The 144,179-nt window shown below is 41.1% G+C and overlaps 3 protein-coding genes across 4 annotated transcripts; all 3 read left to right on the top strand.

Annotated features, from left to right (window-relative positions):
- Positions 1 to 13,198: 13,198 nt before the first annotated feature.
- vax1 (ventral anterior homeobox 1) lies at positions 13,199 to 23,184 on the top strand. The gene is made up of 3 exons (XM_014154474.3): positions 13,199 to 14,686; positions 16,904 to 17,091; positions 21,043 to 23,184. Exons 1-3 carry the CDS (start codon positions 14,470 to 14,472, stop codon positions 21,580 to 21,582), a joined length of 945 nt encoding a protein of 314 aa, XP_014009949.2. The 5' UTR covers positions 13,199 to 14,469; the 3' UTR covers positions 21,583 to 23,184.
- Positions 23,185 to 52,471: 29,287 nt separating this feature from the next.
- Positions 52,472 to 97,851, top strand: atp6v1ba (ATPase, H+ transporting, lysosomal, V1 subunit B, member a). Its single transcript, NM_001141746.1, has 14 exons — positions 52,472 to 52,632; positions 74,429 to 74,484; positions 74,994 to 75,092; positions 75,175 to 75,268; positions 75,853 to 75,930; positions 77,191 to 77,330; positions 80,014 to 80,115; positions 87,261 to 87,358; positions 87,581 to 87,704; positions 93,704 to 93,854; positions 94,359 to 94,441; positions 94,619 to 94,723; positions 94,890 to 95,019; positions 96,862 to 97,851. The coding sequence occupies exons 1-14, from the start codon at positions 52,527 to 52,529 to the stop codon at positions 97,002 to 97,004; spliced, it is 1,509 nt and encodes a 502-aa protein (NP_001135218.1). The 5' UTR covers positions 52,472 to 52,526; the 3' UTR covers positions 97,005 to 97,851.
- Positions 97,852 to 99,388: 1,537 nt separating this feature from the next.
- shtn1 (shootin 1) lies at positions 99,389 to 143,512 on the top strand. 2 transcript variants are annotated; one of them, XM_014154473.3, is made up of 17 exons: positions 99,389 to 99,615; positions 103,897 to 103,949; positions 104,788 to 104,848; positions 109,219 to 109,313; positions 126,096 to 126,264; positions 126,977 to 127,074; positions 127,484 to 127,565; positions 128,421 to 128,515; positions 131,398 to 131,544; positions 132,332 to 132,485; positions 133,010 to 133,127; positions 133,308 to 133,390; positions 136,613 to 136,719; positions 137,573 to 137,623; positions 137,846 to 137,966; positions 138,694 to 138,852; positions 142,493 to 143,512. In XM_014154473.3, exons 1-16 carry the CDS (start codon positions 99,543 to 99,545, stop codon positions 138,801 to 138,803), a joined length of 1,617 nt encoding a protein of 538 aa, XP_014009948.1. In that variant the 5' UTR covers positions 99,389 to 99,542; the 3' UTR covers positions 138,804 to 138,852; positions 142,493 to 143,512. The 2 variants fall into 2 exon arrangements, with proteins under 2 accessions (XP_014009948.1, XP_045556729.1); XM_045700773.2 differs by lacking the exon at positions 99,389 to 99,615 and adding an exon at positions 123,733 to 123,807.
- The last annotated feature ends 667 nt before the right edge of the window (positions 143,513 to 144,179 follow it).

Raw genomic sequence — 144,179 nt, 5'->3', positions numbered from 1 at the left:
CAAAAAGCACACGCATACCCCTTGTTAGCTTAAGATTTTGAAGAAAATAAAACGGATCCGATTATATAAAGTGATCCATAACAGCGCTTTGGTCCGCGATGCTTTATGCTGGAAACAAGCTGTAAAATACCTGGGAAAGGCATAACTCCATTGCATATGAGGATATCATTGTTTCATTTGTTTTTCATTCAGAGGCTGAGCTACAACCTACAGCTGAGGAGAGAAAAAATGTACTTTGCTTGGGAAGTAATCTAATTCTGTCACTATCAATTGATTAAGCTATTCACTCTGTACAATAGAACAGGGGTTCCCAAACCTTTCACTCAGGCCCTTTCACTCAGGCCCCCCTTCCTGCATTGGGGAATATCCTGTGCCCCCCCCCCTGTGCCCCCCCCCCCCCCCCCCACACACACACACAGCTCATTTTCTTGCAATTCTATACATTTTGCCATGTCTAATGTGTATTCATGTGATATTTGAGTGACTCAAACATTAGTACAAAATAGCAAAAAAACATTAGCTGACATGGGCTAGTTGAACTGGACATTTCTGACAAGGTCTAAAGTGCTCTCTAAGGTATGGAATGACTGACATGACAAGAGGAAAACAGATGATGCACTACCCAATTTCAAAATTACACCTTATGCATTCTACTATTACAATTTTGAAGAGTAAGTTGAAAGACGGACTGAGTTCCTTTTTTTGGGAGGGGGACCCCCGCGCGCCCCCGCCCCACACTTGTGTCCTTCTCTCATTGACTTAAGCCACGGAAGAAGAGTAGCCAGCAGTTAAAGCTTACATTTTTCTGTTTCGGTAGGCCTACTCTGACTGGGGTGGAAAGGTACCATGCTCAGATTTCTAATGACGTCTCAGATTGAATTATTTTCAAACAGGACACACTGATTTGGCATTGGAGAAATATGATAGGCATGTGTTTATCTTATCATTCTTATCATTCTTAGCCTGTAAATTTCTGTAATTTGAGTGGTATTAAAAAAAATGGTGCTAATATGTAAAACTACGTAGAATTGCATGAAACGTTTGGAAAAGCCACATTTTTTTTAATCAGACCTGCAAAAACGATGATAGATTCATGCAATGCTTTTATAAAAAGGAGATCTATCCACATCTACTCTTGTCCACGGTGATCTGCGAAACCACAACCTTCTGGCCCGCAGCCGTGTGCGATGCCATGTAGTGCTTACAGGACGACGAACAGTTCCTAAAACTGAATATCTAAGGCTTCGGTCTGTCCAAGAAGTGAGGGTAAACAGCAGACATGTTCTCTGCTATCCATTTTGTTGTAATTATTATTTTGGGTATAGGGGAGGGTCACTTTTTTTTTTAAATGTCAAGCTTTTAGGGACGGTTTAGGTAACCCTAATCCTATTTTGCAAGAAGGAGCGGCATCCATTTTCATTTCAGAGAGGTCAAAAAAATTATACTGAACAAAAATATAAACGCAACATGCAACAATTTCAAAGATTTTACTAAGTTATAGTTCAGATAAGGAAATCAGTCAATTTAAATTATTCACATCGATCCAGAGCATCCCAAACATGCTCAATGGGTGACATGTCTGGTGAGTATGCAGGTAATGGAAGAACTGGGAATTGTGTACAAATCCTTGCGACATGGGGCCATGCATTATCATGCTGAAACATGAGGTCATGGCGATGGAAGAATGGCACGACAATGGGCCTCAGGATCTCGTCACGGTATCTCTGTGCATTCAAATTGTTCCGTAGCTTATGCCTGCCCATACCTTAACCCCATCGCCACCATGGGACACTCTGTTAACAACGTTGACATCAGCAAACCGCTCACCCACGCGCTGTCTGCCATCTGCCCGGTACAGTTGAAACCGGGATTCATCTGTGAAGAGCACACTTCTCCGCGTGCCAGTGGCCATCGAAGGTGAGCATTTGCCCACTGAAGTAGGTTACGACGCCAAACTGCAGTCAGGTCAAGACCCTGGTGAGGACGGCGAGAACGTAGATGAGTTTCCCTGAGGTTTGTGCAGAAATTCTTCGATTGTGCAAACCCACAGTTTCATCAGCTATCCGGGTGGCTCATCTCAGAACATCCCGCAGGTGAAGAAGCCGGATGTAAAGGCCCTGGGCTGGCGTAGCATTTTTTTGGGGGCCTTTTGTACTTATGGATAATTTTTTATTTCAGCTCATGAAACATGGGGACCAACACTTTACATGTTGCGTTTATATTTTTGTTCAGTATAAATAACATTTACTCCCTTGCTACTTTCCAACTACTTCCCCAAACCCTTCCCCTAACCCTAACATAACCTTAATCCTTTAACCTAACTCCTAACCTTAACCCCTATTCCTTAACTCCTAACCCTAACCCCTAGCCTAGCTAACGTTAGCCACCTAGCTAAAGTTAGCATTAGTCACCTAGCCAACACTAGCCACAACAAATTGGAATTTGTAACATATACGTATTGCAAATTTGTAACATACCGGTATCATATGAATTGCAATTCCTAACATATCATACGAAATGGATAATGAACATCCACAAATTAATACCTACCATACCAAACATAACATATCATACTAAATTGAGTGTCCCGGATTTTCATTTACTATGAGTCCAAGTTGATTAAACACATGAAAATCCTATGTTTGGTGTCTGTTTGGTGGAAACACCACTGGCAGGAAAATGCACATAAAAACAATGCTGGGTCCCTCTACAGATGGCTATATAGGACCGCTAATACAGGAATAGTAAAGGCCCAGTGCACTACTTTCATGTATATAAAAGAACAAATCAATAGAAATAAATACATTTGTTTTTTAATTATGATTTTTCAGGGGGTGCTGCAGCACCCTAAGCCCCCCTACTTCCTGCGGCAATAGGCTTCACATGCTCGTGGGAAATGGGAAAGTGGGAAGTGATAAATCCGACATGATTGTGTTCAAGTGCTTTTGAAGTCGGGAAAAATTCTTCAACCATTAAGATTTTATTTAGCTTGATAAGCTAGCATTGCTAATAATAAAGTAAGCTCGCTTGGTTAGCATTGGCAATATGGTCAAACTAGCTACATTATACATAGTGATAAGGTTGTAATGGGAAAAAAAATATTTGTTTTGGTCAGTGGTGAGACATCACAACTCTGCAACTTGGGTAACAACATTTTGTCTGAGTTTCCCACTTGTAAATTCCGACTTGGAGGGTCATTCAAGTGAAACTTCCCACTGGGAACTAGGAGCTTGCAATAACTCCGATAGCGCATGAACGCCGCATAATTACCAAACTTGTGACTTCCAATGTTCCTGATAGGTCCAAACGGCGGGACTCAGGAGTGTTTTAGTTTAATTGTAGTCTCATTATGACATGAAATCGACTGATCTGCTGAGGGTTAGTCCCGTGTAGCTCAGTTGGAAGAGCCAGGGTTGTAGGTTCGATTCCCACGGGGGACCAGTACGGAAAAAGTATTAAAATGCATGCACTCCCGAGTGGCGCAGCGGTCCAAGGCACAGCATCTTAGTGCTAGGGGTCGTCAGTACAGACCCTGGTTCAATTCCAGATTGGGAGTCTCATAGGGTGGCGCGCAATTGGCCCAGCGTCGTCCGGATAAGGGTTTGTCCGGGGTAGGCCGTCATTGTAAATAAGAATTTGTTCTTAACTGGCTTGCCAAGTTAAATAAAGGTTCAATTAAAATAAAAAATACTGTTAGTTGCTCTGGATACGATTGTGTGCTAAAATAAAACAAATAGGTGTACTACAAAGCACAATCAATGATTGTGTTACAATATTCCAAAATAGTAACATTCTAACGCACATCTGAGTGCAGTTCTGTCCTGTGGTTGCGATTGGCTAAAAAGGTTTTAGTACTCCATTGTTTACAAACAACAAGAATGTAAACAAACATTGTATACCTTCAATATATGGTTAAACTGTCTCTTGGATGTCATGGACTGCCAGTCCTTGCATCTAGAACACTGTTTTTGATATTTTAAGAGGGGTTACATATTCCTAGCTCCGCCCCTTAGTTGTATACCAAAACAAGTGGCTTTCATGTTTTTCGAGTCACAGACGGAGGAATTGACAACTCTGTTTTTACTACTAATCTGTAAACACGAAATAATCTGTAAATAATTGGTATTACACTTATCTTTGTTCACAATCTGTTTCTGATACCCCCACCCCCACCTATACTCATAATTATCACTACAGGGCATGGGGATGGCCACATGAGGGCGGTAGAGCCTCAATAGTTAGAGACCTCCAGTCTCAGTAATCAACTGAGGAGGCTGCAGCTTATTGAAACCCATGGCCATATTTTATCGTCTGTCCTTGATCACCTCTCTGTTTGGTCTTTGTCATGGTTTGTTTACGGCTCACCTTACTTCTTAAAAAAAGAAGAAAAAAAAAACATTCAATTTGAGCTGTTTTGTATACCCAGGCAGTAAAAATACCATAATCAACATGTAAAATAGTCTGATTGACCATTAGTCGCCTAAACATGCTCCATCAGTTGGCATGTTAGTAACTGTTATATACGTCAACTCTTTGGGGATACGGGGCAGTGGAGAGCATTTTGGGTATTCTACCCTAAAAGAAGTCCAGTTTGGATGTCATTTTCTCACTTTCACAGTGGTCTACCATTCACAGTGGTCTATGTCAGAGCATTTTAATGGCGTTACAGTTATCATCAATTTATCTTTCGCATTTGTTGTTCTAAATTAGACATGCCAGTTAAAACTCTAATCTCAAAATAGCCCACAACCAGACCTCTTTAATTCCCAAATCAGAGTCTGATTAAATATAATTAGTTCTTCCCCCTAATTTACCCGTTGAACTCATTTTAGGAACAGGGGACAGCTCTAATGTGTAAGAGGCTGCCAGACGAGTTTAAATACCTTGCAAACAGATTGGAGTCTTTAGGATATTCCTATAAGCAGAGCTTTGAGGACGAAATGCTGATACCAAGCTAAAGTGGGACACTCTCAGGGGCGGGGGGCTGGAGGGCAGTTGGGGGAGGGGGTAGTCATCAATAGACTTAAATGTGGCTGGCTGCACCATACAACTCAATCTATGTGCACAGGAAATATTCAAATCTACATTTTTTAAATGTTGAATTATTCAGGCTAGTAGTCACAAACATGAGATGCTTATAGTTTTCATATTGATGTTATTGTGGCTGTATAAGATACTGTAATGAGGCCCAACACCCAAAATCTCATAGCTAAGCTAATAAGCCTCTGCACACCTTTGTCCAAATGCCGGCTACGTTGAAGTTGAATGAAGTTGACAATGTCAAGATTATCACATTTCATAGTTGCAGCTGTTGAATACTGTATGCAAGCATACATAATTAATCGTTCTTCAAATGCTGAATGTTTTCTCCTGTAAAAAAAAATGTATGCACAAAATGTTACAATTACAGTAAGATAATAGTTATATGAATTGTTTTATGCTATTTGAACATGATATGAATGAATTTAACTAAACATGAACATAAATATATTTAGTCATCTCGGACATATATAGATGCTACTTTTCTTATTCCTTTCATGAAAGCAATCTGGACTCAGTGCATGAAATGTGTTTTTATATGCTTTATTTGAAGTGCTTGCTCTTAAATGATTCACAGGTCCAAATTTTACTGTATGCATAACCACTATGCATAACTTTTTATTGATGCCATGTGGAGCAAATGTACACACGAAATTGAATGTACTGTATTTATTTCTTTAAAGTATATGGTACTTCACATCTATAATGCTTATCAAGTTATTGATCACTCTCAGCACAATAATCCCTTTCCCTCTTCCAATGATTGCCAATGTTGGTAAGATTCTGTTTTTCCTGACTGTATCAAAATAGATGTCCCCCCCCCCCCCCCCCCCCCCCCCCGATCTGGGCCTCAGGAGCCTACAATAAAAAGAGCACATATCCTTTCTGATGAGGAAGATCAGGCCATGCACTTGACAAGAATATCACCCCCATACAGAAAGACTAAACACAGGGTAATGGGGACATATTTGAAAAGAGCTGTATTCATCCAGGTAGTCATTGTTGTGCAGACTTCATTGTTGTGCAGGTTCACTGCATTGGTTTGTTTATTGAAGAAGTAGGCTACTTATGAAGGTATTGATTTTCCTTGCAGACTGAATGATCGCATATGGCTACAGATCCAGATAGAATGCTGTTTGATTATTGAGGATATGTTTCATTATAAACTGTGTGTTTCGAGCACTGAATTCTGATTGGCTGACAGCCGTGGTATATCAGACCGTATACTACGGGTATGACAAAACATGCATTTTTACTCCTCTAATTACGTTGATAATAGCAATAAGGCACCTCGGGTTTGTGATATATGGCCAATATACCACGGCTAAGGGCTGTGACCATTCACTCGGCATTCCGTTGTGCGCAAGAACAGCCCTTAGCCGTGGTACAATGGCCATATAACCCACCTCCTCAGGCCTTATTGCTTAATTAGACCACCATTGCACTTCTAACTCCACATTACAAGACTACAGTGTGCCCTTTAAGTCTGAATTCATTCAGATTTCATATTCATTGTGTGTTATTAATCACATACAGTACAGTTCTCATGTTCTGTCTGGATGAAGGCATCTCAGGCCACCATGTGAACACTCATGCCGTTGGTCACAAGATGGTGAGGGAAATACAAAATGACACCTTGTTTTCACCCTGAGGGTATTGTCTGCCTACCTTCCTATGATATCTTTGTGTTGAACCAATTGTGCTGTGGTCTTTAAAACCGTTGTGTTACATCACTCCACATCAGGATGATTAGGCCCACAGTTTAATTGATCGTATTGTACAATGAAGTGTAGCCAGGAGAATAACAAAAAAATGATACCATTTATCTCTAATTGATTTGAAAATATAAATATTTTACATTGACAGGGGTATCTTTCAATATTCTGGATATTCTGAATAGTCAGGAGGCTGGTATATATATAAAGAAAGAAGACATTAAAGTGTGCATGCACTAATCTACTATTTAAAATACAATACATTTTTTACATTACCAGACTGCTTAAAAGCTATGATGAAGCAAGTATGGGCCTTAGATTTTTCGACAGTATTCCCGAGGAGTTCTAGATAGCACTCTTTGTCCTGTATAATTTATCGGTGTAGTAATTGCTACAGGTGTAATTTGAGCTGTTCCTTTGTATCTCTGGAACACTTATGTGCCATTGTCAGTCACTGTATAGCTTTAGACTAAGGATGACAGTCTTGATGAAAAGCGCCATAAAGGCTTTTAAAATAGATACATTTTCCCACCCAACAATAGATGTCATTTCAGGCGCACAGATGGATTTTTGGGGTAAATCTTTGTGAGTGTTTGGAAACATGGGAGGCCGAGTGGGGGAGGCTGTGGTGCTCTCCGTTTAACCTCATCTTAACTGTATTACGTGATAGAGAATTACAGAGGATTACTCCTGCTGTGAGTTGTACCTATTACGCAATGTACAGTTGTGGAACAGTCACTACATAGGGACAGGCCTGGTGTGTGATGAGCGCCTACACTCTTAGAAAAAAAGGGTACGAAAAGGGTTCTTCGACTGTCCCAATAGGAGAATCCTTTTCGGTTCCAGGTAGAACCCTTTTGGGCTCCATGTAGAACCCTCTGTAAAAAGGGTTCTACATGCAAACCAAAAAGGTTCTACCAGCAACCAAAAATGGTTCTTTAAGAGGTTTCTCCTATGGGGACAGCCGAAGAACCCTTTAAGGTACTAGATAGAAGAAAAAAAGGTGCTAAGACTGAACCTATTAAAATATTCCCCTCACTCTCCCTCTTGCTGGCTTTTGTTCCTCGTCCTCTCCCTCCCCCTCACTGAGCTCATAGAGGGGAGAACAGGTCTCATGGTAAAGCTTTGGTGGAATATGAATTGGTTATGATTATGTTGCCTCATTTCTGTTTCTTGATATGAAGGCATCATTTATTTAGGCCTTGTTAAATGAAACAGCAGTACAACAAGACGTTAAAAATCAAGTTCTTTCTTTCTCTCATTTCATTTACAGGCAACATTTCAGTGTTCAGTGTAGTATACGTTAGGATTCGGTAAGTCTACAGTACTTCGTCTTTATAACCTGTTGATTGAGAAAGGGCATAAGATTAGCTCCCACCCCACTCTTTGAAAACAACAGAGTTTCTTTTGGTGCAGCTAGGACCTTTAAGAACATATGGCACTTCCACCTGAACCCAATACAAACTCATTCATCCCAATTATTAGCTCACTTGTCACAATTGGTCATTGTTAAACCTCAGTACAAGTGCAAACCCATGTCTCAAAATGTTGAGTATAATTGGGAGGCAAGTTTATTTTCAAAATATCACTTGTAACCAAAAGCACTCCAATGTAAAGCCTCAAGGGTTTTGACAAGAAAAAATAAATGTCAAAGCAGGATAAAAATGAGAGCTTGTGCTATGCTGTAAACCCCCACACAAGACTCTCCATCTCAGCTCCCTGTGCAGTCCCCTAGGTACCTATGTAGAATAAGCTCCTTACTACAGAGTTCAGTTTGGAAAACAGTTGGCTTCACTACTGTGCAGGACATAATCATGCTAATTGCAAACGTAAAACTCTTTAAATACGTGCATTTACCTTGAATGTAACATTTTGAAAAAAAATTTAAGACTTGCCAAGGTCTATCCCCTGGTAGCAAGTTATCTACTATTAGAAGCTTTGTTAGTGAGTGCCAAGTAACATTACCCACAGAAAACACTGGGAAGCTTGGTAATTAGGCATGAATGACCTACAACAAGAGAGTTCTCAGGTTCTCCCTGTTGACTGAGCAGGTTCTTCACTAATGCCAGCAGTACCTTTGCTTAGGCAGCATAAAGGAATTACAATAGATAGCTACAAATGATAGCTACAAATGTCAAGCCACACCATTGAACCAATTTATATTTTACCTGAAGGCCTATTTGATTTCTGGGCGTCTGTTTGTAAAACACATTTCTATCCAGGCATTAAATGTGTTTAGAGCAAACCTCTGGTTTCCTGCCTTGATTGTTGGAAGGATATTGAAATGTCCTCTCTCTGTTTCCCAATCCATTACACTATACACACACAATCACACTGAAGGAGCGAGGCTCTGATACTGAACCTTCCCACCAATCATGCTGGCTGTGATCATGATGAATGTTTTATGGCATTACTAGAACTGGTAGTGGTAGTGGCCCTGCTTGCACTTGGCCGTTTCTGTAAACAGTCGCTAGCCCACCCATGATGACCAATATGTCATTGGGGGCTGCTGCTGTTAGGTGTTCTGAAAGAGGTTTTGAATGAACTACAGATGCATATTATATGATAGGATAGTGGTAAGTGGGATACTGGTGAAGAAAGTTAAGGGAAAGATTAGGGGTAGTTTCCCTATCATCTGCCATAGAGCTATACATACAGTTGAAGTCGAAAGTTTACATACACCTTAGCCAAATACATTTAAACTCAGTTTTTCACAATTCCTGACATTTAATCCTAGTAAAAATTCCCTGTTTTAGGACAGTTAGGATCACAACTTCATTTTAAGAATGTGAAATGTCAGAATAATAGTAGAGAGAATTATTTATTTCAGCTTTTATTTCTTTCATCACATTCCCAGTGGGCCAGAAGTTTACATACGCTCAATTAGTATTTGGTAGCATTGCCTTTAAATTGTTTAACTTGGGTCAAACGTTTCAGGGAGCCTTCCACAAGCTTCCCACATAAAGTTGGGTGAATTTTGGCCCATTCCTCTTGACAGAGCTAGTGTAACTGTGTCAGGATTGTAGGCCTCCTTGCTCGCACACACTTTTTCAGTTCTCCCCACAAATTTTCTATAGGATTGAGGTCAGGGCTTTGTGATGGCCACTCCAATACCTTGACTTTGTTGTCCTTAAGCCATCAACTTTGCGAGTGTGCTTGGGGTCATTGCCCATTTGGAAGACCCATTTGCGACCAAACTTTAACTTACTGACTGATGTCTTGAGATGTTGCTTCAATATATCCACATAATTTTCCTACCTCATGATGCCATCTATTTTGTGAAGTGCACCAGTCCCTCCTGCAGCAAAGCACCACCATAAGATGATGCTGCCACCCCCGTGCTTCACAGTTGGGATGGTGGTCTTCGGGCTTGCAAGCCTCACCCTTTTTCCGCCAAACATAACAATGGTCATTATGGCCAAACAGTTCTATTGTTGTTTCATCAGACAAGAGCACATTTCTCCAAAAAGTACAATCTTTGTCCCCATGTGCAGTTGCAAACCGTAGTCTGGCTTTTTTATGGCAGTTTTGAAGCTGTGGCTTCTTCCTTGCTGAGCAGCCTTTCAGGTTATGTCGAAATATAGGACTCGTTTTACTGTGGATATAGATACTTTTGTACCGGTTTCCTCCAGCATCTTCACAAGGTCCTTTGCTGTTGTTCTGGGATTGATTTGCACGTTTCACACAAAAGTACGTTCATCTCTAGGAGACAGAACGCATCTCCTTCCTGAGGGGTATGACGGCTACGTGGTCCCATGGTGTTTATACTTGCGTACTATTGTTTGTACAGATGAACGTGGTACCTTCAGGCGTTTGGAAATTGCTCCCAAGGATGAACCAGACTTGTGGAGGTCTACAATTTTCTTGGCTGAGTTCTTTTGATTTTCCCATGATGTCAAGCAAAGAGGCACTGAGTTTGAAGGTAGGCCTTGAAATACATCCACAGGTACACCTCCAATTGACTCAAATGATGTCAATTAGCCTATCAGAAGCTTCTAAAGTCATGACATCATTTTCTGGAATTTTCCAAGCTGTTTAAAGGCACAGTCACCTTAGTGTATGTAAACTTCTGACCCACTGGAATTGTGATACAGTGAATTATAAGTGAAATAATCTGTCTGTAAACAATTGTTGGAAAAATTACTTGTGTCATGCACAAAGTAATGTCCTAACCAAATTGCCAAAACTATAGTTTGTTAACAAGAAATGTGTGGAGTGGTTGAAAAACGAGTTTTAATGACTCCAACCTAAGTGTATGTAAACTTCTGACTTCAACTGTACATACGTGAATAATGTGTACCACAATGTACTTCTCTTAAGATAAACAAATTCAACCCACAGAACTTTGACAATCTTATAACCAATTGCTTCTTACAAGCAGAGTAAGTAATTGTAAGTCTACAAACGTTTCTCTCCCTTAGTTTTTTTTCCCACCATAAATTATTTTATCTATGATTCTTACGGACACCACTGTATTTGTAGGAGGATAATGCTAAAGGAGAGTGCTATTTCTGTTGCAAAATGTTACTGTTACTCAGACTGTTATGTCTCATGCCCATTATTGGGAGTGATGTAACCTTCTTTTTTGGATAGAGTGGAAAGTCTGACTAAAGCTGCAGCACCATGGGGTGCAGCCTCTAAGTGTATTCGTTTTGCTTTTGCCATCTGATCCAAGGGCACACTGCTCTGCCAGGACTGATACTGGGCAAGGCTATGCCCATTTAGTACCCGCAGCTCAACCAGTCGCACTTTGACCAGTATTAGCGTACTTGCTCTTTCTGGTAACAATTTACATAAACTTGCTATTATACTTGTGTAATAACCATGTTAGTACCAGCAATTTAGTTATTGAAATCTGATTGAGTCTTTGACAATTCTTTGGGACTTCCTCTGACACGGCCTGATATAGAGGTCCTGGATGGCAGGGAGCTAGGCCCCTGGCCGTCGCACCACCCTCTTTAGCGCTTTGCTACCTCTGAGGGAGAGGTTGTTGTCATGGCACCACACTGCCAAGTCTCTGACCTCCTCCCTGTAGGCTGTCTCATCACCGTCGGTGATCTACCAGTCTATCTATCTACTGTCAGCTAACTTTATGATGTGGTTGGAGTCGTGCGTGGCCATGTAGTCGCGGGTGAACAGGGAGTACAGGAGGAGACTAAGCACACACCCTTGAGAGGCTTCGTGTTGAGGGTCAGCATGGCGGAGGCGTTGTTGCCTACACTCACCACTTTGGGCCATCCCGTGAGGAAGTCCAGGATCCAGTTACAGAGGGAGGTGTTCAGTCCCAGGGTCCCCAGTGTTGAACGCTGAGCTGTAGTCTATGAACAGCATTCTCACATAGTTATTTCCCCTCTTGTCCAGGTGGGAGAGGGCAGTGTGAAGTGCAATTGAGATTGCGTCATCTGTGGATCTGTTGGGGCGGTATGTCAATTGGAGGAGTGGGTCCAGGGTTTCTGTATCTTGACTGTTCCTTATTTCACTAACAAAGAACGCTCAACCCCATAACCATTACAAAGTGATTAACCGCATGTTAATACAATGTTGTTACTATAGTAATTACAACATTACTACACAGGTACAGAGCTACTGTTACTGCTGTGCTCTTTTACTACCTTGTTTGATGTATGCAAAGCTTTCAAGTGAGCTCATAATTAAAAATGAGAAACACAACAAACACATTGTGATGAAAACATTGGAATTAATTGGGAAACTAGCTGTGAAGCCTGTGAAAAGACATGCAAGATGCTAAGGCAAAAAATAGAGCATTTAATTTCCCAACAAGCCCACCCATTGATTTTCGAATACTCACAAGGTTTAAGGTGCATACTATTTTCCGGTCTTTAACATGGATTTTGCATTTTAACATTATATTCATACTGTTCTGCGGTACTGTCTTTGCAATATTGATGTAGAACTGGCCATTGAGGACCGGATTTTACAAGATGAGCCATTGTTGGAACCTGAGAGGCCACAGTGCTGCGTGTACAAGCTGTTTCTCAGGCTGAAGCTCAGCAACACAGCTTGAGAAGCAGAAGTCCCCTTCAGTCGCTTTCTTTTTAGCCCCCTTTTACCTTTATTTAACAATCGCTCCTTCTCCACTCCAACCAGCCGCCCCCAAACACTCAGTGAATAAAGTTAGTCCAACATGCGGCCCTTAAACCCACCCCAAGTTTGCTGCCTGGCAGCCACACTCACAGAATTGTTTGTTAATAGTCCAATTAGATAATTGCCATCTTTCACTCCTTTTCCTCTCTGTTTCCCATAAAGGAATGAATGGTGTTCAGGGAGGGGGGCAGCTTGAAGAGGGCTTCTGGCCCCACAAGGTGACGAGAAGGGCCGGAGAATGTTCCTTGCACAAGGCCATTGGTTTGAATTGAATCATTGTAGCCTAATCAATGGTCTTATTGGATTACTGGCAACTGCTGTTCCCTGAGATATTGTTGCTCTGACAATGAAAATATCTAAAAGTTGGTGGGTGGGTAGCGGGGTGGAAGGAGAGTGCTGGAGAGGAGGGCCGTTCCAGGGGTGTTAGTGTAGGCACTAATGACAAGTTTTGTCCCATTTTTGTGTTTTTCAGATCGTGCAGGTTAAGATTGTATTAGTGCAACAGACTGCTTCTGTGGTGCATATATATGAATGGTGGCGACGCAGCGTTAATGACAAGGACCTGTGGGCTACTCTTCGTGCTGTTGTTTGTCGTGCTGAGTGACGTGAGTCAACACAGGAAACTTTAACACGGTTCCTGTGAAGCAGAGCCGTGTGATTTTTGTGAATCAGCTGTCGTGGCCAGTACAAATTTAAATTGGGGTGGATTCACTTTTTTCTGTATTCTCTGTCTCTCCGCCTCGCCTTTATTCTCTCTATCTCAGTCTCTCTCGTTCTCATCGTTCTCTCTTGTTCTCTATCTCTCATCTCGCTCTCACTTTCTCTCTCTCTCTCTCTCTCTCTATATCTCTCTCTCTCTCTCTCTCTATCCCTCTCTCCCTCCCACTCGCCTGGGATAGCACTATAGCGGTGAGAGCTGTATGTTGCAGAGGGACGATCATTGGCGAAAGACACAGTAAATGCGATTAAAGTTAGCCATCGTGGCCAGACAACCCACAACGGAGAAATGTTGAAAATGGCTGGCCATGTTTTGGGGATCGAAGAATGAAGTGCCTGGGAACTTTTCTGGAAGTGTCGTACCCCTGTGATTGTGTCTGTGTGCTCTGGAAGGCTTTTTTGCAAAGTGAGACCAATCATTTCTCTTGATTCCCTGGCTGAGAGCTGGCTGACAGAGAGGGACGGAGCGAGCAAACCCCTCCATTAGGACCTGATATATTTCCCAAACAATTTAGTGTATTCATGAGGCTACGCAAATGTGGAGGCAGCAAAATTACCGTAATCAATTGAAACAGTGAGCGTGCGTCGGTCCATGGCTCTGATTATTTGGAGATCATCTATCAGCCTGATGTGTATGTAACAAAGCTGTTGAGTTTCAGTGATAAGTCCATGATCATTGGGCAAGTGAGTTGGACAACGATAATAGGGCACCTTGGCAGGTGAGGCAAGCGTTCCCCGAACATTAGGTAGGTGACTCTCTGGTCTAAAAGGTGCTGTTTTAAAACAAAGCCACTCTGTTGAGACAACACAACGTGCAATACTCTCTGTAATCACAGTTTTTTTCACCTGACAAAGGAAAAAAAGAAAGAAACATTGAAGAGGATAAGTTAGTATGGAGGTCAGATACAACCAAGAGCCTGAACCAGGGATGGGGCTGAAGAACGGCATAAAGGATGGGAAAGACGGCAAGGATTCCCAGGGAAACCTTTCCAAAACCTTCCTAAAGGATCAGCAGGAGTCCTTCTCGCCATCTGGGACGGTGGAAAGCTGTGAGAAAAACCGGGGGAGCACGGGGGACCCGGACTACTGCCGGAGAATACTTGTCCGAGGTGAGAGGATTTCCACTCATATTTACTCCTGTTGCAGTGTATGGACTCTGTTTGCTCATTGCTTTACTTTATATGTATCCACAGGATGAAATAAGATCATTTGCTATGTGAGATATGCTGAATTGCCAGACGGGTGTTTTGGATATGGGATTCTGGTATTGGCTTTGTGTAGACTCAAGAAGCATAGAAATAGCTTTTGGTTTCACAGACATACTGCTACATTGTCCCCAACCAAATGCTCTGTTTGTATACTGTATGTACAATATATTTGAGCTATTGGATCGCAAACATTTTTCAACCATTAGAATCGTTAAACTTATTCATTCGACTTTATATATTTGACACAAAGCAGCAAATTTCTCCCGAGTGCTATTTGGTTTATTTTGTTGTTTTTATCACTCGTTCATTTTCAGAAAAAGCACAGGATATTAGGCACTATCAGTTAACAATGCGCTATAGTCCCTTTTGCAGCTTCCGGGGCATTCTCGGGTGAGAGTGCAACATTATGCAAAAGAAGAAAAAAATAAAAAACACACACCCCCACTCTTATCTGTCTCATGGTAGTTTTAGTCATTGTAAAAGTATTTTTGGCTTTTTTCTTAAACCATTTTGAATTTAAAGTAAATACAAACATACATTTTTTTTGCACTTTTGTAAAAATGTACTATCTGCACATTTTTATGAATTTTGAATGTTACGAATTTTACCCCTGTGATATACTCCTATCAAAATGGTTTGCATTCACAACAATTTTGTTTCTTCTGAAATTGAATTATACAGCACACTTCTAGAATCACATCTATTTAAGATATTAAGTACTGTACATTTGGTTTTAAAATTAAGAATGAATTTCATGCTACTTTATATAATCTCTCTCCATGAAAATACTATTTCATTTGAAAGCAATATTCACAGAAGTTTCAAATCATAAGATAAACAGGTTTTCACTATCTTATCTTATTCTGAAACAGATGATGAATAAGTAATAATAATGGACGTAAAATGCATTTGCTTACATCATCTTGTTCTAAATAATATAAGGTATTTCATATGCAGTTAATACAAAGAAATTAGTTAATTGTTATGTTGTTTAAGTACTCTTACTGAGTGTCATCTGACCTCAGGGCTAAATTGTAGCAGAATAAGCACACATCATTTATTTAATCTGTTTAACACAGTTGGTCAAACATGGAGACTGTTTGTTTGAAAACATGAATATATCCTTGCTAATTGTTATGGAAATAATTTAGCAACGAAATGACAACTAAATTCAAACATAAATGTTTATGCTTTCAGGTTATCTTTTGCTGCTTTTAGATGATGGGAGAAATAATCACAATTTAAAAAGTAATAATTCCTTTTAGTTCATTGAGTAAATTGTTAAGAAAAAACCTTTTCCTTATTATCTTTCCTCATTTCTCTCTTTTTATTAAGTCATTAAAAGCTCGTACAGTTATACAATTAATATCACATTATCTAAAGGTATATCCTTTAATTATTTTCCGTTTACATGAAAAATGTACAACTTTTTAATTACACATTACATTTTGATTGTAGAAAACTATAGGGAAAACAACTATTTTGAGGTTAGTTTACTATTTAGGAGAGAGTACTGATTGAGATGCTAAAATATGATAATCTAGACTGGAGTATTGATGCAATTAAATGGGTTGACCAAAGGAAATGATCACAATGAAAAAAAAAATGTATCATTGTATTTTGTATTTGTTTTGTATTTTTGATCAACTTTCTTCTGTAAACGGTACTTTTTCAAATACATTAATTGTTATTTTTGACTGCTTTTAATGTGGTTGAGGTTATTCCCTAGTATGTTTGGAAAGTACACTAGTTGGCTGGGAAAATGTCAGTGGATTCATTTAAGTTATGCATATTACTGTGGTTGATGTTGTGCAGGTGATGCATTCATATAAATAACGCACCATATTCATGTGCTTACCTGGATGGTTAATTTTTCAATTTTGCAAACATGAAATCATCCTCGATATCTTCATATAGCTTTATGCCGTGCACTGCAACAAGACCTAAGTCTTTCATTGACGGTAATCGGTCATTTCATGGACAACAGAAGGCCTACACACATTACTAAAAATGAAGAATGGTCATTCTGATGTTGTGATAATGATGAGCCAAAAGTGTTTCTACATTTTGAATATAGTTATCATTGACAAAACTTCAATGGTCACTTCTTTTTTGTAGATGCGAAAGGGTCTATCCGAGAGATCATTCTGCCAAAGGGACTGGATTTGGACCGTCCCAAACGAACCCGGACCTCTTTCACTGCAGAGCAACTCTATCGTCTGGAGATGGAGTTCCAGAGGTGCCAGTATGTGGTTGGGAGGGAACGGACAGAACTGGCCCGCCAGCTAAATCTATCTGAAACGCAGGTAAATTCAAGCAACACAATACATGTACCTATTTCACTCTGGCCATCAGTAAATAAATACCAAATCCACATTCTGTGTTATCATAGATATGTTATGGGTCATTCCACGAATAGAGTGCATTTTGGGTAGTGTAAATTTGTAAAAAATAACTGTTATTTTCACCCCATTTTAACATTCTTTCATAAAGAGCACTTGTTCAACTTAATAAAAAATGTTTTCCCATGTCAAGAGGTTAAGTAAAATAAAAAAAGACTATAAAAGTGGCAATTAAAGTAATAGGACTGACCGTAACAGGGTTGACCGTAACAAAGTTGACGATTTCATCTTAAGTCAGCCATAACTCCCCTTGAGACAGGGGAAATGGAAGCTTGTTGTGTACAACAGGGAGGGGCAATTGAATGCAAGCTTTCCAAAAAATTGAGCTAGCCTATCGATCTAGTCTAACAGGCATGACATGTTATGCTCGTTGCACTCATTTTCTACCACAAAACCCCAGAAAATGGCCAAAAGGAGTAGAACCAGCTCACCTGCTTTTACAATATTATTTGACTATTAGATGTTCAATGTTAGATGTTTAATATTAATCACTAAATCACAATAAATAAATAATAATCTTCAGAAGTTACTTTTTCAAAGCAACAAAAGAACTAGGGCTTTACAATGATGGTGAAAACTTGGCGAAATCTTGGGGTTAAGGGGTGGCAGGAGGCCTAGTGGTTAGAGCATTGGGCCAGTAACCGAAAGGTTGCCAAATCAAATCCCCGAGCTGATAAGGTAAAAATCTGTCGTTCTGCTCCTGAACAAGGCAGTTAACCCATTGTTCCTAGGCCGTCATTGAAAATAAGAATTTGTTCTTAACTGACTTGCCTAGCTAAATAAAATAAAAATAAATTAAGTGGGTTACAATCTTCCTAGAAGTCGGACAAACATGAAAACACTACTACTGGAGTATTTAGTCGTTTATCAAAATGTACACAGATAATCTCACAAGGACATAAAGGGCACTCTATTCGTGGAACGACCCTTATGTATTTCAAAATCTTATCTCAAATGAGAAAAATAGAGTGTATGATTACACACACTTATCTCACTTACGCAATGCTTTCTATATTGCCATCATACTTCTGTAAGCATATCCCATTCCAATACAATCTTTACAAGTTTTACTATAACCCTGGCATTTTTTATTTAGCTGACTGATTAGTTAAAGATCATTTAGAAAAAGGCAGACTGCTTCACTGATCATATAGCTCTAGCAATAGTATTGTTAAGTTATGATCCTATACAAAACTCAAATCAAATCAAATCTCTTTCATTGTATTTAGCCTAGTGAACTATGCATCTCATATCACTGCTATCCCAACAAATTCTAGAACCTTGTTAGCCTAAATTGTTGCATTAAGGAGGCTCATTTTCAGTGCAGAAACAGTATGTTTCTTGTCCACAGGCCTTAAAAAAAAGAAAAAAGTGCTTTCACCTCATGCTAAGCTGTGGGGTCAGGGAAAGGTCACACTGCGCCCACTGTGGGTGAACTGTATTTGCACTTGTCTGCTCATTCTCGACGAGATACCAAGCTTAGTCACCCTCCAATTTATAATTTTCACTTCAGGGAAATCTTGCTCTCTGCTTCAGAGCTTAGTCCAAAATATTTGTAGCACAATTTAATTTCTTAGTTTATCTTGCAAGCTGGCTAATGGCATAGTCAGCCACATTTACCTTATATGTTTATTACGTACCTCATGAATGTTTCAGTGGGCCTAAACAAGCTTGACTTTGAACAGAGGTCAGACTGGAGCATTATGCAATGTTATTTTCTGAGTCACAGCATCGACACGTGTTTCTGTCACACATTTCTGATCATTACAAGAAATATTAATATTGATCTCGGGGAATTTCTACTTTAGTGTGTGTGTGTGTGTGTGTGGGTGTGTGTGTGTGTGTGTGTGTGTGTGTGTGTGTGTGTGTGTGTGCGCGTGTGTGTATATATATGTGTATATATATATATATATATATACACACTTTATATTTGTGTATTCACACACACACACACACACACACACACACACACACACATATATATATATATATATATATATATATATATATATATATATATATATATATATATATATATATATATATAATATATATATACACACATACACACACTAAAGTAGAAATTCCCCATACATTTTACAATGATAAATAAATGTTTTCCTGACCAATACATTTGATGCTTTTATTTTGTATTCAGCTACAGTATTCATGTAGTTTACCATGTCAGCACACAATGAATTCAGAATTCTTTGGTGGTTTTTAGAATGGAATAATGGTGCTTTAGACTTCACACAGCCCTTTGGTCCCCATTCATAGGGAGGACAATAGGCTTGCATTTCTTAATGTATTTTCACATGCAACATTAAATGTTGCACGCCGCCATGCTCCTTGATTGCATTAAATCTTCAAATGTCTCCTTCATTCGTTGATGAAGTGGTCTCTAATGATGGCATCATGAAATTAACATTTTGTTCCAATGCACTCTTGGGGTGTTACATTAAGAAACGACATCCATATGCTGAAGTGTGCACACCTAATCATCTTTGTTTGGGTTGCTGGCTTCAGAGCCCCTCGTTGGACCTTGTTGAAAATGTATCCTCTCAGATAAAAGATGTTCATCAATAATTTAGGATATTCTTATAACATGAGGGAATATGGTAATAATGTAATTCCTTACTTCCAGAGTGTAAAATAGATTTGCGATTGACCAACTAACCTTGAGAATTACTGAGTTGTTTATCTACAACAACTACATGGAGGAAAACATGCTATTCAGATGTGATTGAAGTAGCTGCAGTTTGAGGTACTGTAGCTGGAGGCTCATTGATTGAGACACATTCACTGTAATTATGATCCGTATGAAAGCAATCAGGTTTAATTGCCACAGACTTGATAGAGGTTGGGAAATACATGAAGAAAACTGCAACAACAACAAAAATACTAACTCCTATTATCCTTTTTGGAAAAGGAATAGAATATTTAAAATAGAAATATATGAAATGCAAATGGGAAAAGAGAGGTCTGTTTTCATTGTTGAATGATTATCAAACATGTGCAATACAAATGCAGTAACATTACTTCTTCAGCGTCAAAATGGCCTCTTCACAAACACGTTTTTTCTTTATCCACATGAATGGGAATACAATAGCCATTTTTATCTGTATGCACACTTTACTTTGTTATACTCATGTCCTTGTTACAGTATACTTCAACCACACATACATATATACTCATTACTATCTGACCCTGCTTTTGTTACTTTCATGTCTTTGAGTTCATTAATTATTTTTAATTTTCATAAAATGTCTAAGGTCATGGAAATACATTTTATAAATTTCTAGCTACTTTATCTTACAGTCTGCATTTCACTAGAAGAAAAATATGTTATAAAGTAATTTATGCCTTCCGTTACAGAAAGTTTTGTTCAAGTTTAGACCAGTTTAGACCAAACAGTACTGTATTGTATATGTGTGACTCTGATAACATCCATTAATGTGACATTGATATGTAAATATTTATAAGGCATTAGGTTTTGATTTAATCCGTATTTTTGTAAATTAGCTACTAAATCTGTCAAGGGGTAGAAGCCGGGCCCCCTGGTCTAAGTCCCTGATCGTGCTACCAATGTTATTACTATCTCAATTCAATTCATGTGGACATCAAAGTGACCTATACTGAGATCACAAGGGAATTAGTAATTATTTACAACAATCCAAATTATTCAGTCATTTTCTGCAAACATTGGTGTTGCAGTAAATGCCTACAGATATTAGAAAATAATACATATTAACCAAAGTATATTAATTTGGCTTTTGCAAATAGGCCCTGTTGCTGAAGGTCTCTACTGCTTATTTTCTGGCTGATTTTGGAGCGGTTTTTTGTCCTCCCCTCAAGGTTAAAGTTTGGTTCCAGAACCGACGCACGAAGCAGAAGAAGGACCAGGGCAAAGATTCAGAGCTGCGCTCGGTGGTGTCGGAGACGGCGGCCACCTGCAGTGTATTGAGACTTCTGGAGCAGGGCCGGCTCCTCACGCCACCAGGCCTGCCGGGGCTCCTGCAGCACTGTGGCAACGGCACCCTGGGTGCCGCCCTGCGAGGACCCTCCATGGGCATGGCCAGCAACGGAAGCAGCAGCAGCAGCAGTGGTGCCAGCTCTGGGACGGCCGGCGGCAGTCCCCCTCTACCTATAGTGACGAGCTCAGGGACGGTGGCAGGCCTCCAGAGCTCCCCATCAGCTCACGGCCTGTTCAGCTTCCCCATGCCCTCTCTGCTTGGCAGCGTGGCCACCCGCATGTCCTCCAACCCGCTCTCCATGGCCGGCTCCCTGGCCGGGAACCTGCAGGAACTGTCTGCCCGCTATCTGAGCTCTTCTGCTTTTGAACCTTACTCACGGACCAATGGCAAGGAGAGTGTGGACAAAAACGTTTTGGAATGATGTTTCTCAAAGGATTTTGATTTGTTTTGTTGTTCTCCTTGTTTTTTATTGTCTTGGTTTAGTTTGTTTGTTTCACCCTCTTCTGTCCTGTTTGTGTTGTGGTTGTTGTTCATGTAAATCCAACTGAACATTTGATGCCTCTCAGAGGGAGGAAAACAAAAACATACACATGTATACATTTTCATTCTTACTTATGCACTAAATTAAAATTGAATCTCCAAGTTCTGAATTTCAATACAAATGATCAGAGGAACAAATATCCATGAGATTACTAAGGAGCAGCATTTAATTTTTTTGCCACATTTTCTCACATTTATTTATCTGCAATAGTAATCCCAAAAAAAGCACAGGAAATGAGTCTGTTTATGTTTGGGTAACACATCACAAATGTTTAGCTACTGGAGGTAATTGACACATTACATACAAAGCTTTTGAGTGGTTGGCCAAGGGTGTAACATGATGGTACCTTTTTCGATTTTGTGTTTTATTATTTACTTGTTTTGGGTAGACTTGTGTCACAGTGTGTAGACTTAGAGTTATCAAGCACTACAGCTTGTGCAATTCAGGTGACAGACAGTCAGTTCAGGACGGCCTGGTGAACTTGGAGTTAATTCGGCCCTTTGTCAAATATGACATTTCTGTTTACGTAAATATCGCAGGTCTCTTTTTCCATTTGCAGATACTTATGAGGAACACAGGTATTTAACATGCAAATGCCATTTACATATGCAGTTTTCCAATATAAAGCTACAATAACAGTCTTTTATACCAGTTTGTATTTGTTTTTATTTTTGGCCCAAAACAAACTAAAGAAAAATGTTGTCATAGTTAAATGGTTCTGTGTTAGTTGTTTTCTAAATGGTTCTGTGAGGGTTTTCCCAATATGATTTTTAACACAGTCTAAATTTGTGACTTTCATGTTTTAAAGATGCAGTATTCCACTTTTTCGTCTGTGATTTTAATAATATTAGAGTGGTAGTCCAGATTTACATGTACAGATAAGAGTTGGAGTGAAGCTTGGGAATGTGGGGTGGGGAAAAGAGACGATGGAGGAAAGGGTTCTGGGAAAGCTTTTCAACTTCAGAAAGCTGCTTGCATAGTTGGATATACAGAATTGAGCTTGATGCAACATGATTGAAAACGGTGCAGAAGGTTTTTCAATCTTTAAGACAATAACTTTTCTCATGTGAAATGTTTTAAGATCAGTCACCATGGCGGAAGGTTTGGAGGGAAATGAGCATGAGGTGACTGAGTGAAATTACTGTAGTAGAAAAGAAAAGAAAGAAAATGAGAATTGTACCTAAAATTGTTATTTTATTGTAAATTATTCACGTCTGTAATTAATAGATGATTAGTATATCTGCAAAATAATGAATGAATGAATGTAAAAGAGGGGGGTGATAAATCAATCAAAGCTCTTTGGTGCTGTTGTTGTGAAATATCTTGAACTTTGTGAAATGTGTGGTACGAGTGTGGATATATATTATATATATATATATGGCTACCAAAAAAGCCATGTGTGTTTTTTCAATTTCTTTCATGGATTCGTCTTGATGATAATCCAGTTATGATAAAAAGGCCATGATGTACCTTCATTGACAATGGGTTGAATAGCAATTTATTTCATATTTTGTTGGTATTCAAATGAGGTGTTATGCCCTATGCAGAGACCTTCTTGTGTATTATTTTGGGTTGCAATGCTACTTCCTGTAGCCTACTCAGCGTATGGTGAACTCACACAGCACTATAAAGGAAATGCTGACACAAGGGGAAGGAAATTTCAGTTATTGAATTAGTCCCCCTAAGCTGGTAACCAGGATTGTGTTCAACAGTAGCATACGTGTTTTGGGGGAGGGTTTTGTTTGCTACCTTAACCCTAATCCAAACCCTAACCACTCACTCATGGGAAAATGTACAGTATAGTGAGCTGCAGATGGAATCGCTATAAACAAATCGTGTGAGACAGTTTAATAAATAATGATAGGAGCATAGAAGAATAAATGTTATATGTTGATACATTTTTACCCTTTAATTAATAGAAAAAATAGTGCACTTCAAAAAGTGCAACTCTCTCAAAATGTTGTATTCACAGTGTGGTCTTGAATATTACCACTGAAGTCAAAGGACTTTGAGAAGATGTTCGTAAGTTAACTGGATAAAGATCATTATAACATGGAGGAGAGGAAGTGAGAGTACATAGTCTTAGGGCTCCCGAGTGGCGCAGTGGTCTAAGGCACTGTATCTCAGTGCAAGAAGCGTCACTACAATCCCTGGTTTGAATCCAGGCTGTATCACATCCGGCCGTGATTGGGAGTCCCATAGGGCGGCACACAATTGGCCAAGCGTCGTCCGGGGTAGGCCGTCATTGTAAATAAGAATTTGTTCTTAACTGGCTTGCCTAGTTAAATAAATGTTAAACAAAAAATAAATACAAAATATGCATAAATATAACCAATAATTTGCCCAATTGCAAATCACAAATTCAAAAATGTGATTAAGGGAATAAAGGAGACTAGGGTGATGTGATATAAAAAATATGGTCTGACTCACTTCTACAAACTTTCGGAACTAGATGGGGTTAGTTGAAAGATTACAATTGTTAAAAGTGTTATAGAACTGTCAAAATGGACACTGAAAAAACGTTGTCTGGAAGCCAAGCAATGCAGCGAAAAGGGCCTTTGCAGGTCTCTGTCTTCAAGAACCCTTGGAGGACTTTTCATTAGTACTGTTTTCTATGGAATAGGAAAAAATCCCACTCCGGTCTATGAAAAGAATTGAGTTTAACCATTCAAAATGCAAAAAAATGTCACACAACGGGGGGGAACTGTCTCTTTAAAAAGCAGTTACAGTGGTCTTAAGTTACATTTTAAGACGCAGTTCCAATCTGTCCATCCCTCACTCTTCTGTGGGTGAATGAAGTGATGCTTCAGTGGCATTGGAAACTGAGGGTCTTTTGTCTATCAGCAGTATGAGCATAGGCAGTGAATCTTACCTTCCCCACTGTGTCTTGGGAATCTCCCTGGAGAAAAAACCCCACAAAACAATGATCTTAAAAAAGGAGTTGCAGTAGTCATAACCATGAAAGTCTGGGGACGAATGTGATTATTGTTGTTATCAAGGTAGTACAGGGTTTCCAAACAAATAAGCACATAGCCCACCATGTGGCTAAATGGCATAATACCCCTGGAACGGCTACTGCGCTACCATACTACATGTGTACCAAATTGTACGACCATGTGTCAAACACCTTTCTGTTTGTTTGAGTCAATGATTATTGCATAAAAATATTATATTTTTTTCCAAATGTATTAGCGTTAGCTTATATCAGCCAAGTTCATTAAGTTGTACCTGGTACATTAACTGTCAAATATGGTCACATATTTAAAAATTCTATAGCCCTCTTTTGCCACAGCAACAATTTAAATATGGACCAGTACAAAGAGCTTACACACAAAGTACATGGCAATTCAACCAGTGATTCAGAAATAAAGAGGGGAGTAATCCAATATGGCTGAAGTTATGGTTCCATGTTGGACATTTATTTCCCTGTGTGGAGATGGAATTTGATAAAAAAGGATTCATCTTTTTTTACCTTGATACCTAACTTTGAACTAGTAAAATTAGCATTTTAGTCATTACTGTGAAATATATGCTACAAGGAAACCTGATGATACAAGAACAGTCTGTGCCCATTTAAATATTTCAACTCAAGAGTGCTGATACTGCACCTCCTATTACATTTGGGGTACCACGGGAACACAAAACCCTGTTCAGATTTAACATGCCATATACATTTATAAAAATGTTCAGGGCATGTTTGCCTTGGGTCTTAAGTAGAATTGTAAGATGCAGTTCCATTCCATCAATCCCTCTCTCTTCTGTGGGTGAATGAAGTGATGCTTCAGTGGCATTGGAAACTGAGGGCCTTTTGTCTATCAGCAGTATGAACGCAGGCAGAGAATCTTACCTTTCCCACTGTGTCTTGGGAATCTCCCTGGAGAAAAAAACGGTCACATTTATGCCCCCACCCCTACACCCACCCATTATCTCTCTTCTCCTGCAGTCCAATTAGACAGAAGGTCGGGAGATTTTGTAAGTGGGGGGGTCAGGGAGCCGGTGGAGTTGTTGGGGGGAGTGTCATAGCTTGAGACCACCAACACATTTCTCCCATCACATGACCTGTCTTTAAGCTAAGGCCTTGGGAGGAAAGAAAAGCTGCATCCAGTCTGTTTTTGTTCTTTTTGTTCACCTCTTTCCTCTTTCTGTTTGTACATATGTATGGGGATTAGAAAGTAAACAGGTCTCATCAAAGCGTCAACTCGCTCATGCCACATAAGACCAGCGAGAACTAGTGACCTCAGTTCCTGAAGTGTGACAAATCTAGAGGATTTCCTAGTCCTTCCCAGAATGTTAAGTGACCCGCCTACCGTGGACAGGCTGGTAACCTCACTGAATAATTAATCCAATTATGCAATCAAAGGATTGAGAAGAGAAAAAACCCTTAGTGACTAATCTCCTACATGTCTGTACTATGAGACTACTTTGAGTAGTGGGCCATTCCAACATTACCGACATTACATTTGCATGCAAAATCACAACTTTAATGTTTCACAGAATGGACAGACAAAATATAAATGACATTTTTTATGCGTGTCTCTAAAAAGCGGACTTCTAAGTATTGGCATGTTGGAGAAATAAAGTAAATAAGAGGCGTCATGGATGTTATATGAAATTGACAAACTTTTTGCAGAGACTGAACATATTACCAAAAGTCTGTGAGTTTGAAAGTCTTAGGTCAAAACATGGATAGCCATTTCGAGGGAAAGGCTTTGCTGAACACAAATATTATAATTTTGTAAATATTGTCATTTCCATTATGACTTTGGAGAGGAACAATTACTATTATGAATGTTACCAATGTTACACACCTTCACAGTTTGTTTAGTCGTAAAATCATCTCAAATCTGGACATTAGAGGACCTGCAGTCCAGGTGACCAGTGCACATGGGATTCCATACCTTCTTACAGCACCTTCAGAAAGTATTCATAACCGCTTGACTTACAACACATTTTGTTGTGTTACAGCCTGAATTCAAAATGGCAAAAAAATGTTTTTTTAAATGCACCCATCTACACACAATAATGACAAAGTGAAAACATGTTTTTAGAAATGTTTGCAAATGTCATGAAAATAAAAGCAATTACAGCTGTAAGTCTTTATGGTTAAGTCTCAAAGAGCTTTGCACACCTGGATTGTAAAATATTTGCACATTATTATTTTCAAAGCTCTGTCAAGTTGGTTGTTGATCATTGCTAGACAGCCATTTTCAAGTATTGCCATTAATTTCCATACTGATTTAAGTCAAAACTGTAACTCCAATGTATATTTGGCCTTCCGTTTTAGGTTATTGTACTGCTGAAAGGTGAATTAATCTCCCAGTGTCTGGTGGAAAGCAGACTGAACCAGGTTTTTCTCAGGGATTTTGCCTGTGCTTAGCTCCATTCCTTTTATTTTTTATCCTGAAAAACTCCCCAGTCCTTAACAATTACAAGCATGATGCAGCTACCACTATGCTTGAAAATATGGAGAGGTGTATTTGTTTTAGGACTTTGTATTTAGGACAACTTTTTAATTGCTTTGCCCAGCGGCGAAAATCTGATATCAACTTTGGAGGGGACAATTACATGACATTTTCTCAAGAGCAATTCCTGAGGGGGACACCAAAAGTAGTGCTGTAACACATAGCCTACATTGTAATATGGTAAATGTATATTGAGGAACCAAAGAAATAAGGTGTTTGCCGTACTCCTAACTACCAGTACCCAAAACTACACAACTAATCACAACAGCAATACCATTGCCTTTAACAAATCTTAGTTCAGTCACCAGTTTAAGTTGAGAGTGGGGGTATCCATGGCATTTTCCAATTATGTTCCTATTTTACAAGTAAAAAAAATGGAGAACCTTTCATAATGTTGCCAAACAAAGACTCAACAAAGTTACCTGAGACTCCCTGTCTCTGCCAGTCTGTCCCTGCATATCTGTCCCCAACTCTGCTGTCTGTGTGCCATCTGTTGCCTGCTCTGCCTAATGACATCATTGTGAAACATTTCCATTAGAATTACATTTCTTTCTTATGAACATTTTATCAACTAGTCTTTGAGATATTAGGCTACTAGGGTTCTTACTTTGCGTTTTGGTGTACTGAAAAATACTCTGATGTCCGTCTTTTATTTTTCTGCCATTTTTCTACCTGGCTGGCTGGCTACACACACACACAGTGTGTAGGTTATTTACAGTAGGAGATGGGCTTCTATCATCTTATCTTTTATCATTCTATTTGGGCTTCGATCTAAAAGGTAGCTAGCAAATGTGAAACGGATTAAAATGGCAAGAGTTGACAGCTGTGTGAGTTCACCATTTACACAACATATACTGCAACCTTTTGTAATTTTAATAGTTTGTTTCATATTGGCTGGCTTCCAACAATAGCTGGATTTGTAAAGCTAGCGAGCACCAATTCCGTTTCAGTGGTGTTTGCTATAATCTTTGCTACCCGGGTTAAATAAAGGTGAAATAAAATAAATAAATAAAAGTTCCCTTGCGACAATTTAGCTTTTGCAACGAGACCATTAAATATATTTAAGACAATGGTAGAAGAGAGTGTAGTTCTGTTCAGTTTGGACTTCAGTTTATCGCTAACCTTATCACAGGGACTTTGAAGCACTAACTTACATCATTTGCATGCTGATCTTGGAATAAATTGACGATAGCAAAGATTCCATCTTTGACGAGGCCACATAAATGGAATAGGTACTAGCTAGCTTAATAGTTAATATTTGCCCGCTAGCTCTGCATATTCAGCTAGTGTGTGTGCGCGATTGACTGGATTAACCTCACGTCAGTTACGTTCATTGAGTGCCTTTCAGACAGTGGATACGACCCCTCTGTTACCTTGCCAAATAAGGAACTGGCAGTGGATCAAACCATTGTGAGGCAAAGGGTGGGGGGGTCGCAATCTTTTGAAACTTAAAAACGCGCTATTAAGTGTCTATAATCAGCACAATTGCTTTCATTGCGTATTATTAATATTATTTAAATTACATAGTTATGTTTCAGTGATATATTGGGGGGGACAAATCATATTTTTCCCAGGATGGGGGGGTCGTGTCCCCCCCGTCCCCCCCGGGATTTCCGCCCCTGGCTTTGCCACATTATTTGCAGTATTACTTTAGTGCCTTGTTGCAAACAGGATGCATGTTTTGGAATATTTTGTACAGGCTTCCTTCTTTTCACTCTGTCAATTTTTATTTTATCAGGGAGTCATACTATTTTACAGATAAGCCCTGAATTACATAAATTACAGTAAATACACACATCAAAATATGAACACAAAATGCAAGCATTCATCAGTAATCTTCAATCAGCTTTCTGAATTGCCTTAGATGCATCAAAACATCAAATGTAAGAACATTTTGAAGATCATTCCACAAATAAGGTGCAAGAAAACTAAAAGCTGATTTACCTAACTCAGTAGAGACCAAATTCATTTCCAGAGTTAGCCACCCCTCGTATGTCTAAAGTTAAGTAAAGATGTTCGACTTTTTGTAAAAGGGCTTTATAAATGAAAACATAGCAATGTATCAACCTACGTGACATTTAAAAATATATATTTTTAACCTTTATTTAACTAGGAAAGTCAGTTAAGAACAAATTCTTCTTTACACGGCCTACCAAAAGACAAAAGGCCTCCTGCGGGGATGGGGGCTGGGATTAAAAATAAAAAATGTAATATAGGACAAAACACACATCACAACAAGAGAGACAACACAATACTACATAAAGAGAGACCTAAGACAACAAAATAGCAAGGCAGCAACACATGACAACACAGCATGGTAGCAACACAACATGACAACAACATGGTTGCAACACAACATGACAACAACATGCATGGTTGCAACACAACATGACAACAACATGGTAGCAACACAACATGGTAGCAGCACAAAACATGGTACAGACAACAGCACAAAGGGCAAGAAGGTAGAGGCAACAATACATCATGCAAAGCAGCCACAACGGTCAGTCAGAGTATCCATGATTGAGTCTTTGAATGAAGAGATTGAGATAAAACTGTCCAGTTTGAGTGTTTGTTGGAGCTCGTTCCAGTCGCTAGCTGCAGCGAACTGAAAAGACGAGCGACCCAGGGATGTTTGTGCTTTCGGGACCTTTAACAGAATGTGACTGGCAGAACGGGTGTTGTATGTGGAGGATGAGGGCTGCAGTAGATATCTCAGATAGGGGATGAGTGAGGTCTAAGAGGGTTTTATAAATAAGCATCAACCAGTGGGTCTTGCAACGGGTATACAGAAATGACCAGTTTACAGAGGAGTATAGAGTGCAGTGATGTGTCCTATAAGGAGCATTGGTAGCAAATCTGATGGCCGAATGGTAAAGAACATCTAGCCGCTCGAGAGCACCCTTGCCTGCCGATCTATAAATTATGTCTCCGTAATTTAGCATGGGTAGGATGGTCATCTGAATCAGGGTTAGTTTGGCAGCTGGGGTGAAAGAGGAGTGATTACAATAGAAGAAACCAAGTCTAGATTTAACTTTAGCCTGCAGCTTTGATATGTGCTGAGAGAAGGACAGTGTACCGTCTAGCCATACTCCCAAGTACTTGTATGAGGTGACTACCTCAAGCTCTAAACCCTCATAGGTAGTAATCACACCTGTGAGGAGAGGGGCATTCTTATTATCAAACCACATTACTTTTGTTTTGGAGGTGTTCAGAACAAGGTTAAGGGTAGAGAAAGCTTGTTGGAGACTAAGAAAGCCTTGTTGTAGAGCATTCAACACAAAATCCGGGGAGGGGCCAGCTGAGTATAAGACTGTATCATCTGCATATAAATGGATGAGAGAGCCTCCTACTGCCTGAGCTATGTTGTTGATGTAAATTGAGAAGAGCGTGAGGCCAAGGATTGAGCCTTGATGTACTCCCTTGGTGACAGGCAGTGGCTAAGACAGCAGATTTTTTTACTTTATACACTGCACTCATTGAGAGAGGTAGTTAGCAAACCAGGCCAAAGACCCCTCAGAGACACCAATACTCCCACAAGAATGGAATAGTCTACAGTTTCAAAAGCTTTGGCCAAGTCAATAAAAATAGCAGCACAACATTGCTTAGAATCAAGGGCAAAGGTGACATCATTGAGGAGCTTTAAGGTTGCAGTGATACATCCATAACCTGAGCAGAAACCAGATTGCATACCAGAGAGAATACTATAGACATCAAGAAAACCAGTCAGTTGATTATTGAAACATTTTTCCAACACTTTGATAAACAGGGCAAAATAGAAATAGGCCTACATTATAACAGTCAGGATCAGCTTGATCATCATCAAAGAGGGCCAAATCAACTATCTGGTAGAGAATGCAATGATGAGTACTAACATTTTAACCCGTAATAAAGTGCAGTGCGCTATGATAAACAGCATCTAATGTCTTTAATGAAGTGGCAGCTGCGTTCATATAGATGATGTTGCCATTGTCTAGGACCGATAGGAACATCGACTGAATAATCTGATTTCGGCTATTTAGCGAGAGGTAGGACCTATTTCTATAGAAGAAGCCCATTTTTATCCACAGCTTCTTAATAAACTCATCAATATGCTTTTTTAAAAGACATATTTTCATCTATCCAAATGCACCATCCAAAGTACATATGATTAAATCATCAGAATTATTTTGATGCGCTCTAGAGAACAACATACAGTATAATTCGTTTTACTGGCATTCAACGCTAATTTCAGGTCAATAAAGTTTTTCTGTGATACAATGAAGACAGACTGTAGTTCAGATAGAGCCTGGTCAACCGTGGGGGCAATGGCATACACAACACTATCATTGGCATACAAGTGCAGGTAAAATGTTTTTACAGACAAGTTGATACTGTTAATGTAAACAGTAAAAAGTACAGGACCCAGAATCAACCCCTGTGAGACAACTTTTGTAATATACAGTAAACCTGATTTAAAACCATCAGTGGATACACATGAAGTTCTATCCGTCAGGTAATTTTTAAACCAGTTACATGCAGTCTGGTCTAGGCCAATTGAGGAAAGCCGTGAGTGATCAACAGTATCGAAAGCCTTTGACAGGTCAATGAAGAGGGCAGCGCAATGTTGCCTTTTATCCATAGTTAACCACTTCGTTTATAACTAGGGATGCAACAGATATAGTGCTATGACCTGGTCTAAAATCCGACTGATGGGTTAGGTTAGTGTTGTGGTTAGGTTAATATTGTGGAGTAACTACAATTTTGTTGACGAATCCTCAGTTTTCTCCTATCACAGCCATTAAACACTGTAACTGTTTTATAGTCACCAATGGCCTCATGGTGAAATCCCTGAGTGGTTTCCTTCCTCTCTGGCAACTGAGTTAGGAAAGATGCCTGTATCTTTCTAGTGACTGGGTGTTTGATACACCATCCAAAGTGTAATTAATAATTTCACCATGCTCAAAGGGATATTGAATGTCTGCTTTTTATTTGTTTTACCTATCTACCTCCCTGGTCTTTGTGGCTGAATCTGTGTTCGAAATTCACTGCTCAACTGAGGGACTGTCACGATTCCCTCCGACGGTGTCGCCCCCTCCTGCTCGGGTGGCGCTCGGCGGTCGTCGTCACCGGCCTATTAGCTGCAACCGATTCCCTTTTGCTTTTCCCTTTTTTTATTTTAGACACCTGTGGTCAATTAGCCATTAGAGGAGCTATTTAGTTTAGCTGGCCCGCTCCTTGTCGTGCGGGATTAATTGTTGTATTCGACTGTCTAGTTCATGACGGCTTGGCATTGTCGTACCTTATATTTATTCCCCTGTGTTTGGGAACTTTGTTTTCTTCTCTCAAAGTGTTATTAAAAAACAACACTCCCTGTGCTCGTTGCTTCCTGCGCCTCATTCCTAACAACACGACTACCAACGCCGTTACAGAATCCCGCACCACTATAAAGGCATGGAATCAGCGGAAGCAGCGGGCACTCTGCCCTCGATGGAGGAACGCGTGCTCCACCACACGACAGTCCTACATCGCATCGGATCGGCAATGGACCAGATGATGGAGAGGATGGACCGATGGGAGAGAAGTGGTATCCTCTCTCCACCTCCACCTCCCCCGATACAGCCATCTTCGCCTCCCATGACGTCTGGCTCTGGCGCACTTCGTTTGGCGCTCCCGAGGGAGTACGATGGTGCGGCGGCTGGGTGCCAGGGGTTTTTGCTCCAGCTTGAGCTGTACCTGGCCACCGTCAGACCTGCTCCCACGGGGGAGGAGAGCGTGAGTGCCCTCGTTTCCTGCCTGACGGGCCGAGCTCTGGAGTGGGCTAATGCGGTCTGGAACGGTCCAGACTCGGCGAGGGACCACTACCCAGAGTTCACCCACCGCTTTCGGGCCGTGTTCGATCACCCTCCAGAAGGAAGAGCGGCGGGTGAATGGCTGTTCCACCTCAGGCAGGAGACGAGGAGTGCTCAGGACTTCGCGCTGGAGTTCAGGACCTTGGCTGCTGGGGCGGGGTGGAACGACAGGGCCCTCATAGACCACTACCGCTGCAGTCTCCGGGCGGACGTCCGCAGGGAGCTGGCCTGTCGGGACACAGCTCTGTCCCTGGACGAGCTGATAGATATGTCCATACGTCTGGACAATTTGCTGGCTGCCCGCGGGCGTTCGGAGAGGGTCCTGCCCGTTCCACCCCCGTGCACCCCCGCCCCAGCTGTGGTCAGAGAGGACACACGGCCGACCGGTGCTGGAGGAGCCAGTCTGGGAGTCGAGATGGCAGGCAGAACACTTCTCGGTCACCTCAGGTGAGTCAGCACCAGATTCACCCAGAACCCCCTGTTGGTCACGTGTTTTTACCTGTTTTGTTTACTAAATTTTTTCCCTCTTCCCAGCATAGGGCGCTAGTCGATTCAGGCGCAGCTGGGAATTTTATGGACCGTGGACTTGCCATTAAGCTGGGCATTCCGCGGGTGCCGATAGATTCCCCTTTCCCCGTGCACTCCCTAGATAGCCGACCATTAGGGTCAGGGCTAGTCAGGGAGTCTACGGTGCCACTGGACATGGTAACGCAGGGGAATCATATGGAACGCATTAGTTTTTTCCTTATTGATTCGCCTGCGTTTCCGGTGGTGCTGGGGGTCCCCTGGCTAGCTGGTCACAATCCCCGTATTTCGTGGAAACAGGGGGTTCTCCAGGGGTGGTCAGAGGAGTGTTCAGGGAGGTGTCTAGGAGTTTCCATAGGTGCCACGTCGGTGGAAAGTCCAGACCAGGCGTCCACCGTGCGCATTCCCCCTGAATACGCCGATTTGGCGATCGCTTTTTGTAAAAAGAGGGCGACTAAATTACCACCCCATCGACAGGGGGATTGTGGGATAGATCTCCAGGTTAACGCTGCGCTTCCCAGGAGTCACGTGTACCCCTTGTCACAGGAGGAGACGGCGGCTATGGAGACATATGTCACGGAATCCCTGGGACAGGGGTACATTCGGCCCTCCATCTCACCCGCTTCCTCGAGTTTCTTTTTTGTGAAGAAAAAGGAGGGAGGTCTGCGTCCGTGCATTGATTACCGAGGTCTAAACGCTATCACGGTGGGGTTTAGTTACCCACTACCTCTCATCGCTACGGCGGTGGAATCATTTCACGGAGCACAGTTCTTCACAAAACTGGATCTCAGGAGCGTGTATAATCTGGTGCGTATCAAGAAGGGAGACGAGTGGAAAACCGCCTTTAGTACCACATCAGGCCATTATGAGTACCTCGTCATGCCGTATGGGTTGAAAAATGCTCCAGCCGTCTTTCAATCCTTTGTTGACGAAATTCTCAGGGACCTGCACGGGCAGGGCGTGATTGTCTATATCGATGACATTCTGATATATTCCTCCACCCACTCCGCACATGTGTCCCTGGTGCGCAAGGTGCTTGGTAGACTGCTGGAGCATGACCTATACGTTAAGGCTGAGAAGTGTGAGTTTTCCAAACGAGCCGTCTCCTTTCTGGGTTATCGCATTTCCACCACGGGGGTGGTGATGGAGTGTGACCGCGTTAAGGCCGTGCGTAATTGGCCGACTCCAACCACGGTGAAGGAGGTGCAGCGGTTCTTAGGCTTTGCCAATTACTACCGGAGGTTTATCCGGGGTTTTGGCCAGGTAGCGGCTCCCATTACCTCACTGCTGAAGGGGGGGCCGGTGCGTTTGCGATGGTCGACGGAGGCGGACGGAGCCTTCAAGAAGTTGAAGACGCTGTTCACCGACGCACCCGTGTTGGCGCACCCGGACCCGTCTTTAGCGTTCGTAGTGGAGGTAGACGCATCCGAGGCTGGGTGGGTGCCGTGCTATCACAGCGCTCGGGTACGCCATCGAAACTCCGCCACTGCGCTTTCTTTTCGAAGAAGCTCAGTTCGGCGGCAGCGTAACTACGATGTGGGGGACAGGGACTTGCTAGCGGTGGTCAAAGCTCTGAGGGTGTGGCGGCACTGGCTTGAGGGGGCTAAACACCCCTTTCTCATCTGGACCGACCACCGAAACCTGGAGTACATCCGGGCAGCGAGGAGACAGAATCCACGTCAGGCGAGGTGGGCCATGTTCTTCGCCCGGTTTAGGTTTACCATCTCCTATAGACCGGGTTCCCTGAATACTAAGGCCGACGCGCTGTCCCGTCTCTATGACACGGAGGACCGGCCCATCGATCCAACTCCCATCATTCCAGCGTCTAGGCTGGTGGCACCAGTGGTATGGGAAGTGGACGCGGACATCGAGCGGGCATTGGTGTTGGAACCTGCGCCTGCATCGACTTCTTGACAGATCTTCCCCCCTCTCAGGGGAACACGGCGATTCTGGTGGTTGTGGATCGGTTCTCTAAGTCCTGCCGTCTCCTCCCATTGCCCGGTCTCCCTACGGCCCTGCAGACTGCGGAGGCCCTATTTACCCACGTCTTCCGGCACTACGGGGTGCCGGAGGACATTGTCTCTGATCGAGGTTCCCAGTTCACATCCAGGGTCTGGAGAGCGTTTATGGAGCGGCTGGGGGTCTCGGTCAGTTTGACCTCCGGTTATCACCCCAAGAGCAATGGGCAGGCGGAGAGGGTGAACCAGGAGGTGGGCAGGTTCCTGAGGTCGTATTGCCAGGACCGGCCAGGGGAGTGGGCGAGGTATATTCCCTGGGCTGAATTAGCCCAGAACTCACTTCGCCACTCCTCTACTAACATATCATACCTTTCAGTGTGTGTTAGGTTACCAGCCGGTCCTGGCACCATGGCACCGGAGCCAGACCGAAGCTCCTGCGGTGGAGGACTGGGTCCAGCACTCCAAGGAGACCTGGAGAGCCGTCCAGGACTCACTAAAGGAGGCCAGTGCGCGGCAGAAGAGGAGTGCTGACCGCCACCGCAGTGAGGCGCCCGTGTTCGCACCGGGAGACAGGGTCTGGCTCTCGACCCGGAACCTGCCCCTCCGCGTGCCCTGCCGGAAGCTGGGGCCGCAGTGTGTGGGGCCCTTCAAAGTCCTGAGGAGCATAAACGAGGTGTGTTATCGGTTGCAACTCCCTTCCTATTACCGCATTAACCCCTCGTTTCATGTGTCTCTCCTCAGGCCGGTGGTAGCTGGTCCCCTTCACGAAGATGAGGTGCCGGAGGTCCCTCCGCCCCCTCTGGACATCGGGGGGTCCCCGGCGTACAGCATACGGGCCATTCTGGACTCGAGACGCCGGGCGAGGGGCCTGCAGTACCTCGGACTGGGAGGGGTACGGCCCGGAGGAGAGGTGCTGGGTGCCGGCGGAGGACGTCTTGGACCCATCCATGTTGAAGGATTTCCATCACCTCCGTCCGGATCGCCCTGCGCCTCGCCCTCCGGGTCGACCTCGAGGCCGGTGTCGGCGCGCTGCGGGAGCCGCGCGTCGGGAGGGGGGTACTGTCACGATTCCCACCGACGGTGGCGCCCCCTCCTGCTCGGGTGGCGCTCGGCAGACGTCGTCACCGGCCTATTAGCTGCCACCGATTCCCTTTTGCTTTTCCCTTTTTTTATTTTAGACACCTGTGGTCAATTAGCCATTAGAGGAGCTATTTAGTTTAGCTGGCCCGCTCCTTGTCGTGCGGGATTAATTGTTGTATTCGACTGTCTAGTTCATGTCGGCTTGGCATTGTCGTACCTTATATTTATTCCCCTGTGTTTGGGAACTTTGTTTTCTTCTCTCAAAGTGTTATTAAAAAACAACACTCCCTGTTCTCGTTGCTTCCTGCGCCTCATTCCTAACAACACGACTACCAACGCCGTTACATGGACCCACTTTACAGATAATTGTATGTGTGGGGTACAGATAAATAAATTGTGATAAACACTGTTATTGCACACAGTCCATGTAATTTATTATGTGACTTGTTAAGCACATTTTTACTCCTGAACTTATTTAGACTTGCCATAACAAAGGGGTAAATACTTACTGACTCAAGACATTTCAGCTTTTCATTTTAAATGATCTAGTAAAAATGTCTAAAAACATAATTTCACCTTGACATTATAGGGTATTGTGTGTAGGCCAGTGACATTTGTGTGTAGATGGGTGAGAACCATTTAATTCAGGCTGTAACACAACAAAATGTGGAAAATGTCAAGGGGTGTGAATACTTTCTGAAGGCACTGTATATGAAGGCCTCCACTCATAAGCAAGCTAGAACCACTGGGGTGGGCTATCAGCTGATCATACTAAATCTAATCAAATCAAATCAGAGTTTATTTGTCATGTGCACCGGATACAGCAGGTGTAAACAGTAAAGTGAAATGCTTTGCTGTAGCTCTTCCTCAACGTTGCAGTAATACTAAGTCATATAAAAGAAATACACCACTAAATATACACTATATACAAGTTCAACATCAGTACCAATTAGTGAAAGGGATACTGGTGAAAGTTGTGTAATCAGGGTTAAAGTTAAAGTGATTGAGCAGCAGGATAAATATAATAAATAGTAGCAGCAGCGAATAAGGTAATTGTGTGTAGACGTAAGAATACTTTTGGGGTGTTTATATTTGTTCTGTTACACACAAGTGTGTAATGGAAATGTGTTTCTTGTATATCCCAACTCTACCTGAGACACCTGCAGGGAGTGGGGTCACAGCCAGGGTCACTATTGTCCAGCACTCCTAGAGCAATTGGGGTTAAGTGCCTTGCTCAATTGCACAGCAACATATTTTTCATCATGTCGGCTCTGAGATTCGAACCAGCGACCTTTCGGTTACCGGCCCAACGCTCCAACCTCGAGGCTACCTGCCGTGTGGTTGTGTGTGTGTAGTGTGTGAGTGAATGTGTGTGTGTATGAACTTCAGTTTGTGAGTGTGCATGCGTGTGTGTGTGTATGTGTGGGGGGATGCGAGAGTGTCAGTGTATGTGCCTGTGAATGTGTGGGTAGAATCTATGAGTGCGTATAGCATACAGGAGGCTGCTGAGGGGAGGAAGGCTCAAATTACAGGTTGGAATGGAGCAAATGGAATGGCATCAAACACATGGAAACCATTAAGATGCCACCAACCTCCTGTGGTATAGCGCATATAAATCAATCAGCTAGTTAGCTCGTTAGATATGCTGTTGAAACAAGCTACCTAGTCTTTACTTGTTTTAAACTTGTTCTGCTGCTGACATCTGCCTCTTACTAATGAACAGTTGAACTGTCAATGCCCCCCTTCCCTTTCCCTGACCTTGAGATGACACATGAAACTCCCAAATGAACCTACTATTCAATTTTAAAAACGCTAGTGGTGTTGACATGCACACTAGGTGTCATATCTCATGGGTTTCATAACCACATCTTTATAGCAATTCAATAATGATGAGATGGGAGACAGGAATTCAGTTCAACTATTTATCTAGAACCTGATCATCTCAACACACATAATCCCCTTGATGCTCTGCGGCACAACCCCAATACATAACTCCTCCCCTCCTACACTCAGCAAAAAAAGAAACGTCCTCTCACTGTCAACTGCATTTACTTTCAGCAAACTTAACATGTGTAAATATTTGTATGAACATAACAAGATTCAACAACTGAGACATAAATTGAACAAGTTCCACAGACATACAGTGAGGGAAAAAAGTATTTGATCCCCTGCTGATTTTGTATGTTTGCCCACTGACAAAGAAATTATCGGTCTATAATTTTAATGGTAGGTTTATTTGAACAGTGAGAGACAGAATAACAACAACAAAAATCCAGAAAAACGCATGTAAAAAATGTTATAAATTGATTTGCATTTTAATGAGGGAAATAAGTATTTGACTCCCTCTCAATCAGAAAGATTTCTGGCTCCCAGGTGTCTTTTATACAGGTAACGAGCTGAGATTAGGAGTACACTCTTAAAAGGAATGCTCCTAATCTCAGTTTGTTACCTGTATAAAAGACACCTGTCCACAGAAGCAATCAATCAATCAGACTCCAAACTCTCCACCATGGCCAAGACCAAAGAGCTCTCCAAGGATGTCAGGGACAAGATTGTAGACCTACACAAGGCTGGAATGGGCTACAAGACCATCGCCAAGCAGCTTGGTGAGAAGGTGACAACAGTTGGTGCGATTATTCGCAAATGGAAGAAACACAAAAGAACTGTCAATCTCCCTCGGCCTGGGGCTCCATGCAAGATCTCACCTCGTGGAGTTGCAATGATCATGAGAACGGTGAGGAATCAGCCCAGAACTACACGGGAGGATCTTGTCAATGAACTCAAGGCAGCTGGGACCATAGTCACCAAGAAAATAATTGGTAACACATTACGCCGTGAAGGACTGAAAACCTGCAGCGCCCGCAAGGTCCCCCTGCTCAAGAAAGCACATATACATGCCCGTCTGAAGTTTGCCAATGAACATCTGAATGACTCAGAGGACAACTGGGTGAAGGTGTTGTGGTCAGATGAGACCAAAATGGAGCTCTTTGGCATCAACTCAACTCGCCGTGTTTGGAGGAGGAGGAATGCTGCCTATGACCACAAGAACCCCATCCCCACCGTCAAACATGGAGGTGGAAACATTATGCTTTGGGCGTGTTTTTCTGCTAAGGGGACAGGACAACTTCACCGCATCAAAGGGACGATGGACGGGGCCAGTCTCCAGACCTTAATCCCATAGAAAATCTGTGGAGGGAGATGAAGGTTCTAGTTGCCAAACGTCAGCCTCAAAACCTTAATGACTTGGAGAAGATCTGCAAAGAGGAGTGGGACAAAATCCCTCCTGAGATGTGTGCAAACCTGGTGGCCAACTACAAGAAACCTCTGACCTCTGTGATTGCCAACAAGGGTTTTGCCACCAAGTACTAAGTCATGTTTTGCAGAGGGGTCAAATACTTATTTCCCTCATTAAAATGCAAATCATTTTATAACATTTTTGACATGCGTTTTTCAGGATTTTTGTTGTTGTTATTCTGTCTCTCACTGTTCAAATAAACCTACCATTAAAATTATAGACTGATCATTTCTTTGTCAGTGACATTCCTGTCTTGCAGGAAATCATGCACAGAATGAGCAGTATGTCTGGTGGCATTGTCATGCTGGAGGGTCATGTCAGGATGAGCCTGCAGGAAGGGTACTACATGAGGGAGGAGGATGTCTTCCCTGTAACGCACAGCGTTGAGATTGCCAACAATCTCAGTCCAATGATGCTCTGACACACCGCCCCAGACCATGATGGACCCTCCACCTCCAAATCGATCCCACTCCAGAGTACAGGCCTCCATGTAATGCTCATTCCTTCGACGATAAACGCGAATCCGACCATCACCCCTGGTGAGACAAAACCGCAACTCGTCAGAGAAGAGCAATTTTTGCCAGTCCTGTCTGGTCCAGCGACGGTGGGCTTGTGCCCATAGGCGACGTTGTTGCCGGTGATGTCTGGTGAGGACTTGCCTTACAACAGGCCTACAAGCCCTCAGTCCAGCCTCTCTCAGTCTGAGCACTGATGGAGGGATTGTGCGTTCCTGGTGTAACTCGGGCATTTGTTGTTGCCATCCTGTACCTGTCCAGCAGGTGTGATGTTCGGATGTACCAATTTCCGTGCAGGTGTTGTTACACATGGTCTGCCACTGCGAGGACGATCAGCTGTCCGTCCTGTCTCCCTGTAGCACTGTCTTAGGCGTCTCACAGTACGGACATTGCAATTTATTGCCCTGGCCACATCTGCAGTACTCATGCCTCCTTGCAGCATGCCTAAGGCACATTCATGCAGATGAGCAGGGACCCTGGGCATCTTTCTTTTGGTGTTTTTCAGAGTCAGTAAAAGGCCTCTTTAGTGTCCTAAGTTTTCATAACTGTGACCTTAATTGCCTACTGTCTGTAAGCTGTTAGTGTCTTAACCTCCCTGGGCAAGCGTCCCACCTTGTCAACAGCCAGTGGAATCGCGTGGAGCGAAATACAAATACCTCATAAATGCTATAACTTCAATTTCTCAAACATATGACTATTTTACACCATTTTAAAGACACGACTCTCGTTAATCTAACCACATTGTCCGATTTCAAAAAGGCTTTACAGCGTAAGCAAAACATTAGATTATGTCAGGAGAGTACCCTGCCAAAAATAATCACAAAGCCATTTTCAAAGCAAGCATATATGTCACAAAAACCAAAACCACAGCTAAATGCAGCACTAACCTTTGATGATCTTCATCAGATGACACTCCTAGGACATTATGTTATTCAATACATGCATGTTTTGTTCAATCAAGTTCATATTTATATCAAAAACCAGCTTTTTACATTAGCATGTGATGTTCAGAACTAGCATACCCACCGCAAACTTCCGGTGAATTTACTAAATTACTCACGATTAACGTTCACAAAATACATAACAATTATTTTAAGAATTATAGATACAGAACTCCTTTATGCAATCGCGGTGTCAGATTTTAAAATAGCTTTTCGGCGAAAGCACATTTTGCAATATTCTGAGTAGATAGCCCGGCCATCACGGCTAGCTAATTTGACACCCACCAAGTTTGGCCCTCACCAAACTCAGATTTACTATAATAAAAATTGGATTACCTTTGCTGTTCTTCGTCAGAATGCACTCCCAGGACTTCTACTTCAACAACAAATGTTGTTTTGGTTCCAAATCTATCCATAGTTAAATCCAAATACTGCCGTTTTGTTCATGCGTTCAGGTAACTATCTGAAGGGTGACGCGCGAGCGCATTTCGTCACAAAAAAAATCAAAATATTCCATTACCGTACTTCGAAGCATGTCAAACGCTGTTTAAAATAAATTTTTATGCGGTTTTTCTCGTAAAATAGCGATAATATTCCAACCGGGCGACGTTGTATTCATTCAAAGGCTGAAAGAAAAAAATGGAGGATTCTCATGAACGCGCATCTCCAGTGTCACTGTCCCCAGCCTGACCAGTAACAAACAGAGCTGCTGTACTTCACCCAGCAACAGAAGGATAACAAATTGTCAGACAGGGCACTTCCTGTATGGAATCTTCTCAGGTTTTGGCCTGCCATATGAGTTCTGTTATACTCACAGACACCATTCAAACAGTTTTAGAAACTTTAGAGTGTTTTCTATCCAAATCTACTAATTATATGCATATTCTCGTTTCTGGGCAAGAGTAGTAACCAGTTTAAATCGGGTATGTTTTTTTATCCGGCCGTGCAAATACTGCCCCCTAGCCCCAACAGGTTAATGACTTTTGCACAGGTGCATGTTCATTAATTGTTTATGGTTCATTGAACAAACATGGGAAACAGTGTTTAAACCCTTTACAATGAAGATCTGTGAAGTTATTTGGATTTTTACGAACTATCTTTGAAAGACAGGGTCCTGAAAAAGGGAGGTTTCTTTTTTTTCTGAGTTTACATTAACTGTTGGGAGGGTCTGTCTACAAGTCCAAACATCTAGGTGCCCACCTATCTCTTGTAGGCGGTCAACGTGACTCTCAACAATGCCTTTAGACTGCGGCGTTGACACAGGTGTAGGCATGCGAGTTGCCTGTGTCACAGTCTCGCCACACACCTGTGTTGGTGCGTCTGAGCTGGTGTCCTGAAAAGGTGACTGTGAGCCACTAGATGACAACCGCTGGGTCAGGGCATCACCCAGCAACAGCTCCAGACCACTCACAACTGGTGGTCCTGTTGTGCATTTACTCAACAGTAACTGATCTGTGTGCCTTTTCCAGATGATGTCCTCTGCAGTTTGGACAGTGTCGGACACAGGACCAGTCTGAGCAATGACTGTAGCAGGAACCCACATTGGTCCTTTGAGGTAGTTCCTAGCTAAGACATTTTATCCAGGATTGAAAGCTCTATCCTTTGCTCTCAGTTCACAATGTTTGACTTGACTCTCCTGTTGACATCGCACTCCTTTGCATTCAGAGGTTTGAGTAGGTCGAAGCTTGTGCATAGCTCTCTCTTCATGAGTAGCGATGCAGGCAAAGCCTTGGTTGTAGTGTGAGGTATGATCCTATAGGATAGCAGGAAGCTGTTCAATCATTGGTGCAGTGTCCCTTGACCCTGAGACGCTTTTAAGGCATGTTTCATGGTCTGTAGAAACCTCTCCACCAGCCTGTTGGTAGAAGGAGGATATGGTGCGGACCTGATGTGTTGTATGCCATTCACCTGTAGGAAAGTGACCATTTCTTGGGACACTAGCTGCATTCCGTTGTAGCTAACGAGTTGGAGTGGCGATCCAAACCGACTTAACACTTCTCCAAGCTTCTCTGCAGTAGTAGACTTCCTGATGGCAACCTCTGGCCACTTGCTATGAGCATCCACAAGTTCGACAAACCCCTACTTTGTATTCTGCCTGCAGCAAGTGACTAAATCCCAGTATGCTGTCCAAAAATGCTCGTCAGTGGACGATGATCTGTAAGGAGGGGGAACTTCCTCCCGTACAGATACTGGTGAAACTTATGTACTCCAAAAAACGAAGCCTAGGTCTTCTCGTTCTATGTGTGCGTAGTTACTTTCTGCTTTGTTTAATGTCCTCGATGTGAAAGTAATAATCGTTTCTTCACCGGAATGTATGATATGGGACATGACTGCTCCCACACCATATGGACTAGCATCAGAAGAAGCTAGTTGGATGGGCAATGATGGGTTAAAGTGTGTAAGTGCCTCAGATTTGAGGAGTGTTTCCTTGGTTTTCACGAATGCTTCCTTGCATTGTTCTGTCCACTTCCATGTTTTGTCCTGACAAAGCAACTCATGCAGTAGCTTCAGCTTCGTTGCTAAGCTCGGGATAAAGCGTCCGTAGTAATTCAGTAACCCAGGAAAGAACGTAGTTGGCTGATGTTCTGAAGAGCTGGGACCGTCTAAGATAGCCTTGACCTTGGATGGAGCCTTGTGAAGGCCTGTGGCATTAATGACGTGTCCGAGGTATTCAACCGATGATTGGAAGGATGCACATTTGTCATTACGAACTCGAGTGCATAGTTGTTCAGTCTCTTTAAGGTTGCATCCAGGTGGCTACTGCAACCTAAAATCGTCCCTTGCATTTCTAACACATCGGCCCATTCTTTGCTTTGAGGCCCCCACACTGGCCCCCATTATTAGCCAGATAATGATACTTTGTGAAAGAAAAAAAAAGTTAGACAGGCGCTCTGGACTAAAAATCAAATGGCCCTCTTAATCTTTTCCAGTAACTTGGATGTCATCCAGGTAGCAATGTACTCCTGGTAATCCATTCAAGATCTGGTCCATCACCCTCTGGAACAGTGCTGGCACACTTGTGATTCCAAACGGTAGACGACAGTACCTGAAAAGACATTTGTGTGTCACGATGGTCAGGAGCTCCTTTGACTTTTCATCCACATGCATCTGCAAGTAGGCTTGCAGAGGTTGTTTTTGTGGAACTTTTGACCCCCAGCTAAGCCCGCGAAAGGTTGTTGATGTGTGGTAGCAGATACTGCTCAGCCGACAACACAGGGTGACCTTAAAGTCCCCACATATCGTGATTCCACTATCCTTGTTAAGGACTTGTACGATCGGTGTTGCCCATTCACGCAAGCTGACCAGCTCTTTTTCTTTCATTGGAATGTCTCTTTCTTGTTTTCAGTCTTTGACGTTTTCTCTGACCTCTTTTTGTTTCTACAGGCTTGTTCAACGTGGCACTTTCTTACCACAGGCTTGGCAATCCATGTCCTTACACTAGCATGTAGACACCTGATCTCCCGCTATGCCACAGCAAAAAGCATGTACCTTGATTTCCCTGTGTCTGATTTTCAGTTGCAACTCTGTGCACTCGTCCTGATAAACTCAAATGCTGAGCCTCTTTAACAGCTAGTTTCATGGACACACTGACTTCAATAGCCCTTGCCAAGGTCAGATTACTTTCTGTCAATAGTCTCTTGTGTAGCTTCACTCTGTAGCCTACATATTAGTCTGTCTCTGGTGTCATTTAGTAGCCCCTGGATGTAACCTTAGAACAGTGCTCTGATAGTTTCTTTAATGTAGCAGCAAACATTGACACTGATTCTCCCTCTTCCTGATTCATTCTGTGGAACTTAAACCTTTCAGCAATAACTAGTGGTTTTGGTGAAAAGTGTCCTTTAACTACACTACATGACCAAACCTGCTCGTCAAAAGTCAAAATTCCAAATTCATGGGCATTAATATGGAGTTGGTCCCCCCTTTGCTGCTATATCAGCCTCTACTCTTCTGGTAAGGCTTTCCACTAGATGTTGAAACATTACTGCAGCTATTTGCTTCCATTCAGCCACAAGAGTACAAGAGCACCACCATCGATAAGAAACAATACTGTGCAGCCGTATTCATTGACCTGACCAAGGCTTTCGACTCTGTCAATCACCACATCCTCATCGGCAGACTCAATAGTCTTGGTTTCTCAAATGATTGCCTCGCCTGGTTCACCAACTACTTCTCTGATAGAGTCCAGTGTGTCAAATCGGAGGGCCTGTTGTCCGGACCTCTGGCAGTCTCTATGGGGTGCCACAGGGTTCAATTCTTGGGCCGACTCTCTTCTCTGTATACATCAATGATGTCGCTCTTGCTGCTGGTGAGTCTCTGATCCACCTCTACGCAGACGACACCATTCTGTATATTTCTGGCCCTTCTTTGGACACTGTGTCAACAACCCTCCAGACGAGCTTCAATGCCATACAACTCTCCTTCCGAGGCCTCCAACTGCTCTTAAATACAAGTAAAACTAAATGCATGCTCTTCAACCGATCACTGCCTGCACCTGCCCGCCCGTCCAGCATCACTACTCTGGACGATTCTGACTTAGAATATGTGGACAACTACAAATACCTAGGTGTCTGGTTAGACTGTAAACTCTCCTTCCAGACTCACATCAATCATCTCCAATCCAAAGTTAAATCTAGAATTGGCTTCCTATTTCGCAACAAAGCATCCTTCACTCATGCTGCCAAACATACCCTTGTAAAACTGACCATCCTACCGATCCTTGACTTCGGCGATGTCATTTACAAAATAGCCTCCAATACCCTACTCAATAAATTGGATGCAGTCTATCACAGTGCCATCCGTTTTGTCACCAAAGCCCCATATACTACCCACCACTGCGACCTGTACACTCTCGTTGGCTGGCCCTCACTTCATACTCATCGCCAAACCCACTGGCTCCAGGTCATCTAGAAGACCCTGCTAGGTAAAGTCCCCCCTTATCTCAGCTCGCTGGTCACCATAGCAGCACCCACCTGTAGCACGCGCTCCAGCAGGTATATCTCACTGGTCACCCCCAAAGCCAATTCCTCCTTCAGCTGCCTCTCCTTCCAGTTCTCTGCTGCCAATGACTGGAACGAACTACAAAAATCTCTGAAACTGGAAACACTTATCTCCCTCACTAGCTTTAAGCACCAGCTGTCAGAGCAGCTCACAGATCACTGCACCTGTACATAGCCCATCTATAATTTAGCCCAAACAACTACCTTTTCCCCTACTGTATTTATTTATTTATTTAGCTCCTTTGCACCCCATTATTTCTATTTCTACTTTGCACTTTCTTCCACTGCAAATCTACCATTCCAGTGTTTTACTTGCTATATTGTATGTACTTCGCCACCATGGCCTTTTTTTGCCTTTACCTCCCTTATCTCACCTCATTTGCGCACATTGTATATAGACTTATTTTTCTACTGTATTATTGACTGTATGTTTGTTTTACTCCATGTGTAACTCTGTGTTGTTGTATGTGTCAAACTGCTTTGCTTTATCTTGGCCAGGTCGCAATTGTAAATGAGAACTTGTTCTCAACTTGCCTACCTGGTTAAATAAAGGTGAAATAAAATAAAATAAATAAATTAGTGAGGCCGGGCACTGATGTTGGGCGATTAGGCCTAACTCGCAGTTGGCATTCCAATTCATCCCAAAGGTGTTCGATGGGGTTGAGGTCAGGGCTCGTGCAAGCCAGTTAAGTTCTTCCACACCGATCTCGACAAACCATTTCTGTATGGACCTTGCTTTGTGCGCGGGGGCATTGTCATGCTGAAACAGGAAAGGGCCTTCCCCAAACTGTTGCTACAAAGTTGGAAGCACAGAATCGTCAAGAATGTCATTATGTGCCATAGTGTTAAGATTTCCCTTCACTGGAACTAAGGAGCCTAGCCCAGACCATTATTCCTTCTCAACCAAACTTTACAGTTGGCACTATGCATTTGGGCAGGTAGTGTTCTCCTGGCATCCGCCAAAGCCAGATTCATCCGCCGGACTGCCAGATTGTGAAGCGTGATTCATCACTCCAGAGAACGCATTTCCACTGCTCCAGAGTCCATTGGCAACAAGCTTTACACCACTACAGCCGACACTTGGCATTGCGCATGGTTATCTGAGGCTTGTGTGCGGCTGCTCGGCCATGGAAACCCATTTCATGATTCTCCCGAAGAACAGTTATTGTGCTGATGTTGCTTCCAGAGGTAGTTTGGAACTCGGTAGTGGGTGTTGCAATCGAGGACAGATGATTTTTACACGCTACGTGCTTCAGCACTCGGCGGTCCCATTCTGTGAGCTTGTGTGGCCTACCACTTCAGGCTTAGCCGCTGTTGCTCCTAGACGTTTCCACTTCACAATGACTGCACTTAGAGTTGACTGGGCGGGGCAACTCTAACAGGGCAGAAATTTGACAAACTGACTTGTTTGAAAGGTGGCATCCTATGACGGTGACACGGTGTGTTCATCTAGGTCACAACGATAGACAAACACAGTCTGCTTAAATGAATAACACACAAACAATTATACGTTTTCATGTCTTTATTGAACACACGTGTAAACATTCATAGTGCAGGGTGGAAAAAGTATGTGAACCCTTGGATTTAATAACTGGTTGACCCTCCTTTGGTAGTAATAACCTCAACCAAACATTTTCTGTAGTTGTGGATCTGACCTGTGGTCAGGAGGAATACACGATTGTTTCAGTTCAGCAATATTCTTGGGATTTCTGGTGTGAACTGCTCTCTTGAGGTCATGCCACAGCATCTCATTCAGGTTGAGGTCAGGACTCTGACTGGGCCACTAACATTCTCCTACAAAATGTGTTGATAAACTTGGGAATTCATATTTCCTGTGATGATAGCAAGCTGTCCAGGCCCTGAGGCAGCAAAACAGCCCCAAACCATGATGCTCCGTCCACCATACTTTACAGTTGGGATGAGGATTTGATGTTGGCGTGCTGTGCCTTTTTTTCCTAAACACATAGTGTTGTGTGTTCCTTCCAACAACTCAACTGTAGTTTCATCTGTCCACAGAATATGTTGTCAGTAGCGCTGTGGAACATCCAGGTGCACTTTTGCAAACTTCAGATGTGCAGAAATGTTTGGGGGGACAGCAGTGCCTTCATCCGTTCTTCCGTGGTGTCCTCCCATGAACACCATTCTTGTTTAGTGTATTACGTATCATAGACTCAACAACAGAGATGTTAGCATGTTCCAGAGATTTCTGTAAGTCTTTTGCTGACACTAGGATTCTTCTTAACCTCAAAGAGCATTCTGCGCTGTGCTTTTGCAGTCATCTCTGTAGGATGGCCCCTCCTAGGGAGCGTAGCAACAGTGCTGAACTTTCTCCACTTATAGACAATTTGTCTTACCGTGGACTGATGAACATCAAGGCTTTTAGAGATACTTTTGTAACCCTTTCCAGCTTTATGCAAGTCAACAATTCTAAATCTAAGGCTTCTGAGATCTCTTTTGTTCAAGGCATGGTTCACATCAGGCAATGCTTCTTGTGAATAGCAAACTCAAATTTTGTGAGTGTTTTTTATAGGGCAAGGCAGCTCTAACCAACATCTCCAATCTCGTCTCATTGATTGGACTCCAGGTTAGCTGACTCCTGACGGCAATTAGCTTTTTGAGAAGTCATTAGCCTAGGGGTTCACATACTTTTTCCAACCTACACTGTGAATGTTTAAATTATGTATTCAATATAGACCAAAAAAATTACAATAATTTGTGTGTTATTAGTTTAAGCACACTATGTTTGTCTATTGTTGTGACTTAGATGAAGATCAGATCAAATTTGATGACCAATTTATGCAGAAATCCAGGTAATTCCAAAGGGTTCACATACTTTTTCTTGCCACTGTATTTTTGTATATATATTGTATTTCCACAATATCCCCATACATCTTATTACATCTGGCCTGTCTGGGTGTAGCAGGCTGCGTAGTAAATTAAATGTCTTTTGTGCCATTACACTAAAACATGTTGGCACAATTTTGTCCTTATCAATGTTATTTGCAAGAAAATAATATTCAAAGTGTTCTGTATATGAGTTCAACAGCTCAATTCTTTCATCAAACTGTCCAATGTTTCCAACAATTCCAGCCATTTTTCGTTCCTCAAAAGGCTCCTGATTGTCACTCATTTCAATATTTTCCTCAACATGGTTACGTTCTGTTCTGCCACAGCAATATTTTCCTCAGTCACATGATCTTCATTCACTTCACTCACTTACGTTTAATCCTCAAAGGAATTCAGTTCAACCATTTATCTAGAATATGATCATCTACACACACATAACCCCCATGATGCTCTGCGGCACAATCCCAATACATAACACTAGCGTCGCTAGCAATCAGTCCGTGCAAAGCCAGCTGCAGCAGACCCACGTTTAGAAAGTTACAGCGACTGTCAACCCAATACCTTAGCCATTAGCCCTCCTGATGAGGTCGCTAGGTGATGGGTTAAGGTTGTTACAATATAACTAACACCTCACAAGCTTAGTTCAACTGTCTTACCCTATCAGAACCCATAATATAAGCTTGTTTTTACTATGATGTTTGTAAACAATGTAATTGTAAACAAACACTGTATAGCTTCAAAACGGTTTGCCGTTTTTACAATCCCGGATTGCCCCTTTAAGTGGCCTTACTTGAAACAATAACAATTGAATTGCAGTATTTACCAATATATGTACTGACAGTATGTCATTCTTATATAAAGGCATTCTGTAGGCATGATGACTCAACCTCAAGTAATGTGTTTCAAAGGGCTTTTACATTTTTCGAGGATGTGGGAAACGATCTAATTTCGTGTAGGTCAATTGTCCTTGAGATACAAGATTATAGAAATCTTTGTGTAGTCATATCAATACATTTTAGTCATATTAAATAATACAAATGTAGCCACTAACAGCCTGATAAAACAATAGGCCTTTATTATTTTATCCATTTGTTGGTGGATCTAACATATCAACGAACACCAAATGTTGTTGGACCTAACATATCAACTAACACCAAATGTTGGTGGACCTAACATATCAACTAACACCAAATGTTGGTGGACCTAACATATCAACTAACACCAAATGTTGGTGGACCTAACATATCAACTAACACCAAATGTTGGTTGACTTAACATATCAACTAACACCAAATGTTGGTGGACCTAACATATCAACTAACACCAAATGTTGGTGGACCTAACATATCAACTAACACCAAATGTTGGTGGATCTAACATATCAACTAACACCAAATGTTGGTGGACCTAACATATCAACTAACACCAAATGTTGGTTGATTTAACATAACAACTAACACCAAATGTTGGTGGACCTAACATATCAACTAACACCAAATGTTGGTTGATTTAACATATCAACTAACACCAAATGTTGGTGGACCTAACATATCAACTAACACCAAATGTTGGTTGATTTAACATATCAACTAACACCAAATGTTGGTGGACCTAACATATCAACTAACACCAAATGTTGGTTGATTTAACATATCAACTAACACCAAATGTTGGTTGATTTAACATATCAACTAACACCAAATGTACAATGGCCTCACCTTTACAGTAACACAATATTCCAAGTAGCTTAGGTAGGTAGTAACAAGGTGTTTGTGTGAAATCATATCCTTTGAACTCATTTGAAAATACTCAGGAAAAAAGCTGATATTTTTTAAATGAGGGCAGTGCTCCTGTGGGCGGGAGCCCTTCAGTAGCATCAATTTGCTATTTTTTGCATGCAGTCTGAAACGTTTGGATAGGCTCTCCAGGGACTACGGGAATGGGTTGTGTCGTCAGCTTCACCGCTGCAGTGCTTACCCACTTCAATCTGTAGTGCTTTTTCTGCCATCAGAGAGCTGGTGTGTATGTGTGTGTGTCAGTTGGGTAGGGGGCACCAGTTCAAAACCATCTTCAAACATTCGCTTACAACCTATTGTGCTGGACGTGCTGCTTCAAGTGAGACAGGATCAGTGCCGTTTTTTTTCCTGTCACTCAAAATAAGTGATAATGCACTCACCAGGACATTGTGTGAGTGTGAGGCACATGTGATTTCAGCAATCTGGAGCCAGTAGGCTACTACTGTAGCTCAAATGAAGGTCACGATGCACAAGCAGATCACCGATTGTGACAGATCACTATCTCGTACAGTATACCAATGTGATGTATTGCAGCAATAAGCTATGTGGAATACAATGTAATATTTCAGACAAAGCACCTCTCTTTTGCCAGAAATTCCATTAAACTAAATTATAAAGTGAGAAGTCATGATTTTCAGTTATGAGATTCCAGTGGGAATTGCATACTGCTGTTCTCTCATAATTTGCTAATAGTGTACCTGAAACCACACAACTTCATAAGTTCAAAAGTTCAAATAAAACACATTTTCTGCAATAATAGACACGGAAATAGATTTTTACCGGACCACTGGCAGTGTGAGAAGTCATCCAATTTGGGCCTTCTCTAGCCCTGTTCAGGTATTCTAACTGAAGTAGCCTACTTTCAAGGACCTTTAAAACTGTAGGCCCTCAATATACAAGTACCACTATAACCAAAAGGCGTACATACTGGGAGAATGTCCATCTCTAGATAGGCTACCGCCTGAAATGCAATCCCCACATGTGCTGTGAAAGACAATCTAGATAATCACATTTTCATTTGGCATTATGAAATCTATTAAGTGTGTGTGTGAAAATGTTCACCTATTTCCTCCATTTAATCGGTTGAGTGTCGTGTTAATATGATTACATAGCATAGGATCGGTCTTGTAGGCTATCCCATATTCACTGTACACTCAGAAAGATGATTGTGCTGAGGCGTGCGCATCTAATTGATAAACAGTGGCGTGCGCATCCAACTGAAGACCTTGTCTTCCTGTACATTCAAACATCCCGTCGTCACTAATTACCACAGCCACAAAGTCATAAACCCCGTCTATTTATACAATTCATCTTCATAACATCTGGATTTTAAACCTAACGACAATGATAAACCTTATGCATAAGCCTAACCTTAAATTTAGACCAATAAACCATTTATTTCATAAAATTTTTGCTATAGACAATTTTTACTTTGCGTTTGTAGTAACTAGTGGAATCCCAAACATCCGGTTTCCAAAGTCATATGACTAGCCGCCAGCGCAGTGTCATTTAATAGCATCACAGCTAGCAGCACACTGTAACGTAGCAGGTAACCAGTGAGTTTCGTTAATTTAACCATGGCAACATTGGTGGGAAACAGGACAATGGACATCAACGGACCTGCTGCGGCAAGGACACACACACAGGCTGTGACCAGAAACTACATCTCACAACCAAGGCTGAGTACGTACCTAGCCAGAACAAATGTTGATTTTTCCATAGCTTGGTAACGTTAGCGAGAAAACAAAAACTTAGTGTCTGAAATATCCAATATAAAACTTGGCCGACTATCACTGTAGGCGACATAAGTCAAATGCGAAAAGGAGTGAAATGACTAGTTAGCAAGCTAACATTTAGCTTATGGGCCCAATTGTTAGCATTAGCAAACCTGTACAGTACGCGGAGCTGTTTTGCAAAAGTCTAAATCATCTTTGCTTGTATGTTATATGCAATTCTATAATCAGAGTTTAATAATCGTTACATGCATATGTTTAAAGCTATGTACTCTGGTGGACTAAATCAAGTGTCATGCGAACATTAGCTAGTTAGTTTAAGCAAATTCAACTATCGTCAGCTGACTGTTCCTGACTGAATAACCGTGAAACGGTAGCGAAATATATCGCGTCACACATTCAACGGCTTTAGCTACTTTTTTTTAATACGCTGCTGCATTTCTTGGAAATTGTAACTATCTAGGTAGCTAACTAATTGTATTGTGGTGTGGAAATGATAGGAAGACATGAATAGTAACAGATGGGTTGATTATCCCACTCATGTGACGTAATCACGTGAGCGGCTGCAGGAGAGGATGTGTCATGCATACAGTCATTTTTAATTGATTCATTCCCTATCCTAGCTATAATTTACATACATATCTTTAAACATGTTTGACTGACATTGCAAAGAGTAAAACTAATAGCCAGTCGGTGCCCCATTCTAAAATGTAAGGGTCTTTCCTAGTGTGCGGTGCCTTTCATGACCCCCTTATTTAGTGTAAAATGTGGAGTCTAAAAAGATTCAAATACAATTTCAGGTGTCCTTTACCTTAACACAAAAATATGGATCTTGAAAGTGAATTTTATGCATTTTGAACACTTTATTTGCTTTCATTGGATGTACGTGTTTGTTTTTTTCCATGTCCAAGGATGTTATTCATCAACTTCTACATGAAATAAAAGCCATCAAATAATACATTTAAAATCTCTCATCAAAAAACATTTTTTTTCATGAATATTGTATGAATACATGTTCTGAGTCCCTGATATCACTTTCCACCCTTTTAGTTTGTATTAATTCTCCTTTTAAGTAAACAGCCCCTTTCCACAATGACATCACATTCAGGAAGTGTCATTGTTTGTTGAGAAAACAATGGTACAAAGCTAAATAAATATTAACACTCGGTTTTATGTTTTTACATGTTTCATGATGCTAGTCTGTCTCACTCATACATTTCCACCCTCTTAGGCTAAATTATAGAGAAAATTAATCAAATTCTAAAATGCATTTAATATAGAAGTTAAAATCCTCAAGTATTTACCATTATACTATCTTAATCTCAATCACCCACAGAGCTATGGATAATTTAGTCTCCACATTTCCACCTTGTTAGGTTCCACCATGTTGGGAATATGCAGTGACTGTATGCGATTATGCACCTTATGTACCTAACAGGGGTTTAACTGCCTGAGTGAGCCAATATGTTTTTCTGAAAGTCAAACATGTCCCTTTTTCTGATAGAATACAAAAAAGAAAAATTATATTATTTTTCCCTCCAGAAGTTGAGGTCCAAAAGGCACCGGATTGTAGGAATGAAATTGGCTCCCAAGATGTAGCCTAGCCATCAGCAGTTGGAAAATTTGACTAACGTTAGCATTATCAACGTACTCAGATTAATAATAACAAATTAAGACCAGCTTTATCAATTAAACTGGAGCTTGTAATGACTTTTGCTTGTCAGACAAAATACCTGTCTGCATAGAATTTAATGTTGCTAAATTTCTAATTAGCGTCCTTAGCTAATAGTCTCTTTTTGCAGCTCAGATTCATACATTTAAAGTAAAAACAATTTGTTTAAACACTTCAGCAGCGGCCAAAATAATTCATACAGGTTTATATGAAAGAGAACATGTAGAGAAATCATATCCCCATGTTATTATTTCAAGGAACAGTTAATGGAGTCACCATCCATCTGTGATATGCCTCCATCTCGGAGGCCTTTTAACAGTGGTGTATTGGGAAGAGGGTGCCTTTCAGCCATCTTTTCTTCACCAGGATGTGAAAATAGGCATGGCCAACATCCAGCTGTGGTGTGGAATCGGCTGTCTCTGATTCCGGCTAAAGGCAGGACTTTAGAACCATATTGTAGTCTGAATTCAGCCTCTATCTGCTCTTGGTGACATATGTGGAAGGACATTTGATGTAGGCATATATTGTATGTTTTGAGTTTGAACATAAAATGGTAGCCCATAGGCCTGCCTGTCAACATAACAAAGGAGTATACCTATGTACATCTCTGTAAAGGACAAGACGCAGCATAATGAGCAAAACGAGTGACCTAAGCGACTGAGTGTTGTATGATTGTCGGTGCCCGGCGCGCTGGATCCAGTATCTTAGAAACGGCCACCCTCCTGGGCTTTTCACACGCAGTGTCTAGAATTTACGAGGAACAAAAAACATCCATTCAGCGGCAGTCCTGTGAGTGAAAACAGCTCGTTGATAAGAGGTTGAAGGAGAATGGCAAGAATTTTGCCAGCTAACAGGCGGTCCAAAAACAGACAAATATTGGCGCAGAACGACATCTCGGAACGCACAACTCGTCAATCCTTGTCACGGATGGGCTATTGCAGCAGATGACCACACCGGGTTCCATCAGCTGAAAACAAGAAGATGCGGCTCCAGTGGGCACGCGATCAGCAACACTGGACAATTGAGGAGTGGAAAAACGTCGCCTGGAACATGAGTTAAGTTTACTTGAGTGGCATGAGCAGTTCCCAGACCTCAATTCTATAGAGCATCTTTGGGATGAGATGGAACGGGTTGTTAGCAGCATGAATGTACCGACGTCCAATCTGCAGCAACTGTGTGATGCCATCGTGTCAGCATAGACCAACATCCCTGTGGAACTTTCTGACACTTTGAAGAATGTCACAAAGAATTCAGGCTGTTCTGGAGGCAAAGGGGGGTCTGACCCGGTACTAGATGGGTGTACCTAATACACTGGCTAGTGAGTGTACATGTATGTTAGTTTATGATGGAAAGCGGCAATTGTTCATGATCCATTTTAAGTGGCACTTTCAGGGTGGGAAATGAACACCTTGTGCCATTCTTGTGATGTTGCTAATCATTGTAAATGTTTGTAGGCCTATGTAGCCAAATTGTATCTGATCGTATGCTATCCATTTGTGTTTTATATGTTCTATTTATATCTGTAAATTAACCAATGTTATCAAGCCACACCCGGCCATGATTATAGACACCTGTGTGTCCTTTGACACTATATAAACTAGTGACCCGTGTTTGTTATACCCTGATGAAGACAGCTTGTCTGTCAAAATGTTGGTCATTAGGTTATTAAATTATTGCGTGTGGCTCATTTTCTTTTTCAAGGGAAATGAACACCCGCCAAATGCAGGTAGATTTTGGCATTGGCAGGTAAGAATGTCCTTTTCACCAGTCACGTTGGCGGGTGGTCAAACAGAATTTGGGAACATTTGAAACACATTTTTTTAATCCAAAGCCCAAATGTTGGTTGACTTGACCTGAAAGACCTACTATCTGTCCTTGTGCTTCTTGGCTAGTTGCATCATTTTGTTCACATGCTAAGTTGTTTTCCAATATTAGTTAGTTTTCTACAACAGAGATTCCAGTCTCTGAAAGACACGGAGTGCCATTACCATAGTAAAGGCCCTCCCCTTAAAGGGGCAGCTGAAAATGTCTCACCTGACTGACTCATATTTTTGTGAGTACGTTGTGCTTGATTGACCGTGGAACACTCCAAAAACCTTTTATTCATGAACTTTTAGTCATTTCTTATCATTAAAACACGAAAATAATTTATTTGTGCTCATAAATGTACTTTTAAGCTTCAAGTAATAGCCCAGGCATTTATTTGCTTAAATCACTGAACAAAAGGCGCTTAGAAGACAGGCTTCCATTTGAGCCAGGTGTCCATTTCCTTAATGCACACAGCTTTTGCTCATTTTTTTTTGTTTTAGTTAATTGTTTAATTCCTGCATTCACTACCAGCATTTCAATGTCTTTATTTCCTGCACTGTGTGATCATTTACACACTGTCATGTTTCTTTTGTCTTAGTATGCCTCTATTCAAAATAAAGCTTTTTGCCAGTTAACTAGAAGTTCTCAGTGGCCTATTTTTTTTTTTTACCAGTCATTACTGAGTTATTTAATGTAAATAAACCTTGTAAACATTCATGGTAACCTCGTAAGCAATTGATTTAGACCCAATGTTTATTTAAAACTGGTGTTTATTTGCTGAAATGTGTGCCGTTGCCTGGCTATTAAAAGGGACAGGCAGCTATTTCAGATTCGGCGTTTAATTTTATGGTATTTGTGCGCACCTAAATATCAACTTATGTACTCCTTGTAAAAAATGTCAGCATTTGAGCTGTGAACTAATAATAATAATAATAATAATAATAATAATAATAATAATAGCATTCACAGCATTTTGTGGCAGGGCAGGCAGTTGATTCTTGATGTTTAGTTTATCTGTTTTTACTATTGTCTAAATTATATCTTTTAGCATGTTGGTTATAAGATTTGGGTCACAAAAATGAAATTGAATTGAGCAATATACAACATTTACTTCTTACTAGTAATATATTTTTTATCTTAAACAAGCATGCTCATCCGGTACTTGTGATTTTTGGTGTAATTATGCCAAAAATATTTTGGCTCGTCAAATCTACCAGCCACTCAGATTCATTTTTTTTTTTTTCATCTAACAGTGGCTGGTGGACCAAAAAGTTAATGTCCCACCCTGGGCATTTTATGATTATCACAAAGTTTTAGCCTTTGTGATAGTTCTAATTTCCTAATTGGAATCTTGCCCTCATTGGCTGTTGGGAAATTACTTATCATTTCTTACTACCATTTTTCATCTACCTGAAGCCTGCCTCACCCTTTGTTAGTCCTAAACTTGTTTCTTGGTAGATTTGGTCTTGCGTCCCCTAGCCTTGATTAACTGAAATACACCTCTTCAATATATTTAAGACCACAAAGGAAAGTATTGGAAGGCAGGGAGGGAGTCTTACTTGAGGAGAGGACTATGTTCACGACAACAAACTAGGCCTTAGTTGATATTTCTGATCTAAATCAATGAAGAACCTTTCTTGAAGATGTATTTAAATATGTATGTTTCTTGTACAGACAGGTTTTCAGGACATTTTAAGGTCTTACAACGTACACAATATTTCTGCTGTAGACAATAGCTGGAAATATAGTTTCTTTATGAGATTTTGACTAAACGTCTTTAGCCTAAAGACTAAAAAGATTCCATGTGCTGGTCCGACACTATATTTAGGTTACAATAATAAGCTCTGATTGATATTTACCTTTGCATAAGAAATACAGGTAACTAACAAAATAAAGGAAACACCAACATGCGTGTCTTAATAGCCAGAACAGCTTCAATGTGCCTTGGCCTAGATTTTACAAGTGTGTGGAACTCTATTGGAGGGATGTGACACCATTCTTCCATGAGAAATTCTATCATATGGTGTTTTGTTGATGGTGGTGGAAAATGCTCTTGCAGGCGCCAGCCCAGAATCGCCCGTAAGTGTTCAATCGGGTTGAGATCTGGTGACTGACACACACTTTTTAAACCCCCTATGCTCCTTTGAGACCCCTCTTTCAAAGTCAGAGATCTCCTCTTCCAGCCATGGTAGCCATAATAATTGGCAACCCGGCATTTTTATACATGACCTTTTAAAGCATGATGGGGTGTTAATTGCTTAATTAACTCAGGAACCACACCTGTGTGGAAGAACCTGCTTTCAAAATACTTTGTGTCCCTGATTTACTGAAGTTTCCTTTATTTTGGCAGTTACATGTAGACGGTACCTCACATTGCCTCTTTGTCTATATCTCACTGATGTTCTTCACTGTCCCTCATTAATTTACACCTCAAACATGTCCTATCATAGAGCTAGCCAGGTGGTATTTTTCCTTGAGTATCAGAGGAAAGCATGGACTAAAAGCCTCTTAGCAAACTGGAAGGAAATTACTTAATGGAGCGGAGGCCATCTGAAAGCTAAGGCGAAGATGCTGCTTTGCGTTATAACCCTATTTCCCTCCCATCCTACTTTTCAAATGTCCCCTCTAATGTAGGCATGCCAGATTGAACCATTTTTCATCCAACATCATACTGAACAGCCGCCATTCAATGCATGCTTATAGTCCGGGCAGCAATTTCAACAAATAATATTTTAGAAAGCAGTTTAGCCTTCTCTCTGTTATTTTAATGGTGCATGAGCTGGCACATGTTTTTCATAAGAAGGCGTCCTGTTTTTCTTCTTTTTTTAAAATGTTTGAAACTGGTATGAAAATAGTGACAAACACCCTTTTCATGAATAATTTAAGATGGTACGCATTGAACATCTTGCGTTCCATCATAGTAATGAGTTGGCATCTTTGCAGTACCATGCGTGCCATAGACCCAACTTTATTGGGAGAGGTTGGTGAGTAGCCCATAACCTGTACTTTCAGAGACTTGGTTCAAAGAAACCATTTTCCTGGGGTAGCTATATGAATGCAACCTAGGCTATAGGATCACAATGTACCAATGCTTTGTGGTACATCAGTGAATCAACAGGCGTCTGAGTGAGGCAGTGAAAATATTCTATGAAATGGAGGAGAAATTAAGAGGTGTACAGCAAGTCTTTGACTTTAATTGTATAAAGGTCCTTTGTTGAAATTGACATGAGACAAAGGTAATTAACCCAGTGGATGGCTTCCCATTGTTTTAGTTGGACACAGTCAGTGTTGTAAAGGCATTGCACAAGGCAGACTATTTCTTTGTAATGATGTAGTAGGCTAATGATAAGCAAATGCCTCCAGATGGTACGTAGAAATCATTTTCAATGTACAAAACCCGTCCTAAACTTATTTCTTTGAACAATTCTATAGTGTTCATTATTTATCTCTGCAAGTATTTAAGCAACTGGCTTGTCAGAGAAATAAATACTTTCTGTGGACGTTTGTCTTAACATGAAAGAAAATGAACATGCCACATTTATTTTTGTATGAGGAGAAATCAATCCAAGTTGAGTTGAGACATTTCCTTAGCTTGGTGTTTTTCACATTTCTTCACGTCTTCCTTAGACTGTAGTGAGCCTTATGGAGAAGTGAGAGGCCAGTTTATTTTCCATGTCAAGAAATCTCCTCTGTTGCTCCATTGATCACTTCCTCCAAGATCAGAGTAGTGATTTCCCCTTTTCAGATACAACATACAGTAAGTGGCTACCCTTTTTAAATTACCCAGTGAATTACTAGAATTTGTTAGAATTGAAAGTACTATAATTTACTTAGCAAATATTCAGTGCATTTCATGACTGAAATTGAATTGAATTCAACCTTCCTTTGCTCCTGCCGACAATGAGGGACCCAAACTGAGCCATCTCTAGACAGGTTAGGCTACCAAGAGAATGACGAAATGCTTCTCGCCCCTGCAAATGGCTCTTAACTGTTGCTGTGGCATCCTTCTTGTTTCAATCTGTTATAAATGCACCACCTTTGCAGATGGGCTCTGGGGTTAACCAGCTGCCTCTCTGTATAGGTGTCCCCCATCAGTATGCTCCCCACCAGCAAAACTACCCCACAGATTAGTGTTCCCACCCTGCTAGCCAATTCTCCCCTGGTCCGAGCCTGATTACATGCTTCCCAATCAATGCAGTCAGGTGGGGAGTCCTTTTTCCATATTGGGGCCATCTACCTGCAATGTTAAAAGCATGCCCATTTGATGGGGTTGTCATCACTACGAGGAGCATTGTTAGAAGAGCTGTATGTTAGAAACAGTGGTGAGTAGGAGGTACTGGCAAATTGGACAGCATCCCCATTTTTTTGTCAATGCCCCTGTAAATAACTTTTATCAATGTAACCTATTTGTACTAATTGATACCTGTCTTTGAATCATGTGCGTGCTTACCTTTATGATCACTGTTGTAATATTTCAGACATGCATTTCCTCCCCCCCTCTATACATGTGACATTCTATTTGGTTTTAAATTTGGCTTCTCAGAAATGTGACACTTTTTTTTATATACATATTGAGTTTCTGCCATTTCAACAAATTATTTACGAAGTCTGTAACATACCAATGCCTGTATGCAGGCTTTTATAGCATTAACAGTGTTTTCAGGAAGCAGGCTGATTAGGCTATTCAATTCCTTATTCATCAAAAATAATCCTGCTCAGCTGTCCTTGTACCATAGAATATACACTATCGTTCAAAAGTTTGTGGTCACTTAGAAATGTCCTTGTTTTTGAAAGAAAAGCAAAAAAAAAAAAGTATATTTAAAATAACATCAAATTGATCAGAAATACAGTGTAGACATTGTTAATGTTGTAAATTGTAGCTGAAACGGCAGATTTTTTTTATGGAATATCTACATAGGCGTACAGAGGCCCATTATCAGCAACCATCACTTCTGTTTCAAAGGCACGTTGTTTTAGCTAATCCAAAAGGGTTTTCTAATTGATCATTAGAAAACCCTTTTGTTAGCATAGCTGAAAACTGTTGTGCTGATTTAAAGAAGCAATAAAACTGGCCTTCTTTGGACTAGTTGAGTATCTGGAGCATCAGCATTTGTGTGTTCGATTACAGGCTCAAAATGGCCAGAAACATAACTTGCTTCTAAAACTCGTCAGTCTATTCTTGTTCTGAGACATGAAGGCTATTCCATGCGAGAAATTGCCAAGAAACTGAAGATCTCGTACAACACTGTGTATTACTCCCTTCACAGAACAGTGCAAACTGTCTCTAACCAGAATAGAATGAGTGGGAGGCCCCGGTGCACAACTGAGCAAGAGGACAAGTACGTTAGTGTCTAGTTACAGACTCCTCACAAGTCCTCAACTGGCAGCTTCATTAAATAGTACCCGCAAAACACCAGTCTCAATGTCAACAGTGAAGAGGTGACTCCGGGATGCTGGCCTTCTAGGCCTCTGTCCAGTGTCTGTGTTCTTTTGCCCATCTTAATATTTTATTTTTATTGGCCAGTCTGAGATGGCTTTTTCTTTGCAACTCTGCCTAGAAGGCCAGCATCCCGGGGTCGCCTCTTCACTGTTGACGTTGAGACTGGTGTTTTGCGGGTACTATTTAATGAAGCTGTCAGTTGAGGACTTGTGAGGCATCTGTTACTCAAACTAGACACTAATGTACTTGTCCTATTGCGCAGTTGTTCACCGGGGCCTCACACTCATTCTATTCTGGTTAAAGCCAGTTTTCGCTGTTCTGTGAAGGGAGTAGTACACAGCGTTGTACCAGATCTTCATTTTCATGGCAATTTCTCGCATGGAATATCTTTAATTTCTCAGAAGAAGAATAGACAGACGAGTTTCAAAAGAAAGTCTTTGTTTCTGGTCATTTTGAGCCTGTAATCGAACCCACAAATGCTGATGCTCCAGATACCCAACTAGTCCAAAGAAGGCCAGGTTTATTGCTTCTTTAATCAGGACTGCAGTTTTCAGCTGTGCTAACATGATTGCAAAAGGGTTTTCTAATGATCAATTAGCCTTTTAAAATGATAAACTTGGATTAGCTAACACAACGTGCCATTGGAACACAGGAGTGATGATTGCTGATAATGGGCCTCTGTACGCCTATGTAGATATTCCATTAAAAATCAGCCGTTTCCAGCTAAAATAGTCATTTACAACATTAACAATGTCTACACTGTATTTCTGATCAATTTTATGTTATTTTAATGGACAAAAAAAATTTGCTTTTCTTTCAACAAGGACATTTCTAAGTGACCCCAAACTTTTGAACGGTAGTGTATTTTTATAAATTGGTTTCCATTTGTGATCTCTCTTACACTGGTTTTAGAAGCAATTGAGATTTTATCTGAAGGTTGCTTTAATTCAGTTTAGCATTGTCCGTCTTATTTTATTTGCGCTGTGGTAGAAATAGGTTTATTTTCTACCACCAGCCTGAAGGTTTGAATAGTTAAACAATTAGGCCAACATCTTGTCGAAATGGCACCATTAGAAACAGTTAGCCTAATGAGGATAGTTAAGGTATTTTGACATCAGTATGGTAATGCCTGTCTACAGTACTTGGGCTAATCTTTGGAACTGTCATATTTGAACACCGCCATCATGATCCTTGTATGACTTAATCACCCCTACTATCCAGAGATCCAGCAGTATTCTGTTCTACCTGATAACTAATTGTATCTACCTGGTGTCCCAGGATTAAAGTAGCTGTTTCCAGATTTCTATGAAATATGATCTATAATGAATTACTATCGGTTTCCTTCTGAATTTATTTTTTATCAAGTACAGTTGAAGTGAGAAGTGTACATACACCTTAGCTAAATACATTTAAACTCAGTTTTTCACAATTCCTGACATTTAATCCTAGTAAAAATTCCCTGTTTTAGGTCAGTTAGGATCACCACTTTATATTAAGAATGTGAAATGTCAGAATTATAGTAGAGAATGATTTATTTCATCTTTTATTTCTTTCATCACATTCCCAGTGGGTCAGAAGTTTACATACACTCAATTCGTATTTGGTAGCATTGCCTTTTAATTGTTTAATTTGGGTCAAACGTTTCGGGTAGCCATCCACAAGCTTCCAACAATAAGTTGGGTGAATTTTGGCCCATTCCTCCTGACAGAGCTGGTGTAACTGAGTCAGGTTTGTAGGCCTCCTTGCTCGCACACGCCTTTTCAGTTCTGACCACACATTTTCTATGGGATTGAGGTCAGGGCTTTGTGATGGCCACTCCAATGCCTTGACTTTGTTGTCCTTAAGCCATTTTGCCACAACTTTGGAAGTATGCTTGGGGTCATTTTCCATTTGGAAGACCCATTTGCAACCAAGCTTTAACCTCTTACATCTAGACGTTCCGCTAGCGGAACACCTGCTCCAATATCCAATGATAGGCGTGGCGCGAATTACAAATTCCTCAAAAATCCCAAAACTTCCATTTTTCAAACATATATGACTATTTTACACCATTTTAAAGACAAGACTCTCCTTTATCTAACCACACTGTCCGATTTCAAAAAGGCTTTACAGCGAAAGCAAAACATTAGATTATGTCAGCAGAGTACCCAGCCAGAAATAATCAGACACCCATTTTTCAAGCTAGCATATGTCACAAAAAACAAAACCACAGCTAAATGCAGCACTAACCTTTGATCTTCATCAGATGACACTCCTAGGACATTATGTTATACAATACATGCATGTTTTGTTCAATCAAGTTCATATTTATATCAAAAACCAGCTTTTTACATTAGCATGTGACGTTCAGAACTAGCATTCCCACCGACCACTTACGGTGAATTTACTAAATTACTCACGATAAACGTTCACAAAAAACATAACAATTATTTTAAGAATTATAGATACAGAACTCCTTTATGCAATCGCGGTGTCCGATTTTAAAATAGCTTTTCGGTGAAAGCACATTTTGCAATATTCTGAGTAGATAGCCCGGCCATCATGGCTAGCTATTTTGACACCCACCAAGATTGGTACTCACCAAACTCAGATTTACTATAAGAAAAATTGTTTTACCTTTGCTGTTCTTCGTCAGAATGCACTCCCAGGACTTCTACTTCAATAACAAATGTTGGTTTGGTTCCAAATAATCCATAGTTATATCCAAATAGCGGCATTTTGTTTGCGTGTTCAAGACACTATCTGAAGGGTAAAGAAGGGTGACGCGCGTTTCGTGACAAAAAATGTCAAAATATTCCATTACCGTACTTCGAAGCATGTCAAACGCTGTTTAAAATCAATTATTATGCGATTTTTCTCGTAAAAAAGCGATAATATTCCGACCGGGAAACCCTGTTTTCGTTCAAAGACGAAAAAATAAAAACATGGAGTCGTCTCGTGCACGCGCCCCCAGTCTCATTGTTCTCAGATCGACCACTATCCAAATGCGTTACTGTTTTCCAGCCATGGCCTGCAAAGTCATCATTCAACGTTCTGGCACCTTCTGAGAGCCTATGGGAGCGTTAGAAAATGTCATGTTACAGCAGATATCCCCTGTTTTGGATAGAGATGATCAAGAAGGCCAAGAAATAGTCAGAGGGCGCTTCCTGTTTGGAATCTTCTCAGGTTTTGGCCTGCCAAATGAGTTCTGTTATACTCAGACACCATTCAAACAGTTTTAGAAACTTTGAAGTGTTTTCTATCCAAAGCTAATAATTATATGCATATTCTAGTTTCTGGACAGGAGTAATAATCAGATTAAATCGGGTACGTTTTTTATCCGGCCGTGAAAATACTGCCCCCTATCCATAACAAGTTAACCTGTTAGGGCTAGGGGGCAGTATTGACACGGCTGGATAAAAAACATACCCGATTTAATCTGGTTACCACTCCTACCCAGTAACTAGAATATGCATATACTTATTACATATGGATAGAAAACACCCTAAATTTTCTAAAACTGTTTGAATGGTGTCTGTGAGTATAACAGAACTCAAATGGCAGGTCAAAACCTGAGAGATTCCTTTACAGGAAGTGGGCTGTCTGACCATTTCTTGAACTTCTTTTCCATCTCTATCATTTACTAAGGATCTCTGCTCTAACGTGACACTTCCCACGTCGTCCATAGGCGCTCAGAGCCCGGGAAAAAACAGAATGTCGTCATTCCAGCCCCAGGCTGAAACACATTATCGCCTTTCTCAAGTGGCCGATCAAGGGACACTGGCCCTATGCGCGTGACCCCGACCGCCCCCGCCTTTGGGATTTTTTTCCTCTGTTTGCCGAAAAGGAGATTCCCTGTCGGAATATTATCGCTTTTCTACGAGAAAAATGTCGTAAAAATTGATTTTAAACAGCGGTTGACATGCTTCGAAGTACGGTAATGGAATATTTAGAATTTTATTGTCACGAATTGCGCCATGCGCGCGACACTTCTTTACTATTTCGGATAGTGTCTGGAACGCACGAACAAAACGCCGCTATTCGGATATAACGATGGATTATTTTGGACCAAACCAACATTTGTTATTGAAGTAGCAGTCCTGGGTGTGCATTCTGACGAAGACAACAAAAGGTAATCAAACTTTTATAATAGTAAATATGATTATGGTGAGTGCTAAACTTGCCGGGTGTCTAAATAGCGAGCCCGTGATGCCTGGGCTATGTACTTAGAATATTGCAAAATGTGCTTTCACCAAAAAGCTATTTTAAAATCGGACATATCGAGTGCATAGAGGAGGTCTGTATCTATAATTCTTAAAATAATTGTTATGCTTTTTGTGAACGTTTATCGTGAGTAATTTAGTAAAATGTTAGCGAATTCCCCGGAAGTTTGCGGGGGGTATGCTAGTTCTGAACGTCACATGCTAATGTAAAAAGCTGGTTTTTGATATAAATATGAACTTGATTGAACAAAACATGCATGTATTGTATAACATAATGTCCTAGGGTTGTCATCTGATGAAGATCATCAAAGGTGAGTGCTGCATTTAGCTGTCTTCTGGGTTTTGGTGACATTATATGCTGGCTTGAAAAATGGGTGTCTGATTATTTCTGGCTTGGTACTCTGCTGACATAATCTAATGTTTTGCTTTCGTTGTAAAGCCTTTTTGAAATCGGACAGTGTGGTTAGATTAACGAGAGTCTTGTCTTTAAATGGCTGTAAAATAGTCATATGTTTGGGAAATTGAAGTAATAGGATTTTTAAGGTTTTGAAAATCGCGCCACAGGCTGGCAGTGGCTGTTACGTAGGTGGGACGCTAGCCCATAGAGGTTAACTTCCTGACTGATGTCTTGATGTTGCTTCAATATATCCACATCATTTCTATTCCTCATGATGCCATCTATTTTGTGAAGTACACCAGACCCTCCTGCAGCAAAGCACCCCCACAACATGATGCTGCCACCCCTGTGCTTCACGGTTGGGGTGGTGTTCTTCGGATTGCAAGCCTCACCCTGTTTCCTCCAAACATAACGATGGTCATTATGGCCAAACAGTTCTATTTTTGTTTCATCAGACCAGAGGACATTTCTCCAAAAAGTATGATCTTTACCCCCATGTGGAGTTGTAAACCGTAGTCTGGCCTTTTTTTATGGCGGTTTTGGAACAGTGGCTTCTTCCTTGTTGAGCAGCCTTTCAGGTTATGTCGATATAGGACTAGTTTTACTGTGGCTATAGATACTTTTGTACCTGTTTCCTCCAGCATCTTCACAAGGTCCTTTGCTGTTGTTCTGGGATTGATTTGCACTTTTCGCACCAAAGTCCGTTCGTTCATCTCTAGGAGACAGAACGCGTCTCCTTCCTGAGCGGTATGACGGTTGCGTGGTCCCATGGTGTTTATACTTGCGTACTATTGTTTGTACAGATGACCATGGTACTTTCAGGCGTTTTGAAATTGCTCCCAAAGATGAACCAGACTTGTGGAGGCCTACAATTTTTTTCTGAGGTCTTGGCTGATTTTTCTTTTGATTTTTCCCATGATGTTATGCAATGATACACTGAGTTTGAAGGTAGGCCTTGAAATACATCCACAGGTACACCTCCAATTGACTCAAATGATGTCAATTAGCCTATCAGAAGCTTCTAAAGCCATGACATCATGTTCTGGAACTTTCCAAGCTCTTTAAAGGCACAGTCAACAGTGCATGTAAACTTCTGACCCACTGGAAATGTGATACAGTGAGTAATTGTTGGAAAAATTACTTGTCATGCACAAAGTAGATGTCCTAACCAACTTGCCAAAACTATAGTTTGTTAACAAGAAATTTGTGGAATGGTTGAAAACGAGTTTTAGTGAGTCCAACCTAAGTGTATGTAAACTTCCGACTTCAGCTGTGTTAAAAAGCAGATTTTCTGTCGTTTTTGAATGGTGTGGGCGTACCCAACAACAAAATGGTGTGGGCATAGCTGTCAATAAAAAATATTAATGACAAGTAAATAGCTGGTTTGCTAGCTCAGCCAATGAAACATCCTGGCCAAAAACATGACGTCATCCTCTGAGGAAATGGCAAGTGTTATTGAAATGGTCTGTTTGAGATGGGGTTTTTAAGTGTTTTTTTTGTTGTTGTGCGTTTAAAAAAAGATTTATGCTTTGGCCACAAATGCAAGTGTAGAACGAGTCAATAACATTATTTGGGTATGAGCTTTTAAAAGCGAGATTTTCACTGGACAGTTACTTAAGCAATAAGGCATGAGAACTCGGGGACAATCGGCTGATAACTCTGGGCTGTTCTTAGGCCCAAGGCGGGAGTTATTACACGATAATTCCCGAGGTCGAGGGCCTTTATGGGTTTTATAAAATGGTTGCCAATGTGTTTAAAAAAAAAAAAAAAAAAAATGATACCTTTTTTTTTATTATATTTTTTCACCCTTCCTTCCACCAGATGATATAGTCCAGGCAAAAGCCAATTAGTTCTGAAGTTGCAAACCAAACAGGCTGGTCTTTAATTCCTTTTTCATGTTTTGACCCAGTCGTTCATTCTATTCATTCCACGTTGCTATGCTAAACAAATCATTGGCATGTAACTAGCTAGCAGAGGTTCAATGATGACTAGAGACAACTTCATTAAATCATTATTTAATAGATAATGTCTAAATGGTCAACAACGAGCTGATTGTCGACTAAATAATATAGTTCTGGAGGATAGCTGGCTAACGTTACTTCACCATTGCTAGCCAACTAAACCTAACACACACACATCAAGCAGCTGAAAAAACAGCAAACTGTACTTTTTAGTTTGTTTTACCTTTGTTTCTATTGCCAATCCTTCGCATATATCCATTATAATGATCCTGGATAGCACAAAAAGGAACATCCCTACCCTAAACCTTTACCCAGGGCTCATGTTAATGCAGAATTATGCAACAACAAAAAATAACGCATAAACGGACATCTAAAATGCTTCTTATTGTAATTTCTGCTAGCCTCAGACTAATTTTGTGCTTGAGTTGCACTTCTCCTCCACTCGGATCAGAATTCACAAAGGGGCTTTCTATCAGCAGACAGCGCTCTGACTGATGTGTAGCTCCTTTTCTCTAGTACTTTTCTCTGGTTATATGCATGATTAACTTCATGCAAAACATTAGGAAATGTAGCTGGCTACATTCTTTCTATGATAAACATTAGAAATATGATGGCTGTAGCTTTTGTAAAGAAGACCTTGCTTTTTAATTGTAAGCACTAATGTGTATATATATATATATATTTTAAGGGGAACTATAGATGCACGCCCATGATCACTCTATTGAAGCAAAAAACAAGACTGACTTTCAATATACATTCAGGTGAAATGGTTTAAAATGCAGATTTCTGAACTCTAACGCAACCCTTGCCTTACCTACCATTACATTTACATTTTAGTAATTTAGCAGACGCTCTTATCCAGAGTGACTTACAGTAGTGAATGCATACATTTCATACATTTTCTTCCCCGTACTCCCTTACTCAACCCTAACACTAATCGTTTTAAATTTCAACTTCAATGGGGTGACGTCAGTTGGGACATCCCATGGAACCTGTTTAGACTTAATTTTTTTGGGGTGGAGTGGGTTTGTTGGCTAGTTGGATGTTTTAGTATGAGGAGGTTCCCTGGTTTCAGGCTTGGGCCAATTAGCATTCCCATCTCCTGGCAGCCTGTGAGAAGCCCCCTGTCCATGCTTGTGGTCGGGTAGAATGTGTGATTGTGAGCCGCACATCACTGTTACCACTGCTTTGTACCATTTTATTCAGCATTCAAATGATGATGCACCCCATCTCCATCCCAGCACCCCCCAGATCCCCCTCTTTCAGCAGGGAAATTGAATTGTGTTGGAATGCTCTGTACCTCTTTTCTCTGGTACTTGAATGGGCCCTTTAGTATTTCACACCAAGGTGTTCTTCAGGGTGCGAGGTCAGGCTACAAAAACAGCTTCTAGTGGCGGATTAGGACCAATTAACATCTTTGTACACAAAGGGCTCTGGCAGCTGAACAGGCCGGAGGGTGACCCACACTGCCGTTGCATGCCAAGCCAGGGGACCGCTGCACTTGAGCTCAAGTAGCAAAAGAGGTGCAGAAAGTTTTTCAAACCTAATGGGAAATGTTGCTACTTCACACCATATGAATGTATAGCCCATTGATTTAATCGTTATCTTGTGTAATAAGTGGCCTACTATATATTTTTTTTTTGTAGTGTGCAACTGTCCCAGAGGATGCCTTTGAATTGTTTTTCATTATTATAAGTTCTGGTGGGCCTTGTCTAAACCATAATTGCAACAATGCGTTTTATTTGTTTTGTTGGAATTACTTTTTGGGGGGTATTTTAGGAGAGCACCATCCACCAGATGCTGCAAGAATAATTTTCTTTCTCACAATAAATGCGTAGATGAAGTCTCTGAAAATAGGCCCGTCTTGAAATTGCGCTTACGTTCCCATTTGTTTTCATATATTTTCCATTAGAGCTTTGTGGACTTCTGAAAAGATTTTAAGAGGTTCATGTACAATTATACAGCTGCAATTTTCTTGCATCATAATTATAACCCTTCAGTAAATAGCCATATGAATCTCCTTTTTAGAAATATGGACGATTTGTAGGGTAAGTGTAGCTATTAACTCCATAATAGGTCTAAACACGACCAACCAATGTACATTCTGCAATTTGTCTGAGGGGGAAAAAGGGGTGAAAAAAATAAATAAATCTAAAGGGAATATCCAAGATTTGTTGGAGGCGAAAGCATAATCCTGTCAGTTATGAGGTTAATCTTTTATTTAGTGCAGCCATGATTGCAAAGACTGAGCTTGTGGGCTAATAGAAGTGACATATTTTTGTTGGCCTTCACTACACTCATTGTGGGGATATTTGCAGTGGTTCTGCATATTTCTGCATTCATATTATTGTATTTTTAGTTTTGGGAACCATTTCGAGTGGAAACTCAAGGGCTTTAGGCTATGAAAGGAGTCCTCAGAGAGGAAGTTGAATTTTGCCAGATTTTAGATGCGAGGTCAATTACAAGGTTTACATAAGGTTTTTGGTTTGAGGATATGCCATCAGTGACCCCTAACCTAAATAAGTAAATTCTAATAAAGATGGGCATATATTGTTTATCAACAGGGTAGAATGGAAACTCAAATGCTAGGCTATATTATGATGGACCATAGTTAATAATTTAGGCTAATATCTCGAGTCAAGATATCATCAAGGCTAGCCTAAATCATGATTATCGCCACCGCATGCTTATATTTAATTCATATAGGTCTACTTGCAGATTTGAGTAGTGACACGTTCTGAATTAAAGTTACGAAATAGAGAGAACCAGGATTCATAGCTAATTAGGGGATCATTTCATTAAGTGTTGAGACTGAGGCGATCGTGGGCTCGCACTGAGGCTTAGCAGTGTTAATTAATGCTAGACAACTCATTAGCCTACATACAAGGCCTGTGCCATAGGGTAGAGGGAGGCAAAACAGGGAATCAATCAGTGACTTTGTAATTTCCTTTGTATGGGTAGGCTCTATCTGGTTCAGATGAGGTGCTGCAGAATTGCATTGTGGATTTTAGAATCTTAAATAGTCTATTTTCGACTCGACAAATGTCTTTACTCCTGGTGCAGGGGGTTGATAGTCAGAGCAGAGGCAGTTTATTTGGTGAATGAAGGGCAACTAGCACCCCTCTGTTGTGGTGGTTCTTTTTATCACACTTGAGTGTGCCATCTGTCTCTCACACTCTTTCTCGCCCCCCCCCCCCCCCCCCCTCTCTCTTACGCTGGGTAATAGGGGTTGAAATGCAGGTGTGTGTGTGTGTGTGTGTGTGTGAGAGAAATGGCTATAGCGCATTGACAGGTTATTTGTTGGCCGCTGCCTAATTAGTGGCATAGTGGATGCACCCTGCCAGGCTTTAGTACTCAGTGTTAGAACCAGTCTGCTCTAATTTCCTTGCAGCTTTGATATTGGCCAAGAGATTGACGGTCCACACAAAAAAAAGAAACGAGGGCATGATGGAAGACCTGGTGGAAACAATGCCCCCCCCCCCCCCCCCCCCCCCCCCCCCCCGTACGGCCCTTCTCCTCGCCTTCACATGCTACAGATGTGCGAGAAGAAGCAGGCGGAGGCGCACGTTTTTACATACACTGACAAATTGGCTCCAATGTCAGCAGAGGTAATGTTTTCCCAAAGAAAGTAAGAGGACAAAGTTTGGACCACAGTCATGCTCTTCTGTTTGTCTCTACTTGGGCCTTTAATGACAGTCTCCAGGCCCGCCTCCACCTATTCATCCACCTGTATATTTCCCATGACACTGACAGCTTGGGCTCCTCAATACACAGTGTGGTGAGTTTGGCTAGTTAACCCTATCAGTCCTGAGACCCCAGAAAAAAATCAGCTTTTCATTTATCTCACTTTAATTCATCTGCATGTCTACCCCTTATATTTAGCCTCACAATGAAGTGTTTTACCATTTTATTTTCAGGACAACCTGGGCTACAAGTAGAACACAAACCAATTTGACATAAACAGTTGCATTCATGAGTTTTATTTACAACTGTTAATAATAATGTCAGCTAAAGCGAAAGCCTTGATTAAATGTATATGAATGCTGTAAGTACAGAAAGTCTTTGCTCAGTGGGATAAACAACTAGTCAGTGACAACTGTTCGGAGTTTGTGACCACAACTTAGTTTATTACAGTATTATAGACACTATGCCCTAGGATTTCCTATTGTCTTCTATGTAGAAGAACTGCTTACCTTCTAACCAGTCTTGTGTCATAAATGTTCGTGAGGGTGTCAGCTTTTTAATAGTTTGTAGCTCAAACCGTTCGGACTCTACAGACAGTTTAGTAAAAAGGCCGGGATCCACCCTTGTCTCACAAACATCACTGTAGCTCAGCCCCCATTAATCACATTGACTAATGGTTGGCATCTACGGATGCAGATGAACACGCAATGTTTAAAAGTGGTTAGAAGTCCAAAACGCACAGGCATTACGGTGAGACTCATTGGGTTAAAAGTCCTAGTTCAGATTTAAACATCCACCAAAACATATTTTTTATTTTCTTGGGTATTTGTTAAAACATGGTTGATTGCCTAGTTTGCCTTGCCTTGTTTTGTGATCATTTTGATGGGGTGTGCGTTTTGGTGTTTTGGAAGCAGGAAATGGGCCCATGCACCCATGCTATAGTAGAAAGTCAGTTTGGGAGGGCTTTGAGCACTGTGGTTGTGTAGAACTCCTGGCCCTTAGGGGCCACATCCCTCCCTAAGGCGGTTAGTGCTCTAATATGTGTATTTACAATGAGGTTTAGGGTCTCGGGACCAAGTGAACACAAAAGAGTGCTGAATCCTTGATCCACCTTAAACGGATGTTTTGGAGATGGGTGAAAGTCATTTTAAGCAATTAATAATTAGGCTAATTGCTTATTGCACAGACAAAAGAGATGGTTGGAGCCAAAAAACCTAACAAGCTTGCAAAAGTGGAGACACTGGGGTGAATGTGAGTACAGGGAATGAATTAATGAATGGATTGTGCTAAGTTATAATTCTACGAAATTCACTAATTCCCATAACAATCGCCTTTGCATGTCTGTCCTATTGTTTAAGAAATTGTAGACTTTGGTCTAGGTATATACAATTTTCCCCTTATGTTCAAAGTGCGTATATTTCATGTATTTTCCTTTCCATTTGCCTGGCCTTGACATTTGGCCATGAAATGCATGAAAGCCATTTAAACCCCTTTACGAAAGGTCACTTTGCAATTACTAACATAGGTATCCTTAAACACTAGCCTACCATATGATTGTTGGCTTTCATGCAAAAAAAGCCATGCCCCTTTCTTAACCTCCGTCACTATTGCTTTTAACATTTTGGTTCAAAGGTGTCGCATCTCTTGTCTAACATTAAGCCCACTCTTGGGTCTGGTGGACATGTTTTTCATGTCCCCCCCCCCCTATACTGAAGGTCATGGTTTTGATCTACTTGCAAGCGAAACAATTTTGCCTATATAGCTAGGTTTCCATCCAATTAGGAACAGATTTTCATGTGAATATTCAAAATCTGAATGAAGAAAATATTGCGTTTTCCCACCAATGGTGTGTTTCCACCAAACTGATTTGTTGCGGTTAAAAATCAGTGCTTGGTAACAGTGCACACACACACTACTTTTTCGCTGAAGTTTTTTTCAGAAGTTCAATGCGTTTCCACTGCATTTTCAACTCTACCCGATTTTAGTTTTGTCACAAACGGTTGCGTTAAATAGAAAATGTGCCTACTCTGGCATGTGCTCTAGCCATCAGCTTGCAGATGCTGTGCTGGAAGGCTAGTCTACGTGAGATTATTATGCATAAGAGCGAGAATATTTGTCAAACGACAGTCAAGCATCGACCATGTCACCAGAATAAGACCTTGACATTTATTTGAAAGGTGCATCAAGCTCATCACTGTCCGCTTTAACACTGTGAAGTTCATCATAGTTGATTTAATCTGTAGCCTAATAAACTGCATGGATTCCCTGGTGGGTGGAACACACACCATATCATCGTGACTTCAAGTTTACTTCGATGTGATGGTTATTATATCAATATTTGCACATAAAGGAGTTTCAACTGACATTTCTCGCATTATTAATTTTAGACACAAAGATCCCACCGTGTCAAACAAACAAACATTATCTGTCGGCATATGAAGTTGTACCGTAACTTCCTGTTTCCATCACAGCTGTCGTGATTTTTTTAAATTTCTCCATACGGTACGACTTGACTCGCATAACTGTGGATTAAAATGTGGTTCGTGATGCAAAACAAATTGACTGTTCTTCTCCATTTCAGCTTATTCTACTGTGTCTGGAGTGAATGGCCCCCTGGTGATTCTGGATAATGTGAAGGTGACTGAAAACTTAACATTACTTCTCTATTAATCTCTCGTGGACAGACGCACGTAACATAACTGGTATCGTAACGTCTGTCAACAGGCTGTGACTGATAATGAGGAACTTTGTTCCGGTATGCAGATTGTTTGTCACTGATCATTTGGACTAATCACGATATCTCAATGCTCGCATCATTTGAATTTCGGGAAGGGGAGGGGACATTTGGCCCATAGACTTGCCTGAAACTTGCAGAGTTTCTGTTAAGGGGGGGTGGAGACTTTGCAAATTGCGTTTATCTTCCTTTTAACGTCGCCACCCCCCAGAACTTAATCGAGCATCTGATGCAATTATGCCAGATTTTTGGGGGGGGTTTCCAAGATTACTCCTGTATAATAATTCTGGCTTGCTTATTGATATTCTTATTTTCTGCAGGGTTATCCTTATTGATGGCTGTGTATGTTTCCTGTTTTGAAAGACTGTAAGAAACATGTTTGTTAAATGTATGTTTTTCCATCTTGTGGCAGTTTCCCAGGTATGCTGAGATTGTGCATCTGACTTTACCTGACGGCACCAGGAGGAGTGGCCAGGTGCTGGAGGTGATTGGCACCAAGGCTGTCGTACAGGTGAGCCCCACCCCCCACACACACACACAAACGCGTACACACCACAAACGACTGAACATTCCTGTTTTAATGTCATTTTCAGGTGTTTGAGGGGACATCTGGTATTGATGCCAAGAAGACGGCCTGTGAGTTCACCGGTGACATCCTGCGCACACCCGTGTCTGAGGACATGCTGGGTAAGATGAGCCCTCCAACAAGCTGAGTAGCATCCCGTGGGTGCTAGGCAGGAGGAAGCATGAAATCCACCACTAAGACTTAATTAGGCTGCTCTACGTCTGTTTTCATCAATCTGTATAACTGTTTCCTACTCCCCCTTTCTCACACAAAGAAGAACATACCCTGGAAGCTTTACTCTCTTAGTGTGCTTAATACAATTGTTCTGCTCCATTTTTACCTCACCTCTGTTAATTCCTCAATTTGAGTCCTGCGTTGAGTCTTCCCCGAACGTGACTTAGGGGAACAAAACATTGAAGAAAATCTGAGGCTTGAATGACCTTTTGTAAATGTCAAACCACATCATTGGGTCTCAAGGTCAGGTGTATTTGAATAGTAGAGAGTGAACCATTTGTTGCTAGAGTATTCTGATTAATGGGCCTAAAATGAATGAACATGTTAGATACAGTATCTCCACTATTGGCTGAAACCTGAAATAACTGCTCATATTTATTAAGGAATCAGAGGCAGAGAGAATTATGTTGATGGCAATCCATGTGCTATGAAATGAAACCAATAGAGAATGTCTTACGCTTTTTCATTTCAGGACGTGTTTTCAATGGCTCAGGCAAGCCCATTGACCGCGGCCCCACTGTGCTGGCTGAAGACTACCTGGATATCATGGGTAGGACGGAGCTATAGTTCAGTTCATTCACCGAGTGAAAAAATATTCCTAGATAACATTGTCTGTGGTGAAATTAAATTGACCCTGACATGATAAAAAAAATATTTAAAAAAATAGAACCATGGTACCTTGACGATAATCATAATATACTGAGCTCACAACGGATAAGCGTCCATCTCTATTCTGCTAGTGGATCTAGATGTGAAGCTATATTTTAGCTTGTATAGTGTGATTTCAGTCTTTAGTTGTATCTCTGCCACAAGGCCAAACTCTCTCTCTTTTATTGACTGTTGATCCCATCCCCCGAGTCCCTTTTCACATGTAGCGTGCCATCGTGTTGGCATGGCATCCCAATGAATAGATGACCTGAAAGAGGGTCATGAGTCTGCCATCTTAAAGGCAACAATGTGTTTGACCCTGATTTCCGTTCTGACCTTTTTGTTCCATCTTCCCACCATGTATTGATTTGAAACCTTTTGGGGATTTCCTACATCTCCCTCACGTGTACTTATTTCATTTTATTTTCTAAACCATAGTTTACTTGTGTGCAACTACACATAGTTTAAATATCTGAATTTAAACTATTATGAGGCCAACTCTACCATTTATATCCATTACAGTGCCCTCCACTAGTATTGGCACACGTGGTTGGATCTTCCAACAGGACAATGAGCCAAATCACACCTCAAAATCAACACAAAAATGGTTCACAGACCACAGAATCAAGGTTTTGCCATGGCCATCTCAGTCCTTTGACATAAACCCCATAGAAAACCTGTGGGATGAGTTGAAGAGGAGAGCACATATTCTTGGGTCTTTCCCATAGTGATGGATGACTATGGGAACTTTGCCTGTGTGTCACCTCATATTTATACCCCAGTGAAACAGGAAGTCATGGCTTACCACTTAAGTGTTCCTCATCACTCAGGTGAACTTAAAAATGTAAAATATGAATGGGAATATACTTCAGTTAGATTTTACTCATAAGAATTTCTTGGGTGTGCCAATAGTTGTGGCACACGTATCGGAGAAAAATATTTTTTACATGTATTTACTTCAATTAAAGGTTCGATTTTTGTGAATATTTTGAATGAAAGACCAGGAAGATAAACAGCAAAGGCATTTTTCACAGCCCGTTTTGCTCATAATTATCAAAGGTGCCAATATTAATGGAGGGCACTGTATATTACTTCTACCTGGGTTGGAAGTGGCTTACCCTCTGGTTTGTGTTTCTGAACCTCTGCTTGTGACCTGTCCCAGGCCAACCCATCAACCCTCAGTGCCGTATCTACCCTGAGGAGATGATCCAGACTGGTATTTCTGCCATCGATGGGATGAACAGCATTGCTCGAGGTCAGAAGATCCCCATCTTTTCTGCCGCTGGCCTACCCCACAACGAGGTACGATGGAGACGCTAGCTCTGACAAGGCTAGGCCACACAAACAAATAAGCTATATGTGCCTTGGGCTGCATTTTGCCATATTCTAGCCTCAGTCAATAGCATTGGAGAGGACCTTCGAACACTAGCAGAACAATGTGATCTGTAACATGAGGCAGTTCATTCTGTTAGACACCTCAGCTATTTGCATTATCACAGCCAGGCGATTCTAATTTAGTGTCATCCGTTTTGGTTTGTAGTAATCTATTCTTCTGTGCTTTATTTTTTTCTGTCAAACACCCCTTGTGGAGTGTGCCCGCACTTAAGTGTGCAAGTGAATGCATGTATGTGTGCACGTGTGTTTAAATGATTAGTGCTAATGGGCTGAGAAGATTTTATTGTTTTGGCCCTGTGGTGCAGGAACTGGCAGAAACAGCGAAGTGGGTCAGGAGGACATCTCAGAAATCCACTTTGACATTTTACTGCCTGTGGAGGGCATTTTCTTATTTCACACAGAGCCTTGCCTCACCCTGTCTCCATCTCTACACACAGGACTCCAGAATGCCAAACACATTTAATCATTTTACTGCCTACATATTGGACTACTTGGAGTCAATTGAGAGCATAGGTCTTGTGTCCTGTGTGGCTCAGCTGGTAGAGCATGGTGCTTGCAGTGCCAAGAGGTGTAGGTTTAATTCCTGCTGAGGCCACCCATACATAAAAATGTATGCACTGCTAAGTGGCATACATGTTGTTTTCGCACAATCATGTGCCTGTCACATTTGATAGTCTGTGTATCAGACACACTGTTAACTAGATGCTTGTTCTCCATTTAATTTTAGGCTCATATTAACAGCCTATTTAGTCAATGGTATGAACACATTAAACCTACTAAAGAGAAACCTGAAGGTGGCATAATACCATATACGTAGGCACTACTTAAAATCTTTTGAATCTGTCAGATTTAGTTTTAAGTTGACGTTGTGTCATGAAAGCGTGACTCAGATCCATGCCTCTGTGTCAGTGTGTTAGTTATCGGCACATGGCAGCCATCTGGACTTCCGAATCTCAGTCTAAAAATAGAATTGACCAACCCCCCCCCCCCCCCCCGAGTTCTTCTGGTGCCTTGAAGTATTTCATTAGGATTTGGATAAATGAGAGTTGAAACAATTTGCTTATCTGATTCATTGGAATAGTTATCTTATTGTTTTAAAGCGACAGTTAGCCGACTGAGTGAACTCAAATTAATAGGAAGTTTAGCAACTCATGGAGGACAGTGGAAGTTGATAAATGCTTATTTAGTGTTAAAACTAATGTATTGTAGCCTTCATCAGGGTTTTACCTTTGACTGAACCTGAAAAGAGAGGAATGAAAAATATGTTGGTCATTGCCAGCTTGACTTTTTGTTCATCTAACTCAATCTTGTGATTTATGGCACGACATGGGGACAAGGTGCGGGGCAGTGTCAAGGAAGTCCAAATCTTTCTCCATTCCAACATGTTCTCATTACAAGCCTCGCTCTGTGTTAGTTTGATCATTCTCTACTAACCTCTCCACTAAATCTCAGGGACAAGATGAGAAATATCAGTGTTAAAGGACTTACCAAAAAAGTCCAGACCACCAAACTATTGCACATTTGATTTGGAAACGAGATTAATAGTTTCGATAGTTCATATTGTCATATCAGACAGTGGCCATGGTTTTCCATGACTGAAGGGAGGCTATTTTCTAAGGTCTTGGAGAGAGAGCTGATGCCCCCTGGTTGAACTGGGAAATGAATTAAACCAATAAGACAATGATGGCGAGAGGGGATTAGGCGATCGTGTGAAGGGCACTGATTAATATAGGATCGGTAGCCCAGCCATGAGGCCCTTAACGCTTGAGGTGGCTGTCCTCTCACCAGCCATCACAGTCTGCAAACAGCCTCATTATGACCTTCAGGCCAGACAATGGAGGCCCAACACTTGAGTTTTTTTCTGTGTTCACAGAAAGCCGTGTTGTTGGTCAGGGCAGACTGCCAAACTGAAACATGCGCGATCAGATTCTGGCGGAGGGGGAGCCTCAGTCAAATGCATAGAATCCCACTGAAGCAACAGGATGACACAGATTTTGGGTGTTGTGTATACATATTTTTTTTAAATCCGGTCCCTTGATTAGCAACTGTTTTGAATGGGGAATAAAATAATTATCCTCCAATCTGGAAGTGCATGATCAAAAGAGGGCAGTTGGATAGAGAGCCCACTGTAGTGTCCCACTGTACTAAAAACAGTGAACAGGGTACTCCTTGTCTGACTAATGATGCTGGTCGACTTCTCGCGTCACTGGAATGCTATAAAGCGCTTCTCGTTTCATTAAACAGATGTCATGGGGTCATTTTTGCCATGGTTCTCTATGGGCCAGGTGTCTCAGCTCAGGGTGCAATGAGAGGTCAGCCCTGATCAACAGGTGGCAACCATTACATTAAGTGTGAAATTCCTCCCCTCTCGATTCCTAATCACAGAGTTGTTCTTCAACTATGCATACCCAAACACCCCACAAACATGCATACTCATGCGCGCACACACACAAACACACGCACCGCTCCGGTAGCTAGCTGGATGGGGCGCTCGCTGATGTCCAGTCATTTTTAATAGACTAGCTGTTTTATCAACGTGAATGTTTCAAGACGTCATCATTTTTAATCCTGTGTATGTTTTGATTCTCAGATTGCTGCCCAGATTTGTCGTCAGGCTGGCCTGGTGAAGAAATCCAAGGATGTGATGGACTACAGCGACGATAACTTTGCCATTGTCTTTGCTGCCATGGGGGTGAGTTGAGCGGCACTAGATGGACAAAATATTTCTCTATCTGATCTGTTTTTTTCCCTCTAGTGTTAGGCTAATCCCTCCTCTTAACCCCACCGTGACAATCCCCCTCTCTTCTTCTCGCTCTCATTCACCAGGTGACTTAGCGTTTAAGTCCCCTGTTACTTCTGCTCCTCTGAGCAGATTCTGGCCATGCCGGTTATTATTCAGCAGTCTTGAACACATTTAGCTAGCCAGTATCAAATTCTCTCCAGTTCAGCTGCTCTGCTCTTGACTATTTAACACTGTGTGGGGAGTCTTCTGTGACCTGTGGCAGAGATGTTAGTGACCCCCACCTCTGCTCCTCTGGCCCCCCTTATCCTCTCCCTGCTGATGGTTAATTCACACACCCATTGAGGGCTTTGTAACATAAGCACTAACTCTCTGAAAGGGTAGTAGAAATGCAATGCGTACTGGCAGATGGGTATGAAAAGGGATTAAGACATTTTAAATCGTATGTATTCATTGAGAAGAAGTTTGCAATTTAGGAAAAGGACACAGTGTAAAGAACAGTGTATTAAGCCTCTAACATCAGATTGTTAAAAATGTATTTGACCTTTTATTTAACTAGGCAAGTCAGTTAAGAACAAATTCTTATTTACAATGACGGCCTACCGGGCAAAACAGTGGGTTAACTGCCTTGTTTAGGGGTAGAACGACAGATTTTTACCTTGTCAGCTCGGGGTTTTGATCCAGCAACCTATCAGTTACTGGCCCAATGCTCTAACCACTAGGCTACCTGCCGCCCCTTTAATATTTAAAGTCCCTGTCTCTCAAACTATTGCATTTTTCCCCCATACGAAGTCCAGAAAAAAAACGAATTTCCGATTTTGATACACAAAACCATTCACACCAAGTCCGATGCGTTTCCCCCCCACACTTTTCTGAAATATTCACACAACGTCACATACGTCAACATCGATGACAGTTTGGAAACTGGTAATATACACTGAACAAAAATATACACGCAACATGTTGGTTTCATGAGCTGAAATATAAGATCCCATAACTTTTCCATGTGCACAAAAATCTTATTTCTCTCAGATTTTGTGCACAAATAAGTTTACTTTCTTGTTAGGGAGCATTTCTACTTTGCCAAGATAATCCATCCACCTAACAGGTGTGGCATATCAAGAAGCTGATTAAACAGCATGATCATTACACTGGTGCACCTTGTGCTGGGGACAATAAAAGGCCACTCTAAAATGTGTAGTTTTGTGACACAACACAATGCCACATTGTCTCAAGTTTTGAGGGAGCGTGCAATTGGCATGCTGACTGCAGGAATGTCCACCAGAGCTGTTGCCAGAGAATTGAATGTTCATTTCTCTACCATAAGCTGCCGCCGATTTAGAGAATTTGGTAGTACGTCCAACCGGCCTCACAACCGCAGACCATGTGTATGGCTTCGTGTGGGCGAGCAGTTTCCTGATTTCAACATTGAAAGGAATGCCCCATGGTGGCAGTGGGGTTATGGTATGGGCAGACATAAGATATGGAAAACAAACACAATTGCATTTTATCGACGGTAATTCGAATGCACAGAGATGCTGTAACGAGATCCTGAGGCCCATTGTTGTGCCATTTATCCGTCGCCATCATGTTTCAGCCTGATGATGCACAGCCCCATGTTGCAAGGATCTGTACACAATTCCTGGAAGCTGAAAATGTCTGTTCTTCCATGGCCTGCTTACTCACCAGACATGTCACCCATTGAGCATGTTTGGGATTCTTTGGATCGACATCGTGTTCCAGTTCCTGCCAATATCCAGCAACTTCGCACAGCCATTGAAGAGCGGGACAACATTCCACAGGCCACAATCAGCAGCCTGATCAACGCTATGTGAAGGAGATGCATGAGGCAAATAGTGGTCACCAGATACTGACTGGTTTTCTGATCCACGTCCCTACTTTTATTTTTTTCAAGGTATTTCTGAATAACTGATGCATATCTGTATTCCCAGTCAAGTGAAATCCATATATTAGGGCCTAGTTTATTTGAAATGACTGATTTCCCTTATATGAACTGTAATTGTTGCATTTCATATTTTTGTTCAGTATTTATAATTTTTTTTCAAATAATGAGAAGCCTATGACCTGAATAGCCTTCCATATTCTTTTGTCCAAGTGTTTTAGCCTTCGATAGTTTTGCGTTTCCCCTCTTTGAGCAACATTGCCGCTGAGAATGACCGCAGAAAAAGCGTTTGTATGGAAGGCCGTTCAGGTTATAGTCGTCTTGTTATTTTACGTGTCATAACACTAGTTAAAATGTACTAGTTTGTCTGGACTCCTTCTCTTTGATCAAATAGAAGGAACAACTATATGGTCGTTCCACAAAGTGCCTTTTGCATCCCTTTTTTATAATGTAAGTAGAAATTGTTCGCATACAGTATATTCGATAGGGTAAAAGCAGGTGAGCTGATTCTATTTTTGGCCATTTTTTTGCTGTTTTGTGGTGAAACTAGGTTGAGCGTCACGCTGAAAATGTTTTAACAATGTAAAACATTTATTTTTTACTTTCATTCAATTGTCGCTCCCTGCACCCAACACTTTTTTATTTTATTATTTTTCTCCCCAATTTCGTGGTATCCAATTGGTAGTTACAGTCTTGTCTCATCGCTGCAAATCCCGTACAGACTCGGGAGAGGCGAAGGTCGAGAGCCATGCATCCTCCGAAACACAACCCAACCAAGCCGCACTGCTTCTTGACACAATGCCCATCCAACCCGGAAGCCAGCCACACCAATGCGTCAGAGGAAACACCGTACACCTGGCGACATGGTCAGCGTGCACTGCGCCAGGCCCGCCACAGGAGTCGCTAGTGCGTGATGAGACAAGGATATCCCTGCCGGCCAAACCCTTCCCTAACCCGGACGACGCTGGGCCAATTGTGCGCCGCCCCAACAATCAAACCTGTTCCGAGTAGGGTTGGGCCGATATGATTCACTTGAATATTTGGCATTGATGATATATCGTGATATGCAAGACTTTACTCTATTTGAACTTAAAACTGCATAGTTTAGATTTAATCAGTTAAGGCTGTATCAATATGTTGAAAATGAAGTCTAAATGAATTAACTAAGCCTTATTATTTCGCCATTAATGAGAATGAGACTATAATAGCATAAATAAGCACATAAATGACACAGTCTGGAATTATTCATTAATTAACGCCTCAAAACGATTCTATCGAATTTGGAGTAGGAGCTGGTAGAAGAGGTCTCCCCAAATATCGGTCAACCCTAGTTCCGACTAAATAATTGACGGGTTGCAGCAGGACGATATTTTGCAATTGGAGTGAAAGGCGTCAAACAAGATGTGCTCTTATTTCAGGGATTCTTGAAAGTTGGGACAATCCTTGTCCGGCAGGGAAACTTTTTATTTTAATGTATTTTGTTTAATTATTTGAGCTTAAAATGACTTTTAGGGGAATTTTATAAGGGAAAATATCTGTTTTTGTTTTCTAGATATTAGTTTGTATTATTCAGTTCCATGTCGGCTCTGTGCTAGGAAATGTCTATGTCCGGAGCGAAGGATCACCATTTCAAACTCTCCCAAAAAGTTTTTAAAATTCTGTATAACTGACAAATGATCCCGTGACTTTAAGGAATATTTTTCTCTGGAGTTTCGGTCAAGTCCGTCAGTTTTGTCAAATCCTCAATTAATAAGAAATGAGTAGGGTTAGCTACTGAGGAAAACCAAAATTGCTACGTAGTATACGGTAGCACTTGAATAAAGAAGACAAATATGCAATTTTTCCATGAAATGAAATTCCAACAGTTGGTGTAGTTTTAATTTTGGTTTAAAAAAAAAAGTGTTTATTCCTGAGTCATATAATGTCTGAGCGCACAATCAGGAATAACACTTTGAATTCTTAAATTAGACAATTACTCAACAACACTAAAATAAAGTGAAATATGTGTAAAATCAATATGTAAACATGGCTCAGACATTTGTATAAGCCACTGTTTCCCAAATTGGAGGCCATGACCCCATTTGGGCTTGTCTGATTTCAACCTGGAGTCATGAGAGAAACTCTGGGGAGAGATCGTGCTTGATTGATAGAACTGGGGTTACGTCAGTAATAAACGGTTGAAATAAACAGTCACATTTGTAGGAAGAAAACGCTTTATCTTTTGAACTGTTTTTAAGCTACAAAATATCCCTGAAAGATTAATGCCAGGAACACTGTGTCTCTACAATGCCCACAAGCTGCACAGGACTCATTAGAACAGAGTGGACAAGATCAGGCACATAATCAGACTTGGGGGGGGGGGGCACATTGTCAATTGTTATTTTCTACACAGAAGATCATACCAAATTATTACCTTTCTGATGTGTTTGTCACTTCAACTTCTTTGAGATTGAAATACTGTCAAAAGTACTGTCAAAATGGGGTTATGGGCCAAAAGTTTGGGAACCCTTGGTATAGGCCTATGCTATAATGTTTTCTTACACAGAGAAATATATGCATGCTTGTGTGACTCTCATAAAGAGGGCATGTCTGATGCACGGTACTTCACTGTTAAGTAGCTCTCTGTAGCCCTGGAGGTCCATCCATCTGTAGTATTTGAGCATTTTATTAGGATCCCCAATTAGCTGCTGCCAACACAGCGGCTACTCTTCCTTGGGTCGAGACAGAAAACAAAACGTATAATAAATAGAATACATAATATACAGAACACAACATGATACAATACATCATGGGTAGGCAACCTTGGTTCATGTTTTTGATTTAACCGACCTGGAAGACCAGGTGTTGAATGGAGGGAATCATTGAACTGATCAATTAGCTCAGTTGGTCAGGTGTGGTGCCTAGTTGGAACAAAATCCTACAGTACCTGCAGCACTCCAGGAAGGGGTAGCCTACCCCTGCAATACATAATACAATACAAAATATATAAAAATGTCTCATCACAGTCCCTGTCGTGCTGTACGTTTTTACTTAATTTATGTTTTGGTTTTTTTGCTCCCTTGAGTTAACTGGGGTGGCAGAGTGCCATGTAGTCATGGCTCTATTTTAATACTGTGCATTTCCCAGCCTCTGTTCTGTACCTGGGGACTGTGAAGAGACCTCTGGTTGCGTGTTTTGTGTGATACCGATGAGTGTCTGAACTTGAACAGACAGTTCGGTACCTTCAACACCTCGCACAAAGGCCAATAGTGATGTAGTCAGCCTCTCCTCAACTTTGAGCCAGGAGAGATTGACATGCATGTCATTGACATTCTCCCTCCTTGTGCAGTACGTGCTGCTCTGTTCTGGACCAACTCCAATTTTCCTAGGTCTTTTTTTTGCCACAGGTGATCACACAACTGGGCAGTAGTCCAGGTGGGACAAAACTAGGGCCTGTAGGACGTGCCTGGTTGATTGAGATGTCAAGAAAGCAGAGCAATGCCATATCACGGACAGACCTCTTCCCCTTTAGCAACCACTGAGTCTATATGTTTTGACGATGACAGCTTACTATCTAGGATTACACCCAGCAGCTTAGTTGTCTGAACTTGCTCAATCATCACATTATTCAATAATAGATCAAGATGAGGTTTAGTGTTGAGTGAGTGATTTGTCCCAAAATGATGCTTTGATATATTTAGCACCAGCCTATTGCTAGTCACCCATTCTAAAACTGACTGGAGCGCTATGTTAAAGGTGTCAGTTATTTTACTGTCAAAGCCGACATGTATACTGTTGAGTCGTCAGCTTACGTCGACACAGGCTTTATTGAAGGTCAGTGGAAGGTCAATAGTAAAAACAGAAAACAATAATGGCCCAAGACCTGCGGTACACCACACTCAACCGAATTGGCATTGGAGTCTTCCATTATAGAAAACCCTCTGTGTTCTGTTAGATAAGTTAATCCATAAGGCAGAGGATGTAAATCCATAACACCTACATCTTTTCATCAATAACATCAAAAGCTGCACTGAAGTCTTAACGAAACAGCTCCCACAATCGCGTTATCAATTTTTTTCAGCCAATCGGTCATTTGTGTCGGTGCAGAGCATGTTGAGTGCCCTACCCTATAAGCATGCTGAAAGTCCGTTGCCAATTTTGTTTTCTGTAAAATAACATTGTATTTGGTCAAACATGATTTTTTTCCTTAAAGTTTGCTAATAAGCACTGGTAAGACTGAGTGCTTGGCTGTTTGAACCATTAAAGGGTGCTTTGCTATTCTTTGGCAGTGGAATTGCAAAGCACAACACACGATGCATTGGCCAATTAATTGACAACTTTAGCTTGCTTAAATAGAGCGGGTACTACCTGTTTACTAAAATGGATGCGAGAGGGTGAAGTTCGTAACGTGGCTCGAGCACTTTCACGAGGTAATTCTTCTCAACCACCGAGGATCGGCGCATATCTGCAGCTATAAACAAACCGGTCAGAATCGGCTGCGACCGGCTGCTTGAAATGTTGCTGCTTAAATGTTGCATTTCCCGTCTTGCTCCGATGGTAGGAATACTGGGGTGATGTCGGTGTTATCTCCTCGGAAACCAAATTTTAAGATTAATTTTGGTTACAAAGCGCGAGTAGGCTCTAGTTGTTTTAATGGAATAGCCTGACATCTTTTTAATCAGATTTACTCAAGTGGTGTCTGATGGAGTTGCCATAAATCCAGTTAGGTGCATTTTATGAAATAAGGTTTTAATTAGGTGGGTGTTCCTTTACATTGTGTGATAGCTCATACTTTGGTCTATATTATTATTTGAAAAAATGTTATCCCATCTTTCAAGAATCCCAGATGTATTTTTATTCGAAGGGGGGAAAAATCGGACTTGGTGAGAAAGGGCCATAACACTTAACCATGTTTTCACATACGATCAGAGCATGTAAAATTACCCTGAGTAGGATGGAACTGATCCAGTAAGCTGCAACATAATTTGCAGTACATTGCTCTTTGTATAGTGTTTAGGAAGAATTTGCCTTCATTTCTTGTGATAATTGCAGACTGACACTCATTTTTCTGATATAGGCGTGTGTTTTTTTTTTTCTTGTCCGTGGGCGACTTATACAGTATATTCTTGCTTTTGTTGAATGTTCAAGGCCTTCTACTATCAACTTAGTATGTAATCATGAACCTACCTTTTTTTCCCCTAACCTATCTTTTCAGGTGAACATGGAAACTGCTCGCTTCTTCAAGTCGGACTTTGAGGAGAATGGATCCATGGACAATGTTTGCCTGTTCTTGAACCTAGCCAACGACCCCACGTGAGTTTATTCATAAGCTCTGTGCACTAGCTCCCTCCTATAAATAATGCTTTCATGGTTCATCTAAGGAGTCAGGAATTCAAGGCAATAAGGTGTCTAAAATATTGCTGTATAAAGGCAAGCCTGTCATTTTCACCTTTTCAACAGAGTATTATTAGTCTATTTTGTCTTTCCCTACCTTTATGTTAATGGTGGAAACCTTTTAATTCCCTCCTTTCTCAGTATTGAGCGCATCATCACCCCTCGCCTGGCTCTGACCTCAGCTGAGTACCTGGCCTACCAGTGTGAGAAGCATGTCCTGGTCATCCTGACTGACATGAGCTCCTACGCCGAAGCTCTGAGAGAGGTGGGCAACCAAACTAACTCAAGGAATTCGGCTGTTTACTCCTGGGGAAAAAAAACTCATACTTTCTTTTTGTGAAGTGACAGACTTGCACCTTAATTCTGTATACATTTGAGAGCCATAACTTTTCTTTTGATTATGGTGTCGCAAATTCAATGTGCCAGTTAGTGTAGTCAGTACGGCCTACATGGATGTGGTATTGAACACCTCCACATCCCACAAAAGCTGACCTTGACACAGTAAATGAGGTGCGGAAGGTGGGACATGTGCTTTCCACACCAAGGAAATACATGGGGGGGGGAATAACAATCAAGGTTTTCAACCTGAAAGATGTTACATGGCCTCATTTGTATGACCAAACAGTATTGTTAATAGTCCTATGCAGGTTGTTAACAGATGGGTACATTCTGTAAAGATTATGGTCCTCCATATACTGGCCACACTACCACCTTCCAAACCTTCAGTGCTGCCGTCTATTATATTGTTCCTCAATAGTGGAAAGATAACCTTACTTAAGCAATAACTCTTATTATAATTCTTACAGTCAACTAGAGTATTCTTCGTAGAACTATTTTGATAGAATGAGTTCCATTGAACCACACTTCCTGATTGTGCGTACATGCGTGTGGCATCTTATTAGAAAAATTTATCAGTTCTTGGTATGTCAGTCAAGGACATCTTAAATATAATAATTCCTAATAATTATTGATTTAACTTGTAATCTGAAAACGCATAAAAAAACAAAACTAACTATTTAAATTGAGATGGTAGAGATGGAGATTGAATGTCTCTATTTGGCTTCGGATGAGTTGAGGCAGTTTGGCTTGGAAAGGCAGCGAAGCTTTAGCGGAGGAGGCGTCGATGGTACAGTCAGAGAAACAAAGACAGTCTGACAAACAGGCCCGGAATGCTTGATTAGTGCACCACATCTGCTTCTCCGATGGTCAGTTCCTCCATAGGACCCGCTCTTCCATAGGTACTGGTCCTCCATTGCCGAACATGAGGCACCCATCTGGGTGATGCCACGGCTGCTGAAAGCGTGCGAAAAGCCACCATTTTGGCAGTGGTTAATAACAGTCCCTGAGCCTCTGCTATCTCTGGACACAGCATGCAGTACTTGTTGTAATTCTTCCCAACAGATAAAACCATAAAGCCTGGGCTGCATTATTTGAATATGAACAGACAGCCTGCTAGCAAGCTATAAGTACATTTTTTTTATTGATTTTTTTATATATATATATATATAGAATTGTCATCCCAATTCTGCAACTCTTGAGTCAAGACCATGAGATTTGTAAGTGATCAGACCAGTCAAACCCCAAAAGATAATGAATTGGACTATGGAGATGATATAACCGTTCTACGAAATATATTCCCAAATAAATACCATGCCATTTAAAACAAAACCAGACAACTCCAGAGTAGTTTACCTAGTTGTGTGTTCTATGCGGGATAATAAAAAAATACAAATATTATTTTAACCTTTTTATTGAACTAGGCAAGTCGGTTAAGAACAAATTCTTATTTACAATGACGGCCTAGGAACAGTGGGTTAAATGCCTTGTTCAGGGGCAGAACGACAGATTTTTACCTTGTCAGCTCAAGGATTCGATTTAGCAACCTTTTGGTTACTGGCCCAACGCTCTAACCACTAGGCTACCTGAGGGAAACGTATTTTGACAAGCAGTCAATGCACAACAATTCTTAATGTATTTGTGGGAAAACACTTTTGAAAGCAGTTTTGGCAAATGTATTTTGAAAGCAGTTTTGGATCCCAGTTTTATATTGCTACCATGTTTATTTCTGTACTCTTTTTTTTTTTTTTTTTTTTTTATTGCACGTGACATCGTTTTACAAATGCAGTTTTACGAGTTTCAAGCGTGGTTTGGACTGGAATTGGGGACTGGAATTGGTCAAACTCTGTTTAATACATGTACAAAATTATCCTCGATCCGTAATGATGATCATAACCTCCCTTTTCATGTAAGAAAGTTAACTTGGCCGCAGACAATCGATTTGAGATAGACTTAAGTGTCACTCATGGGATTTTTTGTTGTTGCTTTAACCCCTGCACATATGTTGATAACTAGCACAGAATCCCCCAGCAATAGTAACACTATTTCAAGAGGAAGTAGTTTGGACTACCAAACTTTGGCTCCTAAACATCTCAGGAGGTGTTGGCCAATTGATGAACTCTCTAATGTCTCCTTGTGTTCTCAGTGAAAGGCAGGATAATGTGGCCTTCAGGGAATGCCTTGACTTAATTCTCAGAAGCTTAGTGGGAAGCTTTCTGTGGTGAGACAGACCTTCTCATCTCTTATGCCTGTAATATTCCTTATGTAGCAGAACATGTTCTGATGTTTCAATATTCTAGCCGCACAACAAGAGTTTGAAATGTTTTATGTTCATCTGAAAACATACCCCCCCCCCCTTCCCTCGTTGTCTGCCTGAAACCTTGGGCACACGTGCTGTTTCAATAATGCCTCGGCTAAGACTCTGGCTTTCAGGGTATTTAACCACTTACAAAGACTGACAAGGGGCATGAACATTTAACTTATTTTCCCTTTCACCCGCTCGAAGGTCGAGTTTTGAATTTAATTCACAGTTCACAAGTGTTGGCTATCGCCGTCCTCTGGAGCTCAGGATGAATGCAAGTGCCTTTCTGCTCTGAATTCAACTAACTGAACAATTTGAACAGTGCTTTGGCCTGGGTTCTGAGTCATTTATTTTATACTTTGTCTGCTGAGAAAATGTCAATTCTTGACCTCCTTTTGGTGATTTTGAGTAACACTTCACAACGGGTGATTTAAATGAGAATATAGTACATGTTATTAGTCAAATCCAATTCCTATTATTTTGTCCTCCTTTAGAGAGAGTGTGTGTGTGTGTGTGTGTGTGTAAATTCAGCAAAAAAAGAAACCTCCACTCACTGTCAACTGCATTTTTTTTCAGCAAACTTAATGTGTAAATATTTGTATGAACATAAGATTCAACAACTGCGACATAAAATGAACAAGTTCCACAGACATGTGACTAACAGAAATGGAATAATGTGTCCCTGAACAAAGGAAGGGTCAAAATCAAAAGTAACAGTCAGTATCTGGTGTGGCCACCAGCTGCATTAAGTATTGCAGTGCATCTCCTCCTCATGGACTGCACCAGATTTGGCAGTTCTTGCTGTGAGATGTTACCCCACTCTTCCACCAAGGCACCTGCAAGTTCCCGGACATTTCTGGGGGGGAGTGGCCCTAGCCCTCACCCTCCGGTCCCAGATGTGCTCAATGGGATTGCGATCCGGGCTCTTCGCTGGCCATAGCAGAACACTGACATTCCTGTCTTGCAGGAAATCACGCACAGAACGAGCAGTATGGCTGGTGGCATTGTCATGCTGGAGGGTAATGTCAGGATGAGCCTGCAGGAAGGGTACGACATGATGGAGGAGGATGTCTTCCCTGTAACTCAGTGTTTAGATTGCCTGCAATAACAACAAGCTCCGTCCGATGATGCTGTGACACACCGCCCCAGACCATGACGGACCCTCCACCTCCAAATCGATCCTGCTATAGAGTACAGGCCTCAGTGTAACACTCATTCCTTTGACGATAAACGTGAATCTGACCCTTTCCCCCCCCATTTTTTATTTCACCTTTATTTAACCAGGTAGGCCAGTTGATAACAAGTTCTCATTTACACCTGCGACCTGGCCAAGATAAAGCAAAGCAGTGCAACAAAAACAACAGAGTTACACATGGGATCAACAATTGTACAGTCAATAACACAACAGAAAATCTGTATACAGTGTGTGCAAATGAAGTAAGGAGGTAAGGCAATAAATGGGCCATAGTGGTGAAGTAATTACAATTTAGCAATTGACACTGGTATTATAGATGTGCAGATGAGGATGCAGAAGTACTGGTGTGCAAAAGAGCAGAAAAAAACCTATGGGGATAAGGTAGGTAGTTGGTTGGATGGGCTGTTTACAGATGGGCTGTGTACAGCTGCAGCGATCGGTAAGCTGCTCTGACAGCCGACGCTTGAAGTTAGTGAGGGAGATATGTCTCCAACTTCAGTGATTTTTGCAATTCGTTCCATTCATTGGCAGCAGAGAACTGGAAGGAAAGGCGGCCAAATGAGGTGTTGGCTTTGGGGATGACCAGTGAAATATACCTGCTGGAGCGTGTGCTACGGGTGGGTGCTGCTATGGTGACCAGTGAGCTGAGATAAGGCGGAGCTTTACCTAGCAAAGACTTATAGATGACCTGGAGCCAGTGGGTTTGGCGACGAATATGTAGCGAGGACCAGCCAACGAGAGCATACAGGTCGCAATGGTGGGTAGTATATGAGGCTTTTGTGACAAAACGGATGGCACTGTGATAGACTGCATCAAATTTGCTGAGTAGAGTGTTGGAGGCTATTTTGTAAATGACATCGCCGAAGTCAAGGATCGGCAGGATAGTCAGTATTACGAGGGTATGTTTGGCAGCATGAGTGAAGGAGGCTTTGTTGAGAAATAGAAAGCCGATTCTAGATTTAATTTAGGATTGGAGATGCTTAATGCGAGTCTGGAAGGAGCGCTTACAGTCTAACCAAACACCTAGGTATTTGTAGTTGTCCACATATTCTAAGTCGGAACTGTCCAGAGTAGTGATGCTAGGCGGACGGGCGGGTGCGGGCAGCAATCGGTTGAAGAGCATGCATTTAGTTTTACTAGCGTTTTTAAGAGCAGTTGGAGGCCACGGAAGGAGTGTTGTATGGCATTGAAGCTCATTTAGAGGTTTGTTAACACAGTGTCCAAAGGGCCAGATGTATACAGAATGGTGTTGTCACCCCAGGTGAGACAAATCCGCGACTCGTCTGTGCAGAGCACTTTTTGCCAGTCCTGTCTGGTCTAGCGACGGTGGGTTTGTGCCCGTAGGCGACGTTGTTGCCGGTGATGTCTGGTGAGGACCTACCTTACAACAGACCTACAAGCCCTCAGTCCAGCCTCTCTGTCTATTGCGGACAGTCTGAGCACTGATGGAGGGATTGTGCGTTCCTGGTGTAACTCTGGCAGTTGTTGTTGCCATCCTGTACCTGTCCCACAGGTGTGATGTTCAGATGTACCGATCCTGTGCAGGTGTTGTTACACATGGTCTGCCACTGCGAGGACGATCAGCTGTCCGTCCTGTCTCCCTGTAGCGCTGTCTTAGGCGTCTCACAGTACGGACATAGCAATTTATTGCCCTGGCCACATCTGCAGTCCTCATGCCTCCTTGCAGCATGCCTAAGGCACGTTCACACAGATGAGCAGGGACCCTGGGCATCTTTCTTTTGAAGTTATTTGGATTTTTACAAATGATCTTTGAAAGACAGGATCCTGAAAAGGGGACGTTTCTTTTTTTGCTGAGTTTAGAATGCCAGGAGTCTGCAAAGCTGTCATCCAAGGCAAAGGGAGGCTACTTTGACGAATCTCAAATGTCAAATTAAATTTGATTTTTATAACACTTTTTTTGCATGCTACATGATTCCGTATGTTATTTCATTGTTTTGATGTCTTCGCTGTTATTGTACAATGTAAAAAAAAATATATGCATGCATGCATGCATGCATGCATACATACATACATACACACACAAAATCTGAAAAACCCTTGAATGAGTAGGTGTGTCAGCTTTTGACTGGTACTGTGTGTGTCTCTCTCCTCGGGACTCCAAGGGGTGCATGTTTTGGTTTTTGCCTGAACACTACACAGCTAACTCAAATGATCAAAGCTTGATGATTAGTTGACTGTTTTTGAATCAGCTCTGTAGTGCTAGGGCAAAAACCAAAACGTGCACCCTTTGTGGTTTCGGGGCTGAGTTAGGGAAACCCTGCTATAAATGAATGAATGAGTTCATGCTCATTGATTCAATCATACGCTGTTAGAATTAAATGTTCAGAAGTGGAGTAGTTTGTGTTCGGGGTCCCATCTTTTATACCCTGGTTCCACTTATGGCTCACTTGTATGTCCCATGTCTCCCCAGGTGTCAGCTGCCAGAGAGGAAGTCCCTGGCCGTCGTGGTTTTCCCGGTTACATGTACACGGATCTGGCTACCATCTACGAGCGTGCCGGCAGAGTGGAGGGCAGGAACGGCTCCATCACTCAGATACCCATTCTCACCATGCCCAACGATGGTAAGACATGCCGGCTTTTCTCAGAGGAAAAACAACCTAGATTTTTATTTTTTTTATATTTAAATATATTTTTTTATTTATTAACTTTTTACATGAGCAATTCCGTAGAATCTCCTGTTTTCGTCTGGGTTTGACGAGCACAAAAAAGTTATATTTGTTATGTTTGCCGTTACTATAGCGACTTCTGTGATGGGCCTCCAGTCTGTTTTCGAATGGGAGTCCCCCCTTTTTAACGTCAGAAAACATTTGTGCCAGCATATTTTAGAGCACTAAAATTGGGGATGTAGATCAAAACACTTGTTTTAATGTCCTTAAACTGTAAGTTGTAGTCATTTAAAGTGTATGCCTGGTTCCTGACATTTCTTTTGGGCAAAGTGATCTAGGACTGTGCTCAGTGCATGTGTTTGATTGTGGGCGTGTATCGGTTTGATGAAGGCCCCTGACTTGGCGTGACTTGAATCCTGGATATTATCTCTTGACTTCCACGTAAACTGTGTGTTCCAGATATCACCCATCCCATTCCTGATCTCACTGGGTACATCACTGAGGGACAGGTCTATGTGGACCGACAGCTGCACAACAGACAGGTATTCCCATTCTCGCTTTTCGTCTCCGAACAACCCCTTGGGACCTCGCTATTAAATAGTGTCTCTAGCTATTGAGTACTGTCATTCTCTCTCCTGACAATTGTCCAATGATGATTTGTTTACTATTTCTTGGTTGAATATTGACTTGACTTCTCTTATTTCATGCTTTCCCTTCAGATCTACCCACCCATCAATGTGCTGCCCTCTCTGTCTCGATTGATGAAGTCCGCCATCGGTGAAGGAATGACCCGTAAAGACCATGCTGATGTCTCCAACCAGCTGGTAGTTGTCACTCTGCACACTGCCACAATATCCTCTATAACCAAGCTTAATTTCTATTGAACCACAATACACATTAATTGTTTGTTGCATAGAACGACTTCAACTTTCTGACCTCCCCCACTCTTCTCTCTCTCTCTCTCCGTCCCCGTGCCTCTGTCCCTCTCAGTATGCCTGCTATGCCATTGGTAAGGACGTGCAGGCCATGAAGGCCGTGGTCGGAGAGGAGGCCCTCACCTCCGATGATTTGCTCTACCTGGAGTTCCTGCAGAAGTTTGAGAAGAACTTCATCGCTCAGGGTAAGACACTGAAAAAAACGGATGAGACTCGACCTATGACAGTAGCACCACATGCAGAGCGCATGGCTATTGAAACTATTTGAACATTTGAACCAGTTAAGTCATTGAGAATACACTTCTCTTTTACAATAACAACCTGAAATTCTGGTTGTATGAAATCAAAAGGTGAAAATGGGAGCACAGCAACCGCGCTGTATGTGACATTCCCCCGGGGTCAGGTATTTGGTAACAGAATAAATGGGAGTGTTGGCAGTCTTTTCACACCGTTAAGTGGGAGGCATTTTGCTGCACTCGGCCAGGTCATTGACACTCGCATGCTCTGAGATCTTGTATGGTGGTTTTATTTACTTGTCTAAATACTGTTACATTTAAATATGAGATATTATACCTTTGCCACCTTGGCTTCTCCTGTATCTTATGTTTATGCTACCTTCATTCCTTGAAATCGTGACCCATTTTGTGTTGCCCTAGGTCTCTGACCTTATTACCAGAAATCCACCCTGCATAGCGCTATCATTAAAGTGTGATATTAAAATTGAGATTGATTTTGCCCAATGAATTATAAAAAAATAGTATTATTGGATTAATAATCTTATTGAATATTATAAAATGTTGCATAGCTTGATTTTTCTAGAAAAAAGAAACGCACACCTATAAAGGCGAGGTGCTGGCTAGCGGAGTAGAAAACTAAAGGGAAAGCTGAACACTAAGAGCTCAGATGCAAAAATGTAATAACCTAATAACCAATGTTTCGACAGCAAAGCTGTCTTTATCAGGGTATCATCACAAACACTGCGAGATGAGTCATTTATATAGTGTCAGAAGACACTAGCTTGATTTTGAAATATATTTTACTGCGATTTGACAGATCTTAGCTCTAACAAAGGACAAGATATGTCCTATTTGGCATTGCATGCTGTTATTGCTACTTCCTGAAGTACATTGAGTAGAAATCTAGTAAAAGTTATTTTCAATGCCTTCAGGCATGATTATTTTTCACCAGCAAAACCAATGGCAAACTTCATGTCAGACACATACTGTTGGTCTTTTTCAACACCTTGGTGTCAGATGCAACAAGTCATTCAGCGACGTGTGTCATCAAAGCATTATGCCGTACTTATTCTCACACTTGTCCTTGGAGTGATGAGATTGCTAAAGCAAGGATTTGTGAGCTTTTCCATCCAGCCTAGTGTATAGTGAGCCTGAATATCCTTGAGTCAAAGCTTAATGCGATCCATTAAAATTAGAATCTCATTAGAATTGATGAGTCTACTGAATTAAATTAAAATACCGTGAAACGCAAGTGTCGTCTCAGACTTTTGCATCTTGTCTCTGTTGAAACAGAGACAAATGGAGCCATCTTTTCGGCAAAGAACAAGCGCCTGCCGTTCAGTCGTCTTGTCCTTCAGATGATTACAAGCGTTTCGCTACACCCGCAATAACATCTGCTAAATATGTGTATGCGACCAATAAAATGTGATTTGATAAGATTGAAAAGTAGGGATTGCACTACTGTAGGCTATGCATCATAGGGATATACTGCATTTAAACCTGTTGTGGCACCATATGATTGACTTAATATCTAGTCTATCAATATCTTTCCCGACAGAGTAAGCTGTGAGGTAGGATGGGGTGCATTTCAGACATGTTAGCGCCATGACCTCACGTTGACTTGAGTCGACTACAACAAGTGTTATGAAAAAGATCTCAATCACTGAGGGATATTGTATTTATGCTCCTATTTAAACTACTGAATGAGTCAATTGTCAACTAGTCGTCATAAGGAATATTGTCAAATGTCGCAGCATTCGAGACCTAAAATGCTTTCACCTCACCCCTCAGGCCCCTATGACAACAGGACCGTCTATGAGACCCTGGACATTGGCTGGCAGCTGCTCCGAATCTTCCCCAAAGAGATGCTGAAGAGGATTCCCCAGAGCACCCTGGCCGAGTTCTACCCGAGGGAGTCTGCCGCTCGTCACTGAGCGCCTTCAGCTGCTCTGAACCCCCCCAATCCGCGCACCCCCTTAGACAAGTGTTGACCCCCCCCCCCCCGACCACTCAGAGAACAGAGCAATGATCTCAGCTCCCTCTAGATGTATTCTACTGTATCTGTGTCCAGAAACTCGTATGGATAGTGTCTGTGATTGTATCTCTACATTTTGTTCAGAGATGTGAACTTGCCCTTAAATCAAAGAATGATCCTGTTATTTATTGGGGTATTTTACTGCTAGGTTTTGTTTATTGAATGTTGTCCCCACCTAAACTAAATTCAACCTTCCAAAAATATAAAAACATCCTATACATTAGAGCTTGACAGGAATTGTTATGTTCTCTTTTACATTTCAATGGTTTGAATTTGTCTAATATGTTTGTCACCCTGAAGGTAGCACTTATTTCAGATAGGGGGAAATTACTTCTTAACCATATCTGAAATTGTAGGACTTCACCAAACACCCAGGAGGTCAAAGTGTCATGACGTACTTTAATGTATTAGACCGAACATCATTGGTACTTAAATGTTTACTTTTATAGGCGTGAGGTAAGGGTTTCGATATTCGACAAACTTTTGGGCCACTTGAAATTCTGTTGTAGATATAGACCTTTGTATGAACTGTGATTGATTATTTCTTTTTGGCCTCTGTTGCTTGGTGTAATTACTATCGAAAGAAAATGATGTTTACATTGTTTGCTGTATGTGTGTGCTGTTAAAAGAAAAATGATACTAAACATTCCCCTGTTGCATTGCTAATTCTTTGTTTGCAGAAATCGGATCTGTGTGTGCATGATTCCTGTGTTTTCCTGTCCATAAATAAATGTATTTTAGAATTATGAAGGGTGACATGTTTGTAATCTCACCAGATACACACACCTAATATTGAGGTTGGTAGTTTCTCACACACAGCCTACATTATTTGTAATATTAATTGCCCAAGACATAGACCATATATACAATGCATTTGGAAAGTATTCAGACCCCTTGACTTTCCACATTTTGTTATGTTACAGCCTTATTCAAAAATGTATACAATTATTTTTTCCCCCTCATCAATCTACACACAATACCCCATAATGACAAAGCGAAAACTTTAGAAATTGTTGTGAATGTGTTTATATAAAAATGTAAACAGTATTCAAACCCTTTGCTATGAGATTTGAAATTGAGTTAAGGTGAATCCTGTTTCCATTGATCATCCTTGATGTTTCTAGGATAATCAATGGAAACGGGTCAATTCATTTGATTGGACATGATTTAGAAAGGCACACACCTGTCTATAAAGTCCCACATCTGACAGTGCATATCATAGAAAAAAACCAAGCCATGAGGACGAAAGAGTTGTCCGTAGATCACCGAGACAATATTGTGTCGAGGCACAGACTTGGGGAAGGGTACCAAAACATTTCTGCAGCACTGAAGGTCCCCAAGAATACAGTGGCCTCCATCATTCTTAAATGGATGAAATTTGAGACCAAAACTCTTCCTAGAGCTGGCCGCCCGGCCAAACTGAGCAATCGGGGGAGAAGGGCCTTGGTCAGGGAGGTGACCAAGAACCCAATGGTCATTGGCAGAGCTCTGGAGTTCCTCTGTGGAGATGGTAGAGTCTTCCAGAAGGACAACCATCTCTGCAGCACTCCACTAATCAGGCCTTTATGGCTGTGGCCAGATGGAAGCCACTTCTTAGTAAAAGGCACGACAGCCCGCTTGGAGTTTGTAAAAAGGCACCTAAAAGGACTCCCAGACCATGATTAACAAGATTCTCTGGTCTGATGAAACCAAGATTGAAGTCTTTGGCATGAATGGCAAGCGTCACGTCTGGAGGAAATCTGGCACCATCCCTAAGGTGAAGCATGGTGGTGGCAGCATGCTGTTGGGATGTTTTTAAGCGGCAGGGACTGGGAGACTAGTCAGGATCGAGGGAAAGCTGAACGGAGCAAAGTACAAAGAAATCCTTGATAAAAACCTGCACCGGAGCGCCCAGGACCTCAGACTGGGGTGAAAGTTCACCTTCTAACAGGACAAAGCAGGAGTGGCTTCGGGACAAGTCTCATTGTCCTTGAGTGGCCCAGCCAGAGCCCGGATTTGAACCCGATTGAACATCGAGAGAGACCTGAAAATAGCTGTGCAGCGACACTCCCCATCCAACCTAACAAGAGCCTGAGAGGATCTGCACAGAAGATTGATACCCAAGAAGACTCCAATTTGTACAAATTTCTAAAAACTTGTTTTTGCTTTGTCATTATGGGTATTGTGTGTAGATTGATGAGGGGAAAAAACGATTTAATAGATTTTAGAACAAGGCTGTAGCATAACAAAATGTGGAAAAAGCCAAGGGGTCTGAATACTTCCCGAATGCACTGTAGTTCCAAGTCAACAGAAACCGTTGATCAAGGGAAAAAACAAGCATTCGAAGCCTAGATCAGATTTAACAATGGCCAAAGGTGAGATTTGTGCACAGGTGTGTCAAGGTATCAAGGTATTTCCTGTTGCACGTAATGTGTAACCACCTCGATGTGTACTGTAAATGTACTTTCTCACAATGGCGGCCCAAGAGGAACTATTTCAAATGAAACGTATTACAGAGCTGTCCAATCAAGGTAAGAGTTATTCATAGTCGCATGGCTAGGTTAGAGTGAAGGCTGTAGCTTTCTGTTCGAAATATTCGTTATGTATTTGCAGTTCGATGACTCCAGCTCTTTCATAGCCTGCACTGATGTTAACCGTTGACATTAAACATGGATACGCAGCCAATTTTCTTCGGGGGTTCGAGGCATGTAAATAACACGTCTTCAACTCGAATGTAACCTAACTTGAATTAAACGTATGACTTTTTCTGTCTTCATTTGTGTCTGTACAGTTTAGTACTCATTAGTTAGAGCGCTGTTGCGTTCAGGACAAGGATACATTGTGTAAGGAATAATGTAGCCTAGAACTTTATCTGAGGGGTCTTATATATGTTTTCAATGTTTTTTTGTTTATTTTGCACACCTTTTTAATTTGCCCTTGCTGAAGAAAGACCTTGCCATGTCTATTGAATAACAATAGTAGACTTCTGAGGAAGTTCTCAGGCGTCATTATGGGTCTTTCTTTAGCCATATATATATAGAAGTTCCTCAGAAGTTCTAGGCTTATTTCTCTCACCACAAAACAGACATGAATTCACAACGGATGGTCATCACACTTGATTTAAACTGTCTTTCTGTTCCTCATATTTCTTAATTCAATAAATGTTTCCAGACACATCGTAAGGGGGAATAACAAAAGGTGCATACGAGGTCAGTGTAGTCTGAGGTGCCCTCTGAATCACCTGCATATTATTTGGAACACCATATGAATACACATTGAGTGTGCAACTCCAGCAAAAATGAATCACTACATTCAGAGTGTGGAGGCGTTGGGGGTAGGGTGCGGTTAGCCAGCATGATGTGGTGTTAGAGCAGCAGTGTTGAGTATTCACGTGACCTGAATGTTGTACCGTAAAGGAAACAGTACTTGACCAGGTTTTCAGATTTAAATATGAATGCGCAGTGCCTCACGGTAGGGTATCTACTAAGCAACCAATGCTGATTATGTTACATATACACTGAACAGAAATAGAAAACCCAACATGGTTTCATGAGCTGAAAAAAAGATTCCAGAAATTGTCCATATGCACAAAAAGCTTATTTCTCTCAAATTTGGTGCACAAATTTGTTTACATCCCTGTTAGTGAGCATTTCTCCTTTGCCATTATATTCCATCCACCTGACAGGTGTGGCATATCAAGAAGCTGATTAAACAGCATGATCATTAAACTGGTGCACCTTATGCTGGGGACAATAAAAGGTGCAGTTTTATCACACAATGCCACAAATGTCTCAAGTTTTAAAGTAGCGTGCAATTGGCATGCTGACTGATTTCCCTGTTGCCAGGGAATTGAATGTGAATTTCTCAACCATAAGCCGCCTCCAACGTCGTTTTAGAGAATTTGGCAGTACGACCAATCGGCCTCACAACCACAGACCACGTGTAATCACGCCAGCCCAGGACCTCCACATCTGGCTTCTTCACCTGCAGGATTGTCTGAGACCAGCCACCCGGACAGCTGATGAAACTTTGGGCTTGCACAACCAAAGAATTTCTGCACAAACTGTCAGAAACCGTCTCAGGGAAGCTCATCTGCGTGCTCGTCGTCCTCAACCGAGGTCTTGACCTGACTGCAGTTCGGCGTCGTAACCGACTTCAGTGGGCAAGTGCTCACCTTCGATGGCCACTGGCATGTTGGAGAAGTGTACTCTTCACAGATGAATCACAGTTTCAACTGTACCAGGCAGACGGCAGTATGGCGTTGTGTGGGTGAGCAGTTTGCTGATGTCAACGTTGTGAACAGTGTGCATCGTGACGGTGGGGTTATGGTATGGGTAGGCATAAGCTACGGACAACAAACACAATTACATTTTATTGATGGCAATTTGAATGCACAGAGATACCGTGACGAGATCCAGAGGCCCATTGTCATGCCATTCAATCGCCACCATCACCTCATCTTTCAGTATGATAATGCACAGCCACATGTCGCAAGGATCTGTACATAATTCCTGGCAGCTGAAAATGTTCCAGTTCTTCCATGGCCTGCATACTCACCAGATATGTCACCCATTGAGCATGTTTGGGATGCTATGGATCAACGTGTATGACAGCGTGTTCTAGAGGTCGACCGATTATGATTTTTCAACGCCGATGCCGATTATTGGATGACCAAAAAGGCCGATACCGATTAATCGGCCGATTTATATTTTTTATTTGTAATTATTTCCCCCCCCTTTTATTTTATTTATTTGTAATAATGACAATTACAACAATACTGAATGAACACTTATTTTAACTTAATATAATACATCAATAAAATAAATTTAGCCTCAAATAAATAATGAAACATGTTCAATTTGGTTTAAATAATGCAAAAACAAAGTGTTGGAGAAGAAAGTAAAAGTGCAATATGTGCCATGTAAGAAAGCTAACGTTTAAGTGCCTTGCTCAGAACATGGGAACATATGAAAGCTGGTGGTTCCTTTTAACATGAGTCTTCAATATTCCCAGGTAAGATGTTTTAGGTTGTAGTTATTATAGGAATTATAGGACTATTTCTCTCTATACCATTTGTATTTCATATACCTTTGACTATTGGATGTTCTTATAGGCACTTTAGTATTGCCAGTGTAACAGTATAGCTTCCGTCCCTCTCCTCGCTCCTATCTGGGCTCGAACCAGGAACACATCGACAACAGCCACCCTTGAAGCAGCGTTACCCATGTAGAGCAAGGGAAACAACTACTCCAAGTCTCAGAGCGAGTGACGTTTGAAACGCTATTAGCGCGCACCCGCTAACTAGCTAGCCATTTCACATCGGTTACACCAGCCTAATCTTGGGAGTTGACAGGCTTGAAGTCATAAACAGCGCAATGCATTGCGAAGAGCTGCTGACAAAACGCACGAAAGTGCTGTATGAATGAATGCTTATGAGCCTGCTGGTGCCTACCACCGCTCAGTCAGACTACTCTATCAAATCATAGACTTAATTATAATATAATAAACACACAGAAATACGAGCCTTAGGTCATTAATATGGTTGAATCCGGAAACTATCATCTCGAAAACAAAACGTTTTTTTTCTTTCAGTGAAATACGGAACCAGTCCGTATTTTATCTAACGGGTGGCATCCTTAAGTCTAAATATTCCTGTTACATTGCACAACCTTCAATGGTATGTCATAATTACGTAAAATTCTGGCAAATTAGTTCGCAACAAGCCAGGCAATGAACGCAATAATCGGCAAATCGGTGGCCAAAAATACAGATTACCGATTGTTATGAAAACTTGAAATCGGCTCTAATTAATTGCCCATTCCGATTAATCGGTCGACCTCTAGCGTGTTCCAGTTCCCGTCAATATCCAGCAACTTCTCACAGCCATTAAAGAGTTGTGGGACAACATTCCACAGGCCACAATCAACAGCCTGATCATCTCTATACGAAGGAGATGTGCCGCGCTGCATAAGGCAAATGGTGGTCACATCAGGTACTGACTGTTTTTTTGATCCATGCCCTTTATTTAAAGGTATCTGTGACCAACAGATGCATATCTGTATTCCCAGTCATGTGATATCCATATATTAGGGCCTCATTTATTTGAATTGACTGATTTCCTCATGTGAACTGTAACTCAGTAAAATCTTAGAAATTGTTGCATGTTGCATTTATATTTTTGTTCATTGTAAGTCAGTTATCCTCAACTGTAGTAGTTAAGGTAGGGTAGTAGACTTTTATCATACCACTGTGTAGGAATCTATTATTGTTATGCCTCCTGAGAATGAAACATAATGGACCAAGGGAGAGATTCCACATCAAATGATGATAAAAATAATGCATGTTTTGTTGAAGTTGTCGATCTCCTTTCACAGTGGCTATACATTCCAACATCCAGTTCTTTGTAAAGATCCAGGCATTCATAGATGCAGCTTTATGGAGCGAACCATACATAAGCCTGCCCAGACCTTGTAAAAAAGCTCGCTCATGAGGCCCTGATGATCTTGACAAACAGCTGGGTTTGGAACAACCTTTATTCCATGTCTTTCTATATTGGTAAACATTATTTTGTGTGGTTTTAATCTAAACTAACTCAAGTATATGTAGCAGAGCATTGAGATAATTGTTAAGGTGGGTGTGAGTAATAGTCATGTTTCACTTAGCATGTGAGGCAGCCATTGGGTTGGAATTAATAGATATGTTTCCACATGGTTGTTCTGTTTTAAGAAACCCAATAAGAGTTCAAGTATGTTTCCTCTTATGGGATGATGAACAGTTGAAGATGACTGACTGGAATCCTTTGGTCCCTACAGCTGCCCATGAGTATGAGGGTCTTCAGAGGGAGCATGAGAGAGCCACCATGGAGGTCAGTGTTGTACAAGGCTTGTTATAACTGTTCAGTTAATGTGTATAGGTATCCATGCAACAGGTCTTGGGGAGGTGTGCGTAATTTCAACTGTGTTAGCACTTAATGATTGATAGTGATTAATGATGAAAGAAAATAAAGGTTTGCTTATTTTTTTAAATGATTGTATGTGTGAAAGAGAGACTATGTGTGTGTGTGTGTGTGAGAGAGAGAGAGAGAGAGAGAGAGAGAGAGAGATGCTTTATTGTGGTGCTATAGCAGGGCTTAGAATCATGGCAGACATGGCTTGGAAAACCTGGAGCCAAATTCAATCAGTGCCATTTCCCTACAATTCTCCAGATAGGGGTTATTTTAGCATGGCAGACAAAACAAATGAACATAAACTGCCCTGTACATAGTATACTACTCAGGACTCTTTGAACTAGCCAGTACTTTCACTGCAATGGTTTCAACAGAGAAAAGAGCTCATTAATTGTATCATATCAGATTTGCATGCTGTTGTGATAAACGTTCAATCTCATATCATATGTAATGTATGCATTGTGCCTCGGAGATATGAATGTCGTCTGGATTTTGGAGGATTCTGCTTTCATCATTTCACTTTCAGCTATGTGGTGGTGGTGGTTTATGTAGCACTTGTTAAGGTTCACATAAGGTTCATATTGGGAAGCCTTTTTACAGAGTCCATCATCTTCATGACCTCAGCTGTACTCCCACTGAAATGTCGTTCTCAGATTGAGTTCAAGTGGAGTATGATCTTGCATAGACTGGCTCAATGAAGGTAGGACACCAATGTAAATAAATACAATTGTTCTCTTTTGTGCTTTGGTCATATCAGTGTCAACGGATGCAGGCAGAGAGAGACGAGGCAGTCAAAAGGCTTGAAGAGTTTCAAAAAGGTGAGAACATAAAAAAAAATATATGTTTTAGTCAAATCCATCTTTCGTCAAAGATGAATGATCTAATATTGATCTGATATTCTTACATACCAGGTTGCTATTGTTTTCCTCCTGGTAACATATGCATCATTGGAAACTAGTCAGGGATTGTACAGGAGGGACTATAAACACCTACAGTTCTGTTATGTAATGTTTACCACAGCATTCTTTTCATGCTATCAAGCACACTAGCTCTGCTGCTGTAACCTTTGAACCCTGGACTCACTATGAACAATGTGTGTTTGTCATTTACCTTGGGTAAAAGGCACACCCTTTAGGCGGTAACATGGCTTGGTTTACTCTTATGCTTGCCACTTCTGTCAATGCAAATTGATTAACCTTTAGTTATATCAGAGAAACGTACAGTCATATGATTTTCTTTTGTAAATACTAGTCTTCAGAATGCAAAATGACACTTAAAGCATCTTCTCTGCTTCTTCTCCACTATTACTGTTTCCTTCCACACATACAAATGTGCTTGAAATACAATGCATTTCTGTGTTTTTTTCGCAGGGATTTTTTTTCTTAAAACCAAAATGCGTCACACAAACCACTCAAGCCAGTAATTTGATCTCTGGAATTTTAGAAGGTATAAATATGTCAGAGATGGTTGAAATAGTTGTTCTTTGTAATCACGTCAGTCGAAGGATTTTCATCTGAATAAATGTGCCTTCTGCTCATACATCTAGTATTTCTCCAGCCAAAAAACACATATTTTGTTTGACTTCCAATTTAATAGAGGCTGCCTTGCTATGCCAAGCAGCTGCATATTAGGACCTATTACGTGATTTCATAGCTCTGAGAAAATTGCTCCTATTCACAAAGAAACGACGGGACGAAGAGGGAGAGAAAAAAAGCCCCCAACACACAATCACGTCTTTTCAATTGACGATGGCAAGGTTGATGACAACATGACCATTGTGTTATAATGATAAGACCACAAAGGCATCTGCCCCCTCATCAAGGCTTCAGTACGGCTGCAGATACAATTTAATTCACTGCTCTGTCTGCTCGCTGATACCATTATACCACACGTCAGCACAGGGGTAATCACTGTCTTCCCCGACAGGAGGGGAAAAAGAGGGGAGAAAAAGATGGAGCGATGATGGTGAGGCCGAAACGTACAATTAAGACTGCCAATTCTGACATGTCAGAACCCCAGTCGCCCCGCACTTGTACACTTTCCACTTCCAGGCCTGTTTATTTACCATGTCTACCAGTAATTACAATTAACGTGTAATTTATTTCAAGGCGTCCTTTGCTGGTGTTGAGTGTGTTGGGCATTATGAGTCTGTGAAAGAGCGGAGCCACAGAGATGCTGGGATGAAACTGTCAGCTAAGTGCTATTGAATGACTTATGTGGAGAGGGTGCAGGAGGAACTTTTGATATCGCAGGCACAGACGTTCATCAAGTTTCAATTAGGTGTCATTGGGAAGGGATAGGCCTGTGTTAACGGCATTAATTCCTATTTTTCCCCTTCGACCACAATATTTAATTAGTTAAGTGGCAGTAAGCCCGTTCTCTTTTTGTGGGGTTTGTGATTACGCCTGCAAATGAAGTCAACGTTTAGAACATTAAGTGTGTCTCTGAAAGTTTGTTTTTTTTGGCTAAAGGGAGCTTTTATACTTCACAGTTTAAAAAGTCTTACATCAGGGGCTAGATAATGGTCGCTAAATGTTTATATTTTATCCTACAGTCAATCTCATGCCCTTTTGAGTTTCCATCAGCAATTTCCATCAACAAACACTAACTAACCACTCTGGTGAAATGATCCATTATGGTTCTATAATCAGTTGTCATGTCTGACCATGAACACACAATGACATTAATTAAATTGTAATCAAATGCACCCATTGTTTCAGGGAGGTTGTTTTCTTCGACCTTCCTGTAGTGGTTTTACATAGTCTCAAATGTGTTTTCATAGTTCCACTGATCTTGTGATTTTTCCCGGAAAGCAGAATCAATAAGACCTCAGTGGCATTAGTAATATTAGTTAACTTCTTTTTAAATTGAAAAGAGAATATATGTGGTTCATGGCAAATGTCTGACACAAAAGAAAACAGAAACATACATACTTACACCACCGTTCAAAGGTTTGGGGTCACATAGAAATGTCCTTGTTTTTGAAAGAAAAGCAATTTTTTTGTCCATTTAAAATAACATCAAATTGATCAGAAATACAGTGTAGAAATTGTTAATGTTGTAAATGACCATTGTCGCTGGAAACGGCTGATTTTTAATGGAATATCTACATAGGCGTACAGAGGCCCATTATCAGCAACCATCACTCCTGTGTTCCAATGGCACATTGTTTTAGCTAATCCAAAAGGGTTTTCTAATTGATCATTAGAAAACCCTTTTGCAATTATGTTAGCATAGCTGAAAACTGTTGTCCTGATTAAAGAAGCAATAAAACTGGTATTCTTTAGACTAGTTGAGTATCTGGAGCATCAGCATTTGTGGGTTCGATTACAGGCTCAAAATGTCCAGAAACAAATAACTTTCTTCTGAAACTCGTCAGTTTATTCTTGATCTGAGACATGAAGGCTATTCCATGCAAGAAATTGTCAAGAAACTGCAGATCTCGTACAACGCTGTGTAGTACTCCCTTCACAGAACAGCGCAAACTGTCTCTAACCAGAATAGAAAGAGGAGTGGGAGGGCCTGGTGCACAACTGAACAAGAGGACAAGTATATTTGAGTGTCTAGTTTGAGAAACAGACACCTCACAAGTCCTCAACTGGCAGCTTCATTAAATAGTACCCGCTAAACACCAGTCTCAATGTCAACAGTGAAGAGGCGACTCCGGGATGCTGGCCTTCTAGGCAGAGTTCCTCTGTCCAGTGTCTGTGTTCTTTTGCCCATCTTAATATTTTATTTTTATTGGCCAGTCTGAGATGGCTTTTTCTTTGCAACTCTGCCTAGCATCCCCGAGTCGCCTCTTCACTGTTGACGTTGAGACTGGTGTTTTGCGGGTACTATCAGCCGTTTCCAGCAACAATAGTAATTTACAACATTAACAATGTCTACACTGTATTTCTGATCCATTTGATGTTATTTTAATGGACAGAAAATGAGCTTTTCTTTCAAAAACAACGACATTTCTAAGTGACCCCAAACTTTTGAACAGTAGTGTATATTGTCAAGTGTTGTGACCTTGTGTTGACATGAGTATATTTCTTAGTAAATGTAGAAAAAGTATCAGATTCCACAGTAAGTGTGTCAACAGAAATGCTAATGTTTATCTTGTTTAGCTTGTTTTGTAAAGAGCGCATAAGAAGTGCACAATTCCCTAGTCGTCTCATCCTTGAGGTGTAACGTTACCTCTAACCTTGGGATGTAAAGCTAATTGTAAAAGCAACTAAATATTTCCAACCAAAGACATGTAAAAAAAAATCTTTATGATATTCAAGACTGAAACATAAAACAACATAAAGATATGAGCTCCGATAGAGTTCCACAGTATGAGTCATAATACCCATAAAACCTAGAGGTCAATCTTGGTTCCAATCTTTTTTCCACCATTCATTTTTTCCCATAGGGGTTTTTACAAACACTTAAAATAAAGGCTGTGTTTTGTGTACGCTTATCCTGGTGTGATGTTTTGATAACTGTGTAAATCTCTCTAGGAGAAGGTGACTTTTATAAATATATTCATCTGTATTTACCCCCAAAAATGAAATCTGAATTAGCTGCTAATGTGGCTATCATAAAGAACTACAAATACCATGATGATCTGGACGAGACTGCCGAATCGAGGAAAAGGTAAGAATCTCAGAATTCTAATGTTAGCTAAATGTGGAAATGAATAAATTGGCAACATTTCTTACACACTGTCATGTGTGAGTTTTAAATTGACACAATACCTGTTAGCAAAGGTGTCAGCTAGAGATGACATGCAGGAGCTCGCAGGGATTTCAAATTTTTCTTTGCATGATTTAAATAGAACCGAATATATTGCTAAAGTAATCTTGTCCGAGAGAGATTTACACGGTTAACAAAATGTCACGCCAGGGTAAACCTGCACGAAATACAGCCCTTATTTTAAGTGTTTTTAAAATTCCCAATGGGAAAAATGATTGGAACCATTTCCCTGTTTGACCGCTATGTTTTATGGGTATTATGACACCTCCACTGTGGGGCTCTATAAGGTGAACCTTAGAATCAGACCACATGGCAAAAATGTTTTTTTAACTCTGTTATTGATAAAAATAGATAAATGACTTAGGCCCCAATTCAATCAATCGCAGATAAAGAAAAAAAAGTACTGCACAATGTTTACGCTGGATTGGAGGTGTTCAACAGTGTTGTTTCTGTCACTCTCCTACAGTGTCCCACATGGTAATTGAAGAGGTCAACAGCATTCAGGATAACCTGGACATAGAGAGGACATGCAGACAGAGTGTGGAAGCCCTGGCCTCCAAGGTGGGTCAGCCTAATGAGCAATGAAGGACTTTGCCCATTGTATGCTTCCAATTCTTCCCTTGAAACAAATATTGCACCTAATTTCTCTGTAGACACCATCATTCTTGGTGCAAAAAACTTTACTAACATTTTCTGTACAAAAATTGGTCCTGTAATCCAGTGTACAGTTATTTTGTGAAATGCTTGCCAAATGTCTAGGTCTGATTCAGAGTGGGCAGAGTGATTTCTCAGCCCGCTGAAGCTGGACTCATCACTCTAATCATTACACACACAATTCTTTGGACAGAAGCCCTCTGCTTCCACCTGGCAGTTCTGCCAGGGTTGGGGAAGAGCTTCTGTACAATACCTCCTCCTCCCAACAATCCAGTCCCAGCCAGGCATGGCTGGCCACATGCAGCTGTGCTTTCTACACATATGAATGTTTTTGCTATAACGTTTATCTCTTCAAAAAAAAAAAAGATGTTCTGGGGAGAACTCTGATGGTGCACTTTCAATAAGGATTATTTGATGATATTACAGTTGCTATTGGGCATCCATATGGCCATCTATGTATTTGCATATTTTGTCATGTTTGAAATGCTATTCGATTACAGTTTTATTTTATTGCTTTAGTGCAATTTTCACAAGTACAGTATGTGGTACATTTTCACAACTCTTACTACAGTTGTTTCAAAACTCTAAGCACATTTTCAATTGACTAAGTACAACACACAAACTCATACAGTCACTTTTTCATCTAGAAATAATAATGTTTCACATTGCAATGCATGTTCATATAAAGTAATTGCCTTTCACAATGCAATGCGGCAGGTAGCCTAGTGGTTAGACCGTTGGACTACTAACCAGAAGGTTGCAAGATTGAATCCCTGAGCTGACAGATGTTGGAACATTGCTGCAGGGGTTTGCTTCTATTCAGCCACAAGAGCATTAGTGAGATCGGGCACTAATTTTGGGCAATTAGGCCTGGCTCGCAGTCGGAGTTCCAATTCATCCCAAAGGGGTTCGATGGGGTTGAGGTTAGGGCTCCATGCAGGTCAGTCAAGTTCTTCCACACTGATCTTGACAAACCATTTCTGTATGGACATCGCTTTGTGAACGGGGCATTGTCATGCTGAAACAGGAAAGGGCCTTCCCCAAACTGTTGCCACAAAGTAGGAAGCACAGAGTCGTCTAGAATGTAATTGTGTGCTGTAGCGATAACATTTCCCTTCATTGGAACTAATGGCCTAGCCCAAACTATAGAAATAGCCCCAGACCATTATTCCTCCTCCACCAAACTTTACAGTCGGCACAATGCGTTCGAGCAAATAGCGTTCTCCTGGCATCCGCCAAATCTAGATTCATCTGTCGGTCTGCCAGATGTTGAAGCGTGATTCATCACTCCAGAGAACACGTTTCCACTGCTCCAGAGTCCAATGGCGGCAAGCTTTATACCACTCCAGCCTATGCTTGGCATTGTGCATGGTGATCTTAGGCTTGTGTGCGGCTCGCCCACGAACAGTTATTGTGCTGACGTTGCTTCCAGAGGCAGTTTGGAACTTGGTAGTGAGTGTTGCAACCAAGGACAGATGATTTTTGCACACTACGTGCTTCAGCACTCAGCGGTCCTATTCTGTGAGCCGAAGTCAGCCCGTCAGTTGAACGGTGTTTCCTCCGACACATTGGTGCGGCTGGCGTCCGTGTTATATGAGCAGGTGTTAAGAAGTGCGGTTTGGCGGATCATGTTTCGGAGGACGCATGACTCGACCTTCGCCTCTCTCTCGAGCCCGTTGGTGAGTTGCAGCGATGAGACAAGATTGTAATATCATGAAATTGGGGAGAAAAAGGGGAGAAAATTACACAAAAACACAAAAATAAATACAAAAATAGTCACTGAGCTTTTCAGTAAGGTCATTCTACTGCCAATTTTTGTCTATGGAGATTACATGGCTGTGTGCTCAATTTATACACCTGTCAGCAACAGGTGTATAAATTTAAAGGGATTTTGTTATTTTATTTTTATTTCACCTTTATTTAACCAGGTAGGCTAGTTGAGAACAAGTTCTCATTTACAACTGTGACCTGGCCAAGATAAAGCAAAGCAGTGCGACACAAACAACACAGAGTTACACATGGAATAAACAAGTGTACAGTCAATAACACAATAGAAAAAAATCTATATACAGTGTGTGCAAATGGCGTGAGGAGGTAAGGCAATAAATAGGCCATAGTAGCAAGTAATTACAATTTAGCAAGTTAACACTGGAGTGATAGATGAGCAGATGATGATGTGCAAGCAGAATACTGGTGTGCAAAAGAGCAGAAAAGTAAATAAAAACAATGTGGGGATGAGGTAGGTAGATTGGATGGGCTATTTAAAGATGGGCTATGTACAGCTGCAGCGATCGGTTAGCTGCTCGGATAGCTGATGTTTAAAGTTAGTGAGGGAAATATAAGTCTCCAGCTTCAGCGATTTTTGCAATTCGTTCCAGTCATTGGCAGCAGAGAACGGGAAGGAAAGGCGGCCAAAGGAGGTGATGGCTTTGGGGATGACCAGTGAGATATACCTGCTGGAGCGCATGCTACGGGTGGGTGTTGTTATCGTGACCAGTGAGCTGAGATAAGGCGGAGCTTTACCTAGCAAAGACTTATAGATTACCTGGAGCCAGTGGGTCTGGCGACGAATATGTAGTGAGGGCTAGCTGATTAGAGCATACAGGTTGTAGTGGTGGGTGGTATATAGGGCTATGGTGACAAAACGGATGGCACTGTGATAGATTGCATCCAGTTTGCTGAATAGAGTGTTGGAGGCTATTTTGTAAATGACATCGCCGAAGTCGAGGATCAGTGGGATAGTCAGTATTACGAGGGTATGTTTGGCGGCGTGAGTGAAGGAGGCTTTGTTGCGGAATAGAAAGACGATTCTAGATTTAATTTTGGATTGGAGATGTTTAATCTGAGTCTGGAAGGAGAGTTTACAGTCTAGCCAGACACCTAGGTATTTGTAGTTTTCCATATATTCTAAGTCAAAACCGTCCAGAGTAGTGATGCTAGTCGGGCTGGCCGGGGGCGGGCAGCGAACGGTTGAAGATGCATTTAGTTTTACTAGCGCTTAAGAGCAGTTGGATGCCACGAAAACAGTGTTGTATGGCATTGAAGCTCGTTTAGAGGCTTGTTAACACAGTGTCCAAAGAGGGGCCAGATGTATACAGAATGGTGTCGTCTGCGTAGAGGTGGATCATGGAATCACCTGCAGCAAGAGCAACATCATTGATATATACAGCGAAAAGAGTCGGCCCGAGAATTGAACCCTGTGGTACTCCCATAGAGATTGCCAGAGGTCCGGACAACAGGCCCTCCGATTTGACACACTGAACTCTGTCTGAGAAGTAGTTGGTGAACCAGGCGAGGCAGTCATTTGAGAAACCAAGGCTGTTGAATCTGCCGATAAGAATATTGTGATTGACAGAGTCGAAAGCCTTGGCCAGGTCAATGAAGACGGCTGCACAGTACAATCTTTTATCGATGGTGGTTATGATATTGTTTAGTACCTTGGTCGTGGCTGAGGTGCACCCGTGACCAGCTCGGAAACCGGATTGCACAGCGGAGAAGGTACGGTGGGATTCCAAATGGTCAGTGATCTGTTTATTAACTTGGCTTTCGAAGACTTTAGAAAGGCAGGGCAGGATGGTTATAGGTCTATAACAGTTTGGGTCTAGTGTCACCCCCTTTGAAGAGGGGGATGACCGCGGAAGCTTTCCAATCTTTAGGGATCTAAATACGAAAGAGGTTGAACAGAGTCGTAATAGGGGTTGCAACAATCGCAGCGGATAATTTTAGAAAGAGAGGGTCCAGATTGTCTAGCCCAGCTGATTTGTACGGGTCCATGTTTTGCAGCTCTTTCAGAACATCTGCTATCTGGATTTGGGTGAAGGAGAAGCTGGGGAGGCTTGGGCAAGTAGCTGCGGGGGGTGCGGAGCTGTTGGCCGGGGTTGGGGTAGCCAGGAGGAAAGCATGGCCAGCCGTAGAGAAATGCTTATTGAAATTCTCGATTATCGTGGATTTATCGGTGGTGACAGTGTTACCTAGCCTCAGTGCAGTGGGCAGCTAGGAGGAGGTGCTCTTGTTCTCCATGGACTTTACAGTGTCCCAAAACTTTTTGGGAGTTAGAGCTACAGGATGCAAATTTCTGTTTGAAAAAGCTAACCTTTGCTTTCCTGACTGACTGCGTGTATTGGTTCCTGACTTCCCTGAACAGTCGCATATTGCTGGGACTATTCGATGCTATTGCAGTCCGCCACAGGATGTTTTTGTGCTGGTTGAGGGCAGTCAGGTCTGGAGTGAACCAAGGCCTATATCTGATCTTAGTTCTACATTTTGTAAAAGGGGCATGCTTATTTAAGATGGTGAGGAAATTACTTTTAAAGAATGACCAGGCATCCTCGACTGACGGGATGAGGTCAATATCCTTCCAGGATACCCGGGCCAGGTCGATTAGAAAGGCCTGCTCGCAGAAGTGTTTTAGGGAGCGTTTGACAGTGATGAGTGGTGGTCGTTTGACCGCGGACCCAAAGCGGATGCAGGGAATGAGGCAGTCATCGCTGAGATCCTGATTGAAAACAGCAGAGGTCTATTTGGAGGGCAAGTTGGTCAGGATAATATCTATGAGGGTGCCCATGTTTACGGATTTTGGGTTGTACCTGGTGGGTTCCTTGATAATTTGTGTGAGATTGAGGGCATCTAGCTTAGATTGTAGAACTGCCAGGGTGTTAAGCATATCCCAGTTTAGGTCACCTAACAGAACGAACTCTGAAGATAGATGAGGGGCAATCAATTCACATATGGTGTCCAGGGCACAGCTGGGAGCTGAGGGGGGTCTATAACAGGCAGCAACAGTGAGAGACTTATTTCTGGAGAGATTCATTTTTAAAATTAGAAGCTCGAACTGTTTGGGCATAGACCTGGAAAGTATGACAGAACTTTGCAAGCTATATCTGCAGTAGATTGCAGCTCCTCCCCCTTTGGCAGTTCTATCTTGATGGAAAATGTTGTAGTTGGGGATGGAAATCTCAGAATTGTTGGTGGCCTTCCTAAGCCAGGATTCAGACATCAGGGTTGGCGGAGTGTGCTAAAGCAGTGAGTAAAACAAACTTAGGGAGGCTTTTTCGGTTACAGAAGTCAACAAATGAGAGTGCCTGGGGACACGTAGGGCCGGGGTTAACCTCCACATCACCCGAGGAACAGAGGAGGAGTAGGATGAGGGTACGGCTAAAGGCTATCAAAACTGGTCGTCTAGTGCGTTGGGGACAGAGAATAAAAGGAGCAGATTTCTGGGCGTGGTAGAATAGATTCAGGTCCTAATGTACAGGCAGAGGTATGGTGGGGTGTGGGTACAGTGGAGGTAAACCCAGGAATTTTGTGATGATAAGAGAGGTTGCATCTCTGGACGTACTAGTTATGCTGGGTAAGATCACCGCATGTCTGGGAGGTGGGACAAAGGAGGTATCTGAGGCATATTGAGTGGGACAAGGGGGACTAGTACATAATGTACATACTTTTGTACTGTGCATTCGGAAAGTATTCAGACCTATTTACTTTTTCCACATTTTGTTAAATTACAGCCTTATTCTAAAATTGATTTCATTGGCTGCAATTTCTAAGGCTGGTAACTAATGAACTTATATCCTCTGCAGCAGAGGTAAATCTGAGTCTACCTTTCCTGTGGCGGTCCTCATGAGAGCCAGTTTCATCATAGCGCTTGATGGTTTTTGAGACTGCACTTGAAGAAACTTTCAAAGTTCTTGAAATTTTCCAGATTGACTGACCTTCATGTCTTAAAGTAATGATGTACTGTCATTTCTCTTTGCTTATTTGAGCTGTTCTTGCCATAATATGGACTTGGTCTTTTACCAAATAGGGCTATCTTCTGTATACCACCCCTACCTTGTCACAACACAACTGATTGTCTCAAACGCATTAAGAAGAAGAAAAAAAATCCACACCTGTTAATTGAAATGCATTCCAGGTGACTACCTCATGAAGCTGGTAGAGAGAATGCCAAGACTGTGCAAAGCTCTCATCAAGGCAAAGGGTGGAATCTCAAATATAAAACACTTTTTTGGTTACTACATGATTCCCTATGTGTTATTTCATAGTTTTGATGTAGAAAATTGTAAAAATAAAGAAAAACCCTTGAATGAGTAGGTGTACTGTAAATATTCACACAATACAGGTTAGAATCACCTTTGGCAGTGATTACAGCTGTGAGTCTTTCTGGGTAATTCTCTAAGAGGTTTGCACACCTGGATTGTACAATATTTGCCCATTATTCTTTTCAAAATTATTCAAGCTCTGTCAAATTGGTTGTTGCTCATTGCTAGACAACCGGTTTCAAGTCTTGTCATAGATTTTCAATCTGATTTGTGTCAAAACTGTAACTCGGCTACTCAGGAACATTCACTGTCCTCTTGGTAAGCAACTCCAGTGTAGATTTGTCCTTGTGTTTTAGGTTATTGTCCTGCTGAAAGGACATCTCCCAGTGTCTGGTAGAAAGCAGAATGAACTAGGATTTTGCCTGTGCTTAGCTCCATATTATGTATAAAAAAAAAATATCCTGAAAAACTGGCCAGTCCTTAACGATTACAAGCATACCCATAACATGATACATTCAGAACAATGCTTGAAAATATGGAGAGGGGTACTAAATTTACATTTTAGTCATTTAGCAGTGCAATTATTTCAATCCAGACCTATGTCAGGCATGGATTCGCAATGGCAAAAGGTTTTTCCCCAGGTGCATGAACAATGAGGATATTTACTGCGATTTCAATGAGAACCTATGGCCAAATGCTCAAGACATGCTTGATGCAAACTAGTGCCTGCTAAACATTGTTAAACATGATCACACCTTTGATCACACATGGGATAGAAATGATGGAAACTTGATTTTCAGTCAATTTTAATAGGTAGTGCAAATGTATTGCCTAATGTGAAAAAAGTGTAATATAATGTAATTTACAGTACTCATAATTTACATTCAAAGGGCAATTTTGAAAAATGTATCTTAAATATTTTGCTATTGGTTTTTGCTGGTTGTTAAAATAACTAAATTGAGAAGATATCAATATGTTGTGTTTTGGTGATTAAACCAATGTACTCATTATACAGTATTTCACAGTAAACTTATATTTTGGATCAATGATTGTGTAGTGAAAGATGTCTACAAACAAAATGAATTCACAATGAAAGATTACAATTTAAGACTTGGTGCATTGCAAGTGTTACCAGTTTGGAGTTTTATACTAAGAGTTTTGAAAATTCACCACATGTGTGTGAAAATAGTAAAGAATGTGGAACACATGATACAAATGAATTGTTGTGGACAACAACCACTTGGAAATATTGTACAGTTGTCCAGGGAAAAAGTGTAAATGTCAAATAATGGGCCTTCCCTTTTTCTTGTAATTGCGCATTACTTTCGGGAAGTAACTAGAGCACATTGTAAAACTTTTCCGTCTAAATGTACAGCATTATACTGATAGTATAGTTGCCAGCTAAATACTTTAATTTTGCTTCACACAGGGATGCTGTAAAATGTTTTACAGTAAGAAACACAGTGCTGTATTATACAATACAGCATTATACTGTAAATGAATGAGCCTACTGTAATCATTACACCAACACAGCATTATTATACAGCAGTATTATATAATTACAGTCATTTGCTGGCAACTCCTCTGCCAGTATAATGCTGTAAATTTACAGTACAGCATGTTACAGTAATCCGTTTTACGGTACTAATACACTTAATGTAATATTTTTTCAGTAATTGTAATGAATGGATGAATGAATAAATTAATTCTATTAATTGAAGAGGTTTGTATTTTACTGTAATTGAATGGGATTGGTGCAAGCATATTACAGCATATCAAATATATACACTACTGGTCAAAAGTTTTAGAACACCTACTCATTCAAGGATTTTTCTTTATTTTTACTATTTTCTACATTGTAGAATAATAGTGAAGACATCAAAACTATGAAATACAGTGCCTTGCAAAAGTATTCATCCCCTTTGATGTTTTTCCTATTTTGTTGCATTACAACCTGTAATTTAAATTGATTTTTATTTAGATTTCATGTAATGGACATACACAAAATAGTCGAAATTGGGGAAGTGAAATGAAAAACAATAACTTCTTAAAAAAAAAAAAAAAAAAATGATTTATGGAAAAGTGATACGTGCGTATGTATTCACCCCCTTTGCTTTGAAGCCCCTAAATAAGATCTGGTGCAACCAATTACCTTCAGAAGTCACATAATTAGTTATATTGCACACAGGTGGACTTTATTTAAGTGTCACATTACCTTAGTATATATACACCTGTTCTGAAAGGCCCCAGAGTCTGCAACACCACTAAGCAAGCGGCACCATAAAGACCAAGGAGCTCTCCAATCAGGTCAGGGACAAAGTTGTGGAGAAGTACAGATCAGGGATGGGTTATAAAAAAATATCCAAAACTTTGAACATCCCACGAAGCACCATTAAATCCATTATTTAAAAATGGAAAGAATATGGCACCTCAACAAACCTGCCAAGAGACGGCCACCCACCAAAACTCACGGACCATGCAAGGAGGGCATTAATCAGAGAGCCAACAAAGAAACCAAAGATAACCCTGAAGGAGCTGCAAAGCTTCACAGCGGAGATTGGGGTATCGGTCCATAGGACCACTTTAAGCCGTACACTCCACAGAGCTGGGCTTTACGGAAGTGTGGCCAGAAAAAGACATGCTTAAAGAAAAAAAGAAGCAATCATGTTTGGTTTTCGCCAAAGGCATGTGGGAGACTCCCCAAACATATGGAAGAAGGTACTCTGGTCAGATGACACTAAAATTGAGCTTTTTGGCCATCAAGGAAAACGCTATGTCTGGCGTAAACACAACACCTCTCATCACTCCGAGAACACCATCCCCACAGTGAAGCTTGGTGGTGGCAGCATCATGCTGTGGGGATGTTTGAAGGAATGATGGATGGCGCTAAATACAGGGAAATTCTTGAGGGAAACCGGTTTCAGTCTTCCAGAGATTTGAGACTGGGACAGAGGTTCACCTTCCAGCAGGGCAAAAACCCTAAGCATACTGCTAAAGCAACACTCAAGTGGTTTAAGGGGAAACATTTAAACGTCTTGGAATGGCCTAGTCAAAGCCCAGACCTCAATCCAATTGAGAATCTGTGGTATGACTTAAAGATTGCTCTACACCAGCGGAACCCATCCAACTTGAAGGAGCTGGAGCAGTTTTGCCTTGAAGAATGGGCAAAATCCCAGTGGCTAGATGTGCCAAGCTTATAAAGACATACCCCAAGAGACTTGCAGCTGTAATTGCTGCAAAAGGTGGCTCTACAAAGTATTGAGTTTGCGGGGGTAAATAGTTATGCAAGATCAAGTTTTCTGTTTTTTTGTGTTATTTCTTGTTCACAATAAAAAATATTTTGCATCTTCAAAATGGTAGGCATGTTGTGTAAGTCAAATGATACAAACCCTAAAAAAATCTATTTTAATTCCAGGTTGTAAGGCAAAAACATAGGAAAAATGCCAAGGGGGTGAATACTTTCGCAAGCCACTGTAACACATATGGAATCATGTAGTAACCAAAAAAGTGTTAAACAAATCAAAATATATTTTGTATTTGAGATTATTCAAATAGCCAGACTTTGCCTTGATGACAGCTTTGCATTCTCTTGGCATTCTCTCAGTTAGTCACCTGGAATGCATTTCAATTAACAGGTGTGCGTTATTAAAAGTTAATTTGTGAATTCCTTTCCTTCTTAACCTCTTTCATCTAGACGTTCCGCTAGCGGAACACCTGCTCCAATATCCAATGATAGGCGTGGCGCGAAATACAAACTCCTCGAAAATCCGAAAACTTCAATTTTTCAAACATATGACTATTTCACAGCATTTTAAAGACAAGACTCTCCTTTATCTAACCACACTGTCCGATTTCAAAAATGCTTTACAGCGAAAGCAAAACATTAGATTATGTCAGCAGAGTACCCAGCCAGAAATAATCAGACACCCATTTTTCAAGCTAGCATATAATGTCACAAAAAACAAAACCACAGCTAAATGCAGCACTAACCTTTGATGATCTTCATCAGATGACACAACTAGGACATTATGTTATACAATACATGCATGTTTTGTTCAATCAAGTTCATATTTATATCAAAAACCAGCTTTTTACATTAGCATGTGACGTTCAGAACTAGCATACCTCCGGTGAATTTACTAAATTACTCACGATAAACGTTCACAAAAAACATAACAATTATTTTAAGAATTATAGATACAGAACTCCTTTGTGCAATCGAGGTGTCCGATTTTAAAATAGCTTTTCGGTGAAAGCACATTTTGCAATATTCTGAGTAGATAGCCCAGCCATCACGGCTAGCTATTTAGACACCCACCAAGTTTAGCCCTGACCAAAGTCAGATTTACTATTAGAAAAGTTTGATTACCTTTGGTGTTCTTCGTCAGAATGCACTCCTAGGACTGCTACTTCAATAACAAATGTTGGTTTGGTTCAAAATAATCCATAGTTATATCCAAACAGCGGCGTTTTGTTCGTGCGTTCAAGACATTATCCGAAGTGTAAATAAGGGTCACGAGCATGGCGCATTTCGTGACAAAAGATTTCTAAACCGCTGTTTAAAATCAATTTTTATGCCATTTTTCTCATAAAAAAGCGATAATATTCCGACCGGGAATCTGCGTTTAGGTAAACAGACGAAAGAAAACAAAGCATGGGGTCGACTCGGGCACGCGCCTAAGTCTCACAGTACTGTAACCAGCCACTATCCAAACGCGCTACTTTTTTTCAGCCAGAGCCTGCAAAGCCATGATTCAGCTTTTTGCTGCCTTCTGAGAGCCCATGGGAGCCGTAGGAAGTGTCACGTAACAGCAGAGATCCTCTGTAATGGATAGAGATAATCAAGAAGGGCAAGAAATTGTCAGACAGGGCACTTCCTGCATGGAATCTTCTCAGGTTTTGGCCTGCCAAATGAGTTCTGTTATACTCACAGACACCATTCAAACAGTTTTAGAAACTTTGGAGTGTTTTCTATTATATGCATATTCTAGTTTCTGGGCAGGAGTAATAATCAGATTAAATCGGGTACGTTTTTTATCCGGCTGTGAAAATACTGCCCCCTAGCCATAACAGGTTAATGCGTTTGAGCCAATCAATTGTATTGTGACGAGGTAGGGATGGTATTCAGAAGATAGCCCTATTTTGTAAAAGACCAAGTGCATATTATGGCAAGAACAGCTCAAATAAGCAAAGAGAAATGACAATCCATCATTACTTTAAGACATGAAGGTCAGTCAATACGGAACATTTCAAGAACTTTGAAAGTTTCTTCAAGTGCATTTGCAAAAACCATCAAGCGCTATGATGAAACTGGCTCTCATGAGGACCACCACAGGAATGGAAGTCCCAGAGTTACCTCTGCTGCAGAGGATACATTCATTAGAGTTACCAGCCTCAGAAATTGCAGCCCAAATAAATGCTTCACAGAGTTCAAGTTACAGACACATCTCAACATCAGCTGTTCAGAGGAGAGGAATTGCTGCAAAGAAACCACTAATAAAGGATACCAATAAGAAGAAGAGACTTGCTTGGGCCAAGAAACACGAGCAATGGACATTAGACTGGTGGAAATGTGTCCTTTGGTCTGGAGTCCAAATTGGAGATTTTTGGTTCCAACCTCCGTGTCTTTGTGAGACGCGGTGTGGGTGAACGGATGATCTCCTCATGTGTATTTCCCACCGTAAGGCATGGAGGAGGAGGTGTTATGGTGTGGGGGTGCTTTACTGGTGACACTGTCTGTGATTTCTTTAGAATTCAAGGCACACTTAATAAGCATGGCTACCACAGCATTCTGCAGCGATACGCCATCCCATCTGGTTTTGGCTTAGTGGGACTATCATTTGTTTTTCATCAGGACAATGACCCATCACACCACCTAGCTGTGTAAGGGCTAGAAGGAGAGTGATGGAGTGCCACATCAGATGACCTGGCCTCCACAATTCCCCGAACTGAACCAAATTGAGATGGTTTGGGATGAATCGTACAGCAGAGTGAAGGAAAAGCAGCCAACATGTGGTCAGCATATGTGGGAAATATTTCAAGACTGTTGGAAAAGCATTCCAAGTGAAGCTGGTTGAGAGAATGCCAAGAGTGTGCAAAGCTGTCATCAAGGCAGTTTGAAGAATCTCAAATATAAAATATATTTTGATTTGTTTAACACTATTTTGGTTACTACATGATTCCATATCTGTTATTTCATGGTTTTGAAGTCTTCACTATTATTCTACAATGTAGAAAATAGTAAAAAATTAAGAAAAACCCTTGAATGAGTAGGTGTTCTAAAAGTTTTGATCGGTAGTGTATACATATTTGGTCTTTAATATCACTTGCACTTCTCGAGGCCATAACAAAGGCTTCCGAACTTGTAGTGGCTTCAGTGAAAAACAGACCAAGGACATAGCAAATACTCAACCATTAAAGGTTTGAGGCTTGTTGCAACTCCAATATGTCCCTATACACATTTAATTGTTGTGACACTATTACCACATATCAGTTCAATTGGTACAGCATTGTCACTCACGGGTGCAACAAATGTAGCCTCTTACAAGGCACTCCACAAAATATGCTAATGAACCAGAAACAACAATATCATTCACCCACTAGTGCTAAAAAGTTTTTGGACACTCCAAAAATACAGTATGGTACTGTATTCTGTGGGGTGGAATTACAGCACCATTCTAAATACAGTACTTCTTTAGAGTAATGTATTTTTAAACCAAAGTTTAATTTATCATTTACCAGTTATACTTAAAATCACCAAGAATGCATTGCGATTTACGGCTATTTACTGTAAATAATGAATATTATTGCTGTTTTATTATATAATTCTGCAAAAACAACAAGATATTTTTTACAGTGTACCTATTAGCTGCTAAAAATATTCCACTTCACTGCCGTTTCAAGAAGATATTTACTAAAATAGTCTGAGCTTCAGGCGTCTCACCCAACAGCATGAGGTTGGTGCCTGAAACTGAACATTTTAATCTACAGTATGCACAAGTTATTATTGTAAAGAAATACAGTATGTTAGAGTAATTTTACAGGAGGCTTCCAACTACAGTTTATAACAGTATTTTTCAGCATTTTGCCCATAATGCAGTGCCATCTACAGCATTTATTATGTGAAAGACATTGAAGGTATTTTACTGTTCATTCTACAGTGTTTTACTGTTTACAGAAAAGTCTTAGAGTGCAGTGCTTCTCAAACCTCTTCTCAAGGACCCCCAGATGTTTCACAATTTTGTTGTAGCCCTGAACTAACTCATCTGATTCACTAATCAAGGGCTTGATTATTAGATCAGGTGTGGTAGCTCTGGAATAGATCTCCTAAGGCACCTCCTACCTTCTATGGTTTTGTGATATGTGTACACCATTTTAGTCTAATGACCAGATCAGAATGAAGATGTAGACTTGACTTAGACCAGGGGTCTTTAAAAAAAAATGTGCCCAGGGACCCCTTCCCAGGAAAACCTGTGACCCAGGGACCCCCATCATATGTTGGCGAAAAATATGTATTTTCACGTCATGTCTTATCATTAGGTGAATTAAGAAATAATCAACATTTATAAATTAATAGATTTGGTTGATTGTTTTTCATTATTTTGACCTTCCAACATGACATGGAAACAATGTTGATTCAACCAGTCTGTTCCCAGTGGGTTAACTGTGATTACTATGCTTGTTCCCAATCCCATTTTGCAGGCACCTGATCATGAACTTGTTTTCCTACTGACTCATCACTTAGACACTAATATGATGCATCACAGGTGTTTCCCAACAAGTAAACAATGGAATCAGGCCATTGCCTTAATATCAGTCAAGGTGGCTGTGTCATTGGAAGAGGAAGTGTACACTCTAACTTAAGCCTATTAACTAGAAAGGTAACTTCAAACACATTTTTGCTACTACAAGATTCCATATGTGTTATTTCATAGTTTTGATGTCTTCATTATTTTCTCTTCACTATTATTCTACAATGTAGAAAATAGTAAAAAAATAAAGAAAAACCGTTGAATGAGTAGGTGTTCTAAAATTTTTGCCCGGTAGTGTATTTTGGTAGGTTTCAAGTAAAAAGAAAGCTTTATTGACCCTCGTGAAAATTTGTTTAATTTTCTTGAGCCCAATGCTGCTAATTTTGCCTGCCAACAGCACACAAGGAAAGTCAGAGAGAAAAAAAGTTGAAGAAAAATCGTAAACGCTCCAACATTTTGAATTAAAAAGCAATAATAGCGTGAGCCTGCTATTTGTCGCCAGTCAAATCAGATGTTTTGTGTTGATGTTTGCTCAAGGAAGATGAGGGGGCTGTGACTTTGTAATCGTGACCTCTGAAGCGCCGCGGATAGCCTTCCTGCGAGCCTGCCTGAGTATGTAATTTCATACATTCACTCTCATCAATAGTAGATTATTATCAAAGACTATGATTCTGTGTTATGAATTGTTGATTGCATTTTTAAAAGATGCACTTTAAAGGGCATCATTAGAAAATGGAATTGCTGCATTCTGCACTCACTAGGATGTCATTAATACATGCCTCTTTTATAGCTCTGCTTTTCTTTTCTCCTCACACTTTCCGTCTGAAGTCACATCAACAAATGTGCGTCATTTTCATCCATCGTCTTGCTTTAGGCTTCATTATTCTTTACTTAGTAGTAGTAGTATGCCTAAATTGGCACATAGGATGTCTTGATGATAGAACCAAAAAATGTGAATGTTTCATACTGACAGTTCAATATGGACGGCTTAGGCTGAACTGATCAAATTTGGAATTTGTACAGAAAAGGGATACAAAGTCCAGCATGCCATAGGAATGAGGGATGTACTGTAAATGGATGCATTTCATAAAATACTGTGATTGTGTCTAAAAGCAGACATACATTGTCGTCAGGCCTTTCCCCTGGCTCTTTGTAATGCGATGGCTGATTATTGCTTGTGCATCCTTCCTCGATGCCACTTACAGGCACAGTGTGATTGACGGGACGATGAATGAGGAAATCGGACCAACATTTTATCTGACATATCTTGCGCCACATTTCCTATTATCTGTGCATGGCACTTTACTATAATACAACTATAATAGTTTGACTGTAATTGCAGCAGGTTGATGTTTATTTGGATAAGTCTGTCCTGGAGGCAGAAGTGAGTGATTTCCGCTAGATGGGCCAGCTGCAAAATCAAAATTGGCTATATTGTAGAAATGAATGGAAACAAACTGCATTTTTGGTGTTAAAGGGGCAATCTGCAGCTTGAACAATAACGAACCCCACCAGTAATTTGGTAAACAGCTGAGGGATGCGGCTGGAGAAATGTAACTAAACTCATGGACAGAGCTATGGATACAGGGATTGACCATCCAATTATAGTTTGAACCATGTTTTGAGGCTATACATAGTTTTTTTAACATTTACATTGTTTACAAACAAAGGAGTAAAAATAGCCTATATTTGGGTTTCTAATGGGGTACAGCTAAGCTCAATGTGTGTGTGTGTGTGTGTGTATATAAATATATATATATATAATTTTCCATCCTCATGATGCCATCTATTTTGTAAAGTGCACCTTACAAAATAGATGGCATCATGAGGATGGAAAATGATATGGATATATTGAAACAACATCTCAAGACATCAGTCAGGAAGTTATAGCTTGGTCGCAAATTGGTCTTCCAAATGGACAATGACCCCAAGCATACTTCCAAAGTTGTGGCTTAAGGACAACAAAGTCAAGGTATTGGAGTGGCCATCACAAAGCCCTGACCTCATCCTATAGAACATTTGTGGTCAGAACTGAAAAAGCATGTGCGAGCAAGGAGGCCAAGAAACCAGATTCCGTTACACCAGCTCTGTCAGGAGGAATGGACCAATATTCACCCAACTTATTGTGGGAAGCTTGTGGAAGGCTACCCGTAACGTTTGACCCAAGTTAAACAGTTTAAAGGCAATGCTACCAAATACTAATTGAGTGTATGTAAACTTCTGACCCACTGGGAATGTGATGAAAGAAAGAAATCATTCTCTACTATTATTCTGACATTTCACATTCTTAAAATAAAGTGGTGATCCTAACTGACATAAGACAGGGAATGTTTACTAGGATTAAATGTCAGGATTTGTGAAAAACTGAGTTTAAATGTATTTGGCTAAGGTGTATGTAAACTTCTGACGTCAACTGTATGTGTGTGTGTGTGTGTGTGTATGTATATATATATATATATATATATATATATATATATATATATATATATATATACTTTAAAATACTAATATATATTTATATAATTTAAAATACTAAAATTGGAAGAAGCAACTGCAGATTGCCCCTTTAATTTAAGGTTAGGGTTAGGCATCAGGGTTAGCAGTGTGGTTGAGGTTAGGGTTAAGGTTAGGTTTAAAATCAGATTTCATGACTTTGTGGTTGTGCCAGCTAGTAACCACTCTGCAGATCTGTCTCCAGAACAAGATTCATGAAAGCGCTAACCTGCATAATTGCATGCTAATGACAAAAGAGGAAAAAGGCCAATTATAGTAAATCCAATGCACCACGTTCTCTCTATGTGAAAGCTCTGAAAGAGTTCAGTCAGCCTTTTTTGCATCTGTTTTTCATAAGGTCATAAGGTGATCCATTTCTCTCCCTCTCGCTCTCTTTCTTCCTCCAGTTGAACCGGCAGAACTGCTCCTTGAAGAGGAAGAGTATGTTGTACCTGGCCCACCTGGGGCCAGAGACCATTGCTGAGATCGGTCTGGAGGATGAAGAAGAGGAGGAGAGTGGGGACACCCAGGTAGAAAAAGAGTGCTTCTCAGCCCACTGCCAGAGCACCATCACAGGTACTAGATGTCACCCTGCTGTCCCCTTTCCCACATATCCACAGCAGCTGTTCCAAATAGTGTCCATACCACTTTGGCTCGTACACTGATATTACACACAGATTTCAGATCTATCACAGGTTGTCTTAGATGGAATTCCTGATGAATTTATTTATTTCACCAGGTAAGTTGACTGAGAACACATTCTCATTTACAGCAACAACCTGAAGAATAGTTACAGGGGCAAGGAATGAATGAGCTAATTGTAAACTGGGGAGTATTAGGTGACCATGATGGTTTGAGGGCCAGATTGGGAATTTAGCCAGGACACCAGGGTTAACACCCCTACTCTTACAATAAGTGCCATGGGATCTTTAATGACCTCAGAGAGTCAGGACACCCATCACAGGGCAGTGTCCCAATCACTGCCCTGGGGAATTGGGATATTATTTTAGACCGGAGGAAAGAGTGCCTCCAACACCACTTCCAGCAGCATCTGGTCTCCCATCCAGGGACTGACCAGGACCAACCCTGCTTAGTTTCAGAAGCAAGCCAGCAGTGGTATGCAGGGTGGTATGCTGCTGGATAAATGAATGGAAGAGATCTCTTATGTTGTTACTTATTTGACCGATAGACCTGGCCCTATTGGAATTCTTTACGCTCTCGTACATACAACATGATTGATCATTGATTGCAAGATTGAGTGTACTTCTTTTAAATTTTCATGGGCCAGAGCTGAAGATAAAATTGGAGTTGACACTGGAGGAGAAAAAGCAAGCCACCATTGATCATGAGGCTACAAGAGAGGAGCTAAGGGACATCAGAGAAGAAGTAAGTCTGAATATAGATTTGGGAGTTGTTTAAAAATACTTTTTGTTGCTATTAGTTCCAAAGAAAAGCTGCACACTACTCTTGCTTCTATCACTTATTTAAGCTTACGTGTCAGCCTCTTGGCCTTTTGTCAGAGCTTTTTTTTGTTGCTATTTTTCTCAAAATCCGAAAATCTGTGTTGATCCTCTCAGTGAAACAGATGAATCATGTGCAATGTCCTTATTATGTTATCATAGTGTAGGCCTATGCACATTCATACAATTAGGACAAAGAGTACATTGAAACCTAGAATGATTTCCATCTACAGTATTCTAACAGTAGTGTCGCAATTCAGTTATTTGAGAAATCAATTAACAGCACAATCAAATCAACTCTCTTCTGTCTTGTTCTCTTCCTCTCTTCACTGTAGTTGCTGAAAGAAAAACATGATAATATGGTTTTGATTGCTGAGACAGTCCGACAAAAGAAGCTCTTGGCGAAATACAACAGAGGTCAGAGTCTTCTCCACTGCAATATTTTGACTCCAAAGAGACTAGTGTAACATCCGTGTCCACCTTGCAAGGCAATTAAGGTGTCCTAGTCTCTGTGGCTTTTTGTGCAGCGTAACCTTGAGTGGGGTTACATTTGACAGAAATAAAAGTCAAGTGAAGCCTGTACCCCCTCACTATGCCGTGAATGCTGGGTGATCCTTAGTGACTGGAGGCATATTTCTTACAGAAAATGATCAAAAAACAAAATCACTATTAATTTGGTCCTGGTTGAATGGCTTGCTTTTCAGGGAGCATGTTGGTTGTGAAAAGTGAATTCCCCCTCCCCCTTGAGTTTCAAGGTTTTCCATAACGTTTTATACTGCCTGCTAATTACAGTGAGGGAAAAAAGTATTTGAGGGGTAAAATAGTTATTTCCCTCATTAAAATGCAAATCAATTTATAACATTTTTTACATGTGTTTTTCTGGATTTTTTTGTTGTTATTCTGTCTCTCACTGTTCAAATAAACCTACCATTAAAATTATAGACTGATCATTTCTTTGTCAGTGGGCAAACGTACAAAATCAGCAGGGGATCAAATACTTTTTTCCCTCACTGTACAGAATGTAAAAGTTTTCATTTATATTTTAGGTTACCAGTTTGCAGATTAAGGTTAGGGATTAAGACTAAAGTTAGGGTTGGGATTAAGGTTAAGGTCAGTGTTAAGATTAGGGCCAGCTGACCAGATAAAAGGGATATAGGGAAATATGCAAGAAAGCTTGAACTACACATGAAATATGCAGGTGAAACAGGTGCGCTGTAAGCAGATTTATTTGCGCCGTTTTACATGTTCTGATTAGATATTTAATGCTTCCAGTGTCGCTGTTTGCCGTGGAGGAGTACGAGGCCCTGCAGGAAAACCTGGATCTGGAGAAGGAGCTGAGGGCAGAGGCAGAGAAATTTGCACGAGAGGTGAGCTCTCTCGAGGCACCCATAATAGGCTTAGCAGCTTTGGATGGGTATTTCTGTCAGCTCAACATGTCTCCTTCCCACTGGGCACAGACGTCAATTCAACTTCTATTCCACGTTGGTTCAGTGTAATTTCATTGAAGTTACGTGGAAACAATGTTGATTCAACAGTGTGGTCCCAGTGGGTTAACTGTGATTAATATGCTTGTTCTCAATCCCATTTTGCAGGCACCTGATCATGAACTTGTTTTCCTACTGACTCATCACTTAGACACTAATATGATGCATCATTGGTGTTTCCCAACAAGTAAACAATGGAATCAGGCCATTGCCTTAATATCTGACAAGGTGGCTGTGTTAATCTGCTAAAGGGTTGTTTCCGACTTAGGAAATTTACGCCTTTCCTACTCACTACTCTGTAGTCGGTATTTAGACTTACCTTACACAGGTGCATAATGGGCTTTGCAGGCATGGTTCCCTTGCGTGCGCTGAATACATTTAATTAAACCGCTGAATACCCTCCCAGTTGCTGCCCAACAGATTTTCTTGTGGAGTTTTCATTCAATAGGATTTTCAATACATTTATCTTAAGACATCCGTTTAAATATGGTGTACCTTTAATTAGAATTTTGTAGACAGACTACATAGAGAGAACGGGTTCAGAATATAGGGATCAATGAAAGAAAGCCATCTAAATATATGCATTTCAGCCCCAACTGGTAGATTTTTAAATTATTTAGGCAAATTTGGGGGTTAGGAAAGTATGTATGAATCATTCTTTTTTTAAAGTTTGGAGAGCCTTTATGCATGGAATATATTGATGATTTAAAAATACAGTGGTTTGATTCATCCAGAAAGTTGTCATGTAAATGTACAATAAGGTTGAACAATAGTCCTATAAATCACCCCTAATCCTCACTAATCATGGAACAGTGATGACAACGGTCCAGTCGTGGTGAACTGTGCTCCAGGTTTAAACTGCTACGTATGGTCTGAGTCCCATAACGATTCAAATAGGCTACATGTCCCAAATGATTGCACAACATTACCCTAATATGATCCACTAATGCAAACGACCCTCAGGGACAACTATACAGGCGTAACAGAGGAAAGCGGGGACAACTACACAGACGTGACAGATGAAAGCAGGGACAACTACACAGACGTGACAGAGGAAAGCAGGGACAACTACACAGACGTGACAGAGGAAAGCAGGGACAACTACACAGACGTGACAGAGGAAAGCAGGGACAACTACACAGGCGTGACAGAGGAAAGCGGGGACAACTACACAGACGTGACAGAGGAAAGCAGGGACAACTACACAGACGTGACAGAGGAAAGCAGGGACAACTACACAGACGTGACAGAGGAAAGCAGGGACAACTACACAGACGTGACAGAGGAAAGCAGGGACAACTACACAGACGTGACAGAGGAAAGCAGGGACAACTACACAGACGTGACAGAGGAAAGCAGGGACAACTACACAGGCGTGACAGAGGAAAGCAGGGACAACTACACAAACGTGACAGAGAAAAGATAGGTATACGAAATGGAATGGACTGATGCAAAATGTAAGCTACAAATTGAAGAACACTAACACTAAAGTGACAGTTATAATTATGTGGGTATAACTTACGGTGGCTCCCGATAGTGGCTAATATTTAATATGATACAAATTGTAAAATATAACTGAGACAGGGCCGGGCATATAATTAAAACATTCTAAAGCACATACAGTACATCAACTCCGCAGGTATAGCCCTACAGTACCCTCAAAAGTTTACCCACAAATTATGAGGGCACACAATTATTTCAGCAAGTTAGGAGGGCACACAATTACAATTCTGAATAGCCTACTTCACTGTGGAAAATGGGGCGCGATACATGTCATATGATATGATTTTCAGTTTGCTTCCATATGACTGGTTTCAGATCATCTCCAGGGATTATAAGGAAAGGTAATCTAAAACAATTGCTGTGTATATTTACAATCCCTTCTCCGAACTGATTACTCATTTACCTAGCTCTTATTAATAGCTTATCAATTTATAAATTACAGTGCATGGAGAATGCTGTTATTTCCATCATGAAAAGAAAGTAGAGGTTTGCGAGACCTTATTCTTGTTTTCCTCGCACGTAAAGTTGGTGGAATTATGATGGAATTAAGCCAAACTCAGAATAAGACGTATCTGTAGACACACCTCAGCCTCAGCTTCATTTATTCCATCTCCACCCCAAACCAATAGCGGTTGAATAGCATGCTATTCTCATGCTTAAATTCAAGGTCAGAATACGCATAGAGAGAAAAGTGCATAAAAAGGGAATTACGTTCCATTTACGCTCGCTTAACTCGGGTCAGAATCGTTCCCCATATGAATTATGAATTTGAGCTGTAACATTGGACACCAGTATCCAATGGTATACTGTTTTGAGAATATGTGATGCCGCTGTGTTTAAGATGTGGCATGAATATCTTAGAAGTGCCACATGATTGTATGACATGTATGTTCTATATGGTGTCCAGATTAGTACTCTTCCCCCTTGCAATCTAATCAGTATTCAGGAACACTCTATTCATTATGTGTTATCACCAGAGATCATTTTTGAGAACATATGTAGCTAAATGAATCACCACCCTATGCATGCTGCATAATGAGACCTCAATATACCCCCTCTCTGCAAACACACATTTTGAATAGCCTTACTGGTTTCTATACATGCTCAGGTGCTTTTATCGGTATACTCAAATATTTGTTTATTACACTAAAACCACAGGTATGGTTAATTTACTGCTAAAACAAATGTCACATGCAGTAATGTATCAACACTGTTAACACTTATTGACAGCTTCTGTCCCTTGTGTAAATCCTCCCATGCAGATGCTGGTTGAGCAGAAGAAGCTGAACAGACAGAGTCAGATTCTCCTAAAGAGCTCATCACCCAGTGAGGCCCTGCAGGCAGCCCTCACTGATGTCACCAGGCTCACCCAGGCCCTGGAGAGCCAGAGGCTGGAGCACCAACAACAGGTCACACATCAACATTAACACCACATCACCAACAACACAACGCTTCTTTAGTGTGATGAAAATTGGGTCTAGAATCTAATGTCAGCCAAGATATTTTTTCCCTCATAGTCAAATATTGCATTTTTTTTAAATGACAAAATATGACCTCATCTGAAAAAGATCTACTCCAGTTTTGCACGTGGAACAAATATGAATGTGTATCTGAAAAAGACTGAAAGTCAATTAGCTCATCAATTAAACTGTGAGATGTCCTTTTGAATGACAATTGTCACATGGAGCACTTAGGGCAGCGACTTTCTGTGTCCATACTGATAAGGAGTATCAGAGACACCATTCACTCTCAGCAGGATTTGGATGGGTGAAAACAATTAGGAAAGAGTGGGATCACTGATCTCTCCTGGTCTAGGGCGGAGGTGAGCCATACCCTCCATTTAAAGAACAATTAACACATTATTTGAGGAGCAGAGAATTTTTTTGGGACTGGCACCTATCCAAAGCTACTTATCAGCAATTATCACCACAGGAGCTGTTTTGTGGTGCAGGCTCTGAGCAGCTTACGTTTTGTTCCGTTGTTTTGTGTCCGTGTGCGTGTGTGTGTTTTAAAGCAGCACCACTTATCACTATTTTTGCCTCAACCTTTTTATGTCTGTAGTGAAGAACCACTGTTTGCCTTGTAAAATCATACTCTTTATTTCCTAACGTTCACTTCAAATTTAGTAAGAATGTCCCCGGTACACAGCATATCTTGTAGGATTGTGAGTGAATGGGTAATGTTTGGTGGTAACAGATGAAGGGGATTGAGGAGCAGCTCAGGGGTTCAGAGCTACATAAGGAGGTGCTGGCGTTACAACGTAAGCTAGAGCTCCTGGCAGAGGAGAAGAGGGAGCACGAGGAGAGATGTTCCAAGGCTAAGGTGGAGGCCAAGGATCTCAAGTTTACTGGTGAGTGGAACAGCAGAATTGGAGGACTGCCCACAGTAGCTGCACTTCCCAGCAGGGAATGAGTGGGCTTTGTCAAAAGGTTGATGTTATTCTCATGGTTTTACAATGGGATTTCTACATGTATTCAACTGAAGCCAACCTTGGGTTTTAACTATAGAGAAATGCACAGAACCCCATTCATTTGTTAGCAAAAGCAATGGACTGCAAAGAAACATTTTCATTAGAGCACTTTATAATGCATTTGTAGGTTAATCATCTCAACCTGCAGTTCTCTAACCATTTTCTGAGCCATTTCCATTCATTTCAAGTGTTTGTAATGTTGAGCCTTGGATGATGATGTACATCAGAACATTCTTCAGTCATTAACAAAAGAAATGGACTAAAAACAGTGTTTCATGGAGCAGTTCAGAATACATTTTTGGGTTAATATTCTCCATTTCCATTCAGTTCGTAATATAATGTATTTTACACCTCCCTTAATGAATGGATGCTGATGCTACTTGTCCATTTGTCCTATTGAGCAGTTGAGGAGCTGCAGAAGAAGCTCCAGGCCCTTTCTAACCCTCCGCCTGCTCCAGCCCCTCCACCTCCGCCCCCGCCACCCCCTCCTCCACCACCAGCCCCACTCACCAACCCTCTCGGGTGAGATATGAACAAATGGGAATCATTTACAATGTACGTTTTACATGAACTACATCTGCTTGAAGTAGTCATACTGGGGACCAGGCTTACTTCCTGGTCAGGTCACATGGTTAGGAAAAACTCCCTATAGGGCCCTATATATGGTCCAAGGTCAACTCACTCTTTTCTGTTTCTTTACAGTTCACTGCTATTGATGATTCGCAAAAAGAAAAATATCAGTAGGGATATTCCATTAGTTGTCCAAGATTCAGCAAAGGAGCCAGGTACAGTAAACAGAAAAATTCTAAAATCTATATTTTAAGAGCTTTAACAAAATGTTCTTATAACCTCTCTTTGGTATGTCGTCAGTTGTAGTGTTTAACTGCAAGCACTGTATGACCTTATACTATTTATTTTATTGTGCTGGCTCTGAACATTTGGACAGTAGTTCAAGGGTGTCGTCATACAGCTCCCCCTTTTCATGTAAACTACAGTGCATTCGGAAAGTATTCAGACCCCTTGATTTATTCCACATTTTGTTGCGTTACAGCCTTATTCTAAAATTGATTAAATCGCTTTTTTCCCTCATCAATCTACACACAATACCCCATAATGACAAAGCAAAAACAGTTATTTTGAATTTTTATTTTGCAAATCTGGAGGGGGAAAAAACTACTGAAATATTACATTTGCATAAGTATTCAGACCCTTTACTTAGTACTTTGTTGAAGCACCTTTGGCAGTGATTACAGCCTCGAGTCTTCTTAAGTATGACGCTACAAGCTTGGCACACCTTATTTGGAGAGTTTCTCCCATTCTTCTCTGCAGATCCTCTCAAGCTCTGTCAGGTTGGATGGGGAGTGTCGCTGCACAGCTATTTTCAGGTCTCTCCAGAGATGTTCGATCGGGTTCAAGTCCTCTGGCTGGGCTACTCAAGGACATTCAGAGACTTGTCCCAAAGCCACTCCTCCGTTGTCTTGGCTGTGTGCTTAGGGTCGTTGTTCTGTTGGAGGGTGAACCTTCGCCCCAGTCTGAGGTCCTGAGCACTCTGGAGCAGGTTTTCATCAAGGATCTCAATGTACTTTGCACCGTTCATCTTTCCCTCGATCCTGACTAGTCTCCCAGTCCCTGCCACTGAATATCATCCCCACAGCATGATGCTGCCACCACCATGCTTCACCGTAGGGGTGGTGCCAGGTTTCCTCCCGGCGTGACACTTGGCATTCAGGCCAAAGAGTTCAATATTTGTTTCATCATGAGAGTCCTTTAGGTGCCTTTTGGCAAACTCCAAGCGGGCTGTCATGTGCCTTTTACTGAGAAGTGGGAAGAGTCTTGATGGTTCCAAACTTCTTCCATTTAAGAATGATGGAGGCCACTGTGTTCTTGGGGACCTTCAATGCTGCAGACATTTTTTGATACCCTTCCCCAGATCTGTGCCTCGACACAATCCTGTCTCGGAGTTCTTTGGACAATTCCTTCGACCTCATGACTTTGTTTTTACTCTGACATGCACTGTCAACTGTGGGACCTTATAAACACAGGTGTGTGCCTTTCCAAATCATGTCCAATCAATTGAATTTACCACAGGTGGACTCCAATCAAGTTGTAGAAACATCTCAAGGATGATCAATGAAAACAGGACGCACCTGAGCTCAATTTTGAGTCTCATAGCAAAGGGTCTGAATACTTATGTAAGTAAGGTATTGCTGTTTTTTCTAACATGGCTCTTATTGATACAGTACCTAGACGTCCACATTCAGACTTTGTACAACCTGTCCCATCCACAATCTCATCTGTTTCTCAGTCCATCCTCATAGTTTGACTGTTTAGAGTTTCCACTCTCTCTTATTTCAGGTTTCACTCAGGTAGAATCACCTTCTCGCGGTCTAATCTTGAATTTTGTTGAAATACCATGTGCTCTGACCTTGGTTTTCTTGCAGTATCCATAATTGAAATTCAAATGTTTTATTGTTTTCTCATTTAAAACTGCATACAAGACATTTTTCTTTCACAAATGTTCCCCTCCTCGATGCAATGTGTAGAAATTCCTCAGTGGAATTGAATGGCAGCTCGACTTAATTGAGGGCCATAATTTAACCCAAAATTTAGGTTGCTCTCAAAGTAATTTCTATTTTCCAGAATCACTATGGGTCAGTTGGGTCACTTTTGTATGAGGAATGTAGACATTAATAATTGAGTAGTCGAAGGACACCAGTCTGTGCTTTATGAGCATTTATTGGGGATGCATTGGTCATTGACGGGCCATGTTAGTTAAAGGCCCAGTACAGTCAAAAAATAGATTTTTATGTGTATTATATATATTTCCACACTATGAGGTTGGAATAATATTGTGAATTTGTGAAAATTATGATAATGTCCTTTTAGTGTAAAAACTGTTTAAAAAGACCACCTGAAATTTCAGCCTGTTTTGATGGGATGGAGTTTTTGTGCCTGCCTGGCGACATTACCAGACAGTATAAGTTAATAGACCAATAACAAAGACAGTTTTAAACCTCTCTGCCGATAACAGCTAGTTTTCAGGTTACATATCCCTCCCATTAGGCTCGTCCAATTAGGCCCCTCACTCGGACCGCTCCCAGACAGTCCTAGCAAAATTCTTGCATGAGAAATTGCTCTTTGAAAGAAGCAATTTTTGTTTCCTTTTGACAATTTTTAATTGAAAACAGTCACGGTAAAGTACTTCATTGTTACCCAGAAATGATTTGATACTGAGATAAAAATGGCTGCATTGGACCTTTAATAAAGTTACGTTCTTCCATTTGCATGAACAAAAAACAAACCTTGAATAGTTAGTGGGTGATACATTTGTATGTATTTCTGAACATAAAAATATCCTTGTTTTGTTACCAGTCCTTCATTTTCTGTGATTTTCTGTTATTGGGCACTCACTACTGTATCTGGTTGCCCCTAGAGGTAGAAGAGAATGGCTTGAATACCGTCATCAATGATATTTTTCATTGGAATTAGAATGTTTGAATAAAAAAAAATATTTCTTTAATACTTTGAATATTTATTGGAATACTTTGGAGGACAACATTTTCATAACAATGTGAGTTGTGTGCCAGCTAACATTGGCTTTATTGTATAATCTTAATTGAAGGTTACAGGGTGATTAGGTTTACCCATTCAATTGTTGGGAGCATAGAGTGTGCAACGTTCTTACATTTCTTTCTACAAGCTGTTAAACGAAATATCTCCCAACTTTTGTCAGCTGCATATAACTTGTATTTTCTTGCAGAATTTGCTAAACTTTTCTTGTTGAACTGAATAAAAACATAATGGTTGTTGAAGGAGTACCAAAGCCATTTGTAAAGACCACTGTATGAACTGTTGCCCGTAATGTTTGCCCGCAATACTCACCGTATAGACAGCAATAGAGGAGGATGGAGGTAATGTTTTTTATTAAATCTCCAAGTAAAGTTGTACTCTAGTATGGATCAAAATCCAATAAATAACCCGTGTGCTCTTTGTGTGTTGACTCCTAGAGATGGACATCAGGCAACAAGCTGTGGATGAGATGATGCAGAGAATCAAAAGGGGGGTTAACCTCCGACCCGTTGGCCAGGCCCCCAACAAAACCAAGCCCGTCCAGGTACATGCAGAATATACCTCACAAAGGGTCACCAACATTGTACCACTTCAGCTCAGAGAAGCTGAGTTTCTACATAAATGCACTCTTTTTCCTTGTTATAGGTGAAATGGCTTTATGACCTGTGCAATCATGTTCATGAACCCGTGTCCTAAGAATAGTGTATGTGGTACTGAAGCGAGCTTGTTTTTGTACGTTGTAAGATTTCTAAGTCATGTCGACATGGAGCTCTGTACAGTATGTTTACCTTAGAGAAAAGCTGTGTTTCAACAGGAACACAGTGAAAGGCTTACTGACCTGTCGAAATCATGTTCACGGGCCTGTATGTTTCTTAGTAGCATAGCGTCTCTGACGGAAGAAAACCTTGTATCTCCATAATTGAAACTTCAGGAAATGTTAAAACTGCTCTATTTTACAAATAAGGTCCACACGACTATGTAAACTTCAGAAGCTATTTTGAACACATTGTCACATTCTAACAGGGATGACAGTGTGCTGCCGCATGCGCTTGTTTTTCTTATGAGATCTCTAAGACATGTCAACATGTAGCACTCTGCCCACAGTTCTCTCAAAATTGGAGACCATTAGGACCTATACTTTACCCAAATTATTTTATAATGCGTAAATTGTCTGTTTGCATGGGAAATTAAATAATTATACACTATGTGGACATCTTTTTATTTTTTGACCCTGTTTTAACCCGTATTCTGGTCTCTGTGGTATGAAGAGTGGTCTAGAAATACACTACAATGCTAACAGGTTCTGTAGGCTGAAACAGTGATTGGGATAAATGTGTCAAATATGTGCTGCTTATTTACCAAACCCATCTTCCCATCTGTCCTCATCCTCTTACCAGCGAGAAAGGGTACCCTCTAATTCTGCCATTCAGGAACTTAAAGGAATTCTGGTAATGGAACCTTTTAATAATAGCAGTAGTCCTTTTTGAGGTACTTTTCTTTTCCAAAATGTTGTTATTTGTTGTTGGTGATAAAACCATGATTTGTTAGACACTACAGTATACAAGCTACCAGAACAAACTATATTTTATAATACATAGCTACTTAAGTTGTTAGAGGTTATTCTCAAAAACATACCAGAATCTGTTTCCCTTTTTGTTCCAACTGTACAGGCCACTTTCAAAAGGCCCTCCCCCCACCTTAAAGTTGGATCTCCATCAACAAACACTGAGTCTGAGCTGGAGAGAGTTCTACAGAGACGACGGGGCGCATTCAAGACCTCACAGGAAAGTTGTGAGTTTTGTCTCCTTTAAAATATATACAACTAAAGAATGACAAGCCCATACTTACTCTGGAGGGGGTTTCAGTGGTCGTAAAGATGACAAACGATATTGTATCACTTTTTGTCAATTTAGACAAAGGCAGTCTTATGTCCTGCTAATAGTTTAAGTATGAATAGCTAAAGGATGGGATCATGGAGAGAGTCTTGTGTAACAAGGAATAGGTAAGATGCCATCCGTAGTAGAGTATCATAACGGAACATTTCTTGTTTTTGCTTTATTGTTAATATTAAATTAAACAAGTAATTTTACATTTAGGAGACTATATATATATGAGGCATGTTCAAATTAATTTCCAGTAATTAATGCAAATATACGGTTTGCAAATGATATCAATCATTTGCAAACACATGTTCTAATTATTTAATAATTATTTAGTGAAACAACATATTGCAAATCTCAAAATATGACATCTCATCTTCCACACAGCCCACCCATGTTTTGTAGTATGGACACCACTTCCTGCTTTGCTGAGGAGGTGGTTCCTGGTAGTTGATCTAGTTAAATGTTACATTATTTTACACTCCTCTGCAAACATACCTACAGAATAATATCAGTTCTCTGTCATTGCAGATCCTACCATCAGACAAATAGGTAAACATACTGTAGGCCTACAGTAGCAATTTCCAACTGTTGAATGTAGAAATATTGTGGATCTATATGTGATTGTGTTTGTGAAGGTTCGCCGTCGTCACCTCGTCCCTTCCCCAGCAGTGTTCTGGATGTCACCAGGGTGAGAGGGGACCAGCCTCAGACCAAGCAGAACTCCCAGGACTCTGTCCCGCTCTAGGCCCACTCAGCTGACCTGAGTCCTTGCCACTAGCACCCCAGGGCCCTGGGTAAGTGCGCCTCACAGAATGTCTCAACACCTGGAATCACTGCATGATTTACAATGAAGTTTAAGTCCCAAGACCCAACTGATCGAAAATGAGAAACCTACTTCTTTCTGTAAGATAAATCTCCTAGAGTAAGAACCAGTCTGGCCCTAGTTGTTTCTGATGATTACAGGAATAATTAGAGCAGCTCTTGAGATCCAGTGCACCATGGCTTCATGTTTTATTAAGCTGTGATGTTTTCACACTGCTGCTTGTTTTGTTTTGGGGAGGGAGTGCACTACTGTATGAAGGATTACCATGGGGCGATTGATTTAGGTGAAATGAAATACTTTGTTCCCACAACCGGAGGCTTTGTTAAAATTTCTTTAATGGTGAAGGTGAAGCCCACATTTTTGACACAGTCTTTGTTTGCACTGAGAGGATCCGTCAGCCGGCTTTTGTAGCCTTGAACATTTGCCAAAGCAAGTATGTCTTTAAATTGGTCTGTCTAGACCAGTATTAACCTTGTAGCCTCCCAGTGAGCAATTACAGGGCACTGTGGCAGATTTTGTTTCCACTACTCCCCTCGCTCGATACTCCCCCAGTCTTTCATGGACCAAGATAATTTTTTTTTGTGCAGGTGTTATTTGAAGGCATTATTGTAAAGATTTTTTGTAGCAGAATCTATTTCATGACTAAAGAATTTCAAGCATGTAAATGCACATATAGCATCGTAACTGGTAGTACTGGAGCTTTAGATTTTAGTCAAATGCTTGACATGTCAACTACAGGTTAAGCTGTTCTGCTAGGTGTTTGTTACGGAACAATTGGATTGGGATCAACTTGCTCTCAGAACGCCACAATGACCATCACGCTTAGTTGACCATGAGGATGGGCTTTTTTCACTCACCTGCACAAATTCGTTGGACTATTTCTGAAGTGAGGGGGGAATGTGAGAGCCAGAAACAGGAGTGTGACGTCCCGTAGCCATTGTGTGGGGCACTAATTGAGGATTTGGGTCTCATTTGTCACTAAGGCACAATTTCCACTTGGAGCACAGTTGAAAGAAAGGGTCAAATCCCCCAAGATTGTGGAGGAAATTCAATTTGAGTGACTTTTCTTTCTGCCATCTTGTTTACATGTATACTACTTACCCCCAAAAGCCTGTTTGAGGATAAAGTGTCTTATGTTAGATTTATCTTCCAGGCGCCTCAAGGGGCTCAGACTTCATCTTAAGACCTATTGGCTCTGCACATTCATTCATCAGCGGACTGCTGAAAAAATACAGACAGGGCTACAACGTTGTTGGAAGAGGAAGTTACTTTGTCATTTTATTTAACAGCAGAATTCCCCTCGACAATGGCCTTGCAGACAGAGGGATCAGTGGACAAGGGGACGTTGCTTGCACCAAGGACTCGGAAATGACTAATTGTGCAGACTGACATGTTTTTCTTATGGCCCTCCATTTTCTCATGTTGAAGGAAGAGGAGGTTAACTAAGACTAAACTTAGATAACGTCCAAGGAGATGAGAGTGTCATTGAGCATCACACATTGCTTGAGTAAGCCACTCTACGTGTTGGACAGACAGAAAGCGAGACAAAGAGAGAGAGAGAGAGAGAGAGGGAGAATACCTTAGTAATAATGGAAGTTATAGCAGGAAATGGTACCACCGGCTGGGATTCAAACACAGATAAACAACCTTCGCGCTGCGATCCTGATTCATAAATGTAAAATATTGCCTTGATTCCAACTGTGTTAACTGTCAAAATGCTAATAGAACTGGTACATCATTTAATTCAAACAGAAAATTAAGCATGCTTCAAGGGAGAAAACATTTTCATTGATTTGATGGCAGTTACTGCGGTTCCACCAAGTGCAGTGCGATGTCAGTAATCTGCGTTTCTTTGAATCCTGGCCTCAGTCTCTCCTCACCCTCTTTGAAATGATTGCACTTAAAAAAGTATGTCATTGTAGGTCTTCAGTATTTCGTACGGAATCTGATTCTAGAAGTCACAAACAGTATCACCGACTACGGCCAGCTGATGCTTGCTCTCCTTGGAGCTGTTGTTTTCAGCCCATGGACATCTCAACAGCTCAACGCTGAAACAGAGTCCATGACCTGGCCTTTCCCTGCTTCCTCTTTAGCGATCTGCCGTCTGACATTGATTGACAAGCAGTAAAGATTCTGTCAATCACGGCGACAATGTAATTATCCAGAGGCATGCAGTGTCCCTTTTTATTTTGGTGAGAGCCATCTTTACCGCTCTCTATTTCTGTCGCCATCAGCCAATACAATGCAACGTTTTGTTGTTTTTTTCCCCCCAGAGGGATTGGCAATTAGGAAGCCTCTTTTTAGTGTGTCTGGGAAACACTTAATTTAGCCTATTTTGTTAGTCATTCCGTTTATTTTCCAAACAGAGTAATTGCCTGGTGGGGAACCATGGCTGCTCAGGGCCAATTCACACGGCTGCTTTCTCTCTGCCCGCTACGTCTGGCGATCCACACTCATTGATTAGAGGATGTCTGTAGATCCAGTGAACTCCCTAGCTCTCTCTCTCTTTCTCTTCTTCCTTGGCTTGTTTGGATGTTAAGTAGATGGCTATATGAACACAGAATATTCTCTCATCTTTATCAACAATGTTGTATTATATACCATAGTAGTTGAGGCAATGCCGAGCTAAGCACTTTAAAACCAAGTGAAATCCAGTCTATTATGATGCTTACAATCTTTAGTAAGTTGATATTCCAATTAAAATGCGAGTTTACTCATGCTAAAATGTTGTAACGACGCAGGTATTCTTGATAACAGGAGTAATTGTGCTTTAGCCATGTTCAGCTTTTACTCAGATAGAATGATATGCCTACGTAAGCTACGATAAAGATAAGCCAAGTTAAATAAGTATGGAAAAACTATCCTTAAATCATAAATCAAGTAAATTGATAGGTTAAATACAGTAATTAATGGATAAATCAATGTTGCATTTTCAGTTGAAAAGAGCATGAATGAAGAACTCCTTTGACAGGCCCATTGAGGCAGGCCGTAAGTGCTCCAACACAGCTGTGTGGTGGCTCTCCCTGTCTGTTGGTGCACAAAGCACCACTGAACCGTCTACTTCCCACTGGAACAACTGCCCCCTCTGTTACACTGACGCAGGGCATGCCGCGACTGTTTAGACCGCTGGTTTTGTCTTTAAAAAGGGCTACATAATCATTTCCTCTAGGAACTGTGTTTTGGAGCCGGATGAGGATATGACAAATTATGAAGGGGCCCTTTCTCAGTGTGTTGGCTTTAATCGGTGGTCAGCATTGATTCGCTGTATGCTTTAGCCTTCTTTTGTGTCGGCTCTTTCAGATCCATCTGTCATCCTGTCAACATTGCTTAAAAATAGGACGTTTCCTAAACAATAACTTATATCAGCACTAACATGTTACACGAAGATATTGATTAATAATCAGTTCCACTAATTGAGTAATAGGGAGTGCCACTAATATCAAATATTTTTCTGTCTGTATCAAACTATTCCAGTACTTTGGTGGATTTCTAATCAAGGTCGATTTAAAATTGCTTTACACGCAAATGCTTGTTAAGATGGATGAGTGTATAAATTGTTGGTCTTGCTCAGTGTTTCACATCTATGTTTCTTTTCATCTATTTCTCTTTAGACAACAGACCTGCACCTGTCAATGCTGCAGTCAGCTCTCTGGTGAAGGAAAGAAGACCTCAGAGTACAAAGCCTGCCTGCTGTCCCCACTGCACTACACAGGGTTGGGGAGTAATGAATTACATTTTGCAGTAGGTTGGTGGTAGTTGAACTTATTCAAATCTAAGTAGTGTTTTCAGTAGTTAATCATTTTTTTGCCATGTAGCGGTGTAGCTAACTACTGGAACTACACCACTAATTTTTTCCAAAATGAAAAGATAATATGGGTGAAGTAGGCAATATTTTCCTTTCTTTTTCGGCATCAGACCTGCCTAATTCTCACTTGAAACACAGTTTTTGTGTTTAATAGGCTAAATTACACATTCAGATGTACATATGATACTTTTTCAAAAAGTCGTTTGGATGTAGTGAACTCCTTTTTCAAAGTAACTTCAGTTAATTCAACTATATTTTTCTTAAGGCTAGCTTTAGTTTAGCTTAAATTCTTTCAGTGTGAAGTAATTGGTAGCTTGGTAAACTATCTTCTCAGAGTAGCTTCCCCAACACTGGCATTATACCAATAATGGAAATGTAGTCATAAACCACATAAAAATAGTGGTTATTAAATGGACAGGTTTATTCAAAATAATCGTGACCACAGTGTCTTACGTAATCTTTTTTGTATGTGTGTGTATTTTTTATTCTTTGGAATTTGCAAATATATGTGTAAATATCATGTTCTGTTTATTCCAGAGTATGTGATGCCAAATTATTGTGATTCCTTTATGTGGTCATTTTGATCAATTCACTTTTGTTTCCAAGGAACAATACAGATCAACGCTGCATTTGGTTAGCGTGAAACCTTTTTGCACTAAGTGACGACTGAAAATTCATTCATTTTAATATGGGAAGAAATGTAATGGTGTATAATTTAAATAGATTGTATGAGCTATTCATTTTAAGACTTGTAATTACATTAGATTGACGTAAACATAAATAGAAAATGTCATTTTGGAATAAAAACACTATGGTATTCATTTAATCCTTGCCCTCAAGAATATTATGTAAATGACTGCTCCTCCGTTTCTCCAACAAAGAGCGAGGATGTGTCTTTTCTTAAATCTGCAGACAGAAAACAAGTGAAATAAGTTGAATGGACAACAAAGGCTTTAAAAAGGCCAAAGCGAAACTAGCCCCTGCATGACAGTCTATTGAACATGTTCTGTAGAGGTCTGTGCACATTGAACATGTCCCTCCTCGCTCCAGGCCCCTCTATTCTAGGTCTGTGATGATTTCTACTGCTGTGACAGCACTAAAAATATATATATTCCACATAGCCAGAGCCAAACGATATACAAGAGTCCTGTATATGCAATTGGTGCAGAAGTTAATTCTTTATTTTATACAAAGATGAACTCGCTTTTCAGTAATTGCCCAATATCCCTGTCCCTTTTTTTGGGAGGCGTAATTAGGTGGCCAATTAACAGAACCAAGGTAGGGGTTTTTCGCCAGCTCCTTTTCCCCCTCTTCATGATTCCTGACACACAGTTTCCTTTCACGTCCAGGGAGAAATGTATTCTCACCAGCCCAGCCATTACTGCCTCTCCTACCCATAGCTTTGTCTAGCCCCCTCTTTCTACTGGCTGAAAAGGCGAGAGGAAAAAGCCATACCCAGTATTCCATGCTGGGCCAATTCTTCCTCTATAGAA

This window comes from Salmo salar, chromosome 18, assembly GCF_965601325.2.
Source record: "Salmo salar chromosome 18, fSalSal1, whole genome shotgun sequence".
Taxonomy (NCBI): Eukaryota; Metazoa; Chordata; class Actinopteri; order Salmoniformes; family Salmonidae; genus Salmo; species Salmo salar.
This window is presented reverse-complemented; position numbering and strand designations above follow the sequence as displayed.

Excerpts from the sequence above, each read along its gene's own strand:
- shtn1 (XM_014154473.3), top strand. The coding sequence starts at position 99,543 with ATGTACTTTCTCACAATGGCGGCCCAAGAGGAACTATTTCAAATGAAA. Across the intron at positions 109,314-126,095 it reads TGGAAGCCCTGGCCTCCAAG|TTGAACCGGCAGAACTGCTC; the intron begins GTGGGTCAGCCT and ends TTCTTCCTCCAG. Across the intron at positions 127,075-127,483 it reads TAAGGGACATCAGAGAAGAA|TTGCTGAAAGAAAAACATGA; the intron begins GTAAGTCTGAAT and ends TCTTCACTGTAG.
- atp6v1ba (NM_001141746.1), top strand. The coding sequence starts at position 52,527 with ATGGCAACATTGGTGGGAAACAGGACAATGGACATCAACGGACCTGCT. Across the intron at positions 75,269-75,852 it reads CGTGTCTGAGGACATGCTGG|GACGTGTTTTCAATGGCTCA; the intron begins GTAAGATGAGCC and ends TTTTCATTTCAG. Across the intron at positions 95,020-96,861 it reads GAAGAACTTCATCGCTCAGG|GCCCCTATGACAACAGGACC; the intron begins GTAAGACACTGA and ends CTCACCCCTCAG.
- vax1 (XM_014154474.3), top strand. The coding sequence starts at position 14,470 with ATGGAGGTCAGATACAACCAAGAGCCTGAACCAGGGATGGGGCTGAAG. Across the intron at positions 14,687-16,903 it reads CCGGAGAATACTTGTCCGAG|ATGCGAAAGGGTCTATCCGA; the intron begins GTGAGAGGATTT and ends TCTTTTTTGTAG. Across the intron at positions 17,092-21,042 it reads TAAATCTATCTGAAACGCAG|GTTAAAGTTTGGTTCCAGAA; the intron begins GTAAATTCAAGC and ends CCTCCCCTCAAG.